The sequence below is a fragment of the Carassius gibelio genome, chromosome B16 (assembly GCF_023724105.1).
Source record: "Carassius gibelio isolate Cgi1373 ecotype wild population from Czech Republic chromosome B16, carGib1.2-hapl.c, whole genome shotgun sequence".
In the NCBI taxonomy this organism is placed as follows: domain Eukaryota; kingdom Metazoa; phylum Chordata; class Actinopteri; order Cypriniformes; family Cyprinidae; genus Carassius; species Carassius gibelio.
The window spans coordinates 16,787,018-16,904,526 of NC_068411.1; the positions used below are offsets into that span (position 1 = coordinate 16,787,018).

The following is a 117,509-nucleotide window of genomic DNA, read 5'->3' on the forward strand; positions in this document are numbered from 1 at the left end:
GATGGAAAATACCTGAAAAGTTTGTCAGTTTCTTCAGAGAGATCTAGGCCTGTCTGCAGACACGCTTTAAAAGCAAAGAAAAGTCGAAGGACATGAAGTGTAACTGTATAAAAGTTCATAATTTCACAGCTAAACATTAATAAGCTGGATATGTGTTGGATAACTAGTAATAATAACAACATCGACAACAAATGATGATGATGATTTTAGAAATATAATAGAATAATAGAAAAAAATGTAAAGGAAATAAGCCTATATGTAACGTTAGTGTCTCAATTTAGACCTGAATTATATAAAAAAATGAATGAAAAAAAATTAATAAGTATATAACAATAATCAATCACTTAATTAAGTTATGAATAATAAAGAAAAAGAAAATCAGACTCAAGTGAGGTATAAACGCCTATATGTGAGTAATAACCATTCACCTCCATTCCATCTCTAAGTCCTATAATTTGATATTTCACACTGTAATTAGTTGGATGAACACTGAAAGTACATTTAACAAGTTTGCATCACTGTGGTCCAGAGCAACAAAATATATTCCTATCTTCAGATGTCTATATCAAGGCTGTTTAGCTGTTAAATTGCATCAAATCTGTTTAATAAATAGCATAATAGTAAATCAAATAAATCCAAGAGTTGTTTAATACAAAACCATTTGTGTCTCTCATATGAGTGTGTGTAGAACAATGCAACACACCCCTGTTATCAGTTTTCTCTTTTAACAACAACGAACTGTTCTATAAATCAATAAAATGTTGTCACTTTGTCATTCTTTTCAAAGGGGTAAAGTTTTGAAGGACATTGTTTTTAGAGGATGATTGTAAAATGTCATCACTGTTACCTTGATTTTGTGGTAAACTAATAACTATAACTATAATAACTATAACTATTTAAGGTAGATATGTATTGACATGTTAACATTCATTTATAAGAAGCACTTTGCAGTTTCAAAACCTTCGTGCTCGTGAGTTGTTATAATGTCAAACTGAACTATTAAAACTAAAGTCGAAATTATATCTGGCCCTTAAGTCTCTCAAATAATATAAAAGTAAAAGATTGGTTTACAGCAATCCCAGTTGTGTTAATAATATGTCTAAATGCAGCAAGTTCTTCCAAAACTGTATATAACTGTATTTAAATTGTATTTAAATTTAGATTGTTTAATTTGTTAGGTGATAAACAGAAAAAAAGTATTCATGAAAAGTTGCCAGAGGCATTACACTGACAAACCCGACCCTTCCTTTTAAAAATGGTTTCAGCGAAGTGTACATGCAATAGTGCAACAGTTGATATTAAGCAATAATTTTCCACAGAATGGCACGAATCAGTGATACTATGTGTGTTCAAGGTGTGGATTTTGACTCCTCTTTGTAAAGCACAAAAATATTCAGCATTTAGTGGAGTGTTTGCTGTATATACTGTAAGCTGTTTTTTTCTGGTAGTGCACCAAAAGACGCTGTTATTTGACTATGATGATTAGATCTTTCCTTGATATTTTAAGAAAAATAATAAATAAACATGATCATGTGACAGTGATAGATAACATGGAAAACCACAAGAAGCTTTTCACAAGAAATGAGCCCTACCCCTGTGTATTGTTAATTCTACATTCTTCATTCTACATAATTCAGAGAGTTCTTGATAAACTTGCTGCTATGATGACACGGGAATCTATCATGTTATCATGTTTATTTTTATCATTAGTTTTTTAAGTCTTGCATCAGATTAGATTTCAGATCATCAGCCTGTGACTGTGCTTCACAAAAACAATATGATATCATCTGCTATGATATAAAGGCTTATAGTTGAATATTTTGAAATATTTTTAATATTTGTAAAAAGTTTGAAAGAACTGAAGGTTTTAAAGTTGCGTGACAACATAATAGTTTCATATTACGGGATTAAAAAAAAACAAAACAATAAAAACATAATAGCATTACAACGAGCCTCAAGGAGTGTCACCCAGAATTATTTGAGTATAAAAGATGTTCCCCTTTATAACATTTTGTGAGAGAAACTATGTAATTACTAACTGCTGATTTCAAAAAAAAAAAAAAAAAAAAGAAGACTTGGACATCATGAAAAGTAAAAAAAAAGCCAATATTCGTTTCACAGTGTTAACTTGTCATAAATGTCATCTGGTTTAAATGCAGGAGCTTCTGATTGTCCAGCACCAACTGTTGGAAGATAAAGTTCAAAAATTCATTTTGACACTACCTGCCATTATTAAAGAAAAATCAGTTAATATATTGTTTGAATCATGTTTACACAAACTGAAGATGAATTTAATCCATTCAGATATGTTACATTTTCAGTGTAGCATTTGTATAGAAATAATAATTTGAATTAACTTACAGGTGGTCATTGTTGCTGTGTTTTGTTCAGTTAAAGAATACAATGGTAATTCAAACCATGTCCAAAAAAACAAAAAAACAAATACAAAAAAAAGAGAGATTGTCATATAAATTGATATTTTTATTTATGTATTTAAACATTTCAAATGAATGCCAGTTACCTTCTGCAACATGGGAATAATATACTGAAAACCAGCCATTTAACTGTGCTATAAGAGTCTATACAATCATGCCTAAAACATACATTATGGTTAAACATGTTTCTTTCTGACATTAATCCTTATTACACTTAACATTTAACTTTCACTTTTTGACATACTAATAGCACATCTTACTGTTGCACAAGAAACATTTACTCTTTAATTCTTAAATGATAGAGGGCCTGCTGTTTAGCGTTTAGCTGGTTCTGGTTTCTTTCTGAATAAATATTCAGTTAGAGTCAAGGATACATATATAACAGGAAGTGTAATATACACCGACAAACTATGTTCTGATGACAATAACAATCATCACATCTCTCGTTTTTAATAAGCCATTGCTCTGACAGTGACAACACAATAGTGTTATACATTTCAGGGATTCAAGTGGACTTAATTTGGCTGTTGGTTTTGCATCTTCATTTTTTTAAATACAGAATGACCCAGATGGTCAGTGATATGAGGAAACCCAGAGATATTATTATTACTGTCATCACTACTACTGTAAGATTATTTATCACTGTTGCACTCTTGAGTGTTGCTTTCAGTCTGGCCAAAAGGACTGTCCGCAGAAGCTGGAAACATATGTGATCAATAAAAGAAAAGGCAATAACAAAACTTCATTTGAATAGATTATTTACATCACACATATGCACATAAACAAACATGCACATACACACACATATCCAGGCACTGGTCTTCCCTGTGGCTAATAATGTTGTGGAAAGTGTTCAAAAAAGCTTATATTTATAAATGTATCTAAAAAGTATGGTTGAACTCAGCATCTTTTTATAAACAATGCAGCCTAAGAGTAATTATATTTGGCCTTTCAAAGACTTAATCTGAAGCATAATGTAATGTATGCTGAAGTGTTTCGTGTTATCAATCTCTTCAGAAGATATTTAGACTGTAATAAAAATGTTTAATGTAAAACTATTACACTATTATAGGTAGACTGTCTGTGCATTTGTAAAGGGGATTTACACAGGCTGCATTATTATGACAGTAAGTGGCAAAACCTGACTCATTGAATCATTTACTCAACTGATTCATTCAAACTCAATGACTACTTTTAAAATGATTTTTGTTAGTATAGGACTATTAAGGTCTAAATATTATTGTGGCTGATTATCAGCACTTGAATAACATTATATTTGGAAGAACACCACTTTTTCTCCTCATGTGATATTGCTTAATTAGATTAGATTTTAAAATATTGCATTGAAAACAACTTTCCCAACCATCTTTATCTCATAGCAGGTTTTTTCATTCACTCTGCACTCATGCCAGGATTCATCAGTGTGTGCTGCTTCTCTTCTAAGCAGAGATCTCTCATACAGAGGCTTTGAGTGTTTTTCCTTATTGTTTAAGGAGTTGAATAGGCTATATTGGGTTATTTCTGTTGATTTGTGATCATTAACGATTTTTGAAGTAACTCGATCAGTTCTGTTTTGTAGAGGATGTTCAGAGCATGGCAGTAACACTGAAGAGTTTAGCATTGCATGAACAGCATTCAACATTTTGTACCCTGAAAACAGAGTAACACAGAAATCTTATTATATATGTATACAGCTCTACAATGGTGATTAGTTGCTTGTTTTAAAAATTGCATTCTCACTTATAATACTCAGATAACGAAAATCGAGTTGCATGAAGGCAGTCCTGATCCTTGACAGTCATAAAAGCCATCATCAGATAATCTGATGTCTTTCAGATCAAATTTTATATAAATATACATTCTGTGTAAATCTTTGCACAAAAATGATAAAACAAATATGGTTCTTAATGACATTCTTTCTTGCTTTAAAATGTAGCTACAACACAACTCATTTGTTAGCACAACAACTAAGAATTGAGGTCAACAGAAATTTCCAAATAAGTAAGAATTATGTAATGTATGAATGACATTGATCATATTCATGTCACACCGTGCCTCATATACACACCCACAGTACATTGATAATATTCATACTTCTCGTTTGTATGGTGGTTAAAGGAATTTGACTTCAAGTAAAAGACACTTACCTTTATATTCTGCTATTAGAAGATACAGTAGTTGGAAATATGAAGACTGAAAACTCCTCATGATGTACAGATGCTCACTGCAGGACAGCTGAACTCTATATGAGCACAGGTCACATCACTTCACTTTCACAGAGTTACTCTGAATTTAATGTGGAAATAGGAAATATGGTCTAATTATGTGTGAATATAGAGGCCTTCAATGAGCTTCTGTATTCAATGGGGATTTTTCAGTTGTCATATTTGCAACTTTTAAATCTTATAAATGCAGATGTATTACAAAGCTGCCATTAGATGTGGATTAGAAATCCAGTTTGAAGAGTAAATAGATAGTTTGGAGCAGCTCACGCCAATACAATGGAATATGAGCACAGTCACAAGACCTTTCACCTGAACACAGTTGTTTCTTAAGAACCAAAGTAGGAAATGTGATCAGTGTAAAATGTCAAAGACATGCAGTTTTGCACACATCTTAATCATTAAATCAATCATCTACATGAGGTAGTTATTTTAAAGATAACATTCAACATATTTCAAGAATTATACTTTCTCTGTAAACACCTATTAAAAAAGAGAATAAACTCTAAGCAGAGAATGAAATCAGTCATTTCTAAACCTTGATTTGTCATCTCTAAGAGCTGTAAAACAGGAACACAATGTTTTGGATTATTAATGGCATTTCCCTTTGTGTTACACTGTTAAAAAATGATGAATACTCTCTGCCAACTGACATTTTTAGAAAGATGTACAAACCTGCCTTGTTCATTTCCCTCTTTTAACAAACAATCATCAATGCTCATAATCAGCCAGTGAAAACTTCAAAATAAATTCAATCATGTTTTTTCCTTCTGTATTCATTCAATGCAAACAGAAGTTTCTTATTTCTTCACTTTATCCCTAAGTATCTCTAAGTCAAATTGTCTAAATTGCTAATTTTTGCGGAGGTCAGTTATATTCTCAATTCAATTGGCTTTAACTCTGAGAGAGAGAGAGAGAGAGAGAGAGAAAATTACACTGAAACTAAAGGGATCATTAAAGCTCTTTCACAAAAGGACTTCTAAGGTGAACCTAAGGTCTAGATTAATGACAATTAAGCCATGTCTGAATGTATTTGACTCAATGACAGTTAAAAAGTCATGTGTCTCAGTGTGTGAAAAGCCATTTCCTTGTTTTATGAACAGAAAAGAATTTAATCTGAGATTGGACATCTGGTTTATACAATAATTATGGTGATGTGGTGTAGCAGTTAAAGATCAAAAGTGGAAAACAAAAGACTGGAGTTTCACTATCTATTATTAATTTTACAGCAGGACTAAAGTTATTTAGTCCAAAAATAAAGCATCAGTTATTTTCCTTGTATGTACTTAATCAGCAGGCAGCTCTCATTCACGCCCCATTCCACAGATTCCTCTCTCTGTTTTTAGCAGGAACTGGTCTGCAGGTTTTAGAGGTTAGGCTATGCTGGAATATCATCCATCATCGTCATCATCATCATCATTCACAGAGCTGAGAACTCTGTAGTTGCTCTGTAGTTAAACGTAGTTATTTATAAAACATTATATATATATATATACGGTTTCAACGGCAACAACATAAACAAACGTTACTGCACGTGCCCGTATTGTGGACCTAACTTAACTTCCGGTAGACTTCCAAATAGAATAAATAACAACAGCCAAGTCCCTCTAGAGTAGATATTTTTTGATAACAAACAAAATATGTTTGCTGCGTGGATCAGGCGGACTTAATGAATATGCAAATTCATTATTTGCCAGCAGGAGATGTTTTAAAGCATAGACATAAAGTGCGAGAAATAGAGGTTTCCCCAGTAACAGCTGTAAACAAAGCAGAGCTACGCTCACAAACGCTGCGTTATCAGGCATATAACATGCAAGTCTTCCTTCAGAAATACAGCGATATAAAAACACCTGTGCCTCGCTTTGATATTTAAACATCTAAATGTAAGGAATTATTATTAATAAAAGTGCAGTATACGTTACTCATGTTTATTCAAAGAAGCCTTTTTGAAAATCGATCAGTTTTAAAATTGTGGCGAGTCTCCAAAAAATAAATAAACGTATGGGAAACACATCCCGCAGCACAACCACTTGAGCCCAACTTCAGTCTACTCATCACCTCGACTTTAACTGTGTTTGTAGAAGGCAAGGCACTGCAGCCAACAGACCGGAAGTTAACTTAGGTCCAGGCGCGTGCGCTCGATGAAACCGTCTATACTGTGATTTCCAGGATGTGTATGATGTGATGAACAGGATGCGACAGTGATTTCTCACAGCATGAGCAGGAATGAGCATGAGTGTGTATGCAGCTGATCTGAAGGAAGATCATTTGTAAGTGAGGCTTGGAAAGCTTAAACCCTTAAGAGATTAGAGATGTGAGCAGTCTGGACACTGCAGTATTTTGAGACACATACTGCCCTCTGCAGGATTCAGTGAGGATTACATTAAAAAATAAACAATGCATGCCCATACTACTGTGGAGCATATTCTGAATACTGCACCAGAGGTGTAAAAGGTAGTGAAACATTTTACTCAATTAAAAGTATCAAAAACATACTTTTTAAGATGAAATAAAATTGCAAGGAGTAAAAGTACTGTTTTTTTTCTCCAGAAATGCAATCAAGTAAAAGTACAAGTAACTGGTTTAAATTGTTCTTGAATAAAGTACAAATCGCCCAAAATAATACTTAAGTAATCAAGAAAAATTACTCAAGTATTTTACAACTCTTGCACCAAGCACATTAAAACAGCCATAATTGCTCTCTATTTAAAAATAAAAATATATTTAAAAACATGTATACGTTATTGTATCCTGTCTCAGTCAAACACTTACTTGAGTTTATTCATTCTCTAGCGCTGCTGAAATGGTATTTGCTAATATATTATTTACATTTCTGTCAGCCCAGGTTACAGAAAAAAAGTATAATGGAGGGAATAACTAATAATGAAGTCACAGACAAGAACACAAGTGTAAGTCTGTTCAGAATTGTTTATTGCAATACAAACATTACATGAAAGAATAAGTGCAAAATAAAAATTAGAAAATCATTAATTCTACAAAAAAAATCTGCCATTTGTGTCTCTCATATACTATAGGAACTATAGGTTATTCTATAATTCTTAATTTCAAGTAAGATTTTCAATGACAAGCTACGGTAAAGTCTTCTATCACTTTTTTAGTGGATGATTTTAAAATGTCATTACTGTCATCAGTAAAAGAAAAAGTCATTTATGCCTGCATATATCGGTCACATTTCTGTTAAAATTGTGTCCAAATGCAGCAAGTCTGTGAGTGAAATGTACTAAAAGCTTTTTTCCCCTTTAGTAATATTAAGTCACTCAAATATTTTAGAGTGAAAGCTGATACTAAGCTAATTTCCCCAGATTGAGATGGATCAGTGATACCTTATTTCCAAAAATCAAACACCACCAAAAAAGCACATGCAAAAAATGTAAAAAAAATTGTATTTGATAAAAAAATGTTTTTTTGAATCATCGTTGCAGTTGTGTGCTGCATATACATTACACGTGTATCCATGTTATTAACTGATATAACTGTATATGAATTTAAGATAATATATTATATCTTATTGGAAAGAATCATGTAAATTGGCTTAAACCAATTTGATGTGACTTCCAGGATCCTGAATCCCAGCTTCATTGTTACCAAATATGTAGTTCAAGACTGAAATGAATGAGTCTGTTGCAGTAACTCACAGCTGGTCGTCTTATGTTCATCTAAAGAAAAGAACGGAGAGAACACCAAAGATCATCAATTAAATTCACTCATTTGAAAGAAAACAACTGGAAAATGAGCAAATGTAAGATCAATGTAGCAGATCCTGATTTCGTCATAACTGATCAGTTGAACAATAACAACACACACATACAAATTTGTATGTTTGGCTCCTCTTTTTCCTTAGTAAGCCATTTCTATTATTTAAAATATCCTGTTTAAGATCATTTCAATAGTGTTAAACATTTCAGGCCTACAGTTGTGGACTTACTTTGGCTGTTGATTTTGCTCCTTTGTTTGAATAAAAAATACAGAATGCCACAGACGGTCAGAGATATGAGTGCAGAACACAGAGACACTATTGTTGTCATCAATACTACTCTCAGATTAGCTATCATTGTTTCACTCTTGTCACTGTTGTTGCCTTGAGTTTGGCCAGCCATACTGTCAGCAGCTGGGGTTGGAGAATCTGTGATCACTATAGAAAAGACAAACTTATATGAACATCAGTAAGTTTGGTTAGGTCCTTTTAATCGCACACACATGACTTCAGACACTTACCTGCAGATAATGATGCTGTGGAAGGTGTTTTCAGTGTCATTGGATAAACTGCTTGAATCAAAATACAAAACAGCTTTTACAGTACAAAATATATCTATAATTTCAAACATATTTAGACAGTAATGAAAATGTTAAATCTACATTTTCCAGCGGGTATAAAAACATTAACCTTCCACAAGTTTGTTAAATATTCACACATTCATCACATTACTGTATTACCAAACAGGCATTTTAACCACATGCTATAATCACCACCTCATAATTTTAATGTAATCCTTACCTAAACATATTTTACAAAATGTATCATTTTTATTACTGTGACGAGTGGGGCGGGGCCGATATCATGGATATCTCATGGATATCTGGCCAGGTCACCCTGAGGGGCTTCCTGGCCGCTTGGTTGTTGCTGACGCATGTCATGCTGTCTTCTTGTATATAATGCCTCAGGTGATGCTCCCCTCACCAGAGATTGTAAATTTGAGTTTGCCTCTCCCGTGCGGTTCAGCACATCTGTGATGCTCAGGAACCTTAAAGTACACAAGGTAAGCTCTGTGTACTTTCTGAAAACCACATGGTGGTGAGTGTGCACATTGAACACTTTGCGCACTTTCTAAAATCCACGCAAGTGGTAAGTGTGCACGCAAGACTCTGCACACTTTCTAAAATCCTATACGGTAAGGGTTACGCACTCAGCTTCATTCCCTTTCTTGAGATGGTTAGACCTTGGTTCCTTGGGCTCCACTCAGCCAGTGTGTATTTATTTATACACTTCAAGCATCGCTTCCCTCAACATGAGGGGCTATTTGGGCGGTTCTCATGGTAGTTTCGCAGCGCTCCCCTTTACCAAGAAGGCTTGCCTATGAGTGCACTACTCTCTTTCTGAATTTGTAGTTCTCCTTTCATGTGAGATTGAGTTCTCTGTTCTTTCCACAGAGCACCCCAGCATTATTTCCACAAATCGAGTTGATGACTCTCAAACATAATGTTTTGGGATGCACCAATCAATCAATGAGCTGCTCTATCAGATTCAGTTTTTTCAATGTATGCTTCAGACACAGGTCACGTTGAGGTGTTCCCCGTAGCGACCCCAAGAGGACGCAGTGTCTCGTTCCCTACTCATGGAAGCATTGTTACATTCATAACCTGAGATGTTTCTCACCTTGTTCAGCATGCAACATTATGTGTCTAAAACAAATAGCACGTCCTATCAGTGATTTCAACCACTAGAGGCCGCTCTCGCACTGTATAATGTTAACACACCCTTTTTAGCCGATCCAGCAATGGACGCAAACTGCAAAACTATCGGCATGTTTTTTTGCTGATACCCAATTGTTCCAGCAATCAACAATCGGCAAACTGATACATTGGTCGACCTTTAATCATTTCATCCCTAGAAATTGAGGAAAATTAATTTAACAGAAGCATCAGTAGCAGTATTGTTATCGGGTAAACTGTCCTTCAGTGTACTTACTAAAGAGATGGCATTAAACACATTTTTTAACCCTTGTGGGTTGTTGGGGACGTTTTCGTCCACTAGGGGGTAAAGTTGAGTCTTATTTTGGCCACAACTTTCTCTGTGTTTGAGCTAATGGAATGATTTTTGGTGACAAATCTTATTTTGACCCATATTTTGGGGAAATGCTTTGATTTTTTTCAAAAACTCAACGGTACACTGTGGGCAAATTCACTACCCTTTCGTGTTGTTCGTGGATGAAAACATCCACTCAATTAAACTGCTGTAAAAATGTACCAGATCAATATTTTTTTCAATTTTTTTTTGCATAACTCTATTAATCAACCTCAGTCCTGATCAAAACTACCAAATGTTTAAAAAAAAATTCAAGATTTTAACTTTTTAATTACCAAGTTCATAAATGATGTCACTGAGTCAAAATTACATATTTTCAATATAAAAGTAATTGTGGCTGGATTTAAAAAAAAACTTTTTATAACAGTCTTGGGCATGTCAAAGATTAGTAGCAACATTGGCTTTGATGCATTTTTAGTTTTTGTGCAGCATTAGATTTAATTTTTTTTTCTCCCTAATTAGTTGTTGGTGGCTGTTTTTGCCCCATTGACTTCCATTATAACGACATATTTTTATTGCAAAGCCATGACACCATATAATCATGCATTCTTGATTGTTTGTGGTTTTCCCTTTTGGGAAGAGGTAAAAAAAATATATTTTTACAGTTGATCACTAGGTGGGACCATTAACCCTTTAGATAGGCCTGTGCAAAAAAAAGGATTAGTTTCTGGCTTGTATATGGAGTTATATGGAGTATAATAGCAAATACACCGCATTAGTTAAATTCTTGGATTTTTTTTAAACATTTGGTAGTTTTGATCAGGACTGAAGTTGATTAACAGATTTATGCAAAAAAAAAAAAATTGAAAATAATATCAATCTGATACATTTTTACAGCAGTTTAATTGAGTGGATGTTTTCATCCACGAACAACTCGAAAGGGTAGTGAATTTGAACAATCCACAAGGGTTAAATATACTGTCTTTGTTGTTTTATCTGGAGATTCAATGTGAAATTATTACAATATAAATAAAACTAAAATTGCAGAAAAATGTATAATTAATTATTGACTTACTTTAATCAACTGACAATACTAATTTTTTCACAAAAGACAAATTCCAAATTGCACATCTACTGAGTCACCAGTGAATTACAACATTTAAGTCATTGTTACTGTAAGGTAACGATTAAAAGTAAGGTATCTATAAATTTGTTTTGAAACAATTAAAGTGCTATATAAATAAAAACCTTACTTGACATTGATCATATTCATGTAACACTTGTGCAACATTTACACACCCATAGTTCATTGATAATTGCAAATATCTTTTTTCTTCTTCTTTTTTTTTTTTGTGGTGGTTAAATGAATTTCACATATATTTTCATATAAAAGACTCTTACCGTTACGTTCCAATAAAGCTGCTATTAGAAGATACAGGAGTTGGAAACGTGAAAGCTGAAAACACTTCATCACATCCAGATGCTCACTGCAGGACAGCTAAACTCTATGGGCGCCGGCCACATCACTTCAGGAGTTTTCAGTTACTGTACATGTAATGCGGAAGTAGAAAATATGGTCTAAGCCATATAAATATAAAGGCCTTTATTAACCAGATGCTATTAGTGTATTTAGAAGATGGAAATATGAAGACTAAAAACACCTCATCACTTTGACAGTTCAGAGTAGCTCACTGCAATACAACTGATTAGCTACTTATTTAAAAACTTTGCATTCTCACTTATAATTCTCAGGTTAAATTGAGTTGCATGAAGGCAGTCCTGATCCTTGTAGACCTGACAGTCATAAAAGCCATCATCAGATAATCTCATGTCTTTCAGATCAAGTGTAACATTTCCAGCATCTTTCCTCACAGACCATCTCTGGCTCTCTGATTCTGGAGAGAAGTCTGGATATATCAGGATGTTTTTATCTTGGGTTTTCTTGTGTAGTTTGACTGTCAGAGACTCCAGCGGGTGGGTTGTGGTCAGGCAAGAAATAGTCACGCTGTCACCCTGTACACAGTTTATGTTTAACTGATGAAACTGCTTGCAGTGTCTCTCTGTTTGAGCTAAGAAGGAATTAAAAAGTGAAATTACATCCTGAGAGAACTGAGACATCCACCAATGTGTCAATGAGCCAGACCCATGCAACCTCTGACATATACAGTATAGGAATTGTTAGTTGCTTTGGATAAAAACATCAGCTAAATGAATAATATAAATATTTGGTGACCAGAACTTTTTAAGTCTTTTGTGTTATCTTGATGATTTGTTGGTGTTTGCCAAGATGGAAGAAGAGAGCTTGGCCCAAATGGAAATGGTGTTTTGATGCCTGAAAGAGCATAACTTGAAACATTCACCGTCAAATTGTCAGTTTTTGAGACGTTCGGTTAATGTGTAATGTGATTTCCCAGAATGGAATTTCGAGGGATCCAGATGAGGTGGAAGCCTTAGTCAAGGTGACAGAGGCTGATTTGATGGAGTTGGATGGTGTCACTCCATCGCCTTCCAAAATACGTTCATTTTTAGAGATGGTAATCTACTATCAGCATTTTATTGAAAACTGGTCTGTATTGGCTAAACCTTTGGTTGCTTCCCTGGTGGTCAGAAAAGGCCCTGCAAATCAAAAAGCAGTAAAAAAGCACTTTGTTGTGCCGCAAACTTGGCCCAGATGATTGGACCCAGGAGTATAAACACGCTTTTGGGGATCTTAATGCGGCACTCATTGAAGAAGTGCTTTTGGCTCACCCTACATTCATCAAGCCGTTCATTTTATCTGTTGATGTATCTACAGCCAGACCTGGAGCAGTGTTGTTGCAAGTTCATCACAACAGTGACAAAGCACAACCAATAGCTTTTGACAGTGAATCTCTAAATCATGCTCAAGCAAAAAACCTTGCACATCGCCTTTAATATTTTGCAATAAAATGGGTAATTTGTAATGAATTTAGCCATTGGTTACATGGTGACAGGTTCACTGTGTTGACCAACAACAATCCCTTGAAGTACAAACTGACCAAGCCCAGGCTGGATGCCTGTGAGCATTGCTGGGTGGCGCAGCTGGTGCCATTTGACTTTGACGTATGTTCCGGCCACTAGAAATGTGTTGGCTGATGACCTCAGTAGAGAGCCTTTTGTGCAGTCTAAAAATTTGCACAGATTGATTAGGACTCCATATTCCACCCTTCTTAAGCAGGCAGCCAATTTAAAAAAGGATGATGTTCAGAATATGTTTCGGCTCTCCGCGGAGCTACCCGAGCTGAGTGATGTGATTTCTGCTGTCATGCAAACCCATCAGCATTGGAAGGATGCAGGTTCTGTAAGAGCTATTTCACATGTGCAGTACCTAGAGACTCTTGTTGCAGCGGGACAGAACCCTGTGCCTGTTTTTAACCATAATGAACTCCTTACTGAAAAGTCAGTGATGCAGATGTTGGCCAGGTAAATTTTTTTATCGACCGTGGTCGTCACCCCTCAAGGCGTGAAAAAGTTTATGAATCACGTGGGATGTTAAGGATATTGATATATACAATGGGGTAAACTGAACATGCGGCTGGGGATAGTGTATGTGTGTCCAATCACCCAGTGACAAAAAACTGAAAAATTACCAATATTGTACATGAATAGCTTTAAATGGGAGTTTTGAAAGACATTAATGATGATGCAGGCCATAAGGGTCAGCAGCGCTCATTTGGGTTGGCCAGACAGAGGTTTTATTGGAATACAATGGAGAAAGATGTGAAGGACTACGTCCACAACTGTAATAGATGCATTGTGAGCAAGGCTCCTTAGCCAGAGGCTAGGGCCCCATTAGTTTCCATTACCAATTTGTCTCCACTCTAATTAGTCTGTATAGACTTTTGGTCATCTTAAGACCAAAATAATATGTCTACTGACGTTTTAGTTTTCACTGAGCATTTCACGCAGTTGGCGTGTGCATATCCTTGCTCTAATCAATCCACAAAGACAGTGGCACAGGTTTTTTTTTTTACAATTTCTTTTGTGTGTATGGTTTCCTGTTAGCATTCAATCTGATCAGGGTGCCAATTATGAGAGCTTGTTGACTACGGAGCTGTGTCAGTTGGCTGGTATTGACAAAACTCATATCACACCATACCACCCAATGAGCAATGTCAGGTGGAAAGAACGAACCGCACTTGGTAACATGAAACAGTTGAAATTGACAAATATGTGCAGTCACTCAGCCGTGTCCTCTGTGAGGCTATGAAACTTGCACAGTCACATTCAGGAAAACAACAACAAAGACAGGCAGAGGTGTATAACTAAAGAAGTAAGGGTCAACCTGTTGATATTGGTCAAAGAGTTCTATTGGCCAACAAAGGTGAAAGAGGAAAAAAGAAACTGGCATATCATTGGGAGAGTACAGTTTTCATAGTGATCGACAAAATTCCTTGATGAACATGTACAAACTCAGAAGCCCTTCTGGTGTTGTTAAAACTGAATCTGAATCTGATTATGCCAGTTGACTTTCTGCCACTGCGTGATACAGACGCTATCAAGTAACAATTATCCAATTTGAGTGATGATGAACTTGAGAGCTGTAGTTTTGAGCATCTTGCAGAAGAAATGACTTCTCGATAGGTGGCTGACCTCTCTAGCAGTCCTGGTGGTCGTGTAGTAAACAGAGATGAGCTGGATGAGCAGAATGTGATGTGTGAAGAAACTGCCCAGGCAAATGATGTTGAAGGGGACTTTGTAACATCTGCTATCACTGAGTGTGATGTTACTTTTGCTGGTGCTGACTCCCATGTGGACTGTGATAAACATGGTTGTGACTCTTCTGAATGCAGGAGTGGGAATCAGGATGTTTATGCATCAGGTGACCTTTTAAATACAGAGTATGACATGGAGGTTGAGGCAGTTCATGAAGATAGCCCTGTTAATGAGCCTTCCCCTACTGTACAACCATCTACCTTTGGGAAGACTGAGTTGTCAGTGAAAAGACCTGATCAGTGTGAGGGTTTTCGTACTAGACATGGCAGACTGGTAAAGCCATTAAAAAGGCTCATTCAGACTGTCTAATCAATATGTTAAGAATCTTTTTGGGAAGAACAAAATTATACTACGAGTTACCGGTAAATGATTACTTTTGTATTACTTTTTTTGTTGTTGTTCTGTTGTTAATTTTTTTTCCTAATAGAGGAATAATATGTAATTGCGTACAGTATAGTCTGTTAAGACTGGCAAAGCTGTTAAATAAGCTCATTCATACTGTGTCTAACCTATTTGTTGTGAATACATAGTTTTTGTGTGTATTATTATTACTATTATTATTATTATTATTTATCCCTTTATTAATTTGTTGCATTTAATTTCCTTTAAAAGGAATAATACACCATTTTGTGAGGTCTATTAAGATAGACAATTATGCAATCTTGGATGTGATCTATTGATAAGATGTGTAGATGTCACATCTTCCTGTAGTTGGGTAAAGGAGTAGCTAACCTTTGCCTTTCCTAGTCCTTCACTTCACAGCAATAATGTTGTTTGACTGTCTTCAGTCTGTATGTTTGGGGGTTACACTTTGTTGCCAAGTAATTTAACTGTAGAGTTGAATATTTTGTGTATAATTTATTATTATATTTATTATTAGTATTTTATTTCCTTCTTTGATTATAAATTACTCTTCTGTATGCTATACATGATGTTATGCAAAATCTAGAGAAATTAGTCAGGCTGAGTGTAACAAGGTTAAATAATTTTTATAAAAAATACATTAAAAAAGGGTCTGTAAGGACTTGGTTTCACCCACCCCAAACAAAGTGGTTCAGTCCAGACAGCGATACCAGCTGTGTTGTTCTCTTAGCACTCTTTTCCTTCTCTCCCCCGAACTGAAGAGGTATGCTGGGTTCCATGCTACAGATTAATAGTTAGCATTGGTTGAAAATAATTCACACAGAAAAATACACAATTTTTAAATTGTTTTTTATTTATTTTTTTATTTACAGATGAAATATATACTTAACAGACATGTTTCATTGATGTGAATTGTTGCACTTTGAGATGTTATTTTTGTTGACAGTGTTACTGATGTGTGAGCTGAAACTGTCGTGATGACCTGTCTATATAAAAATACATTCTCTATGCAGGTATGCATTGACCAACCATATTTTTGTGTTTAAGTTGTTATAAAATCAATATTTTCACGTATTATATGCTCATCTGTATAAGTTTGTGTACGGAGTTACTGCTTTTTCTCCTTGTTTTACCTTGACCTTGTTTTTCCTTTTCCTTCTCTCTACCAAACGGAAAAGTGTTTCTGATGTGTGAACTGAAACTGTCATGACGACCTGTCTATATAAAAATGCATTCTCTATGCAGACCCAATCTGACTGTTTCCTGTCGTTCTTCGGTGATTTTCAACACAACACAGACCACAGAAGCATACGGTTAGACGTGGTCTGAAAAGAGCTGTCTCTGACGAGGTAAAAAATGTGTTTTCACACTACCATTGAGAAATTTTAACCAAACTATGTTACAGACTTTTCATTAAGACACTAAAGAATCATATCAACTTGTGGAAAATGGGCATCCGATGACCCCTTAATATTAAAATTACTGTCCCTCTACTGAATGTTCATACCACCAAAACTAAGAAATAATAATAATAATAAAAACATTTATATGATTTGTGAAATGAAATGAGTGTAGTAAATTAGTAAGTAAGCACTCTATTGTCATAAATGTTGTCTGGATTACATGCAGGAGCTTCTGTTTGTTCATACCAGCTGTTGGGAGATAAAGTTTAAAAATTAATTTGGTGAAAAAAAGTAAATAGTGTGAAACGTGCACTTTTGCAGATGCATACATACTGTACACACACACACACACACACTGTGTGTACAGTATGTATGCATCTGCAAAAGTGTACGTTTTATATATATATATATATATATATATATATATATATATATATATATATATATATATATATATATATATATATATATATATATATAAAATGGAAGCTACCTGTACATACATAAATCATACAGTGCATTGTTATAGTTTATAAATTTATGCCAGTCAAGAAATGCATACTGGAGAGGAAGTGCAGTATTACTTTTGACATGTTTCACTTTCGTTGTGAGTGTGTTTATATGAACTTTGATGTTTTTAGTTATACTGTACATCTAAATTAGTCCAAACCAATATGATGTGACTTCATCCTAGCTTAATTGTTAACATATTTGTTTGTAGTTGAGGACAGATATAAAATAAATGATTTAATTACTGCATTGCAGTAACTTACATGTGGCCATGGTTTGTGTTACGTTGAACTAAAGAATACAAAGGCGCATCCAACACTGCAAGAAAACAACTTTTATTAAATGCACTTGATCAAGCATATTACACATATTTTGTAAAATGATTTAACATGAAAATCACTTACCTTCTGAAATTTCAGAATAACACACGGCAGACTGACAGTTCAAATCATCTACTAGACATAAAAAATAAGTACTTTACCATCTGATCAATTTACATCATGAAGTTACAGTATTACGGTTTCTCCATTGCAACACACTCAGAAGTTGTGGACTTACTTTGGTTGTCGATTTTGCATCTTCGTTTTTTGAAATACAGAATGACACAGCTGGTCAGTGATATGAGGACACACAGAGACACTACTGTGGTCATCACTACTGCCGTTGAATTAGTTATCACTGTTTCACTCTCGTAATTGTTGTCTTCAGTCTGACCAACCGTACTGTCCTCTGGGGTTGGATTATCTGTTATCATTAGAGTAAAGTTAAATGAACATCATCGTCTGAGTCAGTCTGATAAGGGATAATCCACCTTTACTCCACTTTTGTCATTCATTTTGAACCCCCATGTCGTTCCAAAACTTCATATTTTCCAAAATGGCAGTATGGTAATGTGGACAGACAAAGAGGAGATTAATTGTTGAATAAAGATGTTATTTTTGTTTTATTTGCATAAAAAAAAGTATTCTTGCAGCTTCATAACGTTACGGTTGAACCACTGATGGCAGATGGAATATTCCAACGACGTCTTTCATACTTTTTTGGACCTTGACAGTGTAACTTACTTGGCAGTCTATGGGACAGTCACAAGCGTCCCGGTTTCCATCCAAAATATGTTAAACTGTGTTCCGAAGATGAACAAAGCTTTTATGGGTGTGGAACAACCAGGGGGGTAAGTGATTAATGACAAAATTGTAATTTTGGGGTGGAGTTTCCCTTTAAATTATTTTTATATATCACACACATGAATTCTGGTATTTGTCTTGTGAATAGTGATATAGTTGAAAGTGTTTTATTGTAAAGTTGTAAACTCTCTGAGTGTATTTCTTCATTGCAATAGATTTGAAGAAATTTTGCATTACATGACTTGCTCATCAGTTGCTGTCAGAATGAGAGACCAAACAGCTGAACATTTTGAATAAATTTCTCCAAATCTGTTTAGGTGAAGAAACAAACTCACATACTGTAGGCTATATCTTGGATGGCCTTAGGCTAAGTTAATTTTCTACAGTTTAATATTTCTGGGTGAACTATTCCTGTAACTCAGTACTTAGTTGAAGCATCTTCTGCAGCAATTACAGCCTTAAAGGGAACTTATTGCCCCTTTTTACAATATATAAGTCTCAGGTGTCCCCAGAATGTGTCTGTGAAGTTTGAGCTCAAAATACCCCAATTATTATAGCATTTTGAAATTCCTGTTTTGAGGGGAATCAGAAACATGTTGTTTTTGTGCATGTCTCATTAAATGCAGAAATTTCCCAGAATAGAGCTGTGCCTTTACAGCTCGCTCAGGGAGGGGTCTCTGCTAATATGTCAGTGTAGGTCAACAGTCATGGGCGGGGTTTGTAAAATGTGATGTCACATTTTATGGATTCTGTGAATGGCTTGTTAGACACTGCTTATGATTTGTGGGGATTAAAAAAGAAAAGGTGGCAGCCCTGGTATTATGTGACAGGTTTACACTACACTACAAAAACACCCATCTTGAAATCAAGAAACTTGTTTCTTAAGAGTTCTTTAGCTGTTTTTCATGTATCATACACTGAGGAGAAGCTTCTTTCTGGGCACTTTGCCAGAGAGCTCAGATCAGTGAAGTGTTGCAGTGATTTTCACATGATCTTTGAACACTGTCATGTCATCTTGGCCTTCTTATCAAAGCTCTTTTGCTCAGTTTGGCTGGGCTACCAGCTGTAGAAAGAGTCCTGGTTGTTACAAATTTCTTCAATTAAAAAATCTATGGAGGCTGCATTTTTGGAAGCTTTAAATGCAGCAGATCTTTGAACAGCAGAACTATGTTTCTGCTCTGATATGTATATTTAGCTGTTTGACCTTATATGTTTTTCTAAATCATATCCATATAATTGAATTGATCATAGATGCAGAATTATCTTAAAGAAGATACAGAGAAATGGCATTAATCTATCTATCTCTCTCTTTTTGTTTAAAAGTTATAACAAGTCGGTTTGTTTTGCTTTGACATTATAGTTTATGGAATGTAGACTGATGTGGGGGAAAATCATTAATTTTTTTACATTTAAATAGGTCTTAATGCTTACTTCTGAATAGGGTCTGCATCCACTGTTTAGTCAAAATGATTTTTTTTTTTACAGTACTGTATCTAAAATAAATTTTGACCGTAATACAAATGTTACCTCAAAGCTTCTTTGAGCATTCTCACATTGCTATTGTTGTATAATCAAACAGATATTAAAACACAGTGGTTCTCAAAGTAGTTTTTGGTCGTGCATTGACGTGCATTGCACTTTCTAATATAACTTCTTTAACCACAGGCTATTTTATTTTTATTTTATTTTAATCTAGACCTTAACCTAAGCATCATTACTTACATGTTTCAACATATTTACTGGATTACCATACCCAAAACATAATTGTGATTAACCCATCACCACCGATCACATTTTAATAGCAAAACTTAATCTCTTAAATTAATCATTGTCTGTCAGAGAATCTTCATTGAGACTTTAGGGTTAGAAATATTGCATTCCAACACACCTTTCAGAAGCAGCTTCACTTCATAGCAGGTTTTTTCATTCACTCTGCACTGATACCACAATTCATCAGTGTGGACTGCTTCTCTTATAAGCAGAGATCCATTCACTAGTTGTCTCGCTCTCTCATACAGAGGCTTTGGGGGTTTCTCTGTGTTGTTTGAGGGCTTGTTTGGTGGCTGATACTGCAATACATCTGTTAATTGATGACCGGTAATGACGTTCCAAGTGACTCGTTCAGTTCTGTTTCGTAGAGGATGTTCAGAGCATGGCAACAACACTGATGACCCTTGTGCTGAATAGACAGAGTCCAAAGCCTTACACTCTGAAAAAAAAACACACAAAAAAACATACTACATTACAATGGATTACCTGGGATTATTTGGTTGTTTTAAAAAAATTGCACTCTTACCTTTGACCCTCAGGTAAAATCGAGTTACATGAAGGCAGTCCTGATCCTTGTAAACCTGACAGTCATAAAAGCCAACATCAGATAATCTGATGTCTTTCAGATCAAATGTAACATTTCCAGCATCTTTCCTCACAGACCATCTCTGGCTCTCTGATTCTGGAGAGAAGTCTGGATATATCAGGATGTCTTTATCTTGGGTTTTCTTGTGTAGTTTGACTGTCAGAGACTCCAGCGGGTGGGTTGTGGTCAGGCAAGAAATAGTCACGCTGTCACCCTGAACACAGTTTATGTTTAACTGATGAAACTGCTTGCAGTGTTTCTGTGTCGCCACTGAAAGGAAATGAAGAGTAAAATGAGACCTAAAGCACTGAGAGAACAGAGACGTGAGAAAACCACCGCATCGCTTACAGTAAACAGAATTTCCTTTAGCAACTGTTTTTACCTCTACATGCGTTAATTAATTTTATGAAACGAGAACAAAAAAATTCACAACCAGATAGACAACTCAAGTTTTTAAATATAAAATTAATATATTAATATATTCATATACCGATTCAGATAATCTGCCAGTAGGTTTAGATATGCTGAATCAGCTTCTCATTCTTCTATCCTAAACTATCTATCTAATAATATTCAAATCAGTTGATTTGTCTGGCCAGGGCAGATGATGGTTCTTATTGGTATGCCGTCTGTCCAGGATTTATGATTATGACACCAACCTTTTCGGATTTTGGCATTGGTGTACTGCTTAAAATTGTGACAAAAATTTTAGCAATTACAGCTCTTTTGAAGTTAGGCAAGAAATAGTCAAGCTGTCACCCTGCCTGAACACAGTTTATATTCAACTGATGAACCTGCTTGCACATCAACTGTTAACACTGGAAAGGAAATGAAGAACAAAATTAGACAAAACACTGAGAGAACTTCATCGCTTACAGTAACAAACATAATTGAAGTTTTATTACCAGTAACTTGTAACTCTACTTTTTTTAACTGGTTCTACTTCTACATGCATCAATACATTTTAGTGAAAGGCTACAGAGGATAAAAATAAATGTTGCAATTATCTCTCTTTTTTGTCTATATTCACTAGTTTTTAAATTAGTGTAGTAAGTTGTGTTCAGGAAATGTTTAGAAAAGCAGTTGGTAAAGTGGGTAACTTGTCAGACTTCCAAAAAGGGCACATTATGCAGGAGTGTCTGTAACATTTAAAAATAAAAAAATTGGTTGAGAAGTGAAAGTGAATGATAGAGAGCGTCGAACACTAAGAAGGACTACTGTATGACTAAACAACACAGAACTACTGCAGCAAAGGGGCAGAAAACATCAGGATTCAAAGTGAGGGCAACTCTAACCCTAAAATCTAAAATCTAACCACAGAAAACTTCATAAAGCACACATCCATAAAAGAGTAGAAACTGCTAAAACTTTAATCACAGACATTGATTCTAAAATGGGTGTCATAATCATAAGATGGTGTCATAATCATAAGACCTGGACAGTTGGAGAACCAAGATAAACCACCAGACAAAATACCTGACTAGAAAATCAAACCACTGTGGATAGTTTTGAAGAGAAGTGTGAAAATATAATTCACTGAAGCTACTGATATTTTGTTAGACGACGTTTGACAGTGGAGACTAGTCCAAAGTTTTATACATTTGTTTGAAGAAGGTTGGAGGCTGAATTAAAGGCAAAGGTTTGGTAAACAACTTAGTAAAGAAATGCTGCCTATTTCCCAGGTGTTCACATCATTTTGTCTAGCTCTAACACATATAAAACATTTTTTATAGAAGTATCGCCTATACTTTGTGTGAACCAAAGAAACCAGTGATGTTGTCAGTGTAATAATATTTAATTGGTTGAGTAATGAAGTTTAAAATTTGCTCACCAATGTTTATTAAAACAGCCCATTAGCGTTTTCTTACTTTAAAAATGCATTTATTTTTTAAACAAAAAAGAGGTTAACAGCGACTTCCAAATTGCAAATCCACTACATAACATATGAATGACAACATTTGACACATCATATTTACAAACCTGAAGTACATTATTTTCTGTGGTGGTGAAATAAATTTGACTTCATATAAAATACACTTACCTTTGCATAAACCTGCTATTAGAAGATAAAGCAGTTGGAAATGTGAAAGTTTAAAACTCCTCATCGTATACAGACGCTCACTGCAGGATAGCTGAACTCTATATGAGCACAGGTCACATCACTTCACTTTCACAGAGTTCTTTTCAGCTACTCTGAATTTAATGCGGAAGTAGGAAATTATGGTCTACTCCTGTGCTCATTTAGAGGCCTTATTTCAGAAAGCTGCAATTACAATTTTTAAAAGATGGAAATATAAAGATCAAAAACTCCCCCAATTACAGAGACATTTCGAGTAGTGCAAAACATTTGAATATGGGAACAGGCCACAATACCTTTTACTATCACACAGTTGTTTTTGAAGTGCCAAAATAAGAAACGTGATCTATGTAAAATGTGAAAGACGTACAATTCTGCACATTTTAAATCACCAAATCAATCAGCTGCATGATTTTGAGATTTTAAAAACATGATAATATATTCAACATACTTAAAGATATAAACTTGGCCAGAAAGTATTAAAATGTTTGGTGTTTAGTACTGCTGCTGTCACTGCTGCTGTCAGTATTGCCACTTGTATAAGAACAAATGCATTTTGAAGGTCCAGAATACAAGACTGGATACTGTTTTCAAATCCTGAAAGACCGACCACCAAGAGGAGTGTGGTAAGCAGCTAGAGCCACCACGGAAACCTTCAAGGTGGAGTGGGATAACCCTGCGGTGAACTGTACCTTCAAGAACTCCAACACTAAAACAACTGGGCAGTTAACTGGGTCAAGCGGGCGGTTGCTGCATTAAGAAGTGAAGGTTCACATCAAGGTGTACAGTTTCCTCGTGGAGGGAGCTCTGGACTTGTCTGGAAGTTGAGTTGAGAGACTAGAACCTATGAGCTGTTAACTGGGTCAAGCTGGTGTCCACATTTTCAAAACTTCAGGTGGGGAGAAAGCCCTGCCTGAGAGAGGAGATCCCTCTTTACGGGTATCTCCCAAGGAGTGCTGTCGAGAAGGAAAATCAGGTCCAAGAATCACACTCAACTCGGCCAGAATGGGGTTAGTAAAAGAAGACAAACCCCATCCTGGCGCACTTTCTCCAGAACTCCCTGGAGCAAAGCAATTGGGGAAAAGGCCTACAGACGATGACTCAGCCACATCTGCACTATGACATCCAACCCAAACGGAGCTGGATGAGTGAGGGAGAACCAGAGTGGACAGTGTGAGGTCTCTTGTGTCAAGAACAAGTCAAGAAGACAGGGTGTCTGGTCTTTAATTGAGATACCCAGGGATGTGCACTGCTATAAGCAAAAGTAATTTCCCCTTGGCCCACACAAGAATCTAGTGGGCCAGCCTGTAAAAGGGGCATGAATGCAGACCTCCCTGGTGGTTGATGTAAGAGACCACCACTGTGTTGTTGGTGCATACCAACACATAATGCCCTCTTAGGTTTGGGAGAAGTGTTTCAGTGCCTGAAACACAGCCAGCATCTCCAGGCAGTTGATGTACCACATGAGATGCTGGCCACTCCACAGACCGCTGGCTTGGTAGCCGCTCATGACGGCTGCCTAACCGGTAAGGGAGGCAAAATAGAAGTGACACACAGAGTGCTTGCTGAATTTCAGAAGCTGCCGCTGTATCCACTGCACATGATTTTATGGTTCCTGGTCCCTACGTAATCCTGCCCGTAACGTCTCGCCCATCCATTGGACAGATTACACACATGTATATTAAGGACATTGGTCTATCACCCGCAAACAGATGGGCTCGTGGAGTGGTTAATCAAACCCTAAAGTGGATGCTGAGATGATGGTGGCAGAAGATGGGTGTGACTGGGACCTCCTGATACCTTACGTGCTCTTCCACTGGCTTCGCCCCCTTCGAACTGGTGTTTGGAAGGCAACCCAAAGGCCTTCTCAATGTTGCATGGAAAGCGTGGGAGAACCAGCCAGCCCCACTGTGCAGCCTGGTCGAGCACATGCAGGAAATGAGGGAAAGAATCAACCGAGTCATTCCCCTATTGAAGGAACACCTCCTGATGGCCCAGCAACCCAGCAATAGCTATATGACCACCCAGTCAAAGCCCGCAAGTTCCAACCAATGTTGCATGGAAAGCGTGGGAGAACCAGCCAGCCCCACTGTGCAGCCTGGTCGAGCACATGCAGGAAATGAGGGAAAGAGTCAACCGAGTCATTCCCCTATTGAAGGAACACCTCCCGATGGCCCAGCAACCCAGCAATGGCTATATGACCACCCAGTCAAAGCCCGCAAGTTCCAACCAGGACAAATGGGTTCCCCAGCCGGAACAACTTGCAGCGTTTGCCCACGCTGCCCCTCCAGTCATGGACATGGACCCGCAGCTGTCGGCGACCCAGAAGATGGAGATCCAAGCCCTGGTCTGGCAGTTTAAGGATGTGTTCAGTGAACCCGGGCAGAACCACCATCATTGAGCAAGAAATCCGCACACCACCAGGAGTCATAATCCGGCAGCATCCCTACTGGATACCAGAAACTCGCTGGCTGGCTATAGAGGAAGAGGTAAAGAAGATGCTCCATCTAAGAATCATCGAGCCCTCCCATAGCCCCTGGGTCAGCCCAATCATGATGGTACCAAAGCTGGACAATACCCTCCGGTTCTGTAATGACTTCCGGAAGCTCAACCAACTCTCCGCTTTCGATGGGTATCCTATACCGTGGGTGGATGAGCTCCTGGACTGGCCCGGTACAACAGCACCTTGGACCTGACCAAAGGGTACTGGCAGGTACAGCTCTCCCAAAGCTCTCGGGAAAAGACTTCCCTTAGGCCTTCACAGGGCACTGGTCATGTTCCAGTGGATGATGCATTTGCTACTCAGGCCCCATCAAGCCTACATCGTGGCTTACCTGGACGACATCATCATCCACTCTGAGAGCTGGGAGATGCACCTGGAGCGTCTACGGAGGGTGTTGATGGAGCTCCGTTGGGCTGGCCTGATGGCCAATCCCAAAAAGTGTCACCTCAGCCTCACCGAAGCCAAATACCTGGGCTACAAGATTGGGAGAAGGCTCATCATGCCCCAGGAGAAGAAGGTTAAGGCGGTGAAGAAGTTCCCACGTCCCACAAACAAGACCCAGGTACGAGCTTTCCTGGGGTTGGTGGGCTACTACCAGTGTTTCATTCCTAACTTCTCCTAACTCTCCCCTGTCAGACCTAACCAGGAAAGGGCAGACTGGGCAATAGTCTGGAAACCGAAGCCGCCTTCCAGACCCTGAAAACTGCCTTGACGTCGTCCCCCATCCTACATGCCCCAGACTTTGGTTACCCCTTCACCCTGTACACCAATGCCTCCGGCACCGGCTTAGGAGCAGCTCTCTCCCAGCTCCGGGATGTAGAAGAGCACCTCATGGTCTATATCAGTAGAAAACTCACCCTCGCAGAAACCAGGTACGCGGTGCTGGAGAAGGAGGCCCTGGCCATGAAGTGGGCAGTCCTGGAATTGAAGTACTACCTCTGGGTCTGCCGGTTCACCCTCGTTATGGACCACGCCCCCCTCCAGTGGATGTGCCAGGCAAAAGACACAAATACCCGGCTGGTTCCTAGCACTCCAGGACTTCTGTTTCCATGTGCAACATCGGGCATTTACACAAATTTTTTAAATTAGTGTCAAAAAGTGTCTAAATTGGGTTTAAATGTATCAGGTCTTCTAGCTGTCCATGAATACAAAATTCACTGATGATTGGGGTCACTTCATCTACAGCGATATCATTGACTTGATTGCAAATAAATGCACAGACACTATTTAAACTGAACAGAGATGATATAACTAAATTCTATGATGAACTGCCTTTAACTATCATTTAGCATTATTGATACACTGTTTTCCAAATGAATGTTCAGTGCTTTGACGCAATGTATTTTGTTTAAAGCACTATATAAATAAAGGTGATTGATTGATTGATTGAAGTTGAATTAAAATTTGAATTGATTTATTTCTTAAAATGCGACATACAAAAAGCAATGTTATGTAACAGAAGCAGTGTGACAGTTGATATTAAGGAATAATTTTCCATAGATTGGGAAGGACCAGTGATACCCTTTTTTTAGTGTAGAGAAAGATAATTTTAGATGCTTTAAATTCTTAATTTAAAATGTGATTTGTGACAGATGGCTAAATTATTAAATAAGGCTTTTCAAAGACTGAAAAATAGGCAAATCAGAACATAACACAGACTGTGACATAGTTAGGATCACTATTAGTTATACCCCCAACATTTGCATATACCTGCCCATGTTCCATGCCAGCAACCAGCCTAATTCTGCACAGCCGAATCATCAGAAGTTCTGCAGGTAATGTGAAGAAACAAGTGAGGATGATAGCAAAATTATGCAGATTATGGAAATAAATGTTTTGTTCCAGGCTGTGCAGGGGACATGATGTGCAGGGATGGGTTGGTGTCTGTATTCAGAAAGGCATGGGGAAAATAAAGAATGTACATTCTAATAGAATAACGTGAGCCACTAAAAGGACATGGTTAACTGCTTGCTAGCGGTAGCCTGTCACATTACAGTACATAAGATTTCACTTACCACATAAACAGAGTAAGGAGAGATGACTGAGGACGATGGCGAATAATTTACAGATCATGAGAACCACTGACAAGCATCTGATCTTGTAAAATGTGTGGTAAGTAATGCTGCTGTAGTTTACACAAAGCACGTGCGATCACAAATCTCAAAGATGTGAAAGTAAAAAGCGATCGTACATTTGAAAGCAGTTTCAATGCCTTGCATATTAATAGCAGCTCCATGATGCCCGCATTCTATATACAGTACAAACTAACTCAGCTCTCCGTGTCCACCTCCGGATGTCAGTGGATGACCAGCTTCCTGACAGACAGGCAGCAGCTAGTGAGGCTGTGAAAACCCAAATCCAGCACTCTCCAAGAACTGTATTCATCCAGAGTGAGCAAAAGGGCTGGTAAAATCACTCTGGACCCTTCACATCCAGCACACTCTCTCCTTGAACTGTTGCCGTCTGGTCGACGCTACAGCGCTCTGAGCACCAGAATGGCCAGACACAGGAACAGTTTCTTCCCTCAGGCAATCCATCTCATGAACACTTGACAAAAACTGTGGAACACACAACACTATTTATACACTCATACACTTGTTTATCTAACACACACACTTAGTCTACACTTCAAAATTGCACAAGATGTACCTGTACATACAAAACTGTCTTTTGGAATATACATCCACATACAGTTGTAAATAAGTAAAAACATATACACATTTAATTGTTCTGTTTTATTTATTAATACTTTTTAATCCATGCTTTTGTTTTGTCACTGTCATTCTGTTGCACTGCGCAAGCTTCTGTCATGAAAACAAATTCCTTGTATATGTAAACATACCTGGCAATAAAGCTCATTCTGATTACCCAATGATATAAATGCGAGAGACAGTATTGAAATATAAATCTTCCCTGTGTTTCCTTCCTGCTATTTGAGTTACTAAAAAGAGCCACACTGTGAAACAGCCAATCAGAGCAGAGCATAACATATGTATTCATGACCCTTCCAAATACGGTAGAAACAAACCATTTCATTCTAGGTACAAATCCTAGGATTGCAAATCGAAATGTAAAACTATTTCTGGAGATTTTTTGCCCTTAGCTAAGCCACATACCTACAATGTAGATATTATAAAACAATTAAACATTTTGTATCAATGCATTGATAAATTCTATGAAACTCTATGAAAATGTCATTTAGGACATATATGAAATTAATTATTTAAAATCAATTTCACATTTTTCTTCCCCTTTGGACTGTAACAAGCTGTTTGTGCATAGATACGATTCCTAAAGTTCTAAAGACTCAATAAAGACTAAAGTCTCAAACCTAAAGAGATATTCTTTATAAAAGTTAAGACTCGTTCACGCCCTCCTAAAACGACTCGTTTAAACACACCTCCATGTCTACATCACTATGTGGGAAGATTTGCATCACACTGCCCAAATGTTCATGCAAATAAAGAAGGCATAACTTTGATTCTCGCTATAGTTTTGTTTTTCCGCTGCTGCCATGTTGTGGAGACACTGTGTTTCATTGTATAAGTGAAACTACTTTTTTGGCCTTACAAAATAGGACACAAATAGAAATCAGTGGTTAAACTGTATCTACAACTCTCTTCCAGAACAGTTCAACCCAAATATTCACATGTTTGCAGCTTATCTTACAGAGGACTGTTTCCTTGGAGAGTAGCCTACGTGTCTGTGCACAAAAGCTGTTTCTATAAAGTGTGGCAATTCCAACTTTGCAAGGACTATGTGGTGCTTCTGATTCACAGCCTGAAAGTATGTTAAAGGATTTGCCACTGATAATTCAAACCAGAGCTTTGAGCAATGTAGAGTAGCACTTGTTATTTGTAGATTTTCCGATCACAAATGCAGACATGGTTTTATGTTTACGAAGCACATATATATAATAACAAATTAGCTCAAATTGACATGTACATAATTAATCATAACGTGTTATTATTAACCACATTCATCTTCAGGAATTACTTGTAGCATTATAGCATTAATAGTACAATAAAATGATTTGTTCGTCCGCAGGGCGGACTGTGTTAATCTTTTATTGACTCCGTAAAATTATTTCTCTGGCCACGAAAAATAATTTAACTACTAATATATTGCTCCCAGAGCATGTAACAAAACCGGAACATTAAAGTGACCTCGTCCGTAGATTCCTTTTGAATCCTGTTAGGAGTAAAACCTTAATTTCATCCATGGGTTGACTGGTCCGAAGTGAATCAACAAAGTTGCTGAAAACTGCCAGAAGATTGGACGGGGAGTCGCGAGGTGTCCAAGGTGATGGGTGTCTCCAGGAAACCGCAAGTTAAGAGAAGCTCACTTTTTGGGTGTGGAAGAGGTTTTATCTGGTTTCCCGGTAACACCCCTTTTGGTAGGACTGACCAATAACAAGGCATATAGTTTCAGCGGGATAGTGTTTCTTTGTCTCAATGACACCTGATTTGCATATTTTATGCATGGCGTGATGAACTGCTTATCTGGTAACCCAAACTATGGTACAAATAGTATGACACATTTGAGGATCACATAGTGTACATAATTGTTTGAGGAATAAAAAGCAGATCATTTTGATACCAAGGATAAAACATGTTGAAGATCTTAAAGCAAGGATACACTAATATACCTGAATATAAGCATTGAGAGTCTAACTAATACAAATAAAGTATTGTAACTAGACTACTACAATAGTGAAACATACAAACAATACATGCATATACTAGATACATTTGTTACTGATTAATTATAGTCTAAATAAATAAAATGTGAGTGTGTGTGTGTGAATGTGAGTTGGATGCTCAGCCAGGGCCATCTGGTGTCTGGCATCGAAGGGCTATCTAGTTATCTCGGAATGTGTTTGAAATTAGATGGGGAGACCTGAGAATTGATCTGCTTAGTATCTCCCAGATAATGGGGGTGAACTTTGCCATTAAGCACTCGTATAAATTTATACCATGGGGCCAGATACTATATTTATATGCAAATGTCAAAAGGCCTGCCCTACAACAAAAAGCCCAAACGATTTTTTAAATGTTTTACTTTTTTAAATAAAAAAGTTTATTTAAATATTCACACATTCATCACATCTACTGTATTACCAGACAGACATTTTAACCACATGCTATAATCACCACCTCATAATTTTACCTAAATTTTTTTACAAATTTTTTACAAATGTCAGCTGGGGCTGGAACATCTGTGATCACAAGTGAAAAGATAAACTTATATAAACATTAGTCAGAATGGTTAGATTTTTTTTATTTTATTTTTTTTAAATCACACAAAGTTTCAGTCACACATTCACATCTACTATATGACCAGAAAGACAATTTAACCACAAGCTACAACCACCGCAACATAATTTTATTCTAAGCCTTACCTAAACATGTTTTACTGATATATTTTACTATATTTATTGACATAATATTTCAAAAATACTTGACTGACCCATCATCTCAACTCACATTGTCTGTCAGAGAATCTGCATTGAGACTTTAGGGTTAGAAATATTGCATTCCAACACACCTTTCAGCAGCAGCTTCACTTCATAGCAGGTTTTTTCATTCACTCTGCACTGATACCACAATTCATCAGTGTGGACTGCTTCTCTAATAAGCAGGGATCCATTCACTAGTTGTCTCGCTCTCTCATAAAGAGGCTTTGGGGGTTTCTCAGTGTTGTTTGAGGGCTTGTTTGGTGGCTGATACTGATATATCTGTTAATTGATGACCGGTAATGACTTTACAAGTCCAAAGTTTTACACTCTGAAATCAAAGAAACATGTACATTACAATGTACCTGGGATTATTTGCTTTTTTCAGACATTTGCATTCTTACCTTTGACACTAGGTTAAATTGAGTTGCATGAAGGCAGTCCTGATCCTTGTAGACCTGATAGTCATAAAAGCCATCATCAGATAATCTGATGTCTTTCAGATCAAGTGTAACATTTCCAGCATCTTTCCTCACAGACCATCTCTGGCTCTCTGATGCTGGAGAGAAGTCTGGTTATATCAGGATGTCTTTATCTTGGGTTTTCTTGTGTAGTTTGACTGTCAGAGACTCCAGCGGGTGGGTTGTGGTCAGGCAAGAAATAGTCACGCTGTCACCCTGAACACAGTTTATGTTTAACTGATGAAACTGCTTATGACACCACTGAAAGGAAATCAAGAGTAAAATGAGACATAAAGCACTGAGAGAATAGAGACGTGAAAACCACAACATCGCTTACAGTAACAAACAATATTTACTTTTAGCATCTCATTTTACCTCTACATGCGTTAATTAATTTTGTTAAATGAGAGCTAAAAAATTCACAACCAGTAGGACAACCAACCAACTCACTTGAACTTGTGTCACATTTACACACCCACAGTTCATTGATAATTGCAAATTTCATTTTTTTTTTTTTTTTTTTTTTTTTTTGAGGTGGTGGTTAAATGAATTTGACCTCATATAAAAGACTGACCTTTACATTTTAATAAAGCTGATACAGAAGATATAGGAGTTTGAAACATGAAATCTGAAAACATTTCATCATATCCAGAAGCTCATGCAGGACAGCCGAACTATGGGTGCCGGCCACATCACTTCAGTTGTTTTCAGTTACTGTAAATGTAATGCGGAAGTAGAAAATATGGTCTACGTCTATGCTCATATAAAGGCCTTTATTAGACAGATGCTATTAGTGTATTTAGAAGATGGGAATATGTAAACTAAAACACTCTGACAGTTCAGAGTAGCTCACTGCAGTACAACTGAATATGAGCACAGGCCACAATAACTTTTACATTAACACAGTTATTTTTGAAGTGCCGAAGTATTGGAAATGTGATCTGTGTAAATTGTCTGAAACGTGCAATTTAGAACAGGTTTTAAAACAATGAATCAATTTGCTACATAATTTGGTATTATAAAAAAAAAACATAATAGTGTGAATAATAAATTCAACATATTTAGAAATACAGTATAAACTAGCCCAGATAATAATTTAAAGAGCCACACAGATGGGAAATCAAAAATTACCTGTATTACAGTGTGATGTAGCTGTCCATCAGTGTAAACAATGTGCAAAGTAATTAAACCAAAAAGTAAATGATTTATAAAGTTATTGGCTTCTAAAGTAAGGAATCGATTCTGAATCGCTGAAATGAGTCGTTGTAGATTTCAAATCTTTTGCCCATCTCTATGTACGTCACTAGGAACACTTTGCATAATAATCTCCACCTACCGTCTTGGGAGAAACAAAACTCTGACCTGTAACCCCAAACCACCTCTGGTTGGTGTGAGAGCATCATGTCGAGGAGACAGTGTGTTTTTAATTGTAAAGGCAAGTTTGTTTTATTTTCACTGCCAAAGAATGAAGATCAAAAGAACCAATGGCTAAAATTCATTTTTACCACAATACCAGAGCAGTACAACAAATCCCTTTTGTTGTGTTCACAACATTTCACTAATGACTGCTTTTCTAATTTCGGTGAGTTCAAGGCGGGATTTTCAAAGCGTTTGGCCATAAAAGAGGGTTCATTACTAACTTTATTTGGACCAACAGGCATCTCCGAATCACAACGCATATTATGATTATGAAGTTATGTGTCTGTTTTCTCCCGAGCGTCTTATCAGTATGTGTGCTGTCTGTAGCCTTTCTCTGCACTGATCTTCATTTACAAACACGTCATTAAAATGAAGTGTAACTCCGTGAATCCTCAACGAAGAGACATGAGAGAGATATCTATAGAAAGCTTGACATGTCTACTTTAAAACTAAATAAGTGCTGCCGAAAACAGATATTCTGTGATAAAGTAATCCATATGAAAACAACGCGATGTCCGTTTTTCACGTCTCCCTTCATTATATCTAATGTGACCACGCCCCCGCACGGAACGTGCTATCCAGATTCAAACTGAAGCGAGTGGCTTGAATACATCCACACAGAAGAAAAGCAGCGAGACTGTTCAAGTTTTTTATTTTACTGTTTGCTTTGCGGTGAGAGGAATAAGACATAATTCACCCCAAAAAGATGCTAACGCATTGTTTACTGTGAAGTTGTGTGCGGAACAACCAATCAAAACTGACTATGTCAGTTGACCAATCAGAACACAGTATGCTACCGAAAGGTGGGGTTTAAGGAAACTGAATCTTTTGAACAGCTTCGCGCCAACCGTTTGGGGATCTTTGAGAATTGAGGTAATTTTAAAATGATATTTTGACAAAATGACAATGTTTTTTAACCTTGGATGGATTTAAACCTATGTTACATTACTTATAAACAGTGATAGGAAGCTTAGAATTTTCATTTTACTGGCTCTTTAAGTGTTTTAGTGGGGGAACAGGCAGGACAACGAAGACAACGGAGAATTACTATAATCACTTTAATAATCCACTAAGTACAGAGAGACATGAGGATAATTATTCAAACTCAGGTAAACAGAAAGACAAAATCAGACACAAAGAGCAGTTAAGGTCACACTAAGCACATGGGGAATGAAAACACAACAACAATTTCTAATAAATTAAATTATATTTCAAATATTAATTATCTGTAAATTATACTTATCTTTAACGTCTACACCAGTCTACCTGATACACTTATACAGTAATCTTATACTCTTATCTTATACACTTAAACACTTGTCTGTCTTATACACTTATCTTACACACTTATGTCTTATACATTTTTTTAAGAAGTACATATAAATTTAAAGACTATCCAAATAACTATTACAAGCATTGCTGCTTCATTTCGAGGAGGCAGACAATGTCGGAAGATGCCGGCTTTCACAAGACGCTAAGTGGAGAGATGGAGAGGCCACTCATATCATCCCGCCAGATGCAAAGCTGACCCAAGATCGAAAACTACAGGTTGGCCATGACAGGAGATATCTTCTTAGATTCTTCATGTCTCACTCCATGACCTGATAAAAAAAAAAAAAAAAAAAAAAAGAGCATTAATAGTCTAAATACATTATAAATTTGATTTGGCAAATTAAACCAAAAATGTAAATAATAATAATAATAAATAAAAATAAAACATTTAGCTCATCTTAGACTTAGTACCTTAAACCAGTCATGGATCTGCATCTTCTCCAGATCGATCCTCTGCTGTGGATCAGACTGCAGACATGAAGAAATCATCTGGCAGCATTCTGTCCAAAAAGATGAGAGATGTTTGATTTTATTAGCTCATTCTTTACACCTGCTCTCTTTCAAGCTATGGGTCTTTTTTTGTGTGTTTTAGAAAACAGATTGTTCTTCTTTGATGAAGATCTTACCTTGTGACAGGCCAGGTCTGGTCCAGCTCCTCTTACTGATCAGATCCAGGTCGTATTCTGTGGGATAATGTCCACACACCATCATGAACAGAAGGATCCCCAGCGACCACACTGTTGTTGGCTTTGCATGGTATTTGCCGTTCACGATGACCTCTGGTGGACAATACGCTTTTGTGCCTGGAGGAAAGACATTTTGTCAATTCAACACATTTCCACATCATGTTGACTATTATAGGATGCAGTTCTGTGAGATAATTAACAGAGCAGTTCATAACACATACCACTGAAGACTTCATAGCCAAATCTCTTCATTTGCACACCGCACCCGAAGTCAATGAGTTTCACCTCCATGGTGTCCTGGTTTAACAGCAGGTTCTCCATTTTTATGTCCCGATGAAAGACGCCACACTTGATGCAAACATTAGCGGCTTCGGTGACCTGCTGCATGACCTTTCGTGCTGTCTCCTCATCGAGACGTTCTCCATGGAGCTTTACGAAATTTCTTAAATCCATGCAGGGCATGGGACGCTCCATGACCATAATGAAGTGGTCTTCGTTGTCCTCCCAGTCCAGAATTCTTATGATCTCAGGAGCTCTGGGGCTTTTATTAGCCATTAGTGTCAGGCCTATCTCCATTGGGATGCATTGGGGATGACCAGGCTAGAGAAAAGTAAATATAATGTTTTGATGAAGATGGTTTCCCAAATAATGACTTGGTTCACAAATCAGAACAGTTTGCCTACTGAGAAATCATTTTTAGTCTGAGATTAATATTAAATATAGAGAGTGCAGCCTACTCACCACTCTGATATATGGCATGTTTGGTGACTTCACTGAAAATTTCACAGCCACCTGATCAACAAAACAGAAAATAACAATTAGCATGTGCACAGAGGTCATATCAGTCTAGCCATTAATTCTGAAGAGATATACAAAGTTTTCTAAGTAAAACAAATTGAAACCTCAAGTTTATCCTTGCAGCGAGTCCCTTCGTAAACAAAACCAAATCCTCCTTGACCCAGTTTTGAGACGATTTTATAATGGCTGCGGATGTGGCCTAATAAAAGATAAACAATTGCAGTTAGTATGAAGTACAACTTTATATATACATTTTATTTCATTGTAAAAAATAAATAATAAATGAGTACAATAAACTTTATGTGTTTGTCACAAATTAAATTACATTAAAATGAGTTGAATCTTGTATTACATAAGAAGCTGAAAGTTGCTTATTTTCATGAGTTAATGTAAAAACACATCATGACTCATTGATGATTGTTTACAGTGTTTAGAATTCATAATAAAATTTTATGATTCTTATGTGTTTATTATTCTCACCTTTGCCTGGGGCATTCTGCTCCAGCGGTTCCTCAACAGGGTGGACTTTAGAAGCTGGAGCTAATATGAATCAAATAAAAAAATTAGGTAAAATATCATACTCAGAAGTAGAGTTGTTCTTCATTTTTTGGGCACATGTGACTTGATATATTAAAATTAAACTTCTCTCAACAATGATTTAATCAATGTTTAACCTCTAACATACTGACTGGTTGGTAATGACACCTAATAAAGCTATTATCAGATCATACTCTGATCCAAAACCTTTAATTTCATTTCTGAACTGTCACTGTAACATTTTGGAGTGATAATGACAGTAGTGCTTTGAGAAAGTGATTCTTAATTTAAAAAGTAAGAACAGAAGAATTGTTATTGAATAATCAGCCTAAAATCAAACCATGACATGTTGATGTGATTGTACCATCGCTAAATGTCCGATATGATCCGGCATCAGCCTGGTGCTTATTCTCAGCTTTAGCCAGATCATATTTAGTGGCTCTCCTGTGAGGAAAGCGGAGCGCTGGCCACCTCCAGAAGCTCTTCTTTTTCTTTTTGTCCTCTCTTTCTGCCTCCTCTCTTCCATCAAAACCACCAGCAACAACAAGAGCCCCATCAGGCCAATGAGGAGGATGGTTCTCTGGGTTAGAGGTGTGTTTAAGAAGAACACATGGTTCTTGTACACACTCCTTCTCAATCATTTTTTTCAGTCGTGAAAATAATTTCATGATAACAATATTTGTCACTGGATAAAAGTCAGATAGCAATCAGTCGATCAATCTATACTCCTAAACTTCAACCCACAAAATGAGCAAGTTCTAAACCTAGGCGAGACGTTCTAAATGTGACGTCATAACAGCTTGCGCAGAGGAACTGAGATTAGACGATAAAAAAAATCATATTTAAAAAATGCATCAAGTGATTTGGTCTTTTGGGGTTAACCCTACTAATCGGTCAGATTTCAAGTTCAAGTTCACACAGCAGCAGAATAAATATAGGTTGACAGTCCAGTTGAGTCCTTAATATGGTTACGTTCACACACACGACACCGGCGTGACGACAGCATTCACACACACCGCATTGTCAGAAAATAGGCGCTGTGTAAACAGAAAAGAACAGGGCTGGACAGCTCGGCCACATGATACAGTGCGAGAGAAAGTCGCTCTGCTTCACAAACGCGCGTATACAGACAGTGATGGAGAAATGAGCCCTGTGTTGGATCCAGTTTTTCTCCAGCTCCTAAACGCAGGTATTGTGTTCTACATGTGACTCAAATGCTCTCCTCCATAATATTACTCCTTGTTGGTTAATTAAAATTGGACGCAGAACTCGAGTCTCGATTGGAGTCGTATCAGAAAGTAATAAGACTTCAGTTTTGGACGTCGCCATCTCTGACTGAAGGCTTTGGTTATACCGTAGGAACACGGGCTTGACACCCGTTGCTCGTAAAGAAAATTAAAGAGCCACACAGATGGGAAATCACAAATTACCTGTGTATTACAGTGTATGATGTAGCTGTCCATCAGTGTAAACAATGTGCAAAGTAATTAAACCAAAAAGTAAACGATTTATAAAGTTATTGGCTTCTAAAGTAAGGAGTCGGCTCTGAATCGCTGAAACGAGTCGTTCTGGATTTAAAATCTTTTGCCCATCTCTATGTACGTCACTAGGAACACTTTGCATAATAATCTCCGCCTACCGTCTTGGGAGAAACAAAGCTCTGACCTGCCCCACCCCCCACACAGATGCTCTGGTTGGTGTGAGAGCATCATGTCGAGGAGACAGTGTGTTTTTATTTGTAAAGGCAAGTTTGTTTTATTTTCACTGCCAAAGAATGAAGATCAGAAAAACCAATGGCTAAAATTCATTTTTACCACAATACCAGAGCAGTACAACAAATCCTTGTTGTGTTCACAACATTTCACTGATGACTGCTTTTCTAATCTCGGTGAGTACAGCGGGATTTTCAAAGCGTTTGGCCATAAAAGAGGGTTCATTTCCAACTTTATTTAGACCAACGAGCATCTCCGAATCACAACGCGAAGTATGATTATGAAGTTATGTGTTTGTTTTCTCCCGAGCATCTTATCAGTATGTGTGCTGTCTTCAGCCTGTCTGCGCTGATCTTCATGTACAAACACGTGATTAAAATGAAGTATAACTCCGTGAATACTCAACGAAGAGACATGAGAGAGATATCTATAAAGCTTGACATGTCTTTAAAACTAAACAAGTGCTGCCGAAAACAGATATTCTGTGATAAAGTAATCTATATGAAAACAACGCGATGTCTGTTTTTCATGTCTCCCTTTGTCGTATCTAATGTGACCACGCCCCCGCACGGAACGTGCTATCCAGATTCAAACTGAAGCGAGTGGCTTGAATACATCCACACAGAAGAAAAGCAGCGAGACTGTTCAAGTTTTTTAGTTTAATGTTTGCTTCGCGATGAGAGGAATAAGACATAATTCACCCCAAACAGATGCTAACGCATTGTTTACCGTGAAGTTGTGTGCGGGACAACCAATCAAAACTATGTCAGTTGACCAATCAGAACACAGTATGCTACCGAAAGGTGGGGTTTAAGGAAACTGAATCTTTTGAACAGCTTTGCGCGAACCGTTTGGGGATCTCTGAGAATTGAGGTAATTTTAAAATGATATTTTGACAAAATGACAATGTTTTTTAACCTTGGATGGATTTAAACCTATGTTACATTACCTATAAACAGTGATAGGAAGCTTAGAATTTTCATCTTACTGGCTCTTTAATATATTCACATAAGCTAAATGTGAAACACTGTTAAATATATTGAAGCATATTTAGAAAATATATATTTTAAAAATGTATAGAACATATAGTGGTTATTAAGGGACAAGTGATCAGTTAGCCGTTATTAGAAGCTAGAATATCCTGCTTTTTTAACATAGTATAAATATAATCTATTTCCTAGCTATTTGCATTTAGTGTAAATAGCATATGGCTAAGAAAATATGCTATTTGCACTTAGCTATAGATTAAGCTATACTAAATTAAGATAGGATATTCTACTATTTACTTATTGCAAATAGTGGCAATTATCTGCACCTCATCATTAATACATTACAAAACAGTATGCAATAACTAATTGAGTGTAAATTTTAAATTTAATTTAAATTATTAAATGGATGCCACCTCCCCTTATTGGGACAAAAGCCCTCTCTAACCCTACCCAATACTTTATTTTCAACAATGCTTTTCTCATGTGTTTTGAAATTTGAAAATGGAGAAAAAAGTTTGCCAAAAGACAGATTCAAACCCGGGTCGATTGCATCAAAAGGAATATGACACACGGTTAACCATTTGAAGATTTTGCACCACTGAATCTGAGAAGTGATGAGCATTTTTTGTATTGTTGACATGACAAGCATCCCACGTTGGTGGGTGAAATTTGTTTAAATAGCCTCTGCCAACAAGGACTAAAATACTAATTATTCCCAAAAGTTAAACCGTTGCCAGCACTTCCACTTCCCACACATATAAAGAAACACTCTACTTGAAGAAACACTCTACTGAAAATAAGCTCATTTTCCAACTCACCTAGAGTTAAACAGTTGAGTTTTACCATTTTCTGTTAACTGCTGTTATAAGCAAAAAAATAATAATATTATTTGAGTACTGAATCAGCATATTAGAAAGATTTCTGAAAGATCATGTCACACTGAAGACTGGAGGAATTCTGCTGAAAATTCAGCTTTGCCATTACAGGAATAAATAACATTTCAAAATTCAACAAATAATCATATTTAATAAATCTGTAATTCTACAATTAAATCATAACAATATCTGCCAAAATACCTAATAAACAAACAAGAAGCACAGACTCTGGGAATGACAAGTGTTCAAATTATCCTGAGATCTGCTGATTTGCAAACACTGGTTCACTGACATTTATATCCAGTAAATAATGACTCATTCAGCTCAAAGCTCATCTGTTCAGTGAAAAATCACAAGGCTCGGGATGAGATTTTTATGGGTGGGAACCATAGACACATTTATAAACAGTCACTGTCACTGTTTCATATCTCACCAGGCATCCTCCCTCTTCATGTTGTGAAAGTGAAGTGAATGACGTGACATTTGCTTGGCATGGTAGCCCGTACTCAGAATTGGTGCTCTGCATTTAACCCATCCAAGTGCACACACACACAGCAGTGAGAAGTGAACACATCGTGAACACACACCCGGAGCAGTGGGCAACTATGGATCCAGTGCCCGGGGAGTAAATAGGGGTTCAGTGCCTTGCTCAAAGGCACTTCAGCCATGGAAGAGAACGCTGTTCATTCATATAGCCCCCTACAATCCTCACCCAGGCTCTGCTATCCCAGGCCTGCCCAGGGTTCGAGGAGGCTGTAGGCAGAGTCCGCTTCATCCAAAACCAGATGAAGAGTGAGGATGACAATGTAGCTTGAGTCATTATGTTTCATAATCACATATCTGAATGTGCAGATGAGTGCTTTCACATTAGCAACAATAACATGCTATCATTCATAGCAGTCATAAGCCCCGTTCACACCACGGGAACTTTCCCCAGGAACTGGGGACTCTGGGCCGGTACTCTGTGTGTTTCCAATGCAGAAACCAGGATCTAAATAGAGTTCCAGGTAAAAACTTGCCCCTCCAAAAGTCCCTTTTCCTGAGGTAGTACTTTTTCAAAGGTCCGGAACTTTTTGGATGGGACTTGGGTGCTGAACATGCTGATTGGTTGAGTTCAAGCAGCACTGTGTTATATATATTACTGTTACTGTGTCATGAAATGTAGTTTTTAAATTATTTCAGGCGAGAATGTAGTTGTTTGAAACTCAAATCTGTGGTTTATTTATTAAGACAGCGCCTTTTTCAAAATGTGCTTTGCTGATTTCCACACGATCAGCGGGTGCTCAGAGCTAATGTATCCCGACTAAAGCAGCCTTGAATCAGCTAGTCCTTCTGACATGTTCCGCTGGCTCTGATGTCTCTGTGGTGGTTAAACATAAGATATCATTCAATTTGGGTAAATCTAACAGGTAAACTTTGGTCTTAATTCTATTATTATTTAATATGGTAAAACAAAAATGAAAAGAGGCAATACTGTATGATATAATATTTAACATGTATAATATATATATGTACGTTCCCTGAAGAGGCCTACATTTCTGTGGCTATTCATATGTTTAAAAGAAAGTACAGTGAGGAATATTGCAGTAGCCATGGCGAGCTGACTGATGTTATCAAGTACGCTGCTGTTCAATTTGCAGAATTACTGGATTTTCGTCATCCCGTCCCCAGGAGTTCACACTCCAGAGTCGAACTTGGGAACTACCAAGGATGCAAGTGCGAAATTTGCATACTTGGTATTGAGAAACTGGCACAGACCTACCTTCATCATTAGACCATTTGCCTAATATTCTCCAAAATTTAGACTGCGCAGTCAGCAACAGGTCTGGGGGGAAAGAGTTCCTGGGAAAAAAAGTTCCAGGGACAAATTGTTCCAGGTAATTGCGGTGGAAAACCACCTTTTGTGTAAATAATACTTCCTGTTCATTGGTGTGTCTTAAATGAGTAGTGCCACTGACAACCAGCTTGATGACTCAAACTAGAAATATGAGATGAATTTCCATTTTTTCAAATGAAATAACTTCATTGCTAAGAAGCTAAAATGTTATAAGTCCTGCACATTTCATTGAATAAGTCATTTTGCAGTATGATCATGGCATGCTTTGATAATCGAAACAAGTGCCAATTATACCATTAAATTTAAAGGCATGCTGAAAAAAAAATCAATCTATTATTGTTCTAAACCCATAATACTTTTGTTCATCTTCAAAACAAATGAAATATTTTGTACGAAACCTGAAATGTCTGTCCTTCCGTTAAAGTCCTTGCAGATTTGACCCATGAGGTTTGTTCTCACGCATTAACCAGATGTGGTTAAGCTTTAGTTGACTACAGTATATTTAATGGATATGTGTTGATCAATGTTTGTATATAATTAAAAGCTTGAAGTAAATCTGCTCATCATATAAAGTGGTTACGCCACTTACAAGAGACATTTTCATAAAAGTTTTAAAGCAAACTATAGTTTAAGGTAGGGACTTTAAAGGGTTAATGCAGCCAAAAAAAAACACAAATTAAGATATTTTTAATGAAATCCAAGAGCTTTCTGACCCTCCCACAGACGGCAACACAAATGACACATGGACACACGTCAAAAGGCTGACACAGAAGAGAAGACATTGTTGAAGTAGTTATTTTTGTTTTCAGGGTCTGCATCCACTGTATAATCTATCTGAATAATAATTACTGCATTGTTTCTATAATACTTCTTTGAAGTCCATGCCACATTTATACACCCTTATTAGTTTGTATGTTGGTATATTAATTTGATTTCATAACATTGACACTTACCTTTGCATTCAAATAAAGCTGCTATTAGAAGAGAAAGTAGTAAGAAATATGAAGACTGAAAACTCATCATATGCAGATGTTCACAGCTCAACTCTATTTGAGCACAGGACACATTAGTTTCAGAGAGTTGTTATATTATATTAGAAAGCTGCTATTATAATATTTAGAAGATGGACATATGAAGACTGAAGACACATACATCACATGACATTAAAAATATCACTCACTCCAAAACAGCTGAATATGAACTTTTTACATATTCAGCTGTTTTACATTTTACATTCACACAGCTATTTGTGATCTGGGTAAAATGCAGACATACAATTTTGCACGCATTTCAAATCACCACATCAACTAGCTACTTAATTTTATTATACAAAACAATATAATATACTCAACATGATTAAAGATATTAACTTGGCCGGAAAGTTTAAAAAATGTTTGCCATTTACTGTTGCACCAGTTGTCTGTGCCATATGTCCATGACAGCTACAATATGTCCAAAATACAAGTACACCATAAGCACACTATAAAAACACAATGGAGAGGAGCTACTAAAGTACTGAGTTTATTTCTGATAGAAAAGGTTTTGCTTACAGAAAAATACAAACCTTTGATTTGATCAGTGCTTAATACAAATTCTATTAAGAATAAATACAAAATACATGTACATAAATCATTCTCATTTACTTTGGAACAAGAACAATTACAAACAAATAATTATTAGATTTACAAGGCATTGTAATGGTGTACCATTCACATGAATCAGATGTTGTGTGTATAGATAAAATCCTATAGATATAGAACAGAACAGGCAGCTTGGTATCAAAAAAACAAAAGAGTTAATGTGTCTGCTAGACGATTAAGAGGCGACTATTGTAGAAAATATCTGTTATTGTAGTTCTTTTATATAAGATTTGCTTCAATATTATACACTGAAGTAAAAACAGTAGATCATGTGCTGGTAAACTAACAAAATAAAATTAATAATTTTCATAGTTTCACCACCAGGAATGAACAAACACTGATTTGTCTTTAAGCCTGTCGGTTAATAGTTAACAAGTTTTGTGGAAACAGGAACACTAGTTGTGCTTTTACCTAAAAAATATACAGTAATTTCATAACAGAAAAGACTTTCACAGTGCAGTTGATTTAGAAACGCTCTGCTGTTTTACAATGCTGTATTACATGGTTCATCAGCACTCTTTAAGTTCAGGATTTGTGTGGAAATAGAAGTAATGTAAATATGGCTGAAATGTAAATGTCTTGATTGTGATTATGTTGTTATAAATTGTATTTTAGCATCACTGATGCTTCTGTGTTGTGCTGATTCACTCGTACCTGGAACTTACTGTAAACATAAGGAAATAAGAGCTGGAGTCTAAACAGAGAATGAAATATAATCTTTCTCCAAACACTAAAACTTGAATTTCCAATTTCTTTTCTATTCACTTGGATCTGTGTTTTGCACTATTAACTCTATTTTTCTTTGTATTGCTATACTTTAAATTATACTACATTACAGTGACATATACTTTTTATTCTTTTCTTCCCCCGTTCTGATGACTGCTCTATTTCTCTCTCTCTCTTTCTGATAACTGGATTTCTGGAGAAATGTTCTCTGCCGTGTTCATTTCTTCTAATGCCCTGATATCCTTCAACTCCCATCAGCCTCTTTTAACACACTTCTAATGAAATCAGCAGTGCTCACAATCGGTCACAGGACCCTTAAGACAAAATTAAATCCTGTTTCTTTCCCTCCATCTCTGTTAATTCATTTTATTCAAAAGTTCCGATTTCTTTTATTAACCCATAATTACTTAAAAAAAAAAAAAAAAAAAAAAAAAAAAACTCAAATTGTCTTTGCTAATTTGAGCCATCTAAACGGCTTCAACTCTGAACTGATCTACTCTAAAATATACTTAAGGGATCATTAAGGCTTTTCCATTAAAAGTCTCTAAGTTGGAACTAATGTCTACATAAATAAAGCAATGTCTGAAATCTATTTGACTCACTGAAAGTGAAGATATCAGATGTCTGTCTTAAAGTGTGTGAAAAGCTGTCGTCCTGTTTTATAGATGCTTTAACCTCAGGCTGTATAGTCTGACTTATAATTATTGTGCCGTGGTGTAGCAGTTATAGCATAAGTGGGAATTTTAGAGCAGCACTTGTTATGTGTCCAGAAATGAAGCTTCAGTGATGAGGAATTCCAGATTCCTCTCTTGGTCTTCAGCAGGAACTGGTCTGTAGGTTGCTCTCAGTGAGGATGGAGGTTATATTGGAATGATCATACAATCCATCATCATCATCATCATCATCAGAGCTGAGCACTGACTCCAGAGCTGACTGTCGGGCCTGCTGGATCTTTCTCCTGAGGGGAAAAAACAAAACACATATTCATACCAAATATTTTCGATACAGGTCTTTCGGTTCGGTACGCATGTGTATTGAACAAATCATTTTTTTCAGGTTTTGGTTCGGTACGCATGTGTATTGAACAAATAATTTTTTTTCAGGTTTGGTTCGGTACGCATGTGTATTGAACAAATCATTTTTTTTTTTCAGGAAATTCAGACAATAATTGCCATTTTGGTGCTCCGTGAAGTTCGCAACAGTTGTGTGAAAGCTGTATAATCGCCTCAGTTCTAACGGCAGCACAGGACGCCAGTGAGCGTGATTATCCCTTCCTCTTTATTACTAGTTGTAAAGCGAAGTAAACATGAATCTCACCCTTCATGTAATCGCTCATGTAACGTCATTAAAAGTCTGTAAACAAAATGCAATGTAGCATTTCATTTACTTCAGGCAAGTCAGCAGTGTTTATAGCTCATTATTTGCTAGAGAAATGAAGTCTAGTGAAGAGCATTTTGCTAAACATTAGACTTCGATTTCACTTTACCTGTTAGTGTTGTCTTGTTTAATGTATGTTTAAAGAAATATTTTATGAAACAAGTTATGGAAGCCACTGTAAATTATTATGTTTTGACAACAAACTAAAATTTTGTATAATGTAGAACTGCATTATGAGCAATTTGCATGTTTACATACTTTTTTTTTTAGTGTTGATTATTATAGTTTAATCTAAATGGTAATTTAATTTAAGTTCGGGCTCTGTTGGTTACTGTAACCTTATAGTAAAGTAAAATGATTCACTATAGTTTAGAGACCATAAGGTAGATTTTTATTTTAATTATAATTTAATTTAATTAAATTTAAAGAAATAGTCATTTGTTCAGTAAACCATTGTTTAATTAAAAATATATATTTATATTTAAGTTTAGTTTTTTAATGCTGTACCGAAACTACACCACACCATGACATCAAAACTGTCATGTTTGTGTACCATTATGCCCCTATTATACATGCAGTTTATTAGCCTTTCCATTATTTTATTTTAATACTATTATTTGGAAGAGTGGTCTCAACCAGTGGGCTGTAGCACACTAGGGGGCCTCGAGCCAACTTCCAAGTGGGCCACAAGATGAAAATATTTTTTAATAAATATATTATTATTAATAGTATTAATATGAAAATACTAGGAATAGCTTTCTTAACGCAGTTTTGGTTTGTTTTTTTGGCCACTTCACACTGAACAAAACAGCCATAACTGACAAAAAGCGTATTTATAAGAAAGAAAAAGGAAATTCTCCATCATTTTCTACTCTCAGTCAAACACACATACTTGAGTTCATTCTCTAGAGCCGTGACTTTGGACTGCAGCGCCTCCTTCTGTTCCTGCATCTCCTCCATGTCTCTGATGGCTTTCCTCCTCAATCCCTCCAGCCGCTCGGCCTCGGCCTCTCCTTCATCCACCTGCCTCTTCAGAGCCTTCACACGCAGAGTCAGCTGAAGAAACACACATGCATTAAACACACGAACACTCGCGGGTCTCTCACACACATGTTCTGTGACGTGTGTATTATTCACCTGGTCTCTCTGCTCTGTGTGCTGATGTCTCTCCTCATCCAGGGTGATGTTCAGCTCCTTTAGTTTCCTCTCCAAACGCCTCTGAGAGGACACCACAGAGTTCTTCTCTCTGTAAAAGCACACAACTATGCTTGAACCTCAGGACTTCCTAAACTTGGCATGTATTGAAATTTTTCTTAGTGCTTAGGTGATGCAGCGATTTTAATTTTATTTTTTTTCATTTAATGAAATTATTTAGTCTGGTACATATACAAATACATAGCTGGAATAAAATGTGAAACTTTTTGGAAAGCCAGTGAAAATATTGGTAGAGCAAATTAAATTCTAATCAGGCAAATAAATCTACTGATGTTTCCCCAGGCGTTATTTTATAAAATACTCAGCATCAGAAATTAGTAGTAGTTCTGAAGTAAAAGCAGTAGTTTTTGCAAAGCGCTTTATGGCCTGCATTTTCTACAGTCTGTGTGTTTTCTAGCAACATAAAGTGCTTTCAATTAAAGAAGAGTGCTTTTCTCAAGCATTCTGTAGTGCTTTGTGGGTAATGTAATTGTTTCTGCCACTTCATGGTAGTGGCAGTTTTAGAACCGCAATTCATTAGGACCTCTTTTTTTTTATTTACCTCTCCTCGGCACGCAGTCGTTCCTCGAGGTCCTGAATTTTGCTCTCCAGCTGAGACACACCAGTAGAGGAACGTGACTGGCCCTCCATCTCAGCTACACGAGATTTATAATCCTTTATCTGAAAGAGATGCAGATTAGATGAAACCCTGTGGCCAATTTGAATGAAAGCATTGTACGGTTAAAAAAGAAAGACTTTTATCATGTTTGTTTTCACAGAAACTCAGACAATGCAGCGCACAGTTTGACTATAGATCTGTCGTAGTGTTCAATAGTCATGTGGCATACCTGTCTCTCCAGAGCGTTTTTGTCCAGCTCCAGGTCTTGTTTGGAGGATCGTTCTTGCATGAGCTCTCCACGCAGCTGTTCAATCTACAAAGAGAGTAGAATTCCCACCACATTCTGATTAAAGCATTCAGCAGATCACAGACCTGAATGTCTTGTAGAGGCACAAAGAAAATGGAAGTAACTTTAATCGACTATTAATTATGGGCACTACAAAATACAAAATTCTAATAACATTACTTGTAAATTCCTAAATGATAATTCTTGTCAACATTTAACATCTCGCCAATAATTTATTAATAAATATGTATAGAATTAGGTATAATTTAAGCTCTTTGCTACCATACTATCTAGTCATATTATGGTACATATATTTTCATATTTCTTTCTGTATCTTTATTCTTATTTTTTAATTAATATTTTATTTAACTGCATTTAGTAAACAAAGGCAGCATTACAGCTGTGTGTACACTGCTTTTCAGAAGTTTGAGGCAAGTAAGATTTTTTTTTTTGGTAACACTTTACATCATGGAACACATTTTCACTATTAACTAAGAGTTTTTCCTCAATAAACTCCTAATTTGCTGCTTATTGACTGTAAGTAAGGTAGTCTTGTACCAGTTTTCTTTAAGTATTGGGGGTAAGGGATCTAAAATGTGGTCTTTCAGAATAAGCCATTGATATGTGCTTTATAAGTACTCATGAACATCCAATATGTTAATAGTTAAAAGTGAATAATGTTCCCTAATCTAGCTTTATTGATTAATATTGACTGATTTTAAATAATATTGACTAATTGACAAAAAAAAAAAAAAAATTTAAAAATAGTAAAACATTAAAAATAAAAACATTTATAATAATAATAATAATGAGAAGAAATGTTTCTTGGGCACTAAATCATCATATTAGTATAATTATTGAAGGATCGTGTGATGTTGAAGAATAAAGTAATGACTGCTGAAATTCAGCTTTGCCATCACAGGAATAAGTGACATATTTTAATTAAGAATTAAAAAAATCACCTGATCTCGGCTCCTGGTGATTCTTTCTGTCAGCATCTCTGCAGTGTTCTTTTCCTCGTCTAACTCGAGCTCCAGGTGCTTGATTTTGTCCTGCAGGTGGAGACATAGAGTGAAGACTAGCTCCATCACACCATTTCACTAAAAAAAAACATATGTGAAGGTGAAACACACCTCCAAGCTGCGGATCTCTCGCGAGCGGTCGTTTTGTGCGGTACGCTGTGTCTCGATCTCACTCTCCATATGTTTGAGGCGGTTGGTGAGCATCTCTTTATCTAATAAAGCATTATCTCGATCCTCATAACTTGAGAACAGCTCCTTCTTTAGACGGGCCAACTAGAAACAAGCAAAACTGTATGACCACAAATTGAAGACAAGATTAAAAAGGTTTGGATTTTTAATGAGGCCAGAGTTGCACCTCTTCCTGTAGGGATTGGATGGTGCTCTGTGCTCTCTCCAGCTCACTGAGCTTCTCTTTGGTGTTTTTATGTGAATCCTGCTGCTCTTTCCTCCATTTCTCTTTCTGTTCGTCCAGCTGAGCCTGCAGGAGCCGCACCTCCTCACGGGATGCTGCAGACAAGCGCTCCATCTGACATGGAGAAACAGAGAAAAAGGGGTGTGAGGAAGCAAGAGAGAGAAAAAGACTGACAGAAAGTAAAATGATTCAAATGTCTGTCAATAAACAAATACTGTACCTCTTTATTGAGTTTGTCTAGTGCTCTCTCCTGCTGCCTCTTCTGGTCCTCGAGCTGGGTGTTCTCCTTGCGGACAGCATCTCTGTCCTTCTCCTTTTCTTCAAGATTACGAGCCAGCTCGTCCCGCTCTACACCCAGTCTGGAGTGCTCACGTCTGGACTCCTCCAGCTGCTGTCTCAGTTTCCTGGTCTCCTCCTGCTGCTCCTGTTCAGCCTCAATACTCTGAGACATGCGCTCCTGCAGCTGAGACTACAGACACACAGATAACACGTCAGAGAAAAAGAGAGAACAAACAGAAAACCGTTGAAGAAAACATTCCAGGATTTTTCTCCATATAGTGGACTTCAATGGGAGCCACCGGGCTGAAGGTCCAAATTGCAGTTCCAATGCAGCTTCAAAGGGCTCTACATGATCTCACCCGAGGAATAAAGGTCATATCTAGTGAAACTATCAGTCAGAAAATACAGATTTATATACGGTTTAACCACAAATGCTTGTTTTACACTAGCTCTCCAATGCAGATGCACATCACACATTACAAAATAACGTTGGAAAGGTCTCTAATGATTAGTTCTTTGTCTGTGTACTTCAGTTCAAAAAGGTAGTGGCAACTTTGCATGAATTGAGCTAGTGCAAGACAAGAATTTGTGGTTATAAATATATAGTCCCATTGAAGTCCACTATATGGAGAAATATTCTGCAATGTTTTCCTCAAAAACCTTGATTTATTTTCAACTGAAGAAAGAAAGACACAAACATCTTGGATGACATGGGTGTGAGTAAATTATCAGAATTGTTTTTTTTTTTCTGGAAGTGAAATAATCTTTTAAGATCACTGAGAGCCATCGTTTTCTTCCTTCATAAGATGGCAATAAGTCACTTTCCAAAACTTTCACCCTCTCTGTTCCCGTCTTGTGTAACGTGCTGCCAATCTCCACCTGAGCCCCCAAAACTCCAGACCATCACATCTTTTAAAATGCAGCTGACCAAAAGCACTTAACCACCCCACACTCTCAAACCAATGCAATTACACACACATTTATTGTAGTTTAATAAGAGGGAAAATAAGGTGCATCATTATATAACTATGTAAATCTGCATCCTAACCTCCAGGCGTATGATTCTTTCCTTCATACGTGCATTGGTTTCCTCGAATTCCTTGTGCTCATGTGTCAGATTGTTTGCTTGGGTCTGAGCAGAGCTGAGTTTGTCTCTCTCCGCCTGCAGCTCTTCTTCAGTTGAGAGCAGCTGACTACGCAGTCGTCCCACCTCTTCTTGCATGTCACTCAACTCCTTACGCAATGCCTCCACTAACGAAGGTTCTGCTAGCTGCCAGAGGCAAATAAAAATTGTAAGTAAAACACAAATGGATGTTACATGCTTTGAAGATGTAAACTGTATGGTACCTGTTTGGCCCTCTCATGAACTTTAGTCAGCTCTTCTTTATCTCTGCGTGACTGGTCCCTCAATCTGTCAATCTCATATTTCTGCTCTGCTTCAAGCTCCTGTTTGCTCTTCTTTAATAACACAATTTCCATTGTCTTCTTGTCAAGATCTGTTCTTAATTTATCCATATCTGCCTGGGCCTTCTGTAGGTCAGCACGACAACGCTCAAGTTCCTATAAAAATACAATGAGTATTTTAAGTCTTGAAAACTTCTATTACCTTAACATTCATAAGCAAAAGAGTGTGTATATACCTGGCCGACTGTCTGGGTCTGTTTGGGATCTGGTATCTGCTGTTTCATTGTGTTGATTTTCTCCTGCAGATCTTTCAGCTCCTCCTCAAACTCCTCTTTCTCCATACGAGCCTGGAGTAACCTAACACACACATATATAGACACATAATACAAAGAAGAACACCATATGCAAAACAAAAAAATAGCTAAACCGTAAGTGTTTTAAAATGTGAGTATTTATTGTAATCAGACTGAACTCCTAATATTTCCTGATGATGTTAATTTAGGGTAAGGACAAACTATTGATTTAGAGTCCAGATCCAAGATCCATAATGTGAAATGATGTTGCTTATCTGTTTTTATTGGACTTTGTCTCAATTAAGATGCCATTTAGAGATGGAAAAATTAGTTTGGTGTATTTAAAGGGGGGGTGAAATTCTCGTTTTCACTCAATATCCTGTTAATCTTGAGTACCTATAGAGTAGTACTGCATCCTTCATAACTCCAAAAAGTCTTTAGTTTTATTATATTCATAAGAGAAAGATAGTCTGTACCGATTTTTCCCAGAAAAACACGACCGGCTGGAGGCGTGACGTGTGCGCGGAGCTAAAGAATCACGAGCGCCAGTAAGCTTTTGCGTTGAGAGCTTTTGGAAGCTGTGGCACCGTGAGGACAAAACCAACCAAAACAAACCATGGCTAACAGTCAGATTCAGCCGTTTATTTATGATCCAGAATCAGATCCCGAGGATGAAACTGAACGAGAGCAACAGCAACGACTCGCTCCGAGCGGGGCTCGAACCCGGGTCTCCGATGGGAGGCGGACGCACTAACAAGGAGGCAGATATATTTTAAGCAGTTTTACTCACCGCCTGTGGTTCCAAAACACAATCCTGACACTTTTTCGTTGGGATTGCATCATCCTTAAGAAATAAACGATACGAAAATCCATTGTCAAACTGGGCCTTGTTTGTAAAACAAGCATTTTCGAAATGCAGGGAACAAACACAAACACTTGCACAACTCCGTTGATGCTCTGTAAAAATAAACTCCATCCACTGGTCCCTTAATGCTGTTTTTTCTTTGGTAATCTGTGCAGGGTTGTCTTGCCCTGGCAACCAAAAACACACTCCTTTTGTGACATTTCGCGACGCTCTCGCTCTGATGCCTGTGCTCAGCCTCTCATTGCTCTGCTATACGGGAGCGCGCGCTCTTCCGGCAGACGTGCCCTCAGGACCCATATAAGGAAATTCTGCTCCATCTAACGTCACACAGAACCATACTCGAAAAAAACTTTCCGAAACTTGTGACAAACCGGAAGGAGTATTTTTGGAACAGAAATACTCCTTCAAACGTACAACTTAATTTTTGAAACTTTGTCCATGTTTAGCTAGGGAATCCAACTCTTTAACAGTGTAAAAAACTCAGTATGCATGAAATAGCATTTCACCCCCCCCTTTAAGTTTGTAAATTAGCAGAATTTTTTCTAGAAAAAAATAAAATAAAATCTAGCAGCACAATTGTATTTTGTGATGATGAACTAGTTGTGTGGTAATTAGAGTTGTCATACAGAAAGTATCACGATTTTATGTAATGTTTAGTAATGTTAAAACTAGTTCCTTTAAATTGAGTAAGGATATTGTATTTCAAAATTTTGATTTAGTACACAAAGCATTAAATAATTTATTATTAAATCATCAAATCATTTCTTTAAAGTTATAGTTGTGGGATTATAGACAAATCAGACTTACAAATACCAATTGGTTCAATCACACATCTATATTTAAATCTATTTTCTCTCAGATAATCTGAGAGCATTTCTCACTCTGCTTTGGGTTGAACCCGTTGTCCACTGCCCCAATAAAATGCATACACCAAAAAAAGAAGAGACAAATACACAATAACCAAAAACACAATACTAGGTGTAATGCAAAAATAATTAAACCATATACCTAAACTAACTTGTGCAAATGTGACTTACTCTTGTTTGGTGTTGCGTAGCTCTTCTCTGCTGGACTGAAACTGCTCTCTCCAGTGGTTTCCCTCATCTCTGCTCTCCTCCAATTGCTGCTGAAGAGACCTTACCGTAGAGTTTATACGCTGACGCTCGGCTTCAATACTTGACTGAGACTGAGGCACAGAGAGATAATCATGTTGTGCATATGTGCTGTGAGTTTAATTACTTCTTTCTAAACTGCATTATAACAGGTGTTCAACAGGGTTCTGTCTTGGGTCCCATTTAATTTCCTGTACAACATTGGGTGTGTACCTGTGAAACCTGCTCCATGCTTGCTCGTAGTCTCTCCATGTCTTGGCTGTATTGCTCTCTGAGAGCCTCTACCTCCTTGTCATGTGTTGAGACCTCATCTTTCAGTGCCCCCTTTAGAGCAGTCAGCTCCCTCTCTCTCTGCCTCAGAATGTCCTCCTGCTTCCGACACAGCGATGCAGCTTCGGCCAACTCACCTCTCACTGCCCTCAACTCCTGTACACAAACAAATCATAATTATTTTTAATAATCTCAATACCAGAACAGCAATATATTTCTACCACTAGTAATTTGCAGTTTTTTTCCTGCAGTCTAATGTGTGCAGTACAGTATGCATGAATGAAATATTTTAAGGGTTTTCACAGGTTTAAAACCACTTTCAACTAAGGTGCTGATTTCTCATTACAAATTCATTTGTTGCATTTGTGATCTTTTTCATCTCAGTCTAGTGTGTGTGCTCGTGTTTTTGGGACATATAAGGACACAACTTTGTATAATGACATGGGTATGACACAGGTATTACAAGGAGAGGTTGACTTATGAGGACATAACCCATGTCCCCATTTTTCAAAACGCTTATATATCATACAGAATTAGTTTTTTTTTTTTTTTTGAGAAAGTAAAACTGCATAAAGTTGGTTAGGGTTAGGTGTAGGGTTGGTGTAGGGCCATAGAATACACAGTTTGTACAGTATAAAAACCATTACGCCTATGGGATGTCCCCACATTTAAAAAAAAACAAACAAGTGTGTGTTTGTGTGTGTTCAAGCATATGGGTCTGTGTGTGATCACCATGTGCATAGTGTCAGCCTGAGCTTTGTTGTCTGTCTCTCTCCTCAGTTCCTCCTGTAGTCCTACCAGCTGATCCTCCAGCTGTCTTACATGAGATTCAGCATTCTCTCTGTCCATTCGTAACTGTGTTAGCCTGGGAGAAAGATAAGCAAACAGATAAAATTAGTTTTACTATACTTTACTTTGTAGATTTTATACAATTCTCACCACAGATGTGTTAATGTCCATGTTGGTATTTGGGTTTGTCTTACTCTGAGTGGGTTTGGTGCAGCTCTGTATTCTTCCGTCCCAGCTGTTCCTGCAGATGTACATTTTCATCCAAACACTTCTCAAGTTCCTCCTTCAAGGAGTCATCAGCTATGTTCACCTGAAATCCAAGGGACAATGGTTATTCACCCATGCTCTTAAGTATACATACCCATTGTGGTTGCTTTTGTGTTTCACATTGTATCATGTGTTCCCACAAGCATCAACTGTTGCAGTCAGTTGTGAAAGTTACTATGGGGAAGAACTCAAATATGCAGGGCACGCTGGATTTAAAATAAATAAATAAATGGATGTAATTTTTTTAACAGGAAAGTTTGTGTAAATTATATTGACAGTACTAAATTATAACTTTATAATTGTTACTTTAATTGCTAAATGGTTGCTTTTTATAATAGTTAGAATAAAATATAAAATTAAAAATACAATACAAATTATTACTTCATTAGGACAGTACTAAATAGAAACATCTTGCGGTAAACGTATGAGAAGAGCTTCACTGTATATGACATCAAACAGGTTTTCATGTAAACAAGGCATTACCAGATCATGCTCCAATAAGCTCAAAACACTATAATCCAAGTCCACCTCTATGATAGTATTTAGAAAACAGAGTAGTAATTAGTGGTTTGCTGCCCATGCTGGGACATACTGTAATAGGCTTGAGGATTTAATCCTGTCTACTAAGTAATTGTTCTCAGAAAGAGACAATACAGTCCTTACCTATAAAGCAAACAAGAAAGCACCTATGAGAGTTTTAAATAATTCTCAAAAGCTCAGCCCTGAAGACAAAGAATGGTTATAATAAAAAATAAAAAAACTTACAACTGTAATATTGTGAATCAGATTTTAAAATAAAGTTATATATATTTTACAATGCAAGTTATTCCTGTGATGACAAAGCTGTCATTAGTCATTTCTCCAGTCTTCAGCTTTACATTTGTGACCCTGGACCACAAAACCAGTCTTAAGTTGCTGGGGTATATTTTCTAGCAATAGTAAAAAATAAAAAATAAAAAAATAAATAAAACCCTTTGTTTGGGTCAAAATCATCATTTTTTATGCCAAAAAAAAAAAAAAAAAAGTATATAAATATATAAAAACCTATTTTTTGATTAATAATATGCATTGCTAAGAACTTCATTTGGACAATTTTAAAGGACAATTTTCTCAGTATTTAGGTTTTTTTGCACCTCATTTAGATACCAGATTTTCAGATAGTTGTATCTCAGTCAATTATTCCTATAGTCCTATCCTAACAAACCAAACATCAATGGAAAGCTTATTTATTCGTCTTTCAGATAATGTATAAATTTCAATTTTTCATTGCCTGTTTACATTTTATTTTTCTGATGGTCACTTATTAGCATTTATAATTTTAGATCATTTTATTACTATAGAATGATCTATACTGGATCTTTTTTATATTGTATAATTAATGAGGTTTTGAGTGGTGGAGGTAAACACTCCTTCCTCCTTTCGCTCTAAAATGGGCTCAGCTGTTGTAAGTGAGGTGGGATCCACTGCCAATTCATTATAGCTTAGCAAGAGATGCCAAAACCTAAAAAGCCATCAAATATAATGCCCATTTTAGCAAGGCCTGTCTGCGCACTAAATATAGTGCCAACAGAGCTTCCTCCAGAGCTAGACTGGGTGATTTTATCACTAGAGTAAATCATCTCGCACTGCGGACACTTGTTTATAACAGCTTTTTAAAAATGGCAGATTTATTTGCAGCTGGGTTTAGTCAAAGACAGATCACTCTGTGGCTATCTTGGTAACACCCCGGGCAGTACTTTTCTAAGCAGATAATACATGGAAATATTTTATGTACTTGAATAAGGAATGATGGCAATATTCTAAACTACCTGTCAAGATTATGCCTCAATAACAGCTCAAATCCCCTATGAAATCAGAAATTCTATGTTATATTTTGAGTTTAATGCACACTAAAAGGGCATTTTAAAAGTAAACAAACAAGCAATATTCTAAAAACAAGCAATTCTATCAAAAACACTCACTTGTATTTATTACTGAAGGGCAAGACATTACACAATAACGGTCTCTGATTTAGTACACTTAAAACACCTTTCATAATTATTTATCATTTAATATCAAAGCCTGAACAGAACACTATGTCTTTTTTGCTTGTACAGTCATCTACTGTGCTTGGAACTGGTTGTGTCCTTCTGGTGAAATTATTTAAGATTTTGTTACATGATCAGGTGTTGACATTTGTTTTATGTTCAAAGATGTAAATGAAGAAATAGCAATGCTTCGAAATGTAACAGTCTGTACCTTCAGTCCTTGAACTTTATTACAGATGACTCGAACTCTGTGCTTAATGATAGCATCTCCCTCTTTACTCCTGCAGAATTAGGAGAAACAAAAGGTTACTAACTGTTACTCTGTATGTATTGCTGTTACGCATCAGATCAATGGTTTACCCCTGACGTAGAACATCGTAGATTATCTGCTGTAACTGATCTTCAGTTGAGAACTCTGACCCTGAACTTTGACCTTGGTCCATCAAAAGGTCAGGAGTTACCTAAATGGAGATAACAGTTTATTAAGAATCAAACACAACCCATATAGAATATGTTCAAAACAACAAAGTAACATTTCAGTCTGAAGAGTGGGCTACAACTGATACATCGGAGTAGTAATATAAGTGTGTACTCTGTCAGCTGACACCAACAAGCTAAATCAAGCTTAATGACATTAAATGCCAGAGAGAATAGAGTATCGGGTTGATGAATACTGTAACCTTCTCAAATTACACTCCTCCAAAACTCTGACAGCATTTTGAAGGAATGCATTTAGATTTCAATGCAACTACCATGTTCAAATGAATCGCGATTAATCGTTTGACATCACTAATATAAATACATACATGCACACATGCAGTTTATTGTTTGAGCTACATGAATAACATTAACATAATTTAATGATTTCATTTAAAAATTTTATTAAATTGGTTTTCTATTTACTTAAAAAAAAAATACTATTTTACACAACATTTCTTTATTATATTGTTTTATCCTTAGAGAAACATAATGTTAATTTGCTAACACCAAAATCTATTGGAATCAACTGGGAGTTGAGCCTCAACTTGTTCATCAGAGGAACGCAGTCTAAATACGATCGTAATGATGTTCTTCATCATTTAGGATGCTGCCTTTTAAGACAGCAGCCTACTGACAGCAAAGCAGTTCACTAGATTTCAGAGCAATGCCTCAGAAGGGATCTTTGTATCCCTAATGCAGTAATTTACATCAATTGGAATAATTCCAATCCGATTTCAGATTCTGAAAGTTAGCAACTTTGTGGATTGGCATACTCATTTACATGTACACTACAGGCATTCAGTACAAAATTTAAGCTCATAGTGCCCAGTGCTGCAGTCAAGAGACCAGAAACATAACGTTACTGATGCTACCACAAGCACAATGGTAGTTTTTACTCTAATAACATAACGCAAAAGAATCTAAGTCTATCAGAAAAGTTTTTTGGTAAATATTTAGTAAATATTCATTTTGTTCCACTAACCATGAAAGACAAAAATAAACATTCGTAAGACCTACAGTGGATTGATTAGATGATGAAAGATTGTGGTGTTCAATTAATCAGTCTTTCTTCGAATGATTATCTGGTTACATGTAAACAAAGCCAGTGAACACATGATAGATGAGGCAAAGCTAAGGACATTTTATGTGAATGCAGAACTATCCAGAAACAGAAAATTGCCCCAGACAATATTTCTATGAAAACAAACCTGCATTTAAGAGACTGTAAAGAATACTGTACATGGAATGGAGGTCTAAAAGAAGAGAAATGATTTATTCCCCACCAGGTTCAGTACTTGTTATTAATTTCTAAGTGAATGTTAAACACTAAGAGTAGTGCATACTTGTAATACTGCAAACCTCTTTATTTAACCATCACTCACATGTCCATCAACTGAAGCAGATGTAGAGATAGCCGTGACCTTGGCGACAGAACTTGAGCCACGGCCCAGGCTGCTGTAGGCAGAAGCAGGTGAGGAAGACCGCGGTGAAGAGGATGTGTTTAGGATGAGAGATGGAGTGGGTAATGGTGAGGTTGAGGTGGGTCTGTCGTCTGAATTTGGGATGGGAAAGCGCCCCTTTTTGTTGGTCCCAGTGTTACCCGCCTGTGCTGCAGAGCTCCCTTCAAACCTGTCGGCGAGTCTGTGGGCAGGCGTCTGATGGATGGTCTTGGGAGCTGATTGGCTGTGAGTGTGCTGGTTGTATGGAGATACTTCGACTGATTCTGAAGAGGTGTAGGGACTGCCACCAGCTCTCCCTCTTCCTAAAGTGCCATTCAGCCCTGTCTGGTAGGATCCACCCCACTGATTTCTCTCCATCCTTTCTCTGGGCAGTTCCCGGTCTACTCCCATACCAATACCTACATCCAGGTTTCCGTAGCTACCAGAGCGTCCATCTCCAAGCGGACGTCGGAGTTGATCTGTGAAGTCTTCGCTGCCGTTTTCTCTATCCAACAGGGAGCCATGAGATTGAGCCCTACGCAGGGGGGTGTTCTCTCCAGACGAGAAATATGGCCCCTGGATTACCCCATCCTCTCTCCTCCTAACAAATAAACAGATACAATTAGAGAATTAAAAAAATTCAAGATACAGATTAAGTATTGTTTTCCATCTTAAATTAAGTCTAACCTATACTCAATTTATAGTTTTTGCATATACAATTTATGGTTTATGAAGATTTTAAGTTCACTATTTTTAAATGTTAAAATTAATGGCTTTCAGTTAAACTGTATATGTCAAATGGCTATAATTTATTGCTAAAATTGAGGAAAACGCATTTAATAAAGACAAAGATATCGATAGCAATATTGGTATCAATGATTCTGACTTTCATTAATGACTGATTACTTGGTAAAAAGATGCCATTACATACAGATTATATATATATACAGTAAAGTATATTACAGTATTTAAAAATATATAGGAGCATACCTAGGCAGGCTGCTGTAAGCAGGTGGTTGGGTTCTCAGCTGTACTCCAAATGAATCTCCTTTTTCTCCCTCTTTCAGTACAACATAGGACTGTCCACCGATGCCCTGCACCCTCACTGCCACTCCATAGCGAGGAGGTGGCTTTTTCGGTGGCTTTTTTGACGGCTCTTTCCGAGGCTGGCCACTCACTCCCCCTCCAGTGTCCTGCAGGTCATTTATAAAGCGAATCTGTACGCCATAATCCACGGGGGTCTTCCTACCTGAGACAGGATCAGACATCCTAGAGGGTAGATAAAGAGAGACAAACAAAGAAAAAGTTTATATATTTAATATATATATAGTTCCAGAACTATTTTATCTCTTCAGTTTCAGAAAAATCTTCAATAAAAAGTTCCAACCCTTCAACCAAACCAACCAGCTCAGAAGTTCACAACAGCACAGAGAAACAGTTTTTTTATTCTTTCTATTCTTCACAGCCCTCAATGTCCTTTCCTTCAAATTGGCCCTGACAGAAGCAATACGATGCCTTTCAGATTACACTTCACTGCACAACCTGATCTGTCACTTCTCCCTCTACGGACACTGCTCTCTTCTCCAAAAAAACCACTTTACTTCAACAAGACACAATGGTGAATTCCTTTTTTCTTATGGTTGGATATTGTGCCAGATTTGGGCGCAGTGTCCTACTTGACTTATTTGACAATTAAACAAGCTTTTATTTACCATGACCTTCATGATATTAAATCCTTCTGGCCTAAATAATTGTACTTAAATGCTAGAAGTATTTTTTGTATGTTTATATAAATGACTTTTTACTAAACTAGAATACGTTTTTAAAAAACATTTTTAAATGTAATTTGTCATAACCTATCCGATGAAAATCCTGGTGTTGCTCTCCAAAATGAAGCCATGAAAAGGAACAGCCATAATAGAGGTGGAGCAAGTTATTACATATTAATAAAAGACACATTTTTTTCTTTGTTATAAATGTACACTTATGAATCCTTCAAGATACGTAAGATAAGGAACACACATTGGGTTCGATTTCCTATTGACTTCAACATTCTTGTAGACAATGCTGGTCTGTGTTGAAATGTAGGAGAATTTGAATGGGATTTTTACAAGCAGAACCCTACTGTTGTGCTCTACTGAGATACAGACAGACACAGACACAGTCGAACGAGGCAGGATTGAATTACACACACTACTCCATGATGCCCTTCACCTCTGACTCCTGGCACAGAAGACCTTCATTATTCATTAACCTAAACAAACTCACACTTTTTTTTTTTTTTTTTTACAGATTCCATTGACTTTCCATCCTAAACAACCTTTTCACTGAGAAGATTTCTCAACAAAACCCAGGGAAGCTCATTACTCGTGACGTAATGGAGTAGAAAAAAAATGAAGGTGTGTCTGGTGAGATGGAATGGAAATCTCTCAATAAGGAACAGATTAGTATGAAGGGTGTGACAGGGGAACAAAGTGCATTCTCAGACATTGGTACATCTTTATCGTTTCTCTTTCTGTCAGTCACTCACACATAAGTCGTCTTCTGTAAAAAAAACAGCTCTGCAATACACTAAACAGACTGGAAACTACAAACACATTCAGTATAATCAGTTTTGCTACTATTGCACAGTTGATGAAGAAGCAAATCCTGTTCACAATAAACCTGCAGATTTTGTTAAAGTGACCAAATGTCCGGTTAAAACAAACACTCAGCTTGAGATGAGCAAGACCGTGTTGAGAAACAGAATTACTGTGTGACATATAAAGGAGCCATCATGACTAGTACTGCAAGGTGAACACAATGAAAGGGCGTTTTATGTGTTTTGTCACCAGAAAGCTGTCTGAGGCGGCTGACGTGTCCTTGTCAATGACTAAAAGGAGACTGAAGAAAGACGGAAAGACAGGTGGATGGCTATACAGGTGTAGCGAGAAAGCAGAAGAAGCACTTCACTGATCATTCTTCATCTGGGTTTATTGCAGCTGCAGCAGTATTTATGCACTTGGACCATGATTAAATTCCAGATAGGTGGAGTTTTGGTCCTGACAACAGACTTTGGACATCATAAAAGAACTATAAATCTGGACGTGCTTCTTTATGGCAGGGGGACATTGTTATGTTGAATATGATGAACATTTATCCTGAGGGCCTAGACCAAAGCTGTCAACAATTTGTGCAGCAGCCAGTTGTAATAAGGCAACAAATCTCAAAGTATCTTTCAATTTTCTCCATAATTTAAAGATGTTGCATTTTGAACCAACTACTGTAGTAATGCTGGCACTTTGATCAAAGTTCCTTTGAGGCAAGCCAAGTCTATGCAGTTACTTTCAGTTATGCTCCAATCTGCTCAAAGAGGAAAAGACCAAAATCTCCTGAATAAAATCTGGCAATCAACAAAGCAATTGTGCTTTTATTGTTTGTTTGTTTGTTTGTTTGTTGCTCAAATTCACACACAAATACCAAACAGCATTTTTTTTTATTTTTTTTATATCTTAATTTGCAAAGTTCTTATGGGTTTGGAACAACATTGGGGTGAGTAATTAATGACAGAATTCTCATTTTGGGGTGAACTATCCCTTTAACTCTCCTCATTTATGATTTTCCACACGATGACTGTCAGATTATTTATTCTAACAGTGATCTGGTCAAACAAACAGCCAAAATCCGGTCACGGTCTATGGCGATCCATTTCCTCTGTGTCAGTGTGTCAGTAGGCAGACTAACAGAGGCACCATTTAGCCGCTCAGTACGGCATCTGATAGGCTGAATGGAGGGAGGCCGTGAGTGGGATGGAGGGGGTGTATGAAGACCCTCTTCCCATTATTACAGTGAAGTGGGGCAGAAAACAAGGGCAGCTATGCTGAGAACACTGGCTTCTCTATCACACTTGCTCTCTCCTGCTCACACACAGATCCAAATCAGAGATGTCACTGTTCCCTTCATAGGCAATAGCCTACGGTATGCAAGGGTTTACTTATCCCAAACAAACACTTGATTTCAGCCCCTCTAGGAGCAAGTATTTGGGCTTTAAGGGCAAAACAACATGAATCAACCCACTGCTTTTTCTCTCTTCACAATAAAGCACTGTTAATTATATCTGCTATATCATTTGCTCTTATGATTATTTCATGATGATGTCTGCCAATCTTAAATGATTTTAACACCAGATTTAACCATAGTTAATTCCACTTTTAACTATGAATGAAGGAATGTTTCCCATGTCTTTCCTCTTATTGTATTTTTGTATTTTAATTGATTTAATTATTTTGCCGTATTCTATGTTTTACGCCTGCTGCAATGCCAGTGAAAAGCAATGACAAAAAGGTACAATGTGAAACAATGGTGTGAAAGGTCACAGCGAGTTGTGTAGCAGCTGAGAGATAATCATAACAATGCTTGTCTCATTAAACATTCATGGATTGTGTAAAGTTGCAAAAACTTTCACCTTTTTTTCAGTCCTTTTCAGCTTTCACACATTAGGAAATCCACTGAAAATGTTGAACAATTTGAACATTTGAAAGTATAAACATTTGAAAGTATAATATTACTTCTGTTTTTAAAAATGGACAAGCAACTGCATTCTCATGTGCTGTAGCTGATCTAAACAATATTAATTATTATAATAATAAATACATAGGCTAATCTACAGTATATCTGCACCACTTAATTACCAACGGTGTTGAATAACAGGAGATTAACAGATGATCCGCAGATTCTGTATTTAAAAAAGCAGCCGTACAGTACCGGTTTACTACTTTCACTCTGATGGACAAAAGCAGAGACAGACAGAAAGGTGAAGGGTGAATACAAATGGTTTCATATTTGCAAAGTTACATTTGGTTGCATGCCTATTATTTAAGATTTGCACTTCACTTGTGTTCCAATATCCACATAAAAGATTTTATACGCACTACAACTTTTTTTTGTGTACTATCAAAGAGGTGCTCTACACATTATAACATATAAAGTTTTAGTAATCGTTATAATTTCTGAGAATAATCCACACACAACCACAGCGTTAACAACACATTTTACATAAGTGTTTGTTCACCACAGAATATTTTGGTCATCCCATTAAAAATTACATGCAAATTGGATAATTTTGGAGCTTTCAATTGCTGGAAACAGTTGGATAAAATGATCCCCAGATCTCACAACAATCTTTATTCACTCTTCTGCAAATTCAAATGCTTTTCACTGGAGCTCTCAGCGCTGTGCTGCTTGGTTCCTGTTCAGTGCTCGGACCGCGATGCAAACAAACTTGTCCGAGCACTGAACAGCTTTACCTCAGAACCAAGCAGCACACTGATAAACAGTATGCACTTAGCATCTCAAATGTGTAGCGAGATTTTATTAAGCTTTTGTTTAATTTGAGGTTTGATGTTTCTCATACTGTATGTAACAGAAATTGCACATGCAATGGTTGCGCCAGTGCGACCTCTCACAATATTAGTTTCACTGGCAGAAAAACAGGTCACAAAATGAGAGCATTTTGATGCAGTCTGGAGCCTTGAATAATATGATCATTTACCAACTCAAAAGTGTCTGTCTTCAAATAATTAGCAAGTATTTGTCTCGATCCAAAAATAAATAAATAAATATAACTAGATATAAATCAAATCTAACTCAAATCTAGAAGTGTTTCTAAATAACAGAATATTATCCACTTACACATTAGGACAGACACATACTGTACTTTCCATGTCTCTTTTCACCAGCTCAGGGAGATGATGCAACCACAAACAGTCCAATTATCTAGTCCTAATGAACCACGTTTCTTAAAAAAATGAAACCTCCTCACACCGGACCCTCCAGGTACACCTGTCCACAGCTCAGAGTCTGCAACCTCCTGTTCTCCCATCAAACTGAATTCTCTGATCTTAAATTGAATCAGGACTGCTGTGCTCTCAGATGTGGAACATCTAAATAAATTAGCAGGAAACTGAGGCAGTAGGATTCAGCAGAAGTCTGTGAGGTCAGTATAGTTTGTATTGTGTCTGCTGACTATTACAAACCAAATCAATGCGACTACAATCAGTGCATCAGAGGATGTTTCATTTTGCTCAGACATGCATTGAATCAGACTTCATATCAATATAAAATATGAATTCTGACACCTTTTTTTCAGGTCAAAATTCACTTAACACAGGAAGTAGAAAAACAAGCATGCTCAGCATTCCCATATTCCTTCACAATCTTTCAGCATACTTCAGAAACACTTTTGAAATCATCGGCGGTGTATATTACAAGTATGACAAACAGTCTGGTGGGAAACACAACCTGAATCTCTGAGAGTTTCCATTAATTTGAGAAGGATAAACCAATCACTGAAATTCGCTCTGGGGTGATTTACCTGACAGAGGCGAGATATAGAGTTCATCTAGATTACTCTACAAATTAAGCACTCAAGTTGCTGTGAGAAAGCATCTGAGAAAATGTAGCCTATCGTAAGCTTTCTTGGTATCCATTCAATAGTGTTTGACTCCCCTTTACATTCTTTGTCTCCTGCCAAACTTCCTCTCAGTCTTCTCTTTCCTTTCTTGCTCCCCTCCCTTTCTGAGCTTCAGTCGCTCTTCTTGTTTCAATCGTAGACAAACAAGAATTTCTTCTTCTGTGTGTCTAATGGATCTCACCCGCATGACTAAAACACGCTTCATTGTTGCCAAACACAAATCGTACTTTCAGAAACCCACACAATAATATACAAAGTAATCTTATCTAAAACCTGCATGTGATGTGTTCATGACTCCAAGTTTTTCAGCTTGGAAAAACTGAAGCATGATATGACTCTTAACTTTTAATCACACTAGAGGATTAGCGTCTCATAAAAAGGTAATAAGTTATGTTTGTCTGTGTCTCAGCACAAAGTAGTCATAGGTCAATAACCAAGATGCCAGCTTGATACGGGAGATTCAAGAACAATACATTTTGGTTTTATAATCTAAAATGTGCAAACAATGATTTAAATGAAAAGTAAGCTTTTAATTAATTCCAAAGATTCCCAAACCAGGATATGTGCACCACGGAGTATACGTTAGTGGGTTCAAGGGGGTAGTTGGAAAGATTTTACTTAAACCCTATAAAACATAAATTACTACTTTATTGGATTTCAAATTAATAAATTGTCTATTAGGTATTTCTCTGGGAAATTACTCCATATTTGCAGCCAGAATCATTAAAACATACGAAATTCAAAAGCTCATGTGTATCATTAGGGGAAGCTACTTATGGTAAGTAGGTTTTTCACCCACTGTACTGATTGTTTTTCCAGTTACAGTACCAGTCCAGGGTTTAAGCTAATTAAATGACTGGAGTCCGGCATATATTCCTAGAAAGAGATATCTACCAATTCACCAAGATTGTATGAAAAATAGGAGTATATTTCTTTATGATAATATTAAAATAAAAATAAATAAATAAAAATATCTCCATAATTCTAACCAGAATTGTTCAAATCAAAAGCTCATGTGTATCATTAGGGAAAAGCTACTTAGCAAATTTTTCGCACACAGAACTGTTTTTCATGGTTGCAATGAAATGGCAGTGAAAGTAGTGACAGATGTGTTCACCTCTATGTGATGTGCATCTGAGTGAAACGAAATATTGAAAAGGAAAAAAAAAAGCAGGGCAGGCTTGGTTCAGTTCAGCAGCTGATTGGATGGGAGGCAGATCTGAATTCGAGCTGGCAGTCAATTTTAGTTAGTAAAGGTGAGTTTAACTATTTCAAGTTTAAGAGATCAAATTCACTAAAAATATGGTTTAAAGATGATGAAAACAAATGTACTCTTAAAGGGATAGTTCACAGAAAAATGAAAAGGTTTCTTGGCACTGATTGTGTGAGGACACTTGCTGTCTGAGAGGGTCAGAGAGCTCACGGGATGCATCAAAAATATCTTAATTTGTACTCCGAAGATGAACGGAGGTCTTACGGTTTTGGAATGAAATGAGGGTGAATAATTAATAACAGAATTTTCCTTTTTGGGTGAACTATCCCTTTAATAGACACTTCAATATTTTCAAGGTTCTCAGAAGTGGAATTTGTCAAAGTTGGGTAAACTTTAACAGTGGTGAAAAGAAACTATAACAAACTTTGTATTTGTCAATCATTACAATGATTGGAGCTGTCCAGTATAAGTTACTATAGAGAAATCTGTAATTTCACAAAGTTTAGAGATCAAATTAAAAAAAAAAAAAAATTATATATGACATCAAAAAAAAAAAAAAGAAAGAAAAGATGACGAAAACACAAATGTACTCTTCTAAATAGACACTGCTTACATTTTCAAGGGTTCTCAGAAGCGGAAGCAGTCATAGTCGGGAACATTTTTACAGTGGTGGACAGACACTATAGTAAATTATTTTTATTGTATTTATTTTTATTGTATATATTTTGCATTCCCATTGCATTCCCAAGAAGAAAAAGCAAAAAACATTTTTATTGTAGCATTTAAATTTTAGCATTTCTATGAGGGGAAAAAATTCTGAAATGTATAACGGTGATCAAATGATAGAAAGATGTCAAATTTGCCCTCAGCTACTGTATTAGAAACACTCATGGAGCAGCGTCAACTAGTTGGAAAGTTTATATATAAACTTTGCTAGATTTTTCCGAAGTTAATAATAGTGGAAGCTTGTCAAAGTCTGTGTAAAGGGTCCAATAACATACATTTAGAAAATAGGGTGAATATTCACTTCATCTTAACCTTAAATCATTATAAGGTTATGATCACTTTAATAATATAAATTATCATTATACTGAATTTAGCCAACATTAGATAAAAATAACACATTTCATATTGAGCCTTATCAATGGAGTTCTGGGGATACATAAAACAAAAACAGGTCGTGATGCAATTATTTAAATGTTTGAGAATGAGTAATATTGTAAAGTTTAAGTACCACTGTTCAACCCAGGCCTATAAAATTCTTCTGCACTGAGTCACCGGTTTCAAATCTCAACAGATCCTGGCGTCTGGATAACACGACCACGGAGTTACCAAACGAGCTATGTATCAAATATAACACTTTAATTTACTTAAAAGTTGACTGTTGTTTAATTTAATAGCCCCTTTAAACATAAACACACGTTTGACAGCCTACCTGACACAGTAACCTGATCGCTCACGGCATGTTTGACACAAACTAGTTCTCCATTTGAATGAAAATTGAGCTATTCAGACAAGACTTTAAAGGTTTAGCGGACTTTCGGGGCTGTGGTGAGGAGGTAAACAATCGCAACACTGTTAAAGCGGGATTGTTTGCCACGCCAAGCTTTTCTCTCATGAGTTTGTTCCCAAAGCGAGAAGCGCAGGTGTACACCTGGCGATGCACCTGCGCTATTTGCGAAACTCAATGGGTTCTGAAGTCTCTAGGGACGAAGCGCTCATTTTCAGCGGAAACTAATGAAAAATACTGTCATTACGCGGGCTACACAATAATCCTCTGGGCAGACTTTAATCCATCTTCAGAGAAGACCACTTAAGAAAAACACAAAATACAACTAGGCTATAGCATACCTCACGAAACAAGTGTCACTCCCAGAGGAAGAAAGCTGAGCTCGAGAATGAGCTGGAGCATCTGCTCGACAAACATATTAAAATCAATTTCTAGTCACAGGCTAACAGGTTTAGCAAGACAAAAAAATAACATTTAACATACCTGATGTTAAGGCAAAGTTTATATTTCTCTCTGCTGAATGTTCCTCTGTTTCCTCCTGTGTTTCTCCTGCATGAGAACTAATAGCTTAAAGTTAAGAAGGTAACTTTTAAATCTGACAACTCTAACACCCAAGGGAAAACATTTGCTAAAGACAACCTGTTCACTTTCAGACCGATACCATATGCACCGCCCACTTTGCGCGTGAGGATAATCTCATTGGCTGATAGTGGCGTCGTGGGTGGAACGCGTCAAACCATTTCTGTTTCGTGAGCTTGTGTGTCAAATCACAATTAACTCTGGAACTAGTTTGTTTGTGGATCAGTGAAACGTAAATATAATGATATGATTTAAAGACAGGAAAGTTTCGTTTTTGTCGCTAAGTTGATACAGTGGGCTTAAACTTCTACGTGCACGTTCATGTAACTGCTTGTTGCGCAATTCGATAGGCCCTGTGTATCCATTTAGAGTGGAAAGTGAATGTTGTTTATACTGACGTGGTCTTGAAGATAGACTATAGATAGGATCAAATCTGATATATCGAGAAATTCCGTTGCAAAACAGGGTTTGGATGTATTATGAGAAAATCTGGTTCTGTAAATAAAATGCTTTATAATAAGAATGGAGAAATGTGCATCAATACAAAGTAGCCTACAATCAAAAATAGTGCAGATTCTGAGTGGAACCGGTTCTACTAGGTAGTTGTTCGTCGATGAGTGTAAATGTCCCGTGTGTAACGTACTGTCTTGTAATCATGTAGCATCTGGATTTCAGTTTCCTTTGATCTTTTTTCAATAACTAGAAAAACAGGTTCAGATGCTTTTCAATATATGTTACGAGACGTTCGATGAACTAAGATGACTGAATGTTCACAAACTTTTGTAAATACTGTTACCCTTCACCGTGGTAACCACCACGCATGCGCAGAGTATCAAGGCCTATTCAGCTTCCAGTATTTGGAGTCACTTATCTTATCAAAACAATGCAAAAAATAGAAATGTGTGTATAACCATATACAGGTAGCCAAAGTAAGTAAAGTCGATCCCAATTAGATAAATTTTTAAACTTTGCAAAAAATATATAGTTTTCAAGCCGACAGGTGTGTTGAGTCTAATGAATTAAATTAAATAATTAATTAAATAATTATTGTTTACGTCTTATCAATGAATTATGGATGTTTTTTTTTAATCAGCCACTAGATGGAGGCAGTATAACTTTAAATTGCCCTTTTCAGTTACCCGGTGTAAACTGCTGCCCCTCTGTGGTAGTGTCTTGCACAATAGACCTAATTTTGCAGCATTTAGATGTTTATAAAAAAATATTTATCACTCAGATCATATTTAAATATTTGTTATATTTAACTTGTTTTTGTACAGGCTATATATATTTTGTATATATATTTTTTACTAATTTTATTTCACGTTTAGTTACTGTTTAAATTAAGCTAAAAATTCGAGGCCTATTATTTACAGATGTGATGCCCTGCTATTAGGGCAACATGTGATCGATTATCTTTATTTCGTGGCCAACGACGGTGAAAATGTTAAATAGTTGTTTATTTTAGTAGTTACAGATTTACTTGCTTAACTATAAATGGACCTCTGGATTAGCATTGAAGACAACGATATAAATGTAAATGTATTTATTTATTTATTTGCCTTTACCAGAAATTGACCTTCAATTGAGTAAAATAGCCTATACTGGAGTAAAGATTGTGTCATGTAAATGGAAACACATGATAAAAACTGAAAATGTAGTTACTGAGCACCAGAGTAAGTAGGTTTGCTTCTACAGGTGGGTAGCGCCTAGCAAATGAAAAGTTCCCATTTAGGGGAAGAGTAGCTGCCAGCAGAGGCACAGAAACCACCCCCACCCACAGCTGCAGCACAAACGCGCGTACACGTACATCCCCTTCACTTCATTTAGACTGTCGCTTAGAGTGGATATACCGGGAATGGGATCTTCACCGAGAGCTAAGAAAAACTTTCAATTTTTCCGCGTTTATGCCCTTCAGAGACTCCTCTTTATCTTGCGGGAATAATTGGGAGCAAACAAAAACAAGACATTGTATTCCAATGTGAAGAATCGTAGTATAGGTGTGAGTGTAAGAAGTTTCCTGAAAAGAAATACGAATGGGATAAATTCTGTAAACAAGATTGCATAGCATAAAAGGAATTTTAATATTCGGAACCTTTCCCTAAATCAATTTTACAGATTTTCCAAATTAGCTTAAATAAATTCAAAATATTTTTTTTTAAAGCTAAACAAACAACCTTGCACTGAACAGCCGAACCTGAACTGTGCGTTAAAGTGTTGTTAATTTAGACAAAACATAATTATAGGGCCATAGTGATATTGTAGAAGCCGATTATTATTAAAAAGGGGTTGCGCTTGTGTATGGAGACAGGCGCGGACACCTGTGCGTATTCACCATGGCGAAGTGGTTTAAAGATTTCCCAACTAGTTTGAAGACTGGATCCGACCGCATCCGTTCTGCTTCGGAATCGGGAACTCAGTCCCGACCCAAACCGGTTCTGACTGTCGGTACTGGTTCGAAAGGGAGTCTGCGTAAAAATTCTGGAGCGGAAAACGGTGGCAGTGGTGGTGGTGGTGTTGGTTCGCTTCTTCACGGGAGAAATCGTAAAAATTCGGCCATCGAGCTGGGACGGAACCACTCCAGCACTGGCTCGATAAAAGACGGGAAGATATGGGAAATTCTGATCCCTGGGAAAAGTAAGAAACACACCAAAATGGAGGGGTTTGAAGACCATCGCACTCTGCGGACCACCAGTCTCGCTGACGCGTACATGAGCAGAATGATCAAGGTTAATGATCCAAAATCCAGTGCAGGAGGATCATCTCCAGACAGCGAGAGGGCCAAGTCGCCAATCAGAACAGAAACGGTAAGTTAAAGACTGAGGCAACACCACTAAACAAGCAATGAATAATCATAATCATAATTATATCATGTATTTTTTTATTTTTTTTATTTTTAAGAACACGTTTAAAGTCATCTCTGGACAAAAAGCAAACCTCATATACTCTTACAAATAAGTGTTTATATGTGTGTTATAACCATTTATGGTTCCACAAAGAACCTTGAACATTAATGGAACCTTTCAGTTTTACAAAATATTCTTTATACTGGTAAACAGACTTTTTAAAATGTTCTTCACTCTTTTAGATTAAAAATGGCTCTTTTAAGAACTGCTCACTGAAAAGTTCTTTGGGGCACCAAAAATTGTATGGCATCACTGTTCTTTAGCTAGTTTGGGGGTATTATGCACTTTCATGCTAGGCTACTGATGAACTGAAATAAGACCAGCTCAAACCAACTGGGACCAGCATCCCTTGCTGGTTTTAGTACGTGTTTTAGCAGGGATAAAGGAAGAATAGCCCTGATCTGAGTGATAAAGTAGGCCTCAGAGAGGATGTTCTTTTTAGTCCATGACATACTCCAATTTTCCCAGTCACCCTGTTGACTGTGAGAACCAAACAAATGTCTTTGTTTAGAAAATTGAGATCAGTATCTCTCTTCCAGTTCTTTGTTTAAGTAATATCTTCTCCCCTCCCTCAGCCCCCTCTTTTCTTATTCATATCTTTCTTTCCTCCCTCCTTGCTCTCTCTTTTTCTCACTATATGTTATTTTCATTGAACTGCTGTATTATAAGCAGACACAGTGGAGCTGAAAAGCAACAAACACAATGAAAACCCTTTCCTTGCCTCTCTTCCTGTCTCTTTTCCTAGTCATGCACACACTCTTCACTCTGTCTTTGTGGGAAACACACTTTTGTGCTCGTATACACACACACCCTTGCTCACAAATACGCAAAGAATACAATGCATACATAGCACAATAGCTCCATCCCATTCTTCCAGTCCCTGGTGAAGGCAGTGTTTGAAGAATTATGTCACTTGATACATAGACTGTATCCTCTCCCATTTACGGACATCCCCTCCAGCTACACTTTGAACATAATAGCACAGAAATCAGAATCCCATGAGGTCACACACACAAAAAATAAGGGTCCAGAGGGAGAATCAGAGAAAGAAAGGGGAAAGATGGGCTGGAGAATAAGCATAAGCTCTTCAGCTAAAGAAGCACTGATTCTTCATCTATGAGTTGTAACAAAGAATTCCACCCAATCAGATGTAATTTAACTCCAGGTCTTGACGAAATGGCCTTTTTTTTTTTTTTTTAGCTGGGTTTGCATTATTTCTGAAGTAGATGATTGTAGCACGTCCACTAGTGACACGTTGTATCATAGTATTTACAGAATATTGTAAGTTCCTGTAAACTTAAGTGCAATCATTAGCACTTTTTGCATTATATTGATTCATTTGCTATGTAATTCACAATGTTACATTGATATGTAAAGAAAGTAGGGTTGCCAGGTCTACATAACAAAACCACCCAATGGTACTCAAAACTAGACCAACTGGGTTGCAGGAGAAATTGACTATTAAAGTAATTTCCTGAGGGACATCACTTTAACCTGAAAAAACAAAACAAAAAAACAAACAAACAAACGTGGCAACTGTATAAACTTTACCCAGTAAACTTGGCAACACTGAAAGAAAGATAAGGATCAGAAAGAACAAATTAGTTTACACATTTTCCTTATTTTCTTTAAAACAAAAATAAAATAAATAAAATCAGGGTTACTGTGAGACATTTACAAATGGAATTGGGCAGATCCAAAACTTTAAAATATTAATAAATACTTATACTCACTGTTTCAATAGTATAGTCTCAATCAAGTTAACATTATTTTAGTGGGAAACATCGTTTACTAACCTTTTCTGTGTAGTAATATCCCATTTTAAAGTTCATTACCATGACAATGCAATGCTTAAACCCTAAAACAACCATACAAATGAAGAGAACAAATTTACAGCTCAAATAATACCTAGGTTTTAACAGAAGAATTAACACAAGTGTTTTCACAAATATTTTAAGCTTCACATTTCTCCAGCAATGGGCACAACTTACTTAAATTGTAAGGGCCACACTGTAATCTTGATTTCTGTTTTTTTTTTTTTTAAGAAATGAGGCATGAGTCAAAATAATTTTTTTGTTGCAATCAACATTATGCCACAAATGCTTTTGACTAAGCCGAACTTAATCTAAACTCTGAATATTTCTTTACTTTTGAAGGTGTATCTTTTTTTGTAGACATGAACAAAAATCATAGATATCCCTTCCTATTCTTCTTTTCCTCGGACTCGTAATAGATCATCCTGGAGGACTATGCTGACCCATTTGATGCTGAGAAAACGAGGGAACAGAGAGAGGCTGAAAGAGAAGGAGAGAATGATGGTTACATGGAACCATATGATGCCCAGCTCATTATTACAGGTACATCACCACTTCTTTACTTCTCTTTCTTATAATCGTTTATTCGTCTAAAGTATTTGTAGGTATAACAAGTAGATTTTCAGGCATTCGAAGGGTATGAAAAATCACGGCTCCCTCTCTCTCCCCTCTTTGGTGGTTTCCACGGTGACAGTGTTGTGCTGGGACAATGGGTGCAGTTTCCTCTTTCTGCTTCCTGTTTCCTGTCTGTGTTTCCTTTGCCCCATTCTATGGACAGGAAGTTGACCCCTGCCGTCCCCCTAGTATGCCTGGCTATGTGAGAAAGACCCCCCCAACACTCCTCACTCCCCCCAATCACTTCCCAGAACTCAGGAAGTGGCCAGCTAAGCCAGCCAATCACAGACTCGGCCTGACTTTCCCCTGGTATGACCATTGTTTTCTCACACAATGGGCCAGACACAAAGTGACAGCAAAGAAACAGTGAGTGAAGGGAGAACGATGGAGCTCCAGGCAATGCTTTGTTGACTCTGAACTTTAAATCTTAAGGAATGAATAGGTGCATGAGTACATGTAGTTTGAGATGAAAGTTAAATGCGCTAAACTGAAAGTGTTATATACTAATGTTTGAGAATAATATAAAATGCTATATTTGTGTCTTTTCCTTACAGAAAAAGTATTTTATATACTGTACTATATATAAGATAGGTTTGCATCATGTATTAAGGTTTAGTTTATCCCTTTTTCATATTTTAATGTGTACCTAAATTATTTATAGGTTAAAGACATTGAAATATTCAGTCTAAATGTAAAATCTAAACTAAACCAAATAGTTAGCCAACACACAAAGGCAAGTGATTACAGAAACTCATGAGATTAAGTTTTAACCGAAAAGTTGATGTAAATGTTTAAATGATAAAATGTTAACTTCACATTGCTGCTAGAAAAAAACAGCCCTAATGCAAGTGCCTCAAAATAGCCTTGATTTCATCTTGATTCCGTTTTGTTGTGGAAAATGAGTCCTGTTTTTTGTTCTGCTGCTTGTTGCGTGTGCTTACAAAGACTTGTGATTTATCTTGGTATTTGTTAGTATACTACAGATTTATCTTTGACTAATCATAATTTCCTGTAGTTTCTCACACTTGTAAGATGAGCTCAAAAAAAGTTGCTTCATAGAATAAACTTCTACCTAGCTGCTCTTTCACCAGTTATAGAGTGTTTTTTTAGGGATGTATATGTAGGGGAAAAAATCAGTTGGTGTGTGATGTGACTGACAACAGTGTCATTCGCTTTAAAATCTGTTCAGTGTCATTACTATTTCAGTTTTAACAATTATTGCAATATGTAACACATTGGATAGAAAAGGTGAGATACAGAGAGAGAAAGAGAGGGAACTCACTAATGTTGACACCTTGTTCTGCATATTTAGCGCATAAGCTATTTACTAAATGAAGCATATGGATATGCATATTAAGTAGTGATATCTAGGGACACATAAGGCCATCACTTTCAGTGAAACAGAGCAATTAATTCAGTCCCGTTTTACTTTACTCAGTGTTCCTGTGCCTTAGTGGTAGAGCATTGTGTTGGCAGAGCAAAAGGTTGTGGGTTCTGTTCCCAGGGAACACACATACTGATTTAAAAAAAATTTATAGCCTGAATGCACTGTAAGTCACTTTAGATAAAAGCGTCTGCCAAATGCATAAATGTAAATATAATGTTTAATGATAAAATTTGAAAAGTGGGCAGTGATTGGCTCCTCACATGCAAGGTCCATAACAGAATGTGTTATATCATTATGGTTTGTAGGTATGATAATATGTGGAAGCTTGATAAATGTGAGCCTAAAGGTTCAGTCACATTTACTTTTGTTCTGCAAATTTTTCACAAAATCTAGGCAATAGGAATCTACATGATTTGCAATTACACAAGGCTGAAATTTCTCCCCACGCAAATGCAAATTTGTACTGACCAAAAGAATTCTGCTTATTTTGAAAATAACTTCTATGTGATTTTTCCTTCATACGTCTCTACACTACTGGCAATTGAGATTTGATTTTGCTAATGTGACCACACTGTAATTACAGCCCAAGAACAAATAGTTTACTTGGGCAATGTTTCACAAATAACCTTTTATTAATGTTCCTATCCAGTGAAATCTTCTGGAAGGAGTTCTGATCCTGCATGCTAATTTGTGCCTTTACACAGAGATTCGCCGACGAGGCTCGAAGGACTTGCTGAAAGTGTGTGTGGTGTTGAATGGAGGAGAAAGCGAAGGCTCTGGACCCCCTCAGATCTATGATGTCCCATATGAGGAGGTTCTGGAGGGAATCCCCTTGACCCGACCTGAGTCTGACCCCAGACCACCGGCAGAGTATGAGCTGCCCTGGGAATGGAAGAAGGAGCAGATTATTAGAGCGCTGTCAGGTAACAATCCTCACATTCATATTAGAAGCAGCTTCTTTATTTAACATTACTGATGCATAGACACAGTTTAATGAGGAAAATTATTAAACAGTCATTTAGAAGTCAGTTCATGTTATTGAGGTACTTATAGTGTAGCAGTTGCTCAAAACATTTGGGATAGCAGGGTGGGGGTCATTATTACCAGATGCCATAATAAACACTGTGTTGGTTGATGTTTCTTTCATTATACAGCTCAGTTTGATGGAATAGACCGCATGTCGAAGGAAGAATCAGGTTCTCCTACTGTAAAACAGCAGACACTGAGACATAAGAGCTGGACCCCTAAAACCCTTCGACCGAATCCCCCATCCCCGACTTCCCCTTCATCTCCCAGCACCACCCCAGACACTGAGACACCAATTGTTGATCCCACCCTGCCTTTGGAGAAACAGAGGTGAGTATTTGTATATTAAAATGTGGTGATTTTTTCTGGATTACCTGAAACTCAAAGAATGAAATGATGAAAATAAAATTGTAATGAGAATATGTGTACAGAAATGTACAGTATATTAACTGCAATGACATGAAAAACACGATCACCTAGCTACTGTTTATATTAGCACTTACAATAGAGGCAAACTTAACAGTTTACATGTCAGGGACAATATCAAGAAGAATGTTATCACTTAATGTCATCACTTCTAATTGTTCTAATGAAAGTTTGCACTCTTAATGTATTTATTTTGTAATCTATATTTAAAAATGCTACTTTATGTATAACATTTGAAATAATTAATTATGTTTTTGAAATATTTCTGAAAAAACATGTGACACTGAAGACTGCAGTCCATTACAGAAAAAAATTAAATTTCAAAATATATTCAACTTGTAATAATAATTTACAACATTAGAGTTTTTTATTATATTTCTTATAAAATAAAAGCAGCCTTGGTGATCATAAGATAATTCTTTCAAAAACATTACCATTTTTCAATTATTCAAATTTTTGTGCACAAAATAAAACAAAATAAAAACATGATGGGTGCTGTCAATTTTACTATTAAGTTTATTATAAATTATTATTATTATTAAGGCTATTACATGCCTCAAAAAGTGAATGTAACTTAACTATATTAACAATATAGCACGGCTGCATATTGCAAAAAAGTGAACATTTTATCATACTTTTCTAACCCTCATGTCATTTCAAACACATGACTTTATTTCTTCTGTGAAACACAGATAAAATATAAAATATAGATATTTTTAAAAATGTTTTTGTCCATTCAGTGAAAGTCAGTGGGGTCATCAACAACACTGAACACCACTGACTTCACTTTATTAACAAAAACACTTAGACTTTTTTCCCAAATGTCTTCTGTTGTGTTCCACAGAAGAAAGAAGGTCATACAATGTCATTTGAATTTTGTGTTTCAGTTTAAAAATGTTGCTTTAACACTTAAAATGTGTATCCATTACACAGTTTGCCATCTTTCTCAGTGCCTCTTAATTCTCTTTTTATACATTCTGTACCTTCTCTTATCATATTACATAATCAAACTGTGTAGAAATAAGAATCTCCTGCCCCTTTCTGCCCTCTCTGTCTCTCTCCTCAGTTGGTATCATGGCAGTGTGAGTCGTCAGGAGGCAGAGGCTCAGCTGCAGCACTGTAGGGAAGCCAGCTTCCTGGTGCGAGACAGCGAATCAGCTACCAGCAAATACTCCATCGCCCTCAAGTAAGTGGATGCTTGTGTATCTCTGAAATCAAGAGAACAAGAAATGAGTTAGCAGTCCTGAAAAGCTGACGTAGATGATATAAGATCCCTCTCTCGACAGGACGAGTCAAGGGTGTGTGCACATCATCGTAGCGCAGACTAAAGACTGTGGCTACACACTGGAAAAGAGCAGCTGTGTGTTCCCAAGCATCCCAGAAGTGGTGCACCACTACTGCACCCAGCGCCTTCCTTTCACCGGGGCAGAACACATGACCCTGCAGCACCCCGTGCCACGCACACACTAAAAACACACACAAACACATGCTGAACTTATACATATTCACAGCGGTCTCGGGTGCAAAGATGTGAATGTACAATACCATGGAGCCTGCCAATCAAATGCCAGCAAAGCACAGCTTAAAACTCCTTGTCTTACTGTATGTATGTAGATGTGCGCATGGAAAGGAATAAGTGAACAAGTGGAACTTGTGTTTTAGCTCATTTGAAAACAGGGTTTTCCTCAAATACGACACTAGAAAGGAGGAAATTTATTTCAAAGAAACTGTAGTTTAAGCGCAACAGTTTACGCAATGCGTATCTGTTGCACACTTGTGTTTTGTTATTTCCTCATCCCTTGTTTGAGTGGGTTGGGACTGTGGCCTCATAAATTCATTCCCAATCATTTTTTTACTGATCTAATTTTGTGCCTGAAGGAGTGACTCACATCTTGACTCTTCCTGCTGGCAGCAGCGGTAAACTGCAGCAGTATCACTCCATTGTGTTACTTTCCCTGAAGAGAAACAGTTTACTCCCTTCAACATTGCGTTTAAGTGGCCCGAATCTGCACAGTTGATATTTTTAGGATCCTAAGTGTAGATTTTAGTTTTGAATTGTAGCTGAATTCTCATATTATTTTTACTTCTGAGAAAAAAAAAAAAAAAAAAACACTTCGCCACACATTGGCAGTTCGGTTAGATCATTAGTTTGGATCAATACAGCAAATTGAAGCTAGCTCCTTCATCAGATAAATGAGTCATTGCCGTTGATTGGCTAATGTTCTTGTCTGTATGTGATAAAACTTTCTATTGATTGGTTTGAGTTTGGATGTTGAATGGATTTACTGACCATGCAGTCATACTCGGATTCATGGCGTACCGAATGTGGCATCACTGTCTTTGTGATGGGAAGTTATGTTTAAATGTATGTTGTTGTTTTTTTAAAGGTAACAGGTTCCATTTTAATCTTAAAGGATGCTAAATTTGATTCTTGTTTAATCTATATGAGAGAAATGTGATGGGGAAAATGCATGTTCACTGAAGATTTTGCCTTTGTACAATGTAAGACTGTGCAAAGCCTGAAATAAAGCAAATTTGTTACATTTCTCAGTGTCTTTCACATTCACACATAATGCTTTCTCTCTCTCTCTCTCTCTCTCTATATATATATATACATATTACTCACTTTATTTTTATGCAGAAATGTCTCTCGATAACCAAGGTTCAAGTTTATTGTAAGCCCAAGGGGTAATTTTTGATGCAGCATAAAATCTGTAAACAACACACAACATCATACTGAAAACAATCCATAAACAATACTAACAACACTTTCACATGTTTAAGAGTCTAACAGCAGTAGGAATAAAAGAAAATCCCCACCGGTTACTCTTAAGTTTAGGCATACAATAACATGACCCAGAAGGAAGCATTTTAAACTCATGAAACAGCGGATGAGTATGATCTACAAGAATAGTTTTGGCTTTCTGTAAGACAAACCGCTCAAAATTTATTTGATAACCCAGTCTGCTTAAAACCAATAATCTTACTTCCTTGGTTAACAATGCCATTCAATGAGTTCCGATGCTTCACGTTTAGATTAGCATACCAACAACACATAGAGAAACAAAGTACAGATTCAATATAAGATCTGTAATACATGGCCATAAGAGTCCTGCTAATATTAAAAGTAGAAAGCCTCCGAAGACAGTACAACCGTTGCTGGCCTTTTTTGCATTTTTTTTTTTTTTCATGAAAATCAAAACGCAGTTTGTTGTCAATAATAAGCCCAAGATACTTATAAGTACTAGCCCATTCCACCATTTGACTTTTAACTATAGTTGCCTGAGTTGATGATGAATGACTAGATCTAACGTCAATAGCCATATGTCTTGTCTTCTTTATATTGACATTCAAAAAGGAACTATCACACCATGTTATAAAATCATTCACTACTGGACCATGACAGTTCTCAGCCTTCCTCAGGAGACTGACAATAACGGTGTCATCCACAAATTTTAAAATGAGCCTGTCTGTGAGTTTACTTACACAGTCATTAGTGTACGAAATGTAAAGCAGGGGTGAGAGAACACATCCCTGTGGAGAACCTGTAGATGTTATAAGGGCATCTGAAAATGTGCTATTTACACCCTCTGCCTTCTTTCACTTAGAAAAATCTAATAACCACCCCACTATCTTATAATCTAATTTAAACTCTGAAATTAATTTCTTTATTAAAACATTGGGGATGATCTACAAAATCTACAAAAAGAAGTCTAATATGGGTTTTTGGTCCCTTCAGATGTTTCATAATCATATTTAACAGGATGGATGAAATCAACTCAACAAATCAACATATTAGAATGATTTCTGAAAGATCATGTGACACTGAAGACTGGATTAATGGCAGCATTACATCATATGATTGAATTACATTTTATAATATTAAAATAGAGAACTGTTATTTAAAATTGATTTAATTACTGTTTTACTGTTTCTTTTTTTTGGTAAATAAATGTGATATTTGTAAGCATAAGAGACTTACTAACCTCAAACTTTGAACAGTAGTGTGCATCATTGTTGCAAGGATCTTATGATATTACACACTAAACATTTATTAAACATTGCCAAGGCATCTCAAATTCAAGGGAAAAAAACACATAAATTATAAATAATAATATTAAATAAATAAAATAATAGGACTAATGCATAAGTAAAATAGCAAATGGAATATGTTTTAAGAGCTGAACTGACAGAGCATAGTGCTAGCCATGCCTTTTCCCAGCGATCCCCCATACTAAAATATAAACCTGGAATGCACTGTATGTCAGCTCTGAGAAAAACATCTCCCATTTGAACAGTTGTAAATGTATGTATGTACTCATCTGATCAGATTGAGCACGGTAATATATTGTCTTTGTGTATGTATGAATATCTTTTCGCAATTTCCTAATTGTTGACTGAGACCATAGAATTCCCTATTCCTTCACATTGCATTTAGAACTAACAGGAAAAACCTAATCAGTCAAATCCAGGGCTAAATAATGTTCTTTGTGACAGCTGAAGTCAGTCAGTGTGTCAAAATCACGTAAGTTAGAGAAAGCTGCCAGCAGCAAATGGCAGGAGACAGAGAGGGAAGGAGAGAGGGAGGGGTAAAGGGGAGGGAGGGGTGACATAAGCACTCAGGGGTCCCAGTCTGTAAATAATTCAGCAAGAGACTCCAAGCACTTGGAGCACTGAAGTTTCCCTGTCTGCTCAACTCTGCAGAGATAGAGAGAGGGAGGCAGAAAGTAGTATACGAGAGAGAGAGAGAGAGAGAGTACAAAGATGCACACAGATTATGAAATCAGAAGGAAAGACAGAGAACAACGAAGGGAAAGAGTGGAAGGCTGTAAGGGAAACAGTAGAGGGAGATATGGAGGAGAGTGCGGAAGTTTAAGAGAATGACAAAAATATCAGCAGGAAAGACTATTTAGAGGTGGTGAATGATGGTGAAAAAAGAGAATGGTAAGCAGGTAAAAATGTATGTGGTTCAATATAGATGAAAATATGTTTTTGTTCTCTCAAAATATCTATCTATCTATCTATCTATCTATCTATCTATCTATCTATCTATCTATCTATCTATCTATCTATCTATCTATCTATCTATCTATCTATAGCTATATATATATATATATATATATATATATATAGTATTACATATGTTATTAAATATATTATCTAAATCTATCATATATAAATTTTGTTGCATCTACTAGTGTGTGTATCTCTGTCCTGTAATGTCATTGTGTAATACAATGAAAATGTATTAATTCAAACTATAGTTTCTCCTAGCCAGATCAGTATAGTCTCAAATATAGGCTATTTTATATTCATATTATCATACCAGCATCATTTTTATTACATAATTACAACTGAACGGCAGAGTTGGTACAGACGTATCCACATTGCTATGATCAGAGCTTTAAGGTCTTTCTTAAGGGCTGCTTTCTCACTGCTGTCATTTGTGTGGTGTGTTTTTTTCATTATTGAGAGGAATGTGCACAGCACATATTAACATATTCATAATTACGTCCCTCTCAGCATTGTGGACGTTGATATGTATGTCACTACAAAGGTATTTCCAACTTCTTTTTACTTCTAAGCAAAGAATGAAAAAGAACTTCACCATGAGAATTTTGGGGTACCAAATCATGTTCAGTCTCTTGTACTGTACATTATGCATGGGCGAGGACATGAGCAATAAGTTGCTGACATACAGCCCATTTAAATATACATTACATAAATATGCAAAAACATCATATGGTAAGGTCAAACACGGTGGAGGATGCTTTTTGCCCTGATGTTGATGTTGACAAATATATTATTATATAAAGATCTTTTTCACAGTTGCTTCCTATGATCTCTCCATTTACAACATTTTCCCAATACTTTGTAGTAAATCAGAATATGGAAGACATATGCCAAGAAGCTTGAGATATCCTCAGCTCTATGTGACTCACTGCTCATAAAGAGCATTTCTGTACACTATGGTGTGAATAGGACATGAATACCTACGTAATAGTCAACCAGTGAGTCACCAGTGACCAAGCTTTTGCTTTCCTGCACATTAATTCCACCTCCCTGCTCTCTCTTTCATCTCTTTCTCTCCATTAATCCATTCTCTCTTCTCTTCCCCTTTCTTGTAAAGTTTCCACATCCTTCTGTCCATCCTCCTCCTCCCACTAGTGTCTTCAGGGATCTAAAGCCCAGGTCATCTGTAGGGATCCCCCAGGAGAAAATGCAAAAATAGACATTTTGGCCAAAGGGTGTAAGTGAATGTGTAATGGAAGACAGAGAGAGCCATAAACATTGTGAGTGCCATGAGCTGCAGAGAGAGTGAACTAGGAGATGGGGAGAGCTTGGGAGACCCCATCATCTCCCTGGAAGCAACGGTTATTTCTGGAACGCTGATCACTGAGTTTTGACAGACGACAACTACTGAACCACTGGTTGAAAGGCCAGAAGTTACTGACACGCAGACAAGAGCGGTTGTGATGTGGGGACAGGACTCAGTCATACGGTGATGTTACCGATGCTGACTGATGGAGAGACGATACTCATCTCCTTGAAAAACTCACATCCAGTCACCCGCTCCCCTGGGGCAAAACAAATGAAGCATTAGTCTCCATACAGAGCGAACTTCACTTCCAGCTGTTGGAGTAGTGTGATGCTGTCTAGAAACAGCTGAATGGTTGACAGCAAAATGTGTATGTGATGTGTGAAGGTAAAGAGCAGTTCTACATGATTATGAGGGACAAAAAAATCACATGCTAAATGTTGATTATCACTGTAATAACAGACTTTATGTAGGCTACATATCCAATACAACTTTAGGGCTGTTTTATAAATCAGTAGATTTTTATTATTATTATTAATATTTTGCACTAAGAAAAAGTATTTTTTAAGAACTGTTTACTAAACAAAAAACAAAACTCTCATTCAAATACTGAACAGATTCATCACACATTCTTGAATATTCAAGGTCAGTTAAAATAATCACCGCTACAGTGCTTGCAGTGTATTTTGGGAGTGCAGGTCCAGATTTCTATTAAGTTCCTGTTATATCTAGACAAAAAGTTTGTTTCTGTGCTTATATAGTACACAGTAAGGACGATTTGTGCAATGAAAAGAACTGTCTGTGAAACAGAATTCTGTGATTGCTTGCAATTGATGGAAGTAGATCTACAGCTGAATGAGTTACACCTTTCAAGGTTTTTTTTTTTTTTCTGAAAAATGTAATAGTTATCTCAAATATTCTAATTACTTTTGAAGTCATAGTTCCTAGACAGATAAACTGTTTTAAAAAATTTTTTTTACAGAATCTGCAGTCACTGAAAAGCCTCTTAATTCTGAGAGGCACTGCGAGTCTTCAGGTGGACCAAATGACCTTGTAAAGGAAATGGAAAGTGTCCTGTGAAAAAACACATTCTATGTAACCGGATGTAGAGAAGGGGAATCTGAGGTATGCCTGCCTCCCCCGCCCCCCTCCCCTTCGCTGTTTCTGTCATCTCGTCGCATCTCCTCTCATCTCCTCTCGCGCACCGCGAGTTGTCCTTCGTCTACCTGGCTGCTAATAAAACTGTTCCATTTCCATCGCTGGGGAAAACCACGCGTTCAGCGACCTACAATCGCTGACGTAACGATGCCAGGTACCGAATAACGTCGAGAAGAAAGAACATATATATTTAACCCTCGCGCGCGTCCACCTCGACAAAGTCACGCTACGATACGCACGACCAAACGCGCGCACGGGAGAGCAGTTCACGCGCGGCAGATGCTTCCACGTCCTCGCTGAGATGATGGCTCTGTGGACGCTCTTCTGCATCCTCACCATTGTGAAAAGTAAGTTATCTGGTCAAAGCAGGGGAAACGTTAGGCTGAGGCTTTTATTCGCGAAAAAGTCATAGACTACGTAATGCAAGTTGCTGCGCGAGCACTGTCATGTAGGCTATGTATATGATATTGTCATAGATGTATGGAAGCAAACCGTAGCTCTTTTGGAGATGGAGCGATGCTTGGCGGTGGACTATGAATCTATACAATCACCCTGGTTATATAATAATATTTCATGTGTGACCTGATTGTTAAAGGATATATTTTATCCATATGTTCCTGTAAATTGCGCACAGCGCGTGCTGTAGCGCATTAATATAGAATCACGGCGGCGGCATGTTGGCTTTTTCTCATTGTGCGCAGAAATGCTGAGCAGCGGTTATGGCACTATAAGCCTGAATGATAATACACATCATTATTGCAATGAGCCGCAACCGCCACAACTGCTAAGATGTGATTTTTAGAGTCTCTCTGGGGTCGCCTCTTTACGGAGATAACATTTAATTTGTGTTTATCACTCAGCATTGCCTCGCAGAAATGGTTTGGATGGTTGCAAAGCTTGTGTTAAATTGTCATGTTCACAAGGCGAGGTTGCAGAACTGGCTTGAAGTGTGCGTGTGGAAAGCAGAAGGCATGGGTCTTTAACCCCCTGTTGCATGCATTATTAAATGACCACGGAAAAAGAAAGTTGAATGTTTTCTCTTCACGTCAAAACAAGAATGCAATGGTTCCAACCCAGATGTGACTCATCTGTCATCATGAATTAAGGGTTGTATTCTAAAGTGATTTATGAAAATTACCATTTGTTGATCATTTGTAGATGAGAAATTTGGCATTACATCAATTGCTCAACAGTGGATCCTCTACAGTGAATGGGTGCCATCAAAATGAGTCGAAACAGCTGATAAAAACATCACAATAATCCAGTCCATCAGTCAAGGTCTTGCAAAGTGAAAACATGTATTTGTGTAAGAACATTAGAATATGTTGTAAGAATAATTATTGTAATTTGCTGTAAAAAGTTACCTGAGGATCTTCTGTTGGTGTAATCTAATATAGTCTAATGTTTCATTTAAAACAAGATCATTAGATCTTACTACAGTTTAAAACATTTCGTTGATGTTATGGTTACTTATGTAGAACTTGAGAAAATTGTAGCGCTCTAAACAGGAAAAAAATCGGTCCTTGTACTGCAGGTGTGTAGAGCCAGGATACTTGAAAATGAACAAGAGGGTGGCTAACTTCACACTGATCCAATTAAGACTGGAAAAGTCTACAAAAACATATTTTTTTATTGTATAAATTGCATAGTCCAAAAGTTGCAAAGTGCATGTGAATTAAAAACAGATGGACACAAGCAAGCAAGCAAACATTTCAGCACATTGCTATCTTCAGTGCTCACTTAAACAACATTCACACTTTTTAAGTAAGTCAGCAATTAAAAACAGTCAGCTGAATTCAATTATCTCAGGTAAACCTCAGTTATCACAAACAGAATTCCAGTTAAGTTTGATCATTCACATATACTGTATATAGCAGAATGTTATAAGTATACAACTTCAAAGAATGACCAAACATTACAAATACGACAAACACAGCAGAAGAGAAATAAGATAAATCAGTAACAACAATACATTTTTTTACAATAAACAAGAGAGTTCTAGTCCTCATTCATACCCTCAGGAAATAAAGATTTAAGTTCAAAGATCCAGAAAGCCTTCCTTTGCAACAGCTTCTTATCTCTTTTATGAGGTGGAATCCTCTGTATGATGTAACCGTTGCAATTTTCCTGTTGGAAACACACTGATTGAACAAGAATTATAATTGAACAAGCTTAGCATGAGAGAAAAAAATAAATAAATATGTTTGCACACATACACACACATTGCAGGCTGGTGGAAATCGGCTTAGGTCCTCCTTTCTAAGTGTCAGACCCCAGAAGGCTAATTCAGTTAATTAACTCTGACTTCAAGCAAATGAGTAAAAGAACGAATGACCGTCAGATGTGTGGTGAAAGGGTTTGTTAGGGTCAAAAAAGAGGAGGGACCTCACTCACACACCATCCCACATCCTTCAAGCCCATAGCCCTCTTTTCTTCTTGGTACAGTATAAGCATTTTCAGATTCTCTTCATAAGGATATATATAGTATTAGTGTATTAGATTCACTATACCGTTAATGTAGTTACCCACCCAATCATGTTAGACAACCATTAACTGAAGAGGACTAAAAATGTTGTTATGGTGATGAACAGACATGCATCCAGTGTTGTGAGGGTTATGTAATACACACATAAGGAGTATAGCAGTGGCCTGTTCTCTCATTAAGTGACATCTAGTCAGAAGCACTGACCTGTATTACATGTTTAGCTTTAATTCAGCTAAAACCCAACACTCTTTACTTTTGAGTTCATGTTTTGAGAAATAATATTTTAGATTATGTTAGTTCAACTGAAGTCAAACATTGCAGATGGAATTTAAAAGGGAAAGTTCAACCAAAAAAATGTAAATTATGATGATGATAAAAAAGATGAGTCTTTGAATTTGAATGACATCAGATGAATACAATCAGAGTTTATATGATAAATGTCTTTATAACGGCAGTGAATGGGGTAAAAATGTCAAAGCCCATAAATGCACATCCTTCAATCATAAAAGTGCTCCACACTTCTTTTCCACTGCGTGGTACAACTCGGCACGGCACGGCTTAGTACGGTATGGCATGGCTCGGCTCGGCTTGGCTCGGCATGGTTTGCATTTCCACTGCAGTTTAGTATCACTTTAGAGTGGATGGGATTATTCATATGTCATTATAGTTGCACCCCCTCTACTGCCGCAACTCCTAAAAAAAAAAACATTTTCATTCTGCGTTGCTCCATCAAGCTCTCGCTGGTTCCGCTCTTCTGCTATCAACGAGAGGAAAGTCTGAACTTCCGCAACAGACATCAGAGCTTTTTAGTTGAAAATGAAAAAATGGTGTGCTTGTTCAAAACAACTGCGTTCGATCCTTTGCTGGCTGTGCTGATTTAAATCTAGTGGTTCTTTTGTGTTTGTGTTCTGTGTTGTGTGACGCAGGTAGTGACGATTCTATCTGGCCAATCCATTATCAGCAGAGTTTACACGTCATGTTTTGGTAACGGTATGGCTCACTTGGAACCTCAACAGAGGTGGTACTAAAAAAAGTACCAGGTACCAGACACTGTACCCAGTGGAAAACCCCCCAAAAGTGAACCGTACTGTGGCGTACCATGCAGTGGACTGTACTGTACACCTAGGGTGTCATATATATAGTCATATACACCTTGAATGGCTTGAGGGTGAGTAAATCACGGGCTCATTTATGCCTACTTACAAGATTGTCTTCTGAAGAGAAACAATGTTTATATTTGAATAAAAACCTAAAGTAAATCTATTGACCAAATAAAGCGACTGTGACTCTTCAGAAAACTTGGATTAAACTGCTCAATTCATATGGATTTCTTTTCTAAATGCATTTTGAAATGTTTTGATGCATCAAAGTTTGGTGCAGTGGATTTTAAATTGAGGGACAAAAATGTCTCTGTCTTTTTTTTTTTAAGATCAGACCTGGCAAGAAGCCAGTGGGAGAGAGATAATTGGGCAGAGTTTGGTAAAGGTCCTCCAGTCAGCATTTGAACTCAGAATGCCCGTAATGCAGTGGCTCAGGTTTAATTAAAAATATCTTCATTTGTGTCGATGAATGAAAAAAAGAATAGACGTTTTATGTGTTAGGAACAACAGCAGGGTGAGTAGATGTTCATTCATCATCAGAATTTACATTTTTTGGTGAACTATCCCTTAATAGCACTACTTCCAACGCATTTGACATAATAATGTAATCCGTTCGAGTCAGGAATATTAAATAAAAGGTAGGTAGGTAGGTAGGTAGATAGATAGATAGATAGATAGATAGATACAGTGCTGTACAGGCGTATATTAGTAGTATAGGAAGGCACAGTATTCATAGGCACCCACCCAGCCAAAATATATGGAGAATCAATATTCAATTCCTCTCACCTCGTCCATTCTGCCCACACATTAACTGTAATTAATGTCAGCAAGTCAGTCCTGGCTCTGCTTTGCTGAACGTCTTTCTGCTCGGCCTCCCTTTATCAAAGAGGAGCAGATTTGGCAGTGATTTGGACTAAATACAGCTTCGGCCTTGAGGGAGCTGTAAACACAGACAAAACCTGTTGTGGAGTGACTTATGGCCCACCTTTATCTACCGGCTGATCGATGGTGGAGAAACAGAAGGTCAAGCCCTCTCCACCTCCTGCATTATAGCTCTGCTACAAACTCACACCCAGGAAACAGACTTTACAACATACCGCTACATAAGCCAAAGATGAGATGGATGGATGGATGGATGTTTTCAAACAGAGCACACTGACTGGCAGCGGACAGTGGAACAGGAGGCAGACTTTGACATGGAATAGTCAGGCAAGAATCAGTGGACAGCGTTCGGTGTGTTTCTTCAAGAACGAGACAGATCTCAAAGCTGCAGGCTTGCATACTAATCAAATTACATGTATGCAAACTTGCCCATGCGTGTATCACCATCTTTCCCATTTGCACACACGCATAAAGAGAAGTGCATTTTGAGGGGTCAATAAATAGCAGTGAGTGTAGGTGCGGATGGGAGGTTCACCTCGTGGTCTATTTTTAGCATTTATTATTCACACCTCAGCACACACACTCCTCTTCACAGAGTCTGTCTCTCTCCCTTACTTTCGGTGAAACATACTGACTCTCAAAGGACTTTGAAGGACGTTCTGGCATCTTCTTTCAGTACATAAACCAATCACAAACCCCACCTTACCTCTCAGTGTTTACACAAATGAAACTTCTCCATCTAGTTTAAATGAACTGTTCACTCAAAAATTTAGGTTCTGTCATCATTTACTCACCCTCATGTCGTTCCAAACCTGTATGGCTTATTTTCTTATGTGGAACACAATAAGGAGATTATTTTCCATCCAATTACCACACAATGAATATGTAGCTTTAAAGCTACAAAAATGAGCACAAAGGTTTGTGAAGATGATCCATACACTTGTGCTCTGTTTGAATCCATACAATACCTGTGGTTCAGAAATAGATCAAATTAAAATCATTTCATGATAATATTCTGAGAGCTGTTAACCCAAGAATTGACAGAGTCATCTAGAGATAGATCAGAGAGGGTTTGAGAATTGAATCAACCGATTAGTTGAAAATATATTACTCAGAAGAACAATTCGTTCACCAAACATCACTTCTTTCATGAACACCAGTAGGAGTGCTAGGAAGAAGACTTGGAATAAATGCATTGTAAGCTACATGGACTACTTTTATGCTACTTTTGTTGTGAAATTTGCATAATTTTTGAAGCTGTGCATATCCTATTCATTGTAATTGCATGTAAAAGTATCACATATCAAGTATATCACATATCTTAATGATAACTTGTCTTTTATAAATCTACAATACCATTCAAAAATTTGGTGTCAGTTTCTTTCTTTTTTTTTGGTTTAAAGAAATGTATACTTGCTGCATACTTTATGTTCAGATAAGAATCCAGCAAGGTTGCGTAAAACTGATTAACTGTGTTAATGAACTTTATGTTCAGATAAGAATGCTCAGAAAAGCATTGTGGTTGCCACATCATGGTTAGCACAACTGTCTTCTAATATAAAATAATATATTAATAATATAAAATGTTTCTTGAATATCAATCTATCTATGTAACACTACAGAATGGAGTAATGACTGGTGAAAATCCAGCTTTTGCCATCACAGCAATAAATGATATACAATCAAAAATATACAATCAAAATTATGTTCATTTTATTATTATTATTATTATTATAAAAATATTACACAATTTGACTGTTTCTACTGTGTTTTTGAGCTAATGAATGCAGAAACAATACAAAAATCTTACTGGCCTCAAACATTAGAACCGTAGTGTACATTCAACACACAGACCCTATTTTTTTCCCCCCTGATGTTCTCTTTTCTCTCTCTCTCACTTTTTTTCTCTCTCTCTCTCTCTCTCTCTCTCTCTTTGCTGTTTCATGTAGATTGTGGCTTATATGTGCATATAACATGCTTACATTGCACTCTTGTCATCTGATCTGTAGGTCATGTGTGCTGGCTCAACACTTTAACCCATCTAGATAAGGCAGATGTGACACTCTGGTCTGCTCTCATATCTCTGATCCACAGACCATGTCTACAGCCAACAAATGATACTGAGCTTTTCCAAGTTCACACAGATATCCAACCAGCATGTTTCACATGCTAATCTTCTACAGTGGTTGGAATATCTGTCAAAAAAGCTTTTCATGCCATGGTCCCCTTAAACACAGAGAAAGACAGAGAGATGCATTTTTAAGATGGCTGCATGACAATGATTATGGTAGCATATTAATGTATTTACATACAAACAGTATTACACACTTTCATTGCAAAGCCATGAAAATAACCATGGACATGCATATATATCATACTTGTATAGTATACAGTACTATATGTTATATTTAGCTTCTTTAGTTTTCAGTTGACATTAATGCAATATAGTATTTTTGTTTAACACTTTTATATGATTAAGAAAAAAAACATGAATTGCCATATGTGTTATGTGAGGTAAAAAGCACAGAACTATGATTCAGCAAAGCCCTTATGAATATTAATATCTCGTTACCTTATTTATTCTGGGTTGACCTTTTGTTCATTATATTCTGTCATCAGGCGAAACACATGGCCAGATAATTTGTAGAGAAAGATGGACTATGATGTTCTTGAGATGTCAAGAGTTTTCCTGGGGGACAGAAAGACAAAACAAGCAAGTAATGTGGAGAGAAAAAGAGGTTTTATAACCTTTGGAGGCTTTTACTAACAGTGGTGCTTTATCATTTATTTTACAAGGACAACTTAAAAACAGCTATAGATTAATACATTTTTGAAAGAAGTTAATAGAATCAAATAAACATAAATATATATTTTTTTTATGTGATCAACACGTTTTAATAATGAATGCATTCATTACTTGAAATATTTCAACAACACTCAAGGACAACAGGGACTCAATGGTCATGAGTATTCATTTCTGATGAGCTACTGATTTGTTTAATCCACATGTGCACATGTGTTGCCAAGCCAATGTTCATATCAGATGATAGCAAACAAGCTCAGACAAGCCATTACAAATCACCCAGACATAAACCTGCCAACACAAGCTGGAACAATTGTAAACACTCAATTTTCAGATTTTTTTGTGTCTATGGAGCATATAGTGATGGTAAAGAACAAAGTCAGATCCAGAAACAGCACACAATGTATAAAGGGAAGCATAACAATAAAAACTATTTCAGAGTATATCGATCCTTTTACATCACATTTAAAGAGGACACTTTGTATTCAAAGCTGAATAAGAGTGTTGTTGAATTGCTTAAAGGCGTAAAATGCTTCAGCCTTTAGAATATAGTGATGAGCACAAATGCTGTGATTACAATGTTTCATGCATCATACAGCAATGCAGATGTGGTTTTATTGCACAGAATGAAAAAATAAAAAGTTTACGTATGTAACGATTCTTATGACATAAAATGAAATTCTGAAATAACAATATGATTTTAGCAATTTCTAATTCTGCTGGTAAACAGAAAAAGTGGCATCAAAACCATATTTTGAGAGTTAGAATTTGGGGACATATTGTCAGGCAGGATTATCCTGTAAAGGAGACAATGTCAGCCGACTCCCCTCGTGTCCTTGTGGAATGGATGCGGTATGTGTGATGCAATGCGATGTGCGGTAACACAATAGCTTTCTGTGGCCAGCAATTTGTTTGGCCTGTCTTTGGAAGCTTTCACCGTTATGAGTGTGCTTTAGATGCTCAGATCAATACCATCAGCTCTAAGCATCTGTCTAAAACACATCGTCCTATTCCCCCTGAATCCACTTCTCTATTTCTTCTTCTCTGAATGCATTTACTGCATAAATGCAGCAAATAAATATAGCACAATATGTATATAATAGTCAGAATGTAGAGACTTATTTTGTGCAGGGGATATTTAGGGCTATCAACTGTTCACAGCTGAATGTATTGTATGAATGTGCCACAGGCATTTGAGATTTTTTGTATGTTGGCAATGCGCTTTAGGGAACGCGCCCAGCGTGCCCGACTCTGAATATCGTGTGAAATCAGACCAATGGAAGAGCGTGACGTCACCGACGGAGTGATGTAAGCGACCAGGAAGCTATAAAAGCACGTGCCACGCAGCTGGCGTCGGCTTCGCGTCTTTCAGCAAGCGCTCTGTGTGAGAATGTCAAACTGTTTGTCTGTGAGTCTTATTTACTGTTGTCTGTCCAGTTTAAGAGCTCCTAGACATGCCAAAGAGCAAGGCGAAAGTCAAACACACTGATGGCGATTCCAAATCGTGCTATAGGTTGTGTGTTCCTCCCTGCCCGAGATATATAACGGGTGGGGATACACACAGCCTTTGCGTGGTTTGCCTGGGTTCGAAGCACGCTGAGTCGGCTCTCGAGGGGGCCCACACTGCTCGCACTGTGAGCGTATGTCGGTGTGGCTGCTTCGTTCCCGGAGGGCCCTCTTCGAGGAGGGGGCCTTCGCCAGCGTTCCCCACGGTGCTGGTCCCGATTCTGCTGAGGCAGAACGGCGGCTGCATTTGTGGGGTTTGCAAGTGGATCTGGTGGAGGGAATGGAGACGGGCCAGTCCCTATCTCCTTCCACTTCTGCCAGATCCGGCACCCAATCCCTAGAGTCGGAAGCACGCTCAGCGGTTCCTTCCACTCAGGGAGAGGGGTCGATGCTCCGCCTGTCTTCCTCCGAGGAGGCTGACGTGGAGTCGATCGACAGGGATTCGCCACCCCACTCGCCGCAGTATGAGGAGCTCTTGGAGGTGGTTACTCACGCGGTGGCCAAATTAAACATCGATTGGCCCGCTGAGAAAACAGCTGAACCGCAGAGAAGCAAGCTTGATGAACGCTTCCTGCGCGCGAGTCAGCCACCTCCCAGCTGGGGCCTGCCATTATTTCCTGACCTGCATGAAGAGATCGCCAGGTCGTGGAAGCGTCCATTCTCGGCCCGTCTCTACATCCCCTCGTCAGACTACTATGGGAATGTAGTGGGGATGGGAGAGTGTTAGATCAAGTCCCACGATATATCAGAGCTAAGAAGGACCGCTGATCTCTCCCTCCGCGCCACCAAGGAGACCGCTCGAGTGATTGGGCGGTCCATGGCAGCTATGGTGGCCGCGGAGAGGCACTTATGGTTTACCCTGTCTGATATGAAAGAGCGGGATAGGGTCTGCCTCATGGACGCCCCGATCCAGCCGACTGGCCTGTTCGGCGACACAGTCAATTCTGTCGTCGACAGGTTTCAGGAGGCCCGCAAACAAGTGGTGGCGTTCTATAAGTTCATCCCTCATCGCTCCCTTGGGGCATCTGGGTGGGAGATGCCCCAGCCGCACCCTAGCTCCTCGTACCGCGAGGCCCAAAAGCAGAGCTTCGCCTCTCGTGCTCCTCCGCGTCGGGAACGAGAGTCTCGACGACGCCCTCGGCCGAGGACTTCCCAGCCCAAACAAGATCTTAGGGCAGTTATCAAAGCTAAGAAGTCCTCGGCCAAGAAACCCTGATGCCAAGAGCCCAGGGTTTCAGAGGGCAGCCTCTGCTGGGGTAGAGCGGTACACACCGCAGTACACGGTGCCCGTCTCACCTCAGCGCCCTCTGGGGGCCGGTCTGCCAACCCTGCCAGTGTTCCAGGGAGCAGCAGGTCCCAGCGAGCATCGCTCTCAGTATCTTCCGCCCGTGCGCGTAGCGGGGCTGAGACGCTCGCCGCCCCTGCGGGGGCCTCTTACACCAGAGATCAGTCTCGAGAGACTGATTTCCTTAGTAGATTATTTAGCAGCGTGGAAACTACTGCCAAATGTATCTCGATGGGTCCTGCACATAGTAGAAAAAGGCTACCGCATTCAGTTTGGCTCCTTGCCGCCAGTATTCAACGGGGTCGTTCAGACAATAGTCGGCCTCAGGCAGGGTCTGGTTATGGAACAGGAAGTGAAAACCCTATTAGAGAAGGAGGCCATCGAGGTGGTCCCTCCTCAGGACAGGGAGTCCGGATTTTACAGCCGGTATTTCATAGTTCCAAAGAAAGATGGGGGGCTGTGTCCGATTATAGACTTGAGGGTCTTAAATTGTTCAGTTATGAGACTAAAATTCAGAATTCTCACAATCAAGCATGTTGTAGCGCAGATCAGGTCCAAGGACTGGTTTGTCACAATAGATCTCAAAGACGCATATTTTCACATATCCATCCTTCCACAACACAGGACGTTTCTGAGGTTCGCTTTCGGGGGCGAAGCTTACCAATATCGAGTACTTCCCTTTGGCCTTGCACTCTCACCCCGCACGTTCACAAAATGTGTAGACGCGGCTCTGGTCCCCCTGCGCATGCAGGGCATCCGCGTTCTCAACTATATCGACGATTGGTTGATCTTAGCTCAGTCAGAGCAGGTTGCGGTTCGGCATCGAGATGTCGTCCTCGCACATATGGGGGAGCTGGGTTTGAGACTGAATGCCAAGAAGAGTGTGCTTTCTCAGGTTCAGAGAACCACCTATCTAGGCGTAGTATGGGATTCGACGCGATGCAGGCACGATTGTCCCCTGCTCGTATCTAGTCGATCCGCATCTCAGTCGAGAGAGTCAAAGAAGGCCAGTCACTCACTGTCAAACAATTTCAGAGATTGTTAGGTCTGATGGCAGCTGCGTCGCACTATCAAGGTCACGTGGCGCTGCCTCCGTGCCTTAGACATGTGGAAGAAACCTTTGTTCTAGAAACAGGGCCCGGTGCTGGGAGCTCCTTGTCACCGTGTAACACTAGCAACGGACGCATCCCTCACCGGCTGGGGTGCAGTCATGAGTGGCCACCCTGCCCGTGGTCTGTGGAGCGATCACCATCTAACATGGCATATCAATTGTCTAGAAATGCTAGCAGTTTTTCATGCACTGAAGCACTTCCTCCCAGACCTAAGGGGTCACCATGTGTTGGTGCGCACGGACAACACATCGGTGGTCTCTTATATCAACCACCAGGGAGGTCTGCGTTCGCGCCCTTTGTACAAGCTGGCGCACCAGATCCTTGTGTAGTCCCAGAGCAAACTCCTCTCATTAAGAGCAGTATATATTCCTGGGAAACAAAATATGGGAGCAGACATACTGTCGAGGCAGGGGCCGAGGCCCGGGCAATGGAGACTTCACCCAGAAGTAGTGAAGCAGATATGGAGAGTATTTGGCAGGGCTCAAGTAGACCTATTTGCATCTCAAGAGACGTCACAATGCCCCCTTTGGTTCTCTCTAGTTCATCCAGCTCCTCTGGGACTGGACGCTATGGTACAGACCTGGCCGAGGCTTCATCTGTACGCATTTCCCCCTATTAATCTGCTCCCGGGAGTTCTGGCGAGAGTGCACCAGGACGGGGTCCGTCTGTTGTTAGTAGCCCCGTTCTGTCCAGGCCAAGTGTGGTTCTCAGATCTAGTCTCGCTCCTCGACGGCTCTCCGTGGGAGATACCAATCAGGACAGACCTACTCTCGCAGGCACAGGGTACGATAATTCACCCTCGCCCGGAGTTGTGGAAGCTGTGGGTGTGGCCCCTGAGGGGGCACAACTGTTAGCAGCCGGTCTCTCAACCAAGGTTGTTGAGACCCTTCTCCAATCCAGAGCTCCCTCAACGAGGAAACTGTACGCCCTGAGGTGGAAACTCTTCACCTCATGGTGCAGAGACTGCCAGTTAGACTGGAGTTTCTACAAGCTAGGCTCTCTGCAGAGTTGACCCACTCAACGTTGAAGGTCTACGTGGCGGCTATTGCGGCCTACCACGCCCTTCTCGATGGCCAGTCTTTGGGAAGACACCCCCTAGTTACACGTTTCCTCCGCGGTGCGCTGAGGTTGAAACCTCCAGTACGGTCCCGTATTCCCCCGTGGGACTTGGTTGTGGTGTTAGAAGCAATGTGCAAACCCCCATTTGAACCTATTCAAGATATCTCAGACAGACATCTCACACTTAAAACCTCCTCCTGTTGGCTATCACCTCTCTGCGGAGAGTAGGAGACCTTCAGGCCCTCTCTGTGGCCCCTACTTATCTTGAGTTTGCACCAGGCATGACTAAAGCGCTCAAATACCCTCGAGCGGGACATGTTCCTAAGGTTCCCTCTGTTACACCACAACCTGTAGTGCTGCAGGCCTTCTGTCCTCCTCCCTTTCGGGAGCCCGACCAGGCGAAGCTAAATTGTATGTGTCCAGTTCGAGCGCTGGACGCATACGTCCACAGAGCTGCCCTGTGGAGAAAGACCGATCAATTGCTTGTATGCTACGGTCCCCCCAAGAGGGGTTCTCCTGCTTCTAAGCAGACTATTAGTCACTGAATAGTCGAGGCTATCAACGCTTCCTATGAGTCCTCTGGTCGTCCCCTGCTGTCGGGAGCCAAGGCTCACTCTACTCGGGGTATGGCGGCCTCCAAGGCCTTCTTAGCAGGTGTATCCATGCTGGACATCTGCAATGCTGTGGGATGGTCCACGCCCTCCACGTTTGTTAAATTCTATGGCCTAGACATGCCAGTCACTCCAGGCGCTTCAGTCCTCCTGACCTAAGCTGTGCTCTTCTAATACACACTAGGCAGCCCTGCCGGTGCTTGCTGGTACTCGAAGCTGACGCCAGCTGCGTGGCACGTGCTTTTATAGCTTCCTGGTCGCTTACGTCACTCCGCCGGTGACGTCATGCTCTTCCATTGGTCTGATTTCACACGATATTCAGAGTCGCGCACGCTGGGCGCGTTCCCTAAAGCGCATTGACTCAGCGTCTCGTTCCCTCGAGGAACTAGGGTTACATACGTAACCTAGATATGTTTTTTTTTTCCTGTCAAAAAAAAAAAAAAAAACTGGTAGAAAGCTGTTAACCAAACCATTTTGGCTCCCATTTAGTGTCATTGTGACTTATTTCTTGAAAGAAAACATAACTGAAAAGTTATCTTTTTATTTTGTGAAGAATTTAAAAGAAAGGTCCTGTTTGATACCTGTAATATTTTTTATATGAAAAAGCTGAACAGAGCAGCTGGTTACTCGCGTGCTATGTTTGGTGCGGAGAGAGAGAGAGAGAGAGAGAGAGAGAGAGAGAGAGCCGCGTATCACGGACAGCGACACTGAACTGAGCTCTCTTCTGCGAAGTTCTACTCGAAGTCCCTCCTGCACCTGAATAAACAAATACAAATCGCAGTTTGAACAAACAAAAAGATATGAAAGAGCCCAATTCAGTACTCGCGCGGTGTTCTGGTGTTCAGGGTGCACGCAGAGAAAGGCGTCTCAAAACACTTGAACACCGAATTTACTTATTTTTGCTCTTGTGCCGACAAATACATACAAAATGTGTCAAAATATCCACCTTGGAAATTATGTTCGAAAAAACTGTCAGTTATTTCTTAAATGAAAGTAAACAGTTGAGGAAATAAATGGGATGTGTATTATATTGGATGTGTTCATCGTCTCTTAAAGTGACAGCGCCTAATTTAGCTACTGGCTGCTGTAATGTTAATCCAAGAAAATGAAAGAAAATCACTCACTGCTCTTGAATGAATTACTTTGTAGTTTTAACTGTCAAACCAAAAATTATTCAGACACCAGATATAATTTTTTATATATATAGCAAAACTGTAATAATGTGTGAAATGTTGAAGGTGACTGAATAAATGTAGGTTTGATTGTATATTTCATTTTTACATTGAAGACTATCCAGTGCTATTTTACATTTAATTATTTGGTTTCTGTACCTTGACACCTACAAACTTGAAAAAAACTTAAACATTGTGTAAATTGCACAAATAAATAAAAATAATCGAACATACAAATTAAACAATTTCAAACAGGGCCCACTTTTTCAAGCACTTTGTGATGCATTTTGGAAACAGGAGATGAACCCCTTTTCTAATGCACCACTTAGCTTGATAAACCCCTTTTCAAAGACTTACTGTTTGTTAATTTTATTTGGTTAACACATATTCTGAATGCCTTCGGCAGAATTCGAATGAGCCATTTTAATCTAGATTAATCTAGATAATTTCAAAATCACAGTGAGATTAATCTAGATTTAAAAAAAAATTAATCAATGCCCACCACTAATATATATATGGTATTGTCGCTTTGGGCACGTTTCGCATACCAAGAGATGACATGTAAATTTGTATTCTGTGAGTTAATGAAGAAAATATAAAACATGTCAGAATTGCCCCTGGTCTCCCCCTGCAATATTTTTCTCTACGCAAGCCGAAGCGCAAGGAAACATAAGCTCTTATAGAGAGAGCTGGAGAAGACAGCATCCCACTGCTTGGCTTTATATAGCACAGCAAACACACAGAGAGAGGATCAAAGAAGAAGAGAAAACATGCTGATTTATTAAAATACCTTCTGCCTCAACACATCCCCACACAACATTGTCTTAAAGAGGAGAGAGAAAGAGGAAAGGATGGATGGACTGAGAGAAAGAGGACGGAGGATGACAAGAGGAAAGAGAGAGAGAAAGAAAAGAGTATAGTCACTGCAGCAATTGCTGAATGTTAAGTCATTTCATGGACATAAATAAGGGGTTGGTGTTATTTTTGCTGTTTTAATATGGCTTAGTCCTAAGGGAAGGCTTCATATTTGATGAAGGAACATTGATGTTCCTATTTAAATGCAGTTGTGATCTGTTCAGGCTTTGTGAAGGCAAATCGAGATCTTCCACACCAGACTCAGTCAACCTTTTCTGTGTGAGTCTTGCTTTGTGTATTATGATTATGGAGCAGGACAAATATGCCCAGTTCTACTAAAATGTTTGTTTTAGGAGACTGAATGGCTGTAGGATTGATTTTATGTACCCTTCAGTAGCAGGAGAAGCTGAAAAAAAAAAAAACAGAAAGGTGGTGTCCACATACTTTTGGGAATCTGTGTAAAATTTGACTCTTTTGCACACTACTGCTGAATTTTTTTGGAGTAGGTAGGATTTTTCAGTGCTTTTATGTATATAAATATGTATATATATATATATATATATATATATATATATATATATATATATATATATCAGATGAAATTTATTCATGCGATGGCAAAGCAGAATTTTCATCATCATTACTCCAGTCTTCAGTGACATATGATCCTTCAGAATTGAATCAGAAATAATTCTGATTTGGTTCTTATTTTTGTGGAAACTGTGATGCATTTTGTTTTCAGGATTCTTTGATAAACTAAAGGTCCCCCAATTTTTTTCAATATTCTTTTACTCTTCCATTTATCCTGTTGTTGACAAGACTTCACAAGGAGAAATCTGTCAAAATGTGAACTTGCATACTGTATCTAGTGTAGAAAGCATAAGTGATTTAAATTTTTAATATGCAAATATATTTATGCATGTGATGTCACAGATCCCAATAGCCATTTCTGGAGCTTGGTTAAATAAATGCCGTTATAATGAGGAGATTTTATTAAACTTATTTTAACAAAAATGAAAGTTTTGTCATTACTCAGAACACAAGGAACACAAGAGAGAGCTTTCTGACCCTCGATAAACTGCAACAGAACTAACTGATTCAAGGCCCATTTCTGTCTATGCAGGGAACATGGCAAAAACATGTTGATTTGTGTTCCGAAAATAAACAAAGGCCTTATGTGTTTGAAACGACACGAGGGTGAGTAATTAAGGGCAGAAGTTTTTACTTTTATACTTTAATAGTACAAAGAAGATCTTACACCTATAAAAAAAAATTAAGGTAAATTTGATTGCTCAAATCATGACCTCTTTAAGACAGGAACAATAAAAGAAGGGAAACGGAGCAGAAAAGGTATACTGCATTTAAACAGGCAGAGAGATTTAGAGGACTGTATGTGCAGGTGGAGATCACGGAGGAGAAAGAGAGAGTTTATGGTGTGCGATTGGAGTCTTCATTGATCTGTGCCATAGAAACATCTTTCCTGTCCACTGAACACAACAAGAGCGGCAACAACAAGCCAATAAGAGAGGGAGACAGAGACGGACGACAGGATGGATGAGTAGTTAGTGAGAGAGACAGAGACAGACATGCTGACCCTGAGGAAGGAGAAAACAGGAAGATGGGTAGAGACCAAACACCATCTCTCAGTGAAATATGAAAGATAATATACAAAGGCATTTTATATTGTACCTAGTAAAGATTACAAATTGTACATTCTGTGTTGTGGTGGTAGTGAAGATTAGCATACAAAGGAATGTGCCCTATGTAACTAATTGACTCAAGAGGGGAAAACAGCTTTTACTTGATTTGATGAATAAAGCCAGTGGATTGAGCTGTAGGTGCTATTAGTCAATTGCATGAAGCAAGCATGCGTCAAAGGTTTTATAAGCACGCAATGATGGGTGTTTGCCTGTCAATCGCAAAATTAAAAGAGATTTGAAGCAATGTTTTTCTGCTATCCTGCCAAAGGCTGAAAGCTTCTGTTCACTTAAGTGCAGCACCTTTTATCATAGTTAACTAAAACTAAAGGCATAAAAACACATTTTTGTTACTTGAAATAAACATTAATTGAAATTTTATATATATACAGTATAATAATTTTTTTATAACTCTCTTCCCTCTAATATGTAGTTTCAATGAAAAGTTGCATGATTTTTTAATATAAAAGATTTCTGTTTCATAAATCCAATCTGTTCTCAAGAGGTTTTCTGTTTTGCAGCTGTGTCTCAGGTTTAAACAAATCTAAACAGCAGATGCCACTTCCAAAAATGGGAATCTTTTTTAAATTTGGGATGTGTATTGATCTATGGTGCTGTATATCTCTTACAGGCAGTGATGGGGCAGATACAGAAGAGAGACTGGTGGAGCATCTTCTAAATCCAGCCCACTACAACAAACTGATCCGACCAGCGACTAATGGCTCAGAACTGGTGACAGTGCAGCTAATGGTCTCGCTGGCTCAGCTCATCAGTGTGGTCAGTGAACATGTTTACATATTGTGCTCTCATATTTACATACAATGTGCATATGAATAAATGTTTCACTAAACTGATCTAGTTTTTTGGGCATGCTGTGCCTGCTCATGAATTGTACTTCACTTAATCATAAAACTAGTTCCTTTCAGAAGGTTTCGACCAAATATGTCATCCGTGACAGAGCCAGAGCATTAAATGAAACCCTCTTGTCTATTTAACATCTCTTCTGTTTTAAAATTTGGTCGGTTTTCAGTGTGGTATTATGTATCTTAGCTCAGTAAGCCTACTTAGGCCTAAAATGGAGCTGTGACATAATGCAGTTAGGCTTAGAGGCTTCTGTATTAGCATGATTTTTGAAGTAAAATGATGTCAGTGTGCTGTAAGAAGCTAGTATGGACAACAGGAAATGGCCATCTCTGTTCCCGCAGGTGCAGCAAATTAGCCATGCTTACTGACCACTCATCGCTCTATGCTAACCGCTCAGCTGTCAGCCGATTACATACTTCCTTCATGCTTGTAATGCACTGTAAATCAACAGCTCACTTACCTGGGCTGAAAGCTGGAGGAAAGCACTGTCATTCTTGTGTTATTAATCACTGGAGAGCAGGCAGGGCTTCTCAACGTCCTTGATCCATAAAAAAACCCCCAATATGCTCAAGAATGTAGCCTTAAAGTTAATAAAAAGAGATATTAAACCATGAAATGATGAACCATGATGAATACTGTACTTGGTATTATATTATATTATATATTTAATACATTTTAATAAATGCATTAAATGCTTTATTTTTATTTTTCTCTTTCAGCTTGGTATTATTATTATTATTATTATATTATATCATGTTTACTATAATAATAATCATATAATTAATAAATGTTAATTAATGCTGAAATAAATAAAAATTATTGTTATTAAATTGTATCAACTTTTTAACATTTCTCTATCTGTTTTTTTCTTTTCACAGCATGAGAGAGAACAGATCATGACCACCAATGTCTGGCTTACACAGGTCAGTCAATACTTGCATTATTTATGCCTCATTTTATTGTTTTCACAGACACGTTTGTTTTTCTGTCACTGCTGTTTATGTTCCACTGTTTTCTATTAAAACTTAAAACTATTATTAAATGTATATATATTTTTAAGATTAACTTTAAGTGTGCATTCACAATTAAATACCTAACATCAACAGGTACCAATAATTCAAAATCTCCAGCCATAATTAAAAAACAAACATGTGGATAAGAGTGTGAATATGCAAGTTTGAAATGAAATATAAATTTGAGCTTGTTTACATCATCAGTATCTCACAAACTGTTATCTCATACAAAACAACCCATGAAAATCTGTTTGTACAGATACAGTACTCTCTTACACATCTCTCTTTTTCTCTCTCGTTCTTCATCTTTCTGTCACTCCCTCTCTGAATCATCTGCTCATGGTCACTATGACCATAGATGTCAGTTGGCAGGAGTTATTGCCGCTGTCACTACAGTTTACCCATAAAACTTTACCACTGTGTGTGTCTTTCCTAGCCAGAGTGTATGTGTATATGATTGGTGTGTCCGAGTAAAAAAGATGTAGTATAATTGCATTAGTGGTCACTATCTGGTCAAACCCAACAGGAAGTGTATTAAATGACCATCATTAGACATCTATCACTCTTTTATGTGTATTAATATGACTACCATTAGCTAGGCTATGACAACTCTCATTTGCAGTCTGTTTACTCTGTCAGCATTTATGGCCTCAAGTAATTATTTCTAATCTTCTAATCTAGTTTATTAGGACATTTCTCTTAGTAATGAAAAGCGACAGATCATTTATACGTATACTAAATATACTGCTAATTGACACTGAGAGCAGTGGTGTGTGTGACAGATGAACATGATCTTAGCAGCATATGAAATTGGTTACACCTCCTGTTCACAGGATAAAGAGAAGTTACAATTTCATAACATGAGGAGGAAAATGTGGGGGGAAAGAACATAAATTAATAACGTATTTTACTTTTATCCAAAGGGTCATGGTTTTGCCATAAACTTGTGCTAGTAGGTGTTGTAACTACATTATCTGGCTGCAAAACACATCTTTCTCCATTGACAGCCATTCAAAAGAATCTGTTTATTCCGCCATTGAGATGAAAGGAAAGCCTAATGGATTGCTTTCTCCAGGGATCACAGCCTCGAGTCCAGCATGGTTATTTATTTTCACTCTATCCTCAGGAGTGGCAGGACTACCGGCTAACATGGAACCCAGATGAGTTTGATGGCATGAAGAAGGTCCGTCTTCCCTCCAAACATATTTGGTTACCTGATGTTGTTCTTTATAACAAGTAAGTCTCAAGATACTGTGTATTTACAGTACTTATCTAGTTAGTTTATCACTATCTTTATCATATCTGATCCTTTCTTTCCATTACCCTTAACTTTCGTCTGTCATTAGAGAGTAGATAACACCCCTGCTTTTCAATCTTTGTCTCATTAGCTGTGTTCTCGTGTCACATTACATGACCTCACTATATAAAAAAAAGCATGTTCCTCCTCACTCACTGTCAGTGGAGGAGGTTTTAGATTCAATCTAATTAACACCAGCCTCCCTCCTTTGTTTGTCTTTATGTATCATTGATAAACTCACAAACAAACCCCAAATGCTTTCAGTATTCAAGTTCCATTTTCTACTGTTATGATATTTTTTGGATTATGTACCTAGCAAATGTGATGTGTCTGCACCAAATGCCTGAACTAAACAGTTACATAAGGCACTTACATTTGAAATAAACAGGGCCAGGCAGTCAATATTAAAATACACTGTATTAAAACTATAGCCAAAAGAAGTAATGAATGTGACTTGTGTGCTTTCGTTTGTCTGGGTAACGTTGCTTAAAAGTTACAATATCCAGTCTTTCAAGGTAATGGGTTTGATTCATGCTGTAGCAAATGAACAAGCTGATAAAGTTGCCATCTGCAAAATGTACAAGATTAAATGTCTGTCGTCATGATTATGTAAACTTGCAAACATTCACACAATACTGCATGTGCAATTATACCACAAACTGAAGTTACAAAACTGTAGGGTTGTAAAGCACTGCTTGCATGAAGCAATCTCCATCTACAAATTATAAAGAAAAATAAATAAGTAAATAAATGTGCTTGCTTTTTATGTTAATGTATTAATTTGTGCAATTAAAAAATAATGACTGATGAGTCTAAGCAGGCTTTCACACTAGCACTTTTGGTGTGCACCTGGTTTCATTTGACATCAGAGTTCAGTTCATTTGGATAATGTGATTGCTGTTTTTTGATCTTTTGAACCATACACGTGTCTGTCCAAGGGACAGTCTGGGGTGCAGTACATGCAAACTTTGGTGCAGTTAATTTCTGATGTGAATTGTTTTAAATAACAGAAGTGAACCACTATTGATGAAATACCTGTTTGAATTGGTCAAACTGTGTATTATGTGTTGTCTCACTTTCCTGACAAACTTAACTGAAGTGTTCCAAGCACAGTGAATTTATATCTCATTACCACTCACCTTCAGCAGAAATTGACTTCCGCATTTTTTTAACCTTTGCATTACATTTGCGATGAGCCATTATGTGTTGTGCTTTAGAAACAAAACCAATTTTTAAAAATCCAAAGCACAAAAGTGAAGTGAGCAATCAACTGTAGGCTGTCCATTAATTTTGCCATCTTCTTCTGCTTAGTCATTTCTTAGCAGAAGCTGTAAATAGCTGCTACTATGGTGACACAAACACGCCAGGGTATCTCCAGGATTTTTAAACTAAAATTTACTTTTAAGACCTGCACAAATAAAATTAATCCAATGCGAGCAGGGTAGGGCAATGTCTATTGTAACCTGTTAAACTGTAAAATGACTATAAAAAGCATTATTTACAGTTCAGATACAGGTTTTTAATAAAAACAAAAAGTTTTATATAATGATAAACTTCACATTCAAGCCTTTAAGCCATTAAGAAAATGGATGGGCAAAAAAGATCCATTTATTAAATTAATTTAAACAATTGTTATCAATCCATTGAATTCTTATCCTATATTTTACTGTCTTTATTGTTTAGATTTTTATGATGCAATATCTATTTATCTATCCACCAGTTCAAATGTATAACTGCAGCACTGGGTTGATTTTTATGGAATTACATTTGGTTCAATAATAATGAACGAAACTATAAAACTGAACGTAACTTTTTCAGAAACTATCAAAAATATGCCATTAAAAAAGAAGAAAAACACAATGAAAACGAAAAAAAAAAAAACGAACTCAGTCGCACAAATTTAACAGGCTCTTCAAATATGCTCAATTCTTTGTTAATGTTTTTCAAAGATTTGTTTTCGCTAATTGTGGATTCTGAATGCATTGCCACAGATTTCGCTTTTGCTTCACAGTTTTTCGTTTGGTGTTTTGACACAAACTTCTTTTGGGGGCGGGCTTAACAGTGATCTACTCTGATTGGATAGTGAGCTTTTGATGGGCAGGTGCTTTCTGACCCGGAAGTACAGTCGCCACTCTGTGGCGCGCATATTGGAAAAAGTTACGTCCAGTTTTATAAAGTTTCGTTCATTATTATTATTGACCTATCTATATACCATAGATTTTCAGCAGATGGACTTATTGAAAATGCACATTCATTCTCTGCCAGCAGGTGGCGCTTTCTGAATGGCAGAAATGTAGCAGTTTTCCCAATTCAAAAAGCGGCGCAGCACCTGACTTTGAAACAAAAGTGTTCATTTTTATTTAAAGGGGTCATATGATGCGATTTCAATTTTTCCTTTCTCTTTGGAGTGTTACAAGCTCTTGGTGCATGAAGAAGATCTGTAAAGTTGCAAAGACTAAAGTCTTAAAACCAAATAGATATTCTTTATCAACGTTAAGACTCTCCCACACCCTCCTAAAATGACTCATTCAAACACACCCCCACATGTCTACGTCACTATGTGGAAATATTTGAGTAATGCTGCCCAAATGTTCACGCAAAGAAAGGCGTGGTTTCAGCCATGTCAGGGAGATGCTGTGTGCTTATAGGCGAAAGCAGAAATACTTTTTTGGCCTTCCGAAAGTAGATGTATTTAGTAATCTTTAAGATTACTTACAACAGAACAGCAATGCATTTTATGGACAACCATGAACCTAGGAGAGGAGGTAATTCTGACTTTGCCACAACAATTTGGCTCTTCTGAATCAGCTACTAAGAATTTGCTATCGACTGTTCAGACATCGCATATATGTGCACTCAAATCACAGTGTAGTCAGCTGTCTTAACCGTCCATGGCTTGTGCACTGCAAAAACATACAATCCTCAATCACTGTGTTTGTCACGCCAATGGTTCCCCTTTCGCAATTATGGAAAGGGCGTTACATTTCTGATGAGTGCTTGTGGTGTTCATCCAATCAAAAGGCACAGAGTGAGTTGGCCAATCAGAGCAGACTGCGCCTTGTCAGAAGGAGGGACTTTGTAGAAAATGACATGTTTGAGAGAGGCGGGGCATAGAGGACATACAATAATGTATAGTATTTGAAAAATGTCAACATGTCAACATATTCTGTTACACCAAACACACAAAATAATTATAGTTATAAAAGCATCATATGACCACTTTAATCAAATTATAGACTTTTGAAGTTTGTCACGTTCAGCTAAATCACAATTCTTGTCTCTCCGTACACAAATTTAAGAACTCTTGAAATCATAATTAAGACTTTCTTGTACCATTTAAGACAATGTATGGCCTGATTAAAACTTTACCATTTTAAGGACCTGCAGAAAACCCTGATGTACTGTGGCTCTGAATCAAAAACACAGTTCGAACCTAGTCCAGCAGGGGGGTGGAGGATTAATCAACTCTGGTCCAGATAATAAATCCTAAATTATTTTATATAATAGTTGACATTAAGCCACAAATGCTATTGATAAAGTTTACTTTGAAGTATAAACTATCTCATAACCTCTCTGTCTCCTTCCCCATCAGTGCTGACGGCATGTATGAGGTGTCTTTCTACTCCAATGCTGTCATCTCCCACGATGGAAGTGTCTTCTGGCTTCCACCAGCGATCTATAAGAGTGCCTGTAAAATTGAGGTGAAGCACTTTCCCTTCGACCAGCAGAACTGCACGTTGAGCTTCCGCTCGTGGACCTATGACCGCACAGAAGTGGACCTGGTTCTGCGTGCAGACGTGGCTAGCATGGACGATTTTACGCCCAGCGGCGAATGGGACATCATTGCTCTGCCTGGCCGGCGCAATGAGAACCCCTCTGACCCAACCTACGTAGACATCACCTATGACTTCATCATCCGGCGCAAACCCCTCTTCTACACCATCAACCTCATCATTCCTTGCATCCTCATCACCTCTCTGGCCATCTTGGTCTTCTACCTTCCATCAGACTGCGGGGAGAAGATGACACTCTGTATCTCAGTGCTACTGGCCCTCACTGTGTTCCTGCTGCTGATCTCCAAAATTGTGCCGCCCACATCTCTAGACGTCCCTCTGGTCGGGAAGTATCTGATGTTCACCATGGTGCTGGTCACGTTCTCCATTGTGACAAGTGTGTGCGTGCTGAACGTGCATCACCGGTCACCCACCACACACACCATGCCTCCATGGGTGAAGCTAGTGTTCCTCAACAAGTTACCTGCTTTGCTTTTCATGCGTCAGCCACGCAACAGCAGCGAGCGTCAGCGTTTGCGCCAACGCCGGCGTGCCAACGAACAGCAGGAAGGCGGGCGAGCAGGTCTGGCTGATGGGCTCATGGCGGGTTTGGGCCTGGGCAGCTCTTCATCAGGGAGCAAAGAGAACAATGAGGCATGCACGTGCTATGTGAACCGGGCCTCAGTTAAACAGTTTGGGGCAGAGTTGGGTGGCGGAGGGGGGTCAACAGATGGACTAAACGGGATAAGGGAAGGTGGGAGAGAGTCCAGGGAAGGAGGTTCAAATCCATTGCAAAGCTCTGCTCTACCTCAGGGGAAGCAGCAGCCCCCTACAATCCTCACCCAGGCTCTGCTGGCCCAGGCCTGCCCAGGGTTCGAGGAGGCTGTAGGCGGAGTCCGCTTCATTGCAAACCACATGAAGAGTGAGGATGACGACCGTAGTGTGAGTCATTATGTTTCATAATCACATATCTGAATGTGCAGATTAATTTTTTTTTCACATTAAGAACAATAGCATGCTATCATTCATAGCAGTCATAAGCCCCGTTCACACCACGGGAACTTTCCCCGGGAACTAGGGACTTTGGGCCAGTACTCTGTCTGTTTCCAATGCAGAAACCAGGATCTAAATAGAGTTCCAGGTAAAAATGTACCCCTCCAAAAGTCCCTTTTCGTGAGGTAGTACTTTTCCAAAGGTCCGGAACTTTTGGGGTGGGACTTGAGTTCAAGCAGCAATGTGTTTCAACAACCATACATTTTTTATAGTACTGTTACTGTGTCATGAAATGTAGTTTTTAAATGATTTCAGGCGAGAATGTAGTTGTTTAAAACTCCAATTTGGGGTTTATTTATAAGGACAGCGCCTTTTTGAAAATGTGCTTCACCAATTTTGGGCACGTGAGCTCCACATGATCAGCGGGCGCTCAGTGCTAATGTATCCTGACTAAAGCAGCCTCAAATCAGCTAGTCCTTCTGACATTTGCCACTGGCTCTGATGTCTCTGTGGTGGTTAAACATAAGATATAATTAATTTTGGTTAAATCTAACTGGTAATCTATGGTCTTAATTCTATTGTTCTATTAATCTATTAATATGGTAAAATGAAAATTAAAAGAGACAATACTGTATGAAATTATATATTTTTTTCATTGTAATGTATGTACTTTAAGCTGCATTTGTCTTCGGAGCACAATTTAAGATATTTTGGATGATAACCAGGAGACTTGAGACTATCACATAGACTTCCAAGTAAGTTACTCTGTCAAGGTCTGGAAATGTATGAAAGACATCATCAGAATAGTCCATCTGCCATCACTGGTTCAACCATAACATTATGAAGCAATGAGAATACTTTTCTGAAGCACCCGCCCCCTACACTATAAATAGTTAATACTCAAGCTGCGGCTAAGGTCGTCACTTGTTCAGTGTTAGTATTTTCTGTATGGTAAATGGAACGTAGTGCACAATGCAGGCGATATTGAATGATTCATACAGTGTGAATATGCTTTCGACTGGGGCAACTGAGGTCTGGTTTCACGTTGTGTCATGCGAACCGCGGCAGTGCGCACAGTCTGATCCAGCCTGATCTAGCCTGGCTGTCGAATGGGCTTCACTGATCTCAAGGGATCTGGCCCGAAAAGATATAAACATAACACTATTGCTATTTTAAAAAAGGGGTCCAGGCTGCTCGATATGTCCCACCCTGTCTTCCTTTTTCAGTTGAAATTACGTCACCATAACACTGTGTGTTTCAAGGCACTTCAGGGGGCCTTTAAAGGTAAAATGATGCATCCTGGATCAAATCAATACGGGATGCAATTTGTTCCATATTTTAGAAAGGCCAACACATAGTTGAATCAACAAATGTGTGCACTGTTTATAATCCTAATAGCAATTATAATGAAATTAATTTCTTAAGAATTATTAGAGAAGTAAATTTTTACATGACTGCATTTTGTTGTCTTTGTTTCCGTAGCGAATGTATCTCCGGAAACACATGCCGTTAAAGTCCTTTCATGTGACCAAAGCATGTGGTAAACCTGCACGGTTTAAAAGATCTAGAGCTCACATCCGCCCTTTGAACTCAAGGCTCTCCAGATAGTGCTGTATGGGAAAGTTATCAGTGGATCTGTTCAGTAACTAATGATGAACGCGCAGTTTACAGAGAAGCTTGCTCACGATGGACTGTCTGACTTAAAGAAATAGTTCACCCAAAAATGAAATTTTGCCATCGTTTACACACCCACAAGATGTTACAAACCTGTAATAATATTTCATACATTATCAGAGCTTAGTAGACATACTTATATTTTTAGGTATTATTAGCCAGATTAATTAATAGATTATAGGCCTATGATATGTTATACCCTATTTATTAATTTAGCAAATTATTTAGATAAAAATGGGACAAATAATTACATAATAATTTAGTCCGAATTTAAGCAAATTAATAAAAAAAATAATAATAATAATCCCCATCCTGGTAACAGCTGTAGACCAGTCAAAAAAGACTAATACTTAATAATTATAAACAATCAAATGTAAAATAACAATATTAATGTGTTCTGTTACAAGTTTAAATAGCCTACTTGTGCATATTTTTCCATGGTTTACTGTTGAGCTATGAGTTCCTCACTGATTATTTGTTTCCTTGGGTTTTTTTTTTGGGGGGGGGGGGGGTTGTCATGAGTGTGCATTCCTTATTTTGCCTTGCTGAAGGGGGCAACTCTACCCAGACAACATGTAGGCCTATCACCTACAGCCCTTTTAAATTGGACATATACTGTAGCTGTAACACCAGTGTCCAAATTCAACTTCTTTTATGCTTACTCGGTAACTGGAAAAGAAGGGTTGGTTTACTAGTGTTACACTGATATAAGATGAGCAGAACTGAAGCAATCCAAAGAGTTCTATTCACTAATTGCTAAATTATATTATAATGTAAATTTTTTTTTTTTTTTTTTTTTTTTGGCAGCTACATCTAAAAGTCAGAAATAACACTAAAACTGTTAGAGTGTTTATTAGATCATCTAGGACTGACTCAATACCTGACATCCATTATGAGCTCAGTGAAAGCTTACACCCACACACACACAGATCAATATGCAGCTCCACACGTGGTTAAATAATATGTGATGTGGAGGCTTTGACAGGCAAGCCCTGAAGCATTAAAAAAGAGATGTGGTCTTTAGCCAAAGCACAGCTACACATCAGCACTACACTCACTGTTGGCATTAGAATGGCTTACAGTCCCATTCTGTCAAACACTGTGTGCGTCTCAGCATTACTCAGTATGAGAGTAGCAGTCGTGCTGAAAGATACTGGAGGTGATTCACAGAGATTTTACAAGCCAAGTGATAGATGCCAACTGATCTATTTCTAGAGAGTTGAGGTGATTAAGTAATGAACAGATATATTAATATAGATATATTCAACTGACCACTTGCAGGGAGTTTGATTGATAGCCGATCTGACCAATCATATCGCAGAATCTGCCATTTTTGACAAACAAACCAGCCCAGAGATTAAGGCTGGTGGACTTGAACTTGAAAAATGGGGTGTATTGATGTCTCTCTGCAGTTGAAACAAGATACTGTTGATGTTCATTCGTGTTTATTTTGTGCTTTAAGTAAAATTGATAAGATGATTGGTTCACATGCTGCTTGAACTGAGGCGCTACAGCAACCTGTCACCACAAAATGGTATTTGTTTGAATTTCTCAAAAATAACAAAATTTGAAAGCGGAGACTTTGTTTCATACCATTTTTCGTTATTATTACTTTCTAGCTCCGCAATGTATTTTTCACTGCGTGAGAACGTGTGGCGTAAGAGTGGCATGACTTCAGTAGACATAGAGTCGACATAGCTACAGTAACGAAGGGTTTTTGCGTAGGTTCAATTAAATCGAAGGGTTTTTGCGTAGGTTCAATTAAATTAAAATATTACGGCACACATAATATTTGTAATAATACCAAATAAATTTCTAAATCAGTAATATATTCTTAATGATTTTTTTTTAATATATATATTATTTTATTTTAGAAATAAAAAAGATTTTTTTATGAATCATACAATCCTTTAAATTGCTATTTTATCTTTAAAAGGGGTCCGTTTTAAGTGCTATAATAGATTTATAGTGAGATTTTCTTTATCTTTTCACATTATTTGGATGATATTGTTTAGTTAGAACAGTCAGCAATATATTTTAAAGCTTGGCAATATTTTAAAGTGAACTTGAGCAGTTGGTTTCTTCTTAAGAGCAGGAACACAGTCAACATGGGGTAAAATTAACAGCACTCAGTAATTCTGTCAATCATCTCGACCTGCACACAGTTTCATTCCCATGGTAACAAGGCATCTCCATGCCAACTCCCTTGCAGCCTTTGCCGTACTTACGGTTCAGGTCCCCTGTGTCTCACCTCATCAGAGCACTGTGGTGGAATGAAGTCTCGGTTCACATTAACCTTTTCCTTCACCCTTTTCCCTTCTCTCACTCACTCCCACACATTCACATCCAATTTCCCATTTTATGTTTACCTCTCATTCTTTCTTTTTTACCCCACCCCCACATTTTATGTGTGACTCATCTATGTCCTGTCTCCCTTTTACATCTGACATCTTCATCTCTTTTTGACATTACGAATTTTTAAAGGGATGGTTCACCCAAAAATGAAAATACTCGTTCTCAGTGGTTCTTAACCCATTTGTTGCTATCTTTTCACACAAAAGGAAAATTTTGAAGAGTCATGCAGCTGTAATGGCTTCATAGTGAGCACATCTGTCAAGTTACAAAAAAGGACACTTTTCTTTGCTGATTCGTTTATTGTTATTCATTCCTCTCTACTGAGGTTCTCAAATCAAATATGGCATATGTGGCCCAGGTCTAACATTACAACATATGGTCATTTATAGTCATCAGAGACTAAACGTCATAAGGTCTGCCCAAACTACAGTATATTTTAGTCAAGAACTGCGCACTTAGACAGGAAGAGCTGGACTGGACATGAACAAGAGTCAGTCACAATTTGTACTGCCATTTATGGATGAAGTTATGTGACAAACATTATAACAGGAATTCTGGCAAACTGAGAATTTTTTTTTTTGAACACCTATAAAATCTTTGAACTTTAGACTCTAAAACTTTCAAGCCAACATTAAGTTTGTCTTGACAATTCTACTTTTTTTTCCCACTGTTAATTAGGTTAAATTGCTTTCCCATTCCCATAGTTATGGAAATATCAGTACACAGGTTTGGAATAATCACAGATAAAAATAATTACAGAATTTTGGGGAAAATGTATTTCACCCCGTTCCTTGTTCTCTTTCTCTTTGTCCTCTGTTCTACTTAAACACATAATGGCACACCATTGTTATTTTAAATTATTTATATATATACTATTATAGAATTTATTAAAATTTTGACTTATCTTTAACTTTTATATTTTAAGTTCTAATTTCAATTTAGATTTTATAAATTTTGTTGTGTTTGTCATTTTTATGTATTTTTTAATAATTTTAGGTACTTCAGTGTAAACAATTTTCTGTTAGTTGCCATCTTTCCCACACACCGCTGGGTAAACGTCTGATGCATATGGCACACAAAAGTCTAAAAACTCTTCATGAGTTTCGAAGTCGTCAGATTGATTGAATTATACAGGAGACGTGTGTGTCGCGTTATTTAAACATTCCGCCTGGAAACAAAAATGCCATGACACCAAATCCCCTCACTAAAGAAGAAAGCTACCATATTTACAACTGTGACGATGAGCACTTATCAGGATCCACTAAACGCTGGATTTTCAAAAGTCTGTGAAATATTTAAAGTTTGTGGCAATGAATCTTTAAAATACGTCCAAGAGTTTTACACACCAGTCTGTTATTGTGGCAACATTCCCACGCCCCAAAACGTGATGATGAACAAAACGAAATGGTTGTTTGACATGTCGGTCAAGCGGCCTCATGGGTGGGACTTGGCCAATGAAAGCTGCTTTGAATTCCAGACCTGACAGACTGACAGCTGTCAGTCTGAAGGTTGGTCTACGTGAAACTAGTTGTCATTTAAATCACCTAACATTTATATTTTATTTCCGTTTTATTTAAATTAATGAAAACAATTTGTAATAGTTTTTTTGAAAGGTGATGCATGTCATTTTCTGACTGTACTTAAGCATAAAAGTACCATAATATGTTTGCAGATATTTAGGAATCATGTAAAGTTTACTCTTTTACAGCCAGTTATTCTACTTTGAAATGTGTGTTCCATGTCGGAATGTCTGTTTCATTTTGGTCTGTGTGATTCCGCCCACAGCCAGTTTAACCAATAGTATTTTGACTACAAGGGTTGCCACTTCGCAGAAAACAGAACATTTTGCAGCCATACAATCCAGCAAATGAATTGGGTCAGAGACCGTTCATTTCTACACGACCTACAGTAAAAAGCCTCGGCATCTATCTAAAAAGCTTTATGACCAGAGGGATTAAAACACGGTTAAACTGTGTACGAGGCTTGTCAGTATTGATGGACTGAAGAACCCATTTTAACCACTAGCTGTCTATAACATCCCTGTCTCAATCCAACCATCACTCATTGGTTGTTCTTTTTGTCTTACAGGTGAGTGAGGACTGGAAGTATGTGGCCATGGTCATCGATCGTCTGTTTCTCTGGATCTTTGTGTTTGTGTGTGTCTTTGGCACAATCGGAATGTTCCTTCAACCTCTGTTCCAAAACTACACAGTCAAAACTATCACCAACACACCCGGCTGACTAACCACCATCCACCACCACACCAATGGACGCTACCCACCATCAGTTGCGACAGGAGGGCAAAGGGAGGAGGTGGGGTCTGCCGAAGGAGAGGGCAAATGTCACTCTGGACTAACATTAGGTTTACACGAACCTTTTTTGGAAAATCACACAGAGTGGGGATTTAGTCCAGGATTCTCGTTCAGGCCTCTCGTCCAGTCCACCTTCCCCTCCTTTTAGGTGAAAAACCACATAAGCCAATCGGAGAGAAAGGAGACACCTGTTTACTTTGCTCAGCAGCCAATCAGCACTCATCTCTGCAAATAGAAAGCCATCCACCGCCAACAAGCTCCGAAACGAGCAGTCTGCTTCCTCAAGAGTCACATGACTTCTGTTTGTTACCTGTACGTGCAAGCTAGTCAGACAGGGATGAATTTAAATATCGGTTATAACATTGTTTCTTTCAGATTCTTGTTTATTTCTCAAGGACTAGAAGCCTGTCATAATCTATTGTATTGCAAAAACATTTTCTTTTCTGTGTGAACAAACGAGTGTCTGGTCCTTCAGAATGAGCTTTGATGCAGTATCGTATTATTATTGGTATAGTAAAAGTGTGAATTGTATTACTACAACACACAACTTGAAGAGGGAGGGTGCCTGGTGAGATATGAAACAGTGACTGTTTATAAAGACCGAAGGTGTGATGGTAAAGTCAGTTGAATTTGCCAAAAAGCGGGCCCACTGTGATGTAGCACAGGGTTCCCACCCATAAATCTTGTCTCAAGCCTTGCGATTTTTCCCTGAACAGATGAGCTTTTTCCCTGAACAGATGAGCTTTGAGCTGAATGAGTCCATTTAGCCCCTAAATACTTCTCAGAGGTCTGCAGTGGTCAGGCAGACTGGCATTGATAGACAAATCTTAAAAAACCTGAGAGTTCAAAATTAAGACACTGAGAGGCCAAACTGACATGAAAGTTGTCATGATGAAATTCTGAGCAGTACTGCACTATTATTAAGCCTTGACTTGCATTTCATCTCCTTTCTGTCTGTCTTTCTGTGCTTCTCATCTATCTCCCCTGTTCTCATCAGTCCTTCACACACCACATTACTGCCTCCTCAGAAACACATAATAGCTTCTCATGAAAATATAAACCATTGGTTATGACCATTTTCATATTCAAAAGCACCTTTAGTCAGTGACTCATGGACTTTGTTGATTTTAAGTCATTATTTACTGGATATAAATGTCAGTGAACCAGTGTTTGCAAATCAGCAGATCTCAGGATAATTTGAACACTTGTCATTCCAAAGTCTATGCTTCTTGTTTGTTCATTAAGAATTTTGACAAATATGGTTAAGATTTATTTGTAGAATTACAGATTTATTAAATATAATTATTTGTTGAATTTTGAAATGTTATTCATTGCTGTAATGGCAAAGCTGAATTTTTCGCAGCTTTCCTCCAGTCTTCAGTGTCACATGATCTTTCAGAAATCTTTCTAATATGCTGATTCAGTACTCAAAAAATATTTATTTTTCTGCTTATAAATGGATTCTTAGTTTTATTTTTTTGTGGAATTCGTAATACACGTTTTTAAGATTCTCTGATAAATGTAAAGTTTAAAAGAAAACTCTTTATTAAGCAGGGAATCTTCAAAACTCATCTATAAGAAAACAGATTATGCAAACGTTCACCCATGGATCATTTTTTTTTTGTTTTTTGTTTCTCAACTATATTTCCTGAGTGCTTCATATGACCTCACACTCTTTGCTTTGCCTTTTCAGTCTTTCTTCTCTTCTCATATTTCCTTCACCAGCAGTGCTCTGCAAAAAAAGTCCTATTACAAACCACAAAGCTGCATAGTACAGCTGCTCTATTACATTAATATATCTTGACCGTTAGCTTTTAAAAATATAACAGTATTAGGGTGAAAGCCAAACTATGAATGCATTACTTTTGTCTTAGTTTGGGCTCCAAGTGACTGCATGACATCAACGATGAGACACAAGTCAGTATTCGCCACACAGGGTTGTGCCTCTGTTCATTAATTAAAGCATTCTGTCCATGCGAGCAAGCAAATCAGCTTCCATAACCATAAGTGCTTGTCTCTCTAATTCATCTAAGGAAAAATTGAATGAAGAGAAGAGACAAAGGGAGGAGTGTAGCTCTCTATATACATATGTTATGCCATGTCACGATCAATTCAACCTATTCAATACTGCAATAATCCAGAGTGTGACGTCACAAAGATTCTGTGTCAAAATAACTGTCTGTCGGCCAATAAGAGTGCATCGTCTTATTCACAATTATGGCACTTAAATGCCCGTCTCCTATCCTCACCTCCCTCCTTTGGCTGACTGATCACATTTATCCTGTCAAATAAAGATTAGAAATTCATCATCTCTTTGTGTTTGACAATTCTTGGCCTATTTGCACAAATAACACTTGTTATTGCTCTGTTAGGGAAAGTCAAACTCAATGTTTTGCACTGAATACATTGTCTTTTTCATTTTTGTTAAAATCCTCAAACAAGATGGACTTGTTTACCAGTCTCATATTCGTTGGCATTGCCACCTCCTGACAACATAACAATTCATGACTTATTTCAAGTTGGCTGCGCATCCTCCTTTATGAAAGCTCTTCAAACCAACTTTTCATGAAAGCATCTTAGAGAAAGGAAATGCACTTCCACATATTATATTAACGTGACCTTCAGTTTATTCTGCATAAAACATGACCTTGCTTTTGTTCCTACATCCCTGCTGACAAAAATAGTGAATGCTTCATGTAGAATGCAAGAAGATATAATTTTATTGAATAATAAACGAGCATTATCATGCAGTCTTTCCTAAAATGAGTAATTGACTTTCTGCAAACACAAAGAATCGAGTTGCCCTTCTAGACAAATACCCGAGACCTTTCCTGTCTAAGCTCAGCTATGTTTCAATACTGCCCTCTAATGGTCAAGAGTCTTGTCAGTGTTCATTTTTACACAGTATTTTGGACCATTCAAAAATTGTTGTATGTTCAATGACACATATTCACTTTTTTTGTAAACTGCGTTTGACTTTGATCGTTCGACTTGTAAAGAGAGAAACAAAGATTTCCGTACATCGCAAGCTACATTAAAGTGATTATTATGTTTATATACATATATATATATATATACACACACACACACACACACACACACAGACACATTCATGAACTAAGTACATTAGGCAGTGGTATTTGATATTCTATTTTGTTTTATTGTAA

The 117,509-nt window shown here is 37.7% G+C and overlaps 5 protein-coding genes and 1 long non-coding RNA gene across 8 annotated transcripts; 3 read left to right on the top strand and 3 right to left on the bottom strand.

The window, feature by feature from the left end:
• Positions 1-16,281: 16,281 nt before the first annotated feature.
• LOC127975095 (uncharacterized) lies at positions 16,282-61,770 on the top strand. The gene is made up of 4 exons (XR_008157440.1): positions 16,282-16,531; positions 16,764-16,867; positions 60,386-60,492; positions 60,928-61,770. It is a non-coding gene; the product is annotated as an uncharacterized LOC127975095 (long non-coding RNA).
• On the bottom strand, positions 16,403-23,132 carry LOC127975094 (uncharacterized). Its single transcript, XM_052578876.1, has 7 exons — positions 22,953-23,132; positions 20,852-21,181; positions 20,444-20,764; positions 17,990-18,175; positions 17,836-17,886; positions 17,695-17,749; positions 16,403-17,170 (listed from the first exon to the last, which is right to left on the bottom strand). The coding sequence occupies exons 1-7, from the start codon at positions 23,014-23,016 to the stop codon at positions 17,098-17,100; spliced, it is 1,080 nt and encodes a 359-aa protein (XP_052434836.1). The 5' UTR covers positions 23,017-23,132; the 3' UTR covers positions 16,403-17,097.
• On the bottom strand, positions 33,906-37,506 carry LOC127975093 (serine/threonine-protein kinase pim-1-like). The gene is made up of 8 exons (XM_052578875.1): positions 36,544-37,506; positions 36,123-36,182; positions 35,747-35,841; positions 35,586-35,636; positions 35,066-35,444; positions 34,785-34,961; positions 34,570-34,658; positions 33,906-34,427 (listed from the first exon to the last, which is right to left on the bottom strand). Exons 1-8 carry the CDS (start codon positions 36,845-36,847, stop codon positions 34,416-34,418), a joined length of 1,167 nt encoding a protein of 388 aa, XP_052434835.1. The 5' UTR covers positions 36,848-37,506; the 3' UTR covers positions 33,906-34,415.
• Positions 44,388-67,930, bottom strand: LOC127975092 (cingulin). Of its 3 annotated transcripts, XM_052578873.1 has the most exons (22): positions 67,751-67,930; positions 67,609-67,669; positions 59,084-59,362; positions 58,037-58,694; positions 56,535-56,635; positions 56,386-56,455; positions 54,075-54,190; positions 53,824-53,956; positions 53,035-53,247; positions 52,747-52,895; positions 50,788-50,908; positions 50,495-50,707; positions 50,196-50,417; positions 49,089-49,337; positions 48,812-48,982; positions 48,568-48,729; positions 48,397-48,486; positions 47,378-47,461; positions 47,092-47,210; positions 46,473-46,581; positions 46,228-46,391; positions 44,388-44,916 (listed from the first exon to the last, which is right to left on the bottom strand). In XM_052578873.1, exons 3-22 carry the CDS (start codon positions 59,359-59,361, stop codon positions 44,775-44,777), a joined length of 3,564 nt encoding a protein of 1,187 aa, XP_052434833.1. In that variant the 5' UTR covers position 59,362; positions 67,609-67,669; positions 67,751-67,930; the 3' UTR covers positions 44,388-44,774. The 3 variants fall into 3 exon arrangements, with proteins under 3 accessions (XP_052434833.1, XP_052434832.1, XP_052434834.1); XM_052578872.1 differs by lacking the exon at positions 67,609-67,669; XM_052578874.1 differs by lacking the exons at positions 67,609-67,669; positions 67,751-67,930 and adding an exon at positions 60,925-60,940.
• A 1,702-nt stretch (positions 67,931-69,632) lies between these two features.
• LOC127975225 (SH2 domain-containing adapter protein E-like) lies at positions 69,633-78,560 on the top strand. Its single transcript, XM_052579101.1, has 6 exons — positions 69,633-70,650; positions 72,983-73,106; positions 75,270-75,488; positions 75,720-75,921; positions 77,084-77,203; positions 77,304-78,560. The coding sequence occupies exons 1-6, from the start codon at positions 70,180-70,182 to the stop codon at positions 77,485-77,487; spliced, it is 1,320 nt and encodes a 439-aa protein (XP_052435061.1). The 5' UTR covers positions 69,633-70,179; the 3' UTR covers positions 77,488-78,560.
• Positions 78,561-83,491: 4,931 nt separating this feature from the next.
• Positions 83,492-116,648, top strand: LOC127974329 (neuronal acetylcholine receptor subunit beta-2). Its single transcript, XM_052577511.1, has 6 exons — positions 83,492-83,841; positions 100,693-100,838; positions 101,804-101,848; positions 103,065-103,174; positions 106,828-107,950; positions 114,119-116,648. Exons 1-6 carry the CDS (start codon positions 83,796-83,798, stop codon positions 114,269-114,271), a joined length of 1,623 nt encoding a protein of 540 aa, XP_052433471.1. The 5' UTR covers positions 83,492-83,795; the 3' UTR covers positions 114,272-116,648.
• The last annotated feature ends 861 nt before the right edge of the window (positions 116,649-117,509 follow it).

What these genes read in the sequence shown, in the direction of transcription:
- LOC127975094 (XM_052578876.1), bottom strand. Translation starts at nt 23,016, where the DNA reads ATGAGGAGTTTTAAACTTTCACATTTCCAACTGCTTTATCTTCTAATA. An exon ending in AGTGAAGCTGCTTCTGAAAG is followed by an intron (nt 18,176 to 20,443) that starts GTGTGTTGGAAT and finishes TAATGATAACAG; the next exon opens with ATAATCCAACCCCAGAGGAC. An exon ending in ATGCAAAATCGACAACCAAA is followed by an intron (nt 17,887 to 17,989) that starts GTAAGTCCACAA and finishes TTTTATGTCTAG; the next exon opens with TAGATGATTTGAACTGTCAG.
- LOC127975093 (XM_052578875.1), bottom strand. Translation starts at nt 36,847, where the DNA reads ATGAAATTATTTTCACGACTGAAAAAAATGATTGAGAAGGAGTGTGTA. An exon ending in GCTGCAAGGATAAACTTGAG is followed by an intron (nt 35,637 to 35,746) that starts GTTTCAATTTGT and finishes TTTGTTGATCAG; the next exon opens with GTGGCTGTGAAATTTTCAGT. An exon ending in ACATGCCATATATCAGAGTG is followed by an intron (nt 35,445 to 35,585) that starts GTGAGTAGGCTG and finishes ACTTTTCTCTAG; the next exon opens with CCTGGTCATCCCCAATGCAT.
- LOC127975092 (XM_052578872.1), bottom strand. Translation starts at nt 59,361, where the DNA reads ATGTCTGATCCTGTCTCAGGTAGGAAGACCCCCGTGGATTATGGCGTA. An exon ending in AGGCTGACACTATGCACATG is followed by an intron (nt 53,248 to 53,823) that starts GTGATCACACAC and finishes GTTTGTGTACAG; the next exon opens with GAGTTGAGGGCAGTGAGAGG. An exon ending in AAAACGCTCTGGAGAGACAG is followed by an intron (nt 47,211 to 47,377) that starts GTATGCCACATG and finishes CATCTCTTTCAG; the next exon opens with ATAAAGGATTATAAATCTCG.
- LOC127975225 (XM_052579101.1), top strand. Translation starts at nt 70,180, where the DNA reads ATGGCGAAGTGGTTTAAAGATTTCCCAACTAGTTTGAAGACTGGATCC. An exon ending in TGCCCAGCTCATTATTACAG is followed by an intron (nt 73,107 to 75,269) that starts GTACATCACCAC and finishes GCCTTTACACAG; the next exon opens with AGATTCGCCGACGAGGCTCG. An exon ending in AAATACTCCATCGCCCTCAA is followed by an intron (nt 77,204 to 77,303) that starts GTAAGTGGATGC and finishes CTCTCTCGACAG; the next exon opens with GACGAGTCAAGGGTGTGTGC.
- LOC127974329 (XM_052577511.1), top strand. Translation starts at nt 83,796, where the DNA reads ATGATGGCTCTGTGGACGCTCTTCTGCATCCTCACCATTGTGAAAA. An exon ending in CATCCTCACCATTGTGAAAA is followed by an intron (nt 83,842 to 100,692) that starts GTAAGTTATCTG and finishes TATCTCTTACAG; the next exon opens with GCAGTGATGGGGCAGATACA. An exon ending in CCAATGTCTGGCTTACACAG is followed by an intron (nt 101,849 to 103,064) that starts GTCAGTCAATAC and finishes CTCTATCCTCAG; the next exon opens with GAGTGGCAGGACTACCGGCT.